General features: G+C 42.2%; 1 protein-coding gene across 8 annotated transcripts; it reads right to left on the bottom strand.

Annotated features, from left to right (window-relative positions):
- Nucleotides 1-24,556: 24,556 nt before the first annotated feature.
- LOC148036436 (carboxyl-terminal-processing peptidase 1, chloroplastic-like) lies at nucleotides 24,557-121,689 on the bottom strand. 8 transcript variants are annotated; one of them, XM_087678420.1, is made up of 14 exons: nucleotides 120,965-121,689; nucleotides 68,336-68,455; nucleotides 58,886-59,020; nucleotides 58,696-58,800; nucleotides 58,388-58,550; nucleotides 33,162-33,238; nucleotides 33,037-33,081; nucleotides 32,808-32,871; nucleotides 32,576-32,614; nucleotides 26,404-26,453; nucleotides 25,863-25,925; nucleotides 25,672-25,771; nucleotides 25,426-25,539; nucleotides 24,557-25,344 (listed from the first exon to the last, which is right to left on the bottom strand). In XM_087678420.1, exons 1-13 carry the CDS (start codon nucleotides 121,616-121,618, stop codon nucleotides 25,493-25,495), a joined length of 1,662 nt encoding a protein of 553 aa, XP_087534546.1. In that variant the 5' UTR covers nucleotides 121,619-121,689; the 3' UTR covers nucleotides 24,557-25,344; nucleotides 25,426-25,492. The 8 variants fall into 8 exon arrangements, with proteins under 8 accessions (XP_087534546.1, XP_087534542.1, XP_087534543.1 ...); XM_087678416.1 differs by having other exon boundaries at nucleotides 24,561-25,344; nucleotides 25,642-25,771; XM_087678417.1 differs by lacking the exon at nucleotides 26,404-26,453 and having other exon boundaries at nucleotides 24,564-25,344; nucleotides 25,642-25,771; nucleotides 32,808-32,891.
- Nucleotides 121,690-144,179: the final 22,490 nt, after the last annotated feature.

The following is a 144,179-nucleotide window of genomic DNA, read 5'->3' as shown; positions in this document are numbered from 1 at the left end:
AGGAGACATTGAAGAAGACAAGGATCAAGGGTTCTTTGCTTCTAGAGCCATTTTCAGTTCAACAAACAAGACGTAGCATCAACTAGCAAGTCTTGGAAGTCCTTGCAAGCCCTTTCACATAATAGATAGCTATCTTGGAAAGAAGAGAGTGCTAAACTATGATAGCTGTAATAACATATTCTTTGACCTGAGGATGTTGTAAAGAGCAATGATTAAGTTTTACATGCTAGAGCATGCAAAAGAAAATGACATTTCCATTTTTGCTATCAAGCTAGATGAAACTGAGATAGTGAATGATAAGAAAATGAAGGGAGTTTCTATCACCTTCATGAACAAGACTCTTTAGCCATGCACCGAGGGGGTGAAGACTTGGAGGGCTCATTACACTTCAACATACAATTAGAGCAAGACATCTAGTGGGTTGGGAGCATTTCAGGCTGACACGGAAGATTTTCACGTGTTGGTATGGTGTGTCAATGAACTTCTATACCTGAGGTGATAAGCACTCAACAATCAAGGGAGGAACTAAGCGTACAAGGGTTTGCACAATATAAAGTGGAGTGGCACATGGCCACAAATCTAAAGACACTAAAGTGCATGTATAATGTGTCAAAAGGTACTACTACTAAGAATCCTTACATTTATTGCATGGCCATGGCCAAGGAGTACAAATCTACTTGTTGAACAAGGTGCCTTCTTGCAGACACACCAAATATCCAAACTTTCAAGGCGTTCTAGATATCCCTTTAACAAGCGTCCACATGTGCATATTTCATGCATTATGTAGAATAATTGAGAAAATTATGCATCTATAGATTGGATTTTTTTGGAAATTGCAACCCTAGAAGGCCAAAGATGGTGCTATCAGAGCTATTAAGAGGGTTTTGTTAGACATTGGTCTCCATGTGGGGAATGTTGTGATCAAGGCAGATCCTCAGAGATCCAAAAATGGAAATAGTGTTCCTAGGAAACCTCAATAGATGGGGTCAAGGGTAGAAGGTTTTTGGGCTTCCATGGCAAGCCAAAAAAAATATTCTTTCCATGTTCATTACAACTAATGGAAAGCACTACACAATGCAGTCAAAGACCATGGGAATGATGGAAGAGCAAGAAATAGGAAGATCGAAGTCGAGGCATTGGACATAGTGTTCCTGTATTGTGATAAAACAACCTAGTCCATTGAGAACCTCTTGACCTTTAAGAAGAGCCTCAATAAGTTCAAAACCTCCATGAAGGATGCCTGGGGAGAGAACAATTTCATGCACAACATGGTAAGGGGTTACTTCAACTTTTTTTTAAAACTTTCGAAAGAAAGGAAATTTAAATATGAGGCCTCGGTGACACCTGCAAAAGGTTTTAGGCCATTCCTCTCTAAGGGTGGTTCTTTTTTCGCTTAATAGTGATCTTCCCTAAAACTTACTACTTAGTACTTAACTAATTCCATTTCTTTTCTCATGCACAACATATTATTTATAGCCACGGCCCTTGGTTTATGAGGCAATATGGGAGTTTTTTTATTTGGTCAACCCAGGGAATGGAGAAGTCCCATTTCCAAGCAAGGACTAGATACTTTATGCACACAAGATTGGCATACAACCTACTGGAAGTTTTCCAGTGGTTTTACATATTAATTTGGCAGAGAATAAGGTTAGAAGAAGCAAAAAGGACGTCCCAAAACTCGAGCATTGCTCTTGCATTAAAAATATCAAAACAAAAGAGACAAGAAGCATACAATAACATGTGCAAATGAATTTTTTTTACAATGGATGGACTCTAGGGAGAGACAAGGCAAGAGAGGGGGCTCAAGAACTAGATAAATGGGCATTTATTCCTTGCTATGTGGCTTGGAAGGGGACAGTTTCATCTTCTTTGCTAGCATTTTCTTGTGCTCATGACCCTCACAATCTGAGCTTGATAGCTGTATAAGTGGTGCTAGCTTCATTGGAGCCAATGACTCTATACCCAGTACTCCTGGAGGGCATGCTCTGTAGGAACCTTGTAGTTCATCCACCTCAAGAATTCTCGTTTTCGAAAGGATGTAAGTCGTCGAGTGCCTAGACCCCCCTTGCAATGGCATAACTAGTGTAGAATACGTAGTAAAAGGGGGCCCTCAAAGATTGGCATCCATATTCAATGCCAAACACCTGCAATGCATGTCGGTTCTTGATCAAAATTATTTTCTCTACATTCATCGAAAGAGCATAGCCTCCACAAAACCTAGTTAGTACATTGAGTGCAAAAATGGGGAGCCTTGCATTGTTTGAAGAATATTCACTATGAAAAATTATAATCTATAACAAAAAAGTGATTTATTCATATCAATACACAATCTTTCTCTATATATATTGCTTAATAGTGTGTGCACATATGTAACTTTGTATGATGCGATTTTCCAATGTATTGTGAGAGAGCATCATCTAGTTTGTGGCTTGCTGCCTTGGAGTTGCTAGTAGCAAATGTCCTTGAGTCCTTGCTTGCACAAGGAAGTCGTCGCTCTCAACTAGTACCTAGTTGCAGATAAACATTCTTAGAAAAGAAGCCATGAACCATTGTAGACCAAGAATAGGAAGAGCTCATAGGCTAAATACCAATTGATTTTCATCACTTTCAAGCAACTGTGAAATCCACAAAGAGATTGTGCCACCCTTGGATTCTTATGGCATTAGCGTTTCATGCCGCCCCATGTTCACTATGCCAAGCCTTTGCATTATTGCCCATCTTTCCTCTTCATCAATAGACCATTTCTGTTGCTAATAGGACTTGGCCTCGGCTTCAAGCATTTTGAGGATCTCCTCACTCTATGTCCATTTTGCATCTTTGACCATAGTGTCGGCCAAGAGGTACATATCTAGGTTGTTCATTGTCCACCCTGAGTCAACCTCACCAAATTGGGCCAAGGCAATGAGACAATAATGTAAAATATTACACGGCGCAGTGAACAGAATCTGAGAAAGAGATAGAAAGTACACAACAGATAAGAGGAGAATCAATAAATTCTTTAACTTCAAACAACTGATACAAAGATGGCTCTGTCCACCCGTGCGCTTCCACTGAGTGAAGCTTAGATGGTGATCTAGACAGAAGATAGGCGAAGAGCTTAAGGCTAGCTGGAACAACAACTCTGACTGGGTGAAAGATGAGTGTATGATGGCTGCGAAGGGGTTTAGCTTTTATAGCCCGCGAAGGTCGTTAGGTCGGCCTGTTGACCGACCTACCATATGAGCCTCCACTAGTCGGCCAGGGAATATTCGAAGGAATATTCCCTTTACCATCAGGCCGGGGGCGCTGCCCCCGGACCCCCACCAGGGGGGGCGCTGGCCCCCTCTAGGACCCCCCAGCCAGGGGCCGCTTCCGCGGCCCCCGGACCCCACAATAGGGGTCCCTTTTAACTCCCTTACCACGCAACTCAATGCAATGTGCCTCGAGTTGCTACCAACTTAACCACTCCGTCTAACCCAAAGATTAGACCCACAACAGTCACCTTTTTGCCATCCAGTCACATAGACCTCATCTGATATACAAGTCAGGACTCAACCAACGTCCGGGCTCACATTTGGCTTCTCCTCATAATGGGGGCCTTACAACTTTGAGCACCATGGATCATTGGTAGCACCTAATGAGGGTGGGGCATTGATCATATCTAACACCCCCCCTCAATGTCCACCCATAGGTGAACTATCTCCTCGGCCCAGTGCCGAGTCTCTGAAGATGAACTTGAAGCAGATCCTTCGGAAGTGCTTTGGTGAAGATATCTGCTCCATTCTCCTCTGTTGGATAGTAGACCAGTTCCACTATCCCATTCTCCATCAAATCACGCACATAGTGATACTGGATCTCTATATGTTTGGTGCGTGCATGAAACACTGGATTTTTGGCAATGGCGATGCAACTCTGATTGTCACATCTCAGCACAGTTGGTTCTTCATCCTGCACTCCCATATGCCATAGAATCCTTCTCAACCATACGGCCTCACATGCAGCAAAACAAGCTGCCTTGTACTCTGCTTCGGTAGAAGACAATGCCACTGTTGGTTGCTTCTTACTAATCCAAGAGAAAATTCCTGAACCCAAAGAGAAACAATAACCAGAAACTGACTTCCTGGAATCAATGTCTCCTGCCCAATCTGAGTCACAGTTCCCCACAAGAGAAATTTCGAAACTGTATGTGATACCATAGTCAAGAGTTTTCTTCAAGTATCTGAGCACCCGCATCCCAGCCTTCCAATGACTCTCATGAGGTTTGTTTGAGAACCTGCTCAAAACACCAACAGCAAAACTGATATCTGGTCTGGTGTTACACAAGTAGATCAGACTGCCGACCAACCTCCTATACCTCCCAATGTCTGCTAATGCTGATGTATCCTCGACGGATAACTTTGCATTCACCTCCATAGGTGTAGCTATCTCCTTGCACTTGGTCATGCCAAATGCCTTCAAGATCTCCCATGCATACTTCTTCTAAGAGATGAAGATCTTTCCTGGCTCTTGCCAGACTTCAATCCCCAAACAATAGTGCAGCAAGCCCAAGTCTGTCATTTCAAACTCAGAACTCAAAGCCTTTCGAGTTTGGTTGATCATATCTTCATAGTCACCTGTAATAAGAAGGTCGTCCACATATAGGACAATCACTACAGACTTTTTACCATCCCTGTAAACATACAAGTTAGCATCTGAGGCACATCTTTTGAAGTTTAGGTTTAAAAAGAACCTATCTATCCGCTGGTACCATGCTCTGGGGGCTTGTTTTAGCCCATACAATGCCTTCTTCAGTTTACACACTTTGTTCTCAGAATGGGGGGCCTCAAACCCTGGTGGCTGAGCCACGTACACCTCCTCCTTGAGGTCACCATTTAAGAACGCTAACTTAACATCCATTTGGTACACTGGCCACTTCTTATGGGCAGCCACTGCAAGTACCGTGCGAATAGTGGTCATTCTGGTAGTTGGGGCAAATGACTCTTGAAAATCAAACCCTTCAACTTGTGAAAATCCTTGGGCAACCAGTCTAGCTTTGTACTTTTCTAAGGTACCATCAGCCTTGTACTTTACCTTCCAGATCCACTTGGTGCCAATAACCTTCCGCTTTGCTGGTCGATCCACTAGCTCCCAAGTGTCATTCTTCATTATGCTGTCATACTCCGCCTGCATAGCAGCCTTCCATGATGGATCTGCAAGTGCTTCTTCTAAGTCAGTTGGCTCCTTTACTTCTCTCATAATCTCAACCATCAAGGCCATATTGACTATGTGAGCAGAAGCCCTCCTTTGCTCCTCTATTCTCTGAGACCTCCTTGGTCCGTCTGCCTTCTCCTCAACAGATGCAGGCATAGGATTATTGTGGTCATAGAGCTGCTTCACCCAGCGCGGCAATGGCTTTTCCGGTGGGGTGATGTCAAGTTGGTGAACTTTTTCCTCATCATCTGAAGATGATGCTTCCTCCTCCTTAAGGATAGGGATAGCTCTCGGGACAGGTTCATAGTGGACTACTTCTTCGCTTGATGATAAAGTGGAAGAACTTGCCTTCTCCTCCTCCACTGTATGCGGCTCCTCCTTGAACACCACATCACGGCTCGCGATGATCTTCTTTGCCTCTTGGTCATATAATTTGTAAGCCTTCTGCTCATCACTATAACCCAAGAAGATACATTTTCTGCTTTTTGGTTGTAACTTGTTTCTCTTCTCATCTGGAACATGTGCATAACATTCACATCCAAAAATTTTGAAATGTGAGACAGATGGTTTTTTACCATTGTAAGCCTCATGAGGTGTTTTTCCCTTGAGAACCTTTGTATAGCTCCGATTTAGAATGTAGACTGCAGTATTAACAGCTTCAGCCCAAAAATGGTTAGGCAATCCCTTGCCCTTTAGCATGCATCTTGCCATCTCCACAATGGTACGATTCCTGCGTTCCACAACACCATTCTGCTGAGGTGTGTGAGGCGTCATCAATTGACGCTTGATCCCTTTGCTCTTGCAAAAGCCTTCAAACTCCTTTGAGTTGAACTCACCACCACCATCTGTTCTAAATTTCTTCACACTTTTCCCTGTTTCATTCTCAACAAGTATTAGCCATTCTTTAAATTTACCAAAAGCTTGAGCCTTATCACGAAGGAAGTACACCCACATCTTCCTACTGTAGTCGTCGACAATCAACATGAAATAAGAAGATCCCCCCAAGGCCTGTGTAGGCATCTTACCACACAAGTCAGCATGCACCAACTCTAGAGAAGCCTGTGCTCTATTCTTGCTTTCTTGTGGAAATGCCTTTCTTTGTTGCTTGCCCATCATACAAGCTTCACATGGTTCCTTCAATTCAGTTATTGTAGGTAGGTGAGCAACCATACCTTGCTTTTGCATCTCCTTCAATACTGCAAATCCGATGTGTCCAAACCTTTCATGCCAAAGCTTACTTGTGCCCACTCCAGCGGTGGCTGTAAGAGCACTTAGCTCATACAAGTTGTTCCTTCTTTCTCCTTTGCCAACAATTGTGCCAGCACTATCAATAATTTCTGCACCTGTCTTCTTGAACCTCACTTCATGACCAAGATCAGTTATGGCAGCAACTGATAAGAGATTTCTCCTGATTTCGGGAACATACAACACATTTGAAAGCTTTTTGACTTCACCATTTGCAGCAACAAAAGAAATAGTACCTGTGCCCGCAGCAGGGCATTTAGCATCATTTCCAACCGTCACAGTGATGGATTCTTGTAGAGGCTGCATAGAACTGTATAGACCTTTCTTGTTGGTCATGTGACGGGAGGCCCCACTATCCAAAACCCAAGAGTCAGTGGTAGATTCTTCTTGCGCCGAGGAGCACACTTCCTCAATGGTCGCCATGAATAATTCCAACTCTGCTTCAGCCGTATTGGCTGTCTCTTTCCCTTTACTTTTAAGGGTGCCATTCTTTTCATCTGCCTTCTTGACACGACAATCTGCAATTGCATGTCCTTTCTTCTTACAGTAGAAGCACTCTCCTTGAAACTTCTTCTTGCCGCCCTTCTTCTTTTTGTCACCATCATTTTTGGTGGAGGAAACACCTTTGCCTTTTGCATTGGCAGAGAATGCAGCATCTCCATTGTTGCTTCCTTCTCGGGCTTTCAGCCTCAACTCCTCCTCCATTAATAATGCACAAAACTCCTCAAAAGTCAAAGCTTGAGGTCTCACCTAAGTATTAAGGGCAGTTATTAGTCCATCAAACTTTTGTGGACAAATTCGAAGACACCTCCGAGCTAGCTCTTCGCTAGTCTTTTGTATCCCAGCGCCAGCCATTTGGTCGCGCAGATTCTTAATCCGAGTGATGAATGCTTCAACCGTCTCTCCTTCAGCAAACTTCTCCGCTGCTAGTTGATTCTCCAAGTTTTGAATCCTTGTTTGGTTTCGCGTTTCGTACTGACTCCTTAGTACATTCCAAGCCTCTGATGCTTTGGTTGTATGCTGAATCAGAGTCAAAACACTGTCAGAACAGCTTGTAACTAAGGCACACAATGCATCTGCATTCCTTCGTTTCCAAGCTCGTAGAAGATCTGCATTCAGAGGAATCATCACACTAGGATTTGATGGGTCGGGGGTAGGCTGTGGTTCTGCGTCAGTCCCCAGCACAGTCTCCAGAAGCTCATAAGAATCAAGGATAGTTGTAATTTTGAACTTCCACAAGGTGTAGTTTGTACCATCTAACTTGCCTTCGCTGAAGGTTGGTGGACGAATCCTCAGTGTTTGAATAGCCGGTACAGCAGCACCACCTCCTGCACCGCTTCCTGATGCACCAAAACCACTTCCCAGAGTCGACATCGTTTCTCTTTGCTGTTGAAGCCTTTGCCTCTTGCACGCTCTCTGATCTCTAGAGACCCCTGGGCTCTGATACCATGTAAAATATTACACGGCGCAACGAACAGAATCTGAGAAAGAGATAGAGAGTACACAACAGATAAGAGGAGAATCAATAAATTCTTTAACTTCAAACAACTGATACAAAGATGGCTCTGTCCACCCGTGCGCTTCCACTGAGTGAAGCTTAGATGGCGATCTAGACAGAAGATAGGCGAAGAGCTTAAGGCTAGCTAGAACAACAACTCTGACTGGGTGAAAGATGAGTGTATGATGGCTGCGAAGGGGTTTAGCTTTTATAGCCCGCGAAGGTCGTTAGGTCGGCCTGTTGACCGACCTACCATATGAGCCTCCACTAGTCGGCCAGGGAATATTCCAAGGAATATTCCCTTTACCATCGGGCCGGGGGCGCTGCCCCCGGACCCCCACCAGGGGGGCCGCCCTGGGACCCCCCAGCCAGGGGCGCTGGTCCCCCCTGGGACCCCCCAACTAGGGGCCGCTTCCGCGGCCCTCAGACCCCACAATAGGGGCCCCTTTTAACTCCCTTACCACGCAACTCAATGCAATGTGCCTCGAGTTGCTACCAGCTTAACCACTCTGTCTAACCCAAAGATTAGACCCACAACAGTCACCTTTTTGCCATCCGGTCACATAGACCTCATCTAATATACAAGTCAGGACTCAACCAATGTCCGGGCTCACATTTGGCTTCTCCTCATAATGGGGGCCTTACAACTTTGAGCACCATGGATCATTGGTAGCACCTAATGAGGGTGGGGCATTGATCATATCTAACAAATAATCCTCACAGATGTCTAGTGAACTCATAATGTCGGCCTACAATACATAAGCCTGGTGATCTGACATCATAAATGTAGATAGAGGCATAGATATGCCTCCTTCCTTGGCATATCAATCCAGCGATTAGGTTGATAGGGAAAGTAACTAGGGCTTTGTCAAAACTTTACCTTTGCTAAGCAACCTCCGTCACCTACCCCTCTACATCAAAGGCTATGATCACCTATGCCTCATCAACCTCTCTATTAGTAATAGCAAGGTGTCTCCTGTTTGCTAGCATGTAGTGCTTGTGAAGTCCCTTGCAAGTCGTTCCCATCCGGTAGGGGATGCAAGTAGCAAAGGAATGCAAAAGAAGAATATAGTAGACAACACCTCTTTGATTGTGCTAGGCAATCCTTTGTGTCCCTATGTGCACTTGCAAGTAATTTCTCTAGCACCTTGGCTAACTTTCTCTTGGTGACTTTGTTGGTTGCAAAGCCATCCAGGTGAACATATTTCTTTGCAACAACAATCAATGTGAGAGATGATGTGATTCTTCAAAACTTTTCCATTTTCTTAGCCAATCAACACATTCCCAAATGAGTCCAATACTTTCTCAATAGGAAGTAGCAAGTTAAACAAGCACGACAACTCAAGAGCATGCGAGTGAGCACAACCATTGTAGAGGAACATATATAGCTTTTCATCCAGGGTCTCCTCCATGTCATCCTCAAACATTAGATCGATTTTGTTGCCGACATAAAATCTGAAAGTAGAAAATGATTCTCCAAGACAAATAGACCGCTTTAAATCAAACATCATTCACATGGTAGTGATCCACAGTTTGTTCAAGTGCACAAATGAGAGTCAACACCAAGCAACCCCTTTTTCCCACTGCCTTGTGAGAGGCCTCCCTTGCTCGATGGTGACTCATATGGCATTCAATGCATGTGAGGGTCAACACCAAGCGATACATGGACCCTTAACCCGAAGGAGAATCCTCCCTCACTTGGTGATGTCCCATTTTGCGTTCAAGTGGACACGACATCAAAACAGAGTGATACAAGAGCTCTCTAGCCTAGGTAGAAGCCTACCTCACTTGGTGGTGTCCCATGCCGCATTCAAGACCATATGAGGGTCAACACCAAGCAATGTGGAGGCCCTTGAGCCTGAGGATGTGTCCGCATTACTTGGTGATGATCGGTACTTCATTCAATGCACATGAGGATCAAAATCAAGAAATATGGAAGTTTTCAAGCCTAGGGAGAAGCCTCCCTCGCTCGGTGGTGTCCCATACTGCATTCGAGTGCATTTGAGGGCCATCCCATGTGATGTTCAGTGCATACCTGGGTAAGAAACAAGCAACCAATGCACTGTTAGTGCATGGGCCTCTCACTTGGTGCACACAGAATTAGAAGTAGCACAAAGTTAGAAGTAGCCTATGAATTCATGGAGGTGCCTCTCATTATGTCAAAATGAAGAGATGCGAGAGCTCTTTGGTCTAGATAAAAGCCTTCCTTGCCTAGTGGTGACCCATGAGGACCAACCCCAAGCGATATGGGGACCCTTGACCCTAGGGAGAAGCCTCCCTCTCTTGGTGGTGACCCATACCGCATTCAACTAAAAAATACATCAAAACCAAGCGATGCGAGAGCTCTTTAGCTTGGATAGAAGTCTCCCTTACATGGTGGTGACCTATGAGGGTCAACACCAACAAGCGATATGGGGGATCATTGACCCTAGGAAGAAGCCTCCCTTGCTTGGTGGTGATCCATATTGTGTTCGAGTGGACACAATGTCAAAAGCAAGTGATGCGGGAACTCTTTAGCCTAGGTAGAAGCCTCCCTCACTTGGTGGTGTCGCATGGCATGTTCAAGTGAACACTATGTCAAAACCAAGCAATGTGGAAGCTATGTGGCCTAGATAGAAGCTCCCTCGCTTGGTGGTGTCCCATATTGTGTTCAAGTGCACTTGAGGGTTAACCCGTGTAGTACTCAATGCATACCTAGGTAAAAAACAAGTGACCCATGCAGTATTAGTGCACGAAGGTCCCCTACCCTCAAAGATTCATGGAGCCACCTCTCACTTGGCATGCACATAATTAGAAATACCACAAAGTTTTAAGTAGCCCACACTTGCTACGTTATTGGATATGGAACCTTGAACAAAGAGCCGACATCCATTGCTGGATGTGTTGGTTCCTTGATCTACCATGCCGAGGGGGCAAGGGCGATTGAGAAAGCCTAAAGCAGAAGCTAGATAAGAGAAGATGCATCAGGTGTAAGAGATTACATGTGATTGAAGGAGGTTGAGAAAGCACGTGTAAGGTGCACCCTATACCAAAAACTATTCGCACATACACGCATAATGCTTCCTCTTTAAACGATGCCCATATAATGACAAGGGCACCCATTTATAGGATTCTAATTTCTATATGCCTTTCTCTCTGGCGATGGTGGGCGTAACACTATCTCCCATGAGAATCAGTGGCCCAAATCAATCAATGGAGAGAGTGGGGATCAATGGCTCGAATACACGCGATTGTTCTCAACCTAAAATACTTTATTGTTACTTTTTGTTGCTCCCAGAAATAAGCACGTGTTCCGGCACGCATCCACAACAAAGCTTTTAAAAAATTCATATTAATTCAAAGACACTCATTATGAGTTGCCCACACCCTTAACAGATTAATGCAAGAAACACTCATTACGAGTTGCCACACCCTTAACGAATTAATGAAAAATACTTGATCCTCACATCGCCGTAAACCAGTTACTACAATAGCTTCTCCAAACTGGACTTTGCACACATTTTGCATATTTCTTGCTTTCACCTTCACATGGTCCTCTACTCTACCTCTAATCCTAAAGTTGTCTGTTTAGCCCTCGCATTGAGCCCTCCCCTACAAGAAGCATATATCTGACTCGTCTACACGGAGAACCGACCTCCCAACAAAGAGATTCTGACACTACATTGCCATTTCCTTAGTGACCTCTTTGTTGGTAAGGTTTTTTTTGTTGGGGAAAAGGCGCCCCCGCCTAGCCTCCCGTGTATTACTACACTGATAGTACCCGCCATTGCACCCTGCAGGTGGCAGACACCCATCACTGTCACTTTATTCTTTATTCTTTTAGTGGCAACTTGAATAAAGGAAGGCCTGGTCACACATTGTGACTATTGGAGTTCCCATTTTCTCTTTCTCTCCATCTCTCTCTTTCTTGCTCTTGCTCTCCTGCCATAGCTCTTTCAAGCAAGCTTCGATCTTTATCACCCTTCAACTGGTATCAGAGCAAGGATTCATGATTACTCGAGCTTGGTTCATGGTGTCTTCAACTTCCTATTGAATCCCTTCACTCATTGGGTCTCCTTCCCGGCAACCATAGCCAACTCTCTTGAGCTTCCATCACTCCCCAGCTTCTCGAGCACCTTCCCGGCCCCTTTGGGCACTCTTAGGGCATTTCAACAAAGGTATTCATTCATTTACTTCAAGGTTTCAGGCTGGTTACAGGTCTACAAGTCTGAGAAGAGAAAGGGGGCAGCACCATTGAAGCTCCGATGCTCCATATCTTGACATAGGCTTTACTGGGGCACCTCAAGCTTGCTGTGTGCCTTCTTTGGCACCCACTTGAGCTTCCTACCACTATGCCTACAACACAAAAATGTGAGCAACAACCCCATGTGGATTTGCGCCATTTTTCCAGGTGCATTTACAGCACATGATCAGTTGTTTGATCTCATCCATCTCATTCAAGTCATTAGCAACCTCATTTGGGCACTATACACTTGGTTTATGCTTGGCATTCGATCCCGAGCCTTGGCATTGAGCATTGATGTGATATAATTAGGTTTAAGATTGTTATACATAGTTTACAAGTGGCCCACAGTAGTGCTACATTAGCATTTTATGTCTGGACCACTTTGGCATTGACATTGGTTGCTCGATTGATCGAATGCTCCCCAAATGCTAGGGGAATGTATGCCTATGATATGAGATGCTTTTGGGGCTGAATTTTCTCAATCATTGACTATTTTACATAGTCCACAAGCAGCCCAAAATAGGGCAGTCCCCTGTCATTACACTTTATGCTCATGCTACATAGTCATTTGATGCACGATTATGCCCGGTTGGTGCCTATATATATGGGAAAGTATGCCTATGGTTTGTCTATGGATTTGAGTGCCATTGTTTGCTCAATTTTTATTTTTTATTTACTACTGGAATATTTAGGGCTAAAGCTCTTTTGCTTATGTTTGGATATGCCTATTGGATTCAGGCTATGTCTTGGATGTATACATTGATGTAGTGACTCTCGGGAATCGACATAGAGCTTGGATTTGCTCTTGAATCATTGGTTCAGCTTGAGCTCGCTTGGAATAGCATTTGGATCTTCATCTCTGATGTACTTATGGCATGTACTTTGCTTATGTCTGACCGGTCTTGACATGCTTGGCCTATGCCACTAGTACATGCCCGTTACATTGTTTGGAGTTGGATGCTATTAAGCCTTGCCTTGGCTTTTGACATTTGATTGCCCAAAGCTTACTTTGGCTATTTCTCAGCTTGCCAGAGTTACAGTTTGGATGTACTTGATGTCTATGGATGCTATGTACGGATGTTACACGGCCTATATGCTCATGAGGTCTTATTGATGCTTGATCTTGGATCTTCTGGCACTTGTGCTATCATATGCCCTTGTTGAGCTTCTTTGCTTGATATTTACGGCTTTTGTGCCAATGGGAGCGTCTTGATACACTTGACTAGACATTGAGCAGGCGGTTTATGCTACTTGAGCATTCAGATACTTGAGACTGGGATCTTCATTTGTATGTTGCATGGTTTATATATCGTAGTCCTCATAGATGTACTTGGGCTGATTTGGGCTTTGCACTCCCTGAGCATACACCTCTTTGAGTTAGGTCTTGCCAGTGTTGTATACACTTTGCCCTATTACATAGGGGGTGTGCCAGCTTACTAGCGTATTCATTTCACATGCTTGGGTGTTTGCTCAATGTCTATATGACTGTCACATGCTGATTTATGTCCACTTGATGCCGGTTATGCTTTGACAGTCAGTGGTTGACTTGGTGCATTCATTTTGCCTACAATTTGCTCTCATTATACATGGCTGTAATTTATTACAACAAGCAATTATGAATGGACTAATGTGGAATTTTCATATTGAATTATCCAGATTTTATGTATTTTTTATGATACTTGGTGGGTAGCATCATTAGCTATCAGTTCGAGGTCATTTTGCCTTGGTTTTGGTGGTATTTTGACTGTTTACAGTAGAAACAACAAGCAATTTTGAACTTTCTGCACTGTTTCAGCTTGCAGTATGACATCTTCTTCCACTGACTGTGCTATCTTTAACATTACTAAGCTTCATGGTACGAATTATACATGTTGGAAAAGCCAAGTTTGGCAGGTATTGGTGCAGAAATTGCAGATCAAACCACTAACGTTGCATGGAGAGCAGCCTCAAACTATGATTGATGATGAATGGGATGAGCTTGATGAGTTATGCAAGTTCACCCTCATCTTGTCTCTCACTAAACAGGTGCATTACAATATGGTTGAGAAAGCACAAAGTGCTTGGTAGCTTTGGGATAAGATCAAGAACCTCTATGACAAGAAAATTCCAGCAAGTCAGATGTATTGGCTGAAGCAACTTATGGACCTGCGCATGAAGGAGAATATGACGATGTCTGCTCATTTGAGTCAGTTCCATGCTATTCTCAAGAAATTGACTTCGTAGGGCATTGCCTTTAATGATGAGGTTACTCCATTGTTTTTGCTTGGGACTCTGAGTCATGGGATGTATTTCGCACTACCTTATGTGCTCTTGCTACTATTTTGAACTTACATGATGTAGAGAGTGCTCTTTTGTTGCAGGAAGAGATCAACCGTAAGAACTTGGATGCCTCTCATGTGTCGCATGCTTTAACTATTAGAGGGAGAGATGGTAATGGAAAGAATGACCGTGGATATGGACATGGCAGAGACTCGCAGAAGTTTAGGTCTAAGTCGCGTGGTAAGTCGCACAGCAAGTCTCGTGAGAGAAATACTAATGTGGCATGTCATCATTGCAGCAAGAAGGGTCATATATGCCCACAGTGTCATGAGTTGCGCAATGAGAAGGAGAAAGACAAAGTACAGGAAAAGTCCTCTGATCGTAGCACTATGTCTGCGAAATCCAGTGTCAAAATTGAGGAGATAAATGTTATGTAAATTGATGACTCCGAGATGGGAAGTACATACTTGCAGCTAGTTCTTGTGATGCTACGCCATTGACTAAGGCTCACTCTATGTATGCGTAGTGCTGGCTTTTGGATTTTGGTGCTTCATTTCATGTCACACCATGCTATGAGTGGTTCCATTCCTATCGCACTATCTCTGATTCAGTTCGCTTCGGTGATGACAGGTCACTTGCTATTGTTGGCGTTGGGGACGTACGGCTAGATTTCTCTACTGGTAGTACTTTTTTGTTAAGGATGTATATCATGTACCTGCGCTTACACGCAGTCTTATGTCTGCAAGGGATAGCTTGATGATGTTGGGTTTCATGTTTCATTTTGGGATTCTACCAGGAAGATCACTGTGGCAGACTTGTGCTTGCTAGAGGTGCCAAGGCTCGCAGCCTCTATTCTCTTGTAGTTGATGGGTCCTTTGGTGACCATGTTTTGTTAGTCAGTTCCATCCCACATGTATCTCTTTGGCATGCCCGTTTGGGCCATATGTCCTTGAAGGGAATGGAAATGCTTTTTGGTTTGCAGTACTTACCGCCCCTTGACTATGCATGTTTTGATTTGTGTGAGCATTTTCTTTATGGTAGACATACTAGGAATACGTGTAAGAAGTGTGGTAGGACATGCATGAGTGAGCCCCTAGGATTGCTACATTCAAATGTCTATGGGCCCATGCCATGTCAGTCTATGGGTGGTGCAAAGTATTTTGTGACGTTCATTGACGATTTTTTCGGGTAAAATCTGGGCTTACCCCATTAAACTTAAGTCAGATGTCCTAGTTGTGTTTCAGAGATAGCTTGCATTGGTTGAGAACCAGACTGAGCATAGGCTAAAATGCCTTAGGACTGACAATGGGGGAGATATGTGTCACATGTCTTTGAGCATCTATGTGTGACGAGAATGGTTTGGCTAAGCAGATGAATAGAACCATCCAAGAGCGTGTATGCAGTATGCTTAGCCATGTAGGCTTACCACAAAGCTTTTGGGCTGAGGCAGTCAGTACAACTATGTATGTCATCAATAGATCACCTTCCAGTGGTTTAGATTTCCAGGTTGAAAAGGAGGTATGGGCTGGGAAACCTCCGTCTTATGTGCATCTAGATGTCTTTGGATGTGAGGCATTCTACCATGTATCCAAGGACAAGCGGACTAAGTTGGATCATAAGAGTATCAAATGCATTTTCATTGGCTATGGAGATGCAGGCGAGATGGTTTACCGCCTCTAGGATCCGCATGCGAGGAAAGTCATCCGCAGCCCATGATATAGTGTTCCATAAAGACAAGATGCCTAGGCAGCCTGAGAAGGTGGTAGAGATACATAGGGTTATATTCCAGGAGGAGCCACGTACTCCTGCACAACCAATTGGACAGCCTGCAGCAGCAGCAGGTACACATAGCCAGGGTGTTGGACAAGATGCTAGACATACAATAGAGCCTGCAGTGAGACGGTCTACTACAGCTAAATGTCCACATGATCAATTTGAGCCCTCGATGCATTATGTATTGGTTACAGATGCATGAGAGCCTCTCACCTATGATGAGGCTATGCACAGGGGTGACAATCACTCTTGGAAGAGGGCTATGCAGTCTGAGATGGACTCCCTGCATAAGAATATGACTTGGGATTTGGTTGCATTGCCTAACGGCAAGAAGGCTTTACCACCCCTAGGCACCCCAAGCTGGCTTATAAGGCAAGACTTGTTGCTAAGGGTTTTAAATAGGAGTATGGAGTTGACTTTGATGAAGTCTTTTCCCTTGTGGTCAATATGACCAGCCTATGCTTGGTTTTGTCCTTAGTTGCGTAGCTTGACTTAGACATATATCAGATGGATGTCAAGGCTGCATTCTTGCATAGAGATTTGCATGATGAGATTTACACGAAGTAGCCCAAGGGCTTTGCAAAACCTGGCAGGGAGCACCTAGCTTGCAAGTTAAATAAAAGTCTTTATGGCTTGAAGCAAGCACCTAGGGAGTGGTATCATAAGTTTGATGTCTTTATACAGTCACATGGCTACAACAGGAGTGCTATGGATCTGTGTCTTTACACGAAGACATCCCATGATGGCTCATTGCTTATTTTGGTACTTTACGTGGATGATATGCTGATAGCAGGGAAAGCTCATGATGAGCTGGATGCTCTTAAATCTTAGCTGAAGAAGAGCTTTGAGATGAAGAATTTGGGACAGGTCTCTCACATTCTTGGTATGCGCATTACGCGTGATAGGCATCAGGGACTACTCTACCTCTCATAGAGGGAGTACATTCATAAAGTCCTTGAGTATTTTCGCATGCAGGATGTGAAGCCTATTGGCTGTCCATTACCTTCTTATGTGAAGGTTTCACAGGCCAATTGTTCGTAGGACAGATGAGAAAAAGGCTGAGATGGTCAAGTTCCCTTATGCATTAGTCGTAGGCAGTTTGGTGTATGCCATGATAGCCACTCGTCCAAATATTGCCTTTGCAATTGGTGTTGTGGCATGCTATATGGCTACACTTGGCAAGAAACATTGGGATGCTGTGAAGGGTATCATGAGATACCTGAAAGGCACAATAGATATGTGTATTTGCTATGGCAGCCAGGATACAAGAGTTGTGGGATACACAGACTTCGATTATGTAGGGCATGCATATAGTAGAAAGTCCACTTCTTGCTATGTATTGACCTATACTACTGAAGGTGATGTCTCTTAGATGTCCAGGGTTCAAAAGTGTACGGCTCTCTCTATCACTGAGGCCAAGTATGTTGCAGCCACTGGGGCTTGCAAGGTGGCCATATGGTTGGGGGCCGTTTGGTTCATGACCTTGAAATTGATACTATACCTATACTGCATTTGGATTCTATGAGTGCTATTCCGCTAGCCAAGAATCCGGTCTTCCATGTGAAGACGAAACACATTGAGGTGAGATATCACTTCATACGTGGGGTTGTGGAGGACAAGTCTGTTGATCTTATCAAGATCTCCAGTGACAAAAATCCTGCAGATTTGCTCACGAAAAGCCTTACTACTTAGCGCTTTGCCTTCCTCAGGAGATTGATGGGCATTGGATGAGATTACGTTTTTCTTCATCCAATTGTACATCTGTACATTGTACTGTCTTTTCTTTTTTCTTTTTCATTCCTCACTAGGGCAGATTCACCTTTAAGTGGGAGGTTATTGGGGTAAAGGCTCCTTCGCCTAGCCGCTCATGTATTACTACACTTACAATACCCACTACTGCACATTGCAGGTGGCGAGCACCCATCACAATCACATTATTATTTATTCTTTTAGTGACAGTATGAATAAAGGAAGGCCCGGTCGCACATTGTGACTATTGGAGTTCCCATTTGCTCTCTCTCTTTCTTGCTCTTGCTCTCCCACCATAGCTCTTTCAAGCAAGCTTCAATTCTTCTCACCTTTCAATTTTTTGTTTCCAAAAAACATCCTTAAGCACTGTGTATTTGAGATTTCTCCACTATGGTGATGGTCCTTGCACTAGGGTTTCGCTTTGGTGGATAGTCTTTCAAGGACACCACAGAGTGATCAGTGGCAATCCATTTTCCACGAGCTACATCTCTGGCCATCGTCCCTTGTTATTGACTTCGATGGTCCCCATCAAGCAATGCATAGCCAACCATTGCCCATAGAGGCCTCCCTTGCAACCCATTGCCAAGAGAAGTCTCCCTCACTCAGTAGTAGCCCACATTTTGTATCTTCTGGTTCACCACCACAATCTACGAGGGGAAGCCTCTATGGCATATTGGTGGCCCTCATCCCCTGTAAGTGTCCCCAAGGGTCACCACCAAGCGATGTGTGGCCACCCACTACTAGAGAAAGCCTCCATTGCTCAATGGTAACCCTCATCCGGTGTTATTGTCTTCGAGAGTCACCACCAAGTTGTGAGTGGCTACCCATTGCGAGGGAAAGCCTCCCTCACTTGGTGGTTGATCTTGTCCTATATTATTGTCCTCAAGAGTCAACTTCTTCTGGTGTGTAGTTTGTAAGTGTAAGTAAGTAGTCTCTATTGTTTGGTAGTGACTCTCTTTGGTCTTTGGTTAGGCCTGATGTCTCCATCTCACTCAAGGTGCATAAGATACCAAGCTCACTGGGTAGTGCTTGGAGAGTTGCACAATATAGAAAATTGCATGAAGTCTATGATGCCACACGTGTAGTTATAAGGTTGGTTCACAAAATGTGCAAGGAATGGGGCATTGACATGAGATGAAGCGCATCTACAATTCTATCTCTTCAGCAGATTGCTAAGGACTTCCTCATGGAGTTTTTTGAGGATGCATGTTTCCTTGCAACCCATGCTCACAAGGTGATTGTCATGCTGAGAGATTTCAATATTTTGGACAACTTGCAGAGCTATAGTATGACATATTATGAAATCCTATTGATATCTTAGACCAGCATATGCGAAAAATTCTTGCCCTCCTACCTCTTCATCATCAATGATCTAGGTCAAGATCCCCCATCCTGCATGAGAGGGATACACCCCACCACTTCAAGCCCCTTTAGGTCCCGGCCTTCGAGCCCCGCTAGCTTCATTTTGTGATTGCAAAGTGTAGATGGAATTCTTAGGCAATCATGCCATGTATCTCTCTTTCATAGTCCAAGCCTTGATTTTAGGTGTATCTCCTTGAGTCTTGCAAGTAGGTGCTTGCTATCATACAACTGTGCAGTCCTCGAAGATAGCTCTACCAGGTTGCTAATGGCAATGTAGATACACAACATTGTTTGCTATCTCTTTACATGTGAAGCTCTTTTCTTTTTTTATTGGGACTTGGTCAACATTGAGAGATTAGTTAGAGATAAAGTGATGCAAACAATCCTTCATGTTCGAACTTTAGTGTTGGAGAAGTCCACAAAAATGGCTATATGCATAAAAGTGGATATTTTGCTTTGACTACTTGAAATGTTGGACTTTAAGTATTTCTACACCTCGTGAATTATTTTGCACATGTAACTCTTCCTTATTCTAGAATATGGTAGCAACCACTCCCTACTCTTGAAATTGGAAGGGGAAGGTTGGACAAGACTCTTCATTGCCCACTGGGAGAAGGTGGTATATAAACATGGTCATAAAAGAATATGACACTCTTAGCCACCACCAGTGTTGCTTTTGTCCTCCCCTTGCAAAGCTCTTCACCAATAAAGCCATGGATAACATCAAGAATATCTACCCACACACTCTACTAGTTGCCACTCCTAGACACTTGATGGATACAAGTGTATTAACATCAAATGGTCTTGTCAGATACAAGGTGAATAAGAAACACAGACCTTCATTCATACCAAAAAGTAGATACAACCAAAATACACCAATAATTGGGTCTAGGGAGAGGAAGATTAGATGCAGCGGGCTCAAGGTGAAGCTCCTTATGCATAAAAGTATGTTGCACATGCACTTCTTTGATTGTCTGCTTGAAGCCACCAAGCCTAAAATATCTTACTCTACCCTCCAACATGATAAAAAAGAGTTGGCTCTATCAAAGATCTCTTTCGCTTTCTTCGTTGCCAACTTCCCTTCGTTATGGTCAAGGGAACCCATGTATCTTGCTCATCGAGCATATTGAAGGTGACTATGGACTCAATGGAAGCACTAGGTCTTCTACACCAAAAGACACCTCCATGGAGTAGAAAGATAGAGGAAAGAGATGTGCAGTTGAGTGGAAATTAAAAAAATAGCAACTCCAAGGGTTACATATTTGAGGCAAGAGTGAGGGAATGAGCATTGAGCACTCAAAGATTTCAAATGAGGAGAGGCTTTCTTCCCCTCGGTAAGAGAAACAACTAAAATATTATGATAAAACATTACTTTTCTAAAATGGCAATACTCCGCTTTATTGCTACTATGCGAAGCGACAACTACTCTTCTCATTTTAACAAAACTAACAATATCAAAAATGCCAAACTATTTCTACAAGAATATGAAAATGATTTTCGAAAAAAATATTTCATCACAAAGCCTTCTCATTTTTTGAGCACACACTCTCTTATATGTTAAAAGGTCGAAAAGTAATCTTAAACTCCTACTAATGGCATGTTTCCAACATTTTCACTATCATATTTATCCTTAATAAAAACTAAGTATCCTGAAAGATGATTTTCCATTACTTTAGAAAATGACAACTGCTACAAATACAACGGGGATAGATTCACCTTTCAACTTTATATCAAGTACAAGTATATTTTTTTAATGCTAAATCGAGATTTTTTCGCATGTGAAACAATCACTACATGTATATGGTGACACCATGGCATACTAAGCAATACATCACAACCCTTTGAAAAACCCTTTGATGTGCACATATCCATATATATGCAACCAAAGCTTTCAAATGAGTGGTGTAACAGGCTCTGCATGGCCTTTACATGCCATTCCAACTTCCCCCATGGATCCCATCTCAGCCTCTCTAATGTCTAGATGGGTTGCGACGTCAACAAATAAGACATTTATTTGCAACCATCCATTCCCTATGTTGTGCTATTGTTTTTCTTTCTGTATTGTTTTGGCCTCTTTTGAAGCCGATTTTTAAATTTGTCTCTTTTCTAGGTCTTAAATAACTTTTCATTCAGCTTCTCTCGACTCTCTAGCAAGCTCGAATCGTTTCCACACAACAAAGCATGGATTGTAGCAACAGTCTCTACAAGCTGAGATATGCTAGACATTGTGGATTTTATGTAAAAATTCCTAATTTCTTTAAGCAGCTTACAAACATATTTTTCCACTTACTTGTGAAGGGATACGGAGCAATAAGAAGTGATAGGCAATGATGCATCCCAAAACTTCAAATTATATTGCTCTAAATTTCTACATTCCTTAGTATCCAACTTATTCCAAGCTATCATGATATCCAACTCAAAGATACTTGTTAACCAGTTCAAATGTATAAATTTTCTTGAATTATATGCACATTGATGGTGCTCCTCCTTGCATCAAAAGAATAGACTACCACTGTAATGCATTCAATTTCAAAGAGCGATTGTCTTTTGAATATTCAAGGACTCAACGTTTCCTATTAATAAGCTCCATCAAATTGATCAATGAAAGTCCAAGCTTTCAATCTATCTTGCGCACTATTGAAGAACTCAAAGTTTACTGCTTTTTGATCCTCATCATAGTCTTTTGTTGATCCTTTGGGTTGCCAAGTTATCATATACTAGCTACCGCAAAAAGAATGCATTAACTAAATTTACATTAATATCAACACCAAACGAAGCATTTGCATGACCAACACTCATTCTTTCATCCCATAAGCATTCAAGGTTGCAAATGCATTATCGAACATGTTACTTTGTGCCTCAAGCATCAAGCTAATACTCTCATACATAGAATTTTGCATATTTGTAGCCATATCCAAATACATTGGTTCTTGCACAACCTAAATTAGTTACTACATATCATAAAAAATTGTATCATACATTTTCATATACAATCCATATCCAATCATAACATGACAATTTTTACTTCCACCAAAGTATCCCAGTTATCCCATCATAACATGCATGCTTAATTGTCCAAAATCCATTAGATTGACACTTCCATGACAGTCTTATATTTGCATTCCTTGTCCTATAAGTATCAACCATTATCACTTCATTAGCATCTTTAAAAGCTTAAAATAAAAAGTTACACATTATCTTCAATGCACCTTGTTCTAAAGGTGTAAAAGATATATTCTTTTTCTTACCTTTGTTATCCTTCTTAAGAGCATTTAAAAATTTGATAAACTAAAGATTCTTTGTCAATTCAACAAAGAGATTTATTGCTATCATCATCCAAATCTTAAACTTGGTCATCAATCTCCTTCTTATACACTGAAGGCTCTACATCTTGCCAAACCTCAATATTTTCTCCTTGCTATCCATAGTCTAAGCCTTATCCAAGATCATGCACTGCATTTTACCAAGAGACATCATCACACTTAATTCTCCTTGTATTAAAACATATTGTCATAATTTATTAGTTGAAAGCAAAAATCAACATTAGCACAAAGCTTTAAGCTTGCGATCAAATATCTTTGATCTTCCAAATTCAAGGGATCGAATGATATCCTGACAATGAAACCATAAAATAAGACTTTCTTGATAAGTGATATAATTTTCTAAGTATGTACTAAACTATATCAATCAACAAATGAATATAACTTGAAATGTATAAATTAGCTTAATAATCTCGTGCATTGAACACACTGTTGACCCCAAAATTAGCCACCCTTTCAATATTTCTTTGACTTATTTACTAATGCAATAAATATAAGCTAAGATTTTCTATCTACTTTGTTTCAAAAGCCTCTTTTGATATAGCAACAATCAACAATCAACAATCAACAATCAAGTCAATTGCCTCTTTTTTTTTTACCCAAGACTCGCATAAATAAACCTCCAAGAAACCAAATACTATCCTAAATAACAATGAATATATTGACATACAAATTTGCTAATAATTACATAGATTTCAAATATTGAATTCAATATACAATGTCTTCATTAATACACATATCCCAAGGTGACTATTAAACTCTAATTTCTATAAAATTATAAGCAATGTTGAGATTGATTAGATACAAACTAAAGAAAAAGAGAGAATATATAGAAAATAAAAATTCTTCGTGATAAGAAAGGCCTTAAATAGCTACATCATATAAAACAATGTCGAAGAGTTGTTACCTATTACCATGAATTCAAAATTTACTATTCTCAACCATCTATTACTGTCGCCAACTTCATGAAGCCTCAAAGAAAAAAATTCCTTGGCTATTCCTAAAGGCTCAATGGCTATAGGTTGAACTATCAACTCTTACTTGTACAAACTATACATTAAATATCTCACTCCAACATCCAAATATATTTTTCTATCTTACATAGGCATTTTGACCAAGTAATAACATTCTAAATAAAAACTTTAATATTATTCAATCATTTAATTAATATTCAAAATAAACTATTTTTAAAAAGTAAATTTAACCCCCAAAATCAAATATGCTCATCTATAATTTAATCAACTAGTCCATTTACAACCTAAAGTAGTCTTCAAACTCTGTTGAACCTTAGATTGATATTAGTTAGTTAATTAATCCTAGTCCTTAGAATCACCATTGATACTTACTAGTTAAACAATCCACTATTCTAGAATCACATGTGATATAAACAATCCACCAAAATTCAATTGACATAACTTATCACAACTTTTACCATTGATCCCCACTACATTCTTGAGGTCATTGACATGTTACCATTAAATAACTACCATGTGCAATACGTGCTAATAACCTTGTACATTTCATTAATAACTTAACCAAATGTTATCAATAAGATTAAATCATCTCAAAATTTCACATCATTGTGATAGACTCCATTGGATTTTTATTCAAGTATCGTGTATTCCATAACTTATGAGTTGAGTTTTCAATTTTCCATGGTTTATGGCATACATAATTCTTCTTTGATAAGCAAGCTAGTTTGTGTTAGGATATGTTTTCTTGGAAATTTGAAAGAGACCACTAGGATAAGCAAGACAGTTCTACATTCAAGGACATTAGTTCAAAGCCCCATTCCCTTGATTGTTCCTCATCTTAGCTTATAACAATTCAATGGTTTACTCAATCAATTTGTTCCATTAGATGTCATTGGAAATCATAGATATTATCAGAACTATCCACATAAACAAGCTTTTCTTGCACCTTTCACCGGCATACACACACAAGGCATCACATTGATGGCATTAAGAAAGAAGTTGTACTTAAATTGAACTGAAATCAAACAGGTTTTTGCTAATTGTTCACTGTGACTGATGTTGCATGACTATTTCATTGAGCAATAGAATTGAAACCTATGCTTGCTTTGCTTTTATGGCAGTTGATTTTCCTACTATATGCTATTTTTACGTTGCATTATTGCCTTAAGATATACATGGAGGTAATATCATTGTGAAAAATAGTAGTGTGTAATGAAAGTGTGAAATGTTGTAACTTACACCTATCAATCAACTATTCACTTATTACTTGAATTCTGTCATTACCTTCACTTTGTCTTTGTTCCTGTAAATCTGCTTACAAGAAGATCTTTACAAAATGGAAGAACCTTTAATGAAAGTAAGCATTTTCGTAACTTAAGTTTGTCCCTGTCTTCTCTTCATCCACTTTGGCATGGCAGGCATAGCCATAATATTATGGCCTTGAGTCATTTATCCCACTTGTACTCTCAATACAGAAAGACAAACAAGGAATAATATAAAGTGCCCAATACTCCACCTCATCCAAAGAGAAACATAACAAGTGTGGCATTTGCTATGTTACAGCCGCCTTCGTATTTGACACCTGTAAACCCTGATTTTGTTCTTTTGGAAAACAGGAAAGGATTTGTGATACAAGCAAGGACTTCAAATATGTAGGCTCGATATACCATGCAAATCTTCAAAAGGTTCACTTGCCTTACCCCTTCTCGACTGAGCTCACTGATGGCTTTGACATCCATGATGTGGGTCAAAGAAATCGTTGAAGTATGCCTGGCACAATCCAATCACATTACACATTAATTCCCTTCTGGGCTGAGCTCTGAAGGTTTTGATATCTTTGCTGAAGTGTACCTTTGTACAATCGAGTCACATTAGACAATAACGTAAGGGCAGCATGACCTCTTTCCATCTGTGCTTTTCAGGACATTGCACATTTCTCTATTTGTTGCTTGGCATCTGTAGGATCTATTCACATCATACAAAATGGAGGTTAGTAATTGATCAGACATCAAGCAATTACTTGGTGTGTTGCATAAATGGTTCTCTTATGCTTTATAGAAGCCTTACTAGGAAGTACTCGAAAATCAGGCTCAATACCATTGCCATCAATGTCTTGATGGTGTGGTGTCACATATTTCCCAACTGTTATAATGACTCCAGAACCATCACTCAATTCAAACACTGATTGTATAAGGCCCTGCCAAAACAATTCAAGCCTGTCAATTGTATGAATCAATTTACAGTTAGTTTGCAAAATTTTCAAATAAATTAACATTGCATGTTAGAACCTTTCCAAATGTCCTTTGGCCAACTAAAACTGCTCGACAATTGTCATGTAGTGCAGCAGCAACCTGCACATTGCGTACAGCCTCTTAATTGAATGAACATGTCCATGTGTCATCCTCTTCCAAGACACAAGCAGCAATATGCACCACACTGAGCTCAGAATTAATCCTCAGGAAGGCTACTTCATGTGCTCATAATGCTTCAGAATTTCATACTAAATGCCAGAGATGCAATGGATTGACTCAACTTCACCATTGATAACAGGTCAAAAGCCAAAGCTACTCCCAGAAATCTACAAGCATTGTTTGGGTGATGACTGGAGAAGTTGAAATATTAGGATGCACCGAACTAGCATAAAGACTGAGACTGAAACATACTTGTTGACAGTATAAAGTACACCAATTCCAACTTCCAGATTTGTTAATATGTCAAAGAGAACCCACCCCAAACATCTACAGCAATCATTTACAGACTGCCGGCAGAGATCAGAATGATAATGTATGGAAACAGAACTAGCATAAAGACTCTGAGAGTGAAACATACTTGTCTGTCAACAGTATAGTGAACAGCAAATCCAACTTCCAGATTTGTTACTATGCCAAAGAGAACCCACCCACCCCAAGCATCCACAGCAATGTGTCAAAGAGAACCCACTCCAAACATCTAAAGCAATCATTACAGACTGACGGCAGAGATCAGAATGATAATGTATGGAAACAGAACTAGCATAAAGACTCTGAGACTAAGACATACTTGTCGACAGTATAAAGCATACAAATGCAACTTCCAGATTTGTTAATATGTCAAAGAGAACCCACCCCAAACATCTACAGCAATCATTTACAGACTGCCAGAAGAGATCAGAATGATAATGTATGCACGTCTATGGCTAATGATGAAGGCACATCACACCATACATTACATGATTGTGTCTAGGATATTCCGACAACTAAGCCATCCTCACAGTGATTATATGGGCTGAGCTTTGCACAAGCAGTGATAACAGTAGATTCCTCTCCCAGACAGTGAACATATGTCAAGCAACTGGATAGAGTATCTTAAAACCAGCTTATAGCAGATAGAAAACCAAAGTGTGATCTGCAAACATGCCTGTACGGTTCCCATATGGACTCCTAATTTATCATTTCTGATCTCTCCATTACCATAAAAGTGAGCAGCCCAAACTCCTTCATGCAGACAATATCAATCAGACCTACTCAGCCTACACCCCTCTGAGATGGAGGGTTTTCAAAGCTACCACCAAAGAATTTATTACACAATGGCTTACATCAAGTTTGGATGGCTTCATTCACAACCGAGTATTTAACTATGCACATCTCATGCCATCAGAATTTCTATTGCACATCTATTAGTATCTTGTTCCTCCTTAAGGATTGCAATAGGCCAGACCTGATGGATCATGGGATTGTTGGCACTCAAGTCTTTTTTAGAGAACTACAGAAAAGAGCATCAGCATCGAAGAGATAGAATCATTACATCTCTCAATCTTGATCTATTTTGATTACCCAAGGAGAGAACATCTAATCACTCACCTGAGTAATAATAACACATGGAACAATATCTCTGCGTCTTCCTTCAGGAGTTGTAGAGAGGAAAAAACACACGTATGAGTGGGCCAGCAGACTCATCAGTACCAACCACTGAAGAGGCGAAGGATGATCATCAATTTCTTATCTCACCAAATGATTGAAGTTTACCACCAACATAGGAAGTGTTTATTCTAAGATTAGTCAGCTAAAATTTGAACCAGTTTTTTGTTGGCCATCTCATGGGCTACCCATTGATGCCCTTTGTCCCCTAGTACAAGCTACTTAGCTATACTATTAATGAACGTCACTTAGGACCGTTAAGATAGTAGACCTAGTACAATTAGGGCTAGGTTTCCTAGGAACTCTTTTGTCTCTTTTGCATAATTACTCCACACTTGGACCAACAGATTTATAGGGGCCAGCTTCAACATACCCATTGCTCATCCATTGCTCTATTGCCTTTCCCCTCACAACTACTGCCATTGAGCTCCACCCTCTGCCAGCTGCCACTCTAGCCACTACCTTCATGCCCACACTCACCTCCAACTTCGGTGGTTATACAGCCTTTTGTCATTGGCATTTGCTTCATGGTTTCCTCAGCCATACACTCTCAACCCTGGTTCTGCCACCTACACCAGCTGGTCACTGCATACAACACCTGCTGTGCCACCAGCTAAAGCCACCCACTCAGTGAGGTCCCTGGCACCAGCTGTGACACAACCACCCTGGTCAGCCACGAGCACCACCATACCAACAGGTTGCCGGCCAGTTGCTTCCTCTTGTCACTGCCAGCAGCTAGTGTCACCTTCCACCTGCAACCTGTCTGCTGCTCACCACAGCTGAGACCATCCAAGCCTCTACAGAAGACTTCATTCCTTCTCTAGTTTGGTCCACCGGAATGCCATTCCTTTCTTGGTCAAATCATGCAATGGTCCAGCAACCATTACAAATCAATTAACAAAACTCCAGTAATAAGAGCATAATCCCAAGAACTTTGAACTTCATGAACATTGGTCAATTCTGGCCATTCTACAATAGTCTCGACCTTTTCTAGGTCAATATGAATCCCGTCTTTGGACACAAGATGACCCAAGTAGTGAATCTCTTCTAGAAAAAACTAACTCTTTTAGCCATCCACATGGAGTTTGTGTTTACGAAGTCCTTGAAACACTATTTTCAAGTGTTGCTTATGCTCTCTTTATCTTTTGAATGAACCAGACTATCATCAACAAAAGTACCTGTAAACTTCGAGTGTACTCTAAAGATTGTTTCCATCGTTCTATCAAAGGTTGCGAGAGTGTTTGTGAGACCAAATGGTAGCACAAGAAACTCAAGAAACTCGTGCAAACCAAAAGTTTTTTTGAATGCTGTTTTATGAATATTCTGAAAAGCAATCCTTACTTGATGGTAGCTGCTCTTGAATCCCCTAGAGAGAAGAAAGGTGCGGAACTAGACCTTATTAGACCCTTCCCACGAGCTCATTCACCTACTTCATAATCTCCTCTTGTTGTGTTGGACTCGCATGATAAGGTGGCCTATTTGGAGGTGCACTCTCAACAATGAGATCAATGTGATAATCTTTTGGTCTTTCTGGTGGACTAACCAAGTAAAGTGTCTATAAGACAATCTTCATACTCCTTTAAGAAATTCATTCACTTGTTGTTCATATCTAAGATAGGCTCTTGAATTCTAGACTCTTTGTTACAATCTTTGACAAAAATCAAGTATGAGCAAATAGACTTTTTCATTGTTTTACAAATTTGTACATGGGATAAGATGGAATAGAGTTTTCATCCACTCCCACATCAAAAGATAAACTTATGCCCTTTAAAAAGTGAATTTTATTTTGATTCCAATCGATGCTTGGATCTACTTTTCTATGCCAAGGTATTTCTAGTAGAATATCACAATGACCAAGATCTCCCACAATAGAACTCTCATGATCTACATAATCTCCTATCTCGATTCATAGTTTCCCAAAAATAGAAGTAACTTGAGACTCTATTCCTTGAAAAGCAACACATGGCATTTCTTGTGTTTCAAACCTCTCCTTTGGTAGACGTAGAGCTTCAACAATCTGAGGATGGATATATTGATATGTAGCCCCTATATCAAAATGAATGAGAACAAGCTGATTAGCAATCTTACCCCAAGCTATAAAAAGCTTCCTTTTCTTTGATGGAGCTTCATTCTATTGTAAGAATTCCTTAGGTACAACATTCACTTGAGGTGTCTTTTGGGATTGGTTTTCCTTCTTTGTCTTGTTAGGACATTGATCAGTCATGTGTCCTTTTTTCTCCACAAGAGAAATGCCACAAGGACGTGAAATCTTATTGCTTAGCTTAGCATTTGATTAAAAGCTAATCAAATATGCAAATGTGACTTGCACATGTGAGGTGCACAAAGCCCAAGACCCTATCTATCACTTGGTGTCAAAGGCAAAAGTTGTAATAAGTTATGTCTAACACGTACTACATGGTACTAGGTGTCACAACATGACCTAGAACATTTAATTAGCCATTAGTGTGAATGGTAACACTAGGGAATCGACATTAATTAATGCTAGTTCCAAAATTAGTGATCACAATTAGTTGAATGATAATTTGACCTAGCCAATTGTTGGCTAGTTAGTTTTTTTTTTGCTACATAAGTAATTTTTAAAATTTATATTTTAAAATTTACATTAATGGGTTGGATAATATAGGAAATTCATGTCAAATGGATTTTGAAGTTTTTCAAATGAGAGATTGGGTTACTGTTGCCTGCTATTGCGGCCATTTCTCAATCATTGGAGATCATTTTTGTGAAAGTGGCTACATATTCTTGACCAAAGGAAGCTATTGACTGCAGTTGATGCACTTTCTCCTAAAGATTACAGTCTCTAATGCTCACTTTTCTCTTGGTGAATCCATTTGGGGCTAGAAAACTAAATCAACAGCTTAATTTTACCAAATTTTCACGGAAAAATCTCTAAATTTTCACTCTACAATATTATCTCTTGATCTAGCCATTCATAGCTTTGCTCCAAGCTTTACGACAATGCAAACCATTGGAGATGGAGATCATGGTGAAATAGCTACCTCAGGTAGCGTACCTAGATTAAAAGGCTTCAAACTTGAATTTTCAAAGCTGAAGTCAGTGTCTTTCAAGAGGATTCAAGTGGCCAACAAGCTAGCATTAAATTTGGGCCTAATTTATTTCCCAAGGAGCATGGGTGAAAATCAATCCCCTAGCAAATCAAGGGGCAAATTAATTTGAAAATTTGCTGGTCATTAATTATTACAAGAGGCACTTAATTAGCGCAGGAGATTAAAGAATCTCAATTTTACTCCATCCATTTGCAATACAAGTTAAAGAAATACCAAAAGAGGTACCAAGTTTAGGCACCAACAAATTGACAAATGTCCAAGATTAAGTGGTTAATATTTTCATTTTCAGTTTATGGAAATTTAATACTTGTTGAATTTAGTGTTAAATCAAGTTATTTACCACCCTATTTGAGAAGAAAGCCTACTTCTCTTGCATACTTTGCTAACTGCTCATATGTTAGCTTCTTTTTGGATGGCAAAGGTGGTGTACCTCCATCCTTATGCTTTGGCTCTTGTTTATCTAACTTCTTTTGGTCAAACATCTTGTTATTGTTTTGTGGTTCTTTATGCCCTAAGGTATGCAGTTTATGCTCTTATCTCTTCTTTGATAGTCATGTGCCATTTTGACAAATCACGAATTGTGCATTGACTGTGTAACTTTACCAAGGCACTATATTGAGGTGCCCAAACCTCTTATGCCATAAACAGCTGCCTATCATAGTATAATTGGCTGAAAATGCGCGATCCACATAATTTACAGTAAGCTTCTTGCCAAAAGCATCAAGTTGATAAAGACCTTTTGGTAATGTACCAGTCAAGACTCAATCACACAATTACTCCACACCCAGCCCAACATAGTTGGCCATAAAAATACCCTTTGTGCTTTAAACTTTGTTATGTTGTGGAAACAATTGGCAAAACTTAAGAGCTGGCCCAAGAATGCAAGGAGCTCAAGTGTGGGAGACTAGAGGAGTTGGGAGCTATGTGAGCAACTCCAGATCATCATGGTTGGGCAGTGAGTGTGCTTACGGCACTCAGGGTGGCCTGCATAGATGAAAACACAGCTGTCCACACGGTTGTGATGATCAGGGTTGGCAGCTATAGTGAAGACATCAGTCACCACCAAGAACCAAATGCAGATGTGGGCAGCTTTGAGATGATCACGACTGCAACAGCTGGAGAAGTTGGGCAACAACCAGTTGATGGAAATGGCAGACACTGGAGTGGGTAGACTGTGATGCAGCAGGATGCAAGTGGCTTAGCACATGCTCTTTTATAGAGATGGAACCAACCAAAGTGTTATAGGTTTACTTATCGGACACTTGAAACACTCTTGTGCATTTGAGTTTTGGGGCTATTTAATGACCTTAAAGAAAGGTTTAATGTTAATGCACTTTCTTTAACTTAACATAGATTCGACATACAACAACACTATTATGCTTATGCATACGGAACTGGTATCATCATTTAAGTCTTTTGGGGTCACCTTATGTGGACCAAATTCAATAGCCCAACTGAAGACTTGGTGTTTTTCTGCTCATTTATAGAAGCCCGGAATGTAAAGACAGTGACTACTCTCTGCCATCTTGAATCATGACCTGTTTTTATAATAACTTTACTCTCTGCCAGCTTTGATATATGAAGCTGCTTTTTCGCAGCTAAAACTCTACTTGATCCAAAATGAATCAAGAATCCACATATCCATGCTACTATCTAGAATACCTGCAATAAGCCATCCATTTCGTGGTATATTAGACAGGCTGCGTTTGCAGCATCCCTTAATGATAATGTCTCCCCTTGAAAACACTTACTTACTTCCAGCAATTAGATAGATTGATGTCTCTAGAGACAAACAGCTGAAACACATACTCAAAGTTGCTCTAAATAGACTAAGCATTAAAGTAGACACTCCAGGATATGAAGCAGCAATGGTGCTTTCACACCAATTCCAAAGGAGCCTGAAGTGAAAGGTGGCTAATTGACAGTAACTATGTCGCACCTGCTCTAATGCATGGAAATAGAAAATCAAATCATAACCAACTAGGAGGACCGGTTTGGCAAGAAATTGGAACTCACAATTTCGCTTGCACTTGCTGTGTGATCGTTCACAAGGACCTGAAAGGTGAAATTTACTGATCAGCCATGGCATCATTTAATGGAAAAAACAATGAAATATCCTTGTGCCAAGGGAAATAGATTTTTTAAAAAAGCTAAAAAGTGATGGCTTACAACATCAGGTGCAGGGATCTTTATGCAACACAGTTGTTTCAATTGGTTAAAACACCTGAGCCTGTTTCTATATAGTTACCATCAGTGGAGCTGTTGTTAATGGTATGCCATTTGCAATGACTTGTTTTTGTACTCCAGGATCTCTGCCAACAGTGTAAACCACCTTCAAACCAGTAAATGAGGCTGCATATTAGCTCCTCCTCCTAGGCATCAAGCTTCAGATAGCCAGAATAACTACAAAAGGATTTTTAAATAAAGGTCAATAAGTTGACAATTTGTAATTCTTCAAAAAAAGTAACTCAATGTACCGTGCTTTCTTTATCCAAAAATGCCTTTGCAATCTCAACACCAGCCTGCGAAAGAAGAGATGCAGGATTCAGTTGCTGTTAGAAACTTGGAGTGTTCATATTCAGCATATCATGAATGAGAATACCTGAACCAAGCCACCTGGGTTGTCTCGTAAGTCCAACAGGAATGAAGTAGCACCAGCTGCTTTTAGTCTATCCATAGCTGTATCAAGACAAATTTATATAATTTCAGCCAATAAAGCATGATACTCACAAGCATGTCCTCCAGAGTAATACAGGTTAACATTTACTGGCCAAGGAATCTAAAAAAGCAATGAGGGATCTTCCATGTGCCAAGTCTAACCTACCAGATTTTTGCAAAAGCAGCTTTCAGATGATCTTACAAATACCCAGCACCTCCAAGACGTACGCCCAAGAAGGATAACAAGACGTGCTGAGTTAGTAGAAGAGTCTGATAGCATATTACTGACACATAATGAAGCGTATTCCGTTCTTACACCTCAATGCTCCACAACCCCACATATATGTTCACTGAAAAACAACTTATCTTAGTTTGTTCTACTCAATCACATTGTTTTAAGAGAGCAAAGAGGTTCACGTTGGTATCAAACCTCAGTTCCGAAGGAAACACTTCATTCATAACTACAATGCACCCTAAAAAGAAGTAACATGGAAAGATAGTTAATGTTTGTGCTTTGCAAAAGAAGCATGCCTACTCCATGTTTACAACGGTCAACCAGGCTAATGAGGATACTTGAAAAAAGGACACCAAAACCCCTTTGAGTTTTATGTTTATTTAATTATGCCACTTGTGCATGCAAAAACCTTGTCATTCCTTTACTAGTGTTACACCTACATGTTCCTCTTCCAGTCACTCAAATGTGAACACAGTATAACACGTCACTTTTTACCCTCTGCTTGGGGAGGGGCCTTTTCTAAAATTACCAATTACATCCTTGGACATCCAGATGGCACCAGCTGCATTGGTGACAGTGGTCATAAAGTGACCTACTGTAATGTACTAGAGGTGTTTTAGGGTTAGGGCAATCAAACCCTATATATAGGGCTCAAGGCCAATCATGCACATAATTGTGTGATCACCACTCTTAGACTTTAGGCCCTTAGGCCAATATGTCTATACACTATGATAGTGTGGGCTCGAGGTGTGAGACCAACTCTTGAGGAACATGGTCATAGACCCAATACGTTGATGGCTCCCACACTTGGGGGAAAGCCCATTTCTCTCTAATGCTAGAAGTTTACTGAACGCTTTTCTCTAAGATTTCACTTGATTTCTTTCTCTCTCAAGGGCTGTTGCCACACCAATCCTCATTTTGGTAAGATTTCACAATTAGTTCAAGATAGACCTAGAATCTTGGGAAACTTTGGCAGTCCAAATGCCCAAAAGCTAGCTATTGTTACCTAAGTTCATTGGCCATTTCTTGCAAATGGTTTTCAAGAAATTCAAGATCCACTTATTCATGTCATCCTTTTGAGTACCCTCAAATCAATGGACAAACCAAGAGGACAAATCAGACCATGGAGGACATATTGTTGCACGTCTCCCACGCACAATCTAATTGGGAGCATTATCTTCCACAAATTGAGTTTGCTTATAGCAATGCCAAGCATTCAGCTATTGGGCAGAAACTGTTTATACTGATGTACAATTTTGAGCCGAAACCACCAATTGTCATCAAGCTCAAGGAGAGAAGATGCTGCCCATATTTGACTTCCTGCATGATATGCAAGAAATGTTAGCTTTGCAAACAAGAGCATTAAAACAGCCCAAGATCATGCTACAATTTATTCTAATAAGAACTATACTCATCAAGAGCTCCAAGATGGCATGTGTGTGTCCCAGAGGACTCCAATTGAATAACTATCAACGAGAACTATGAGTTATCTTTGAGATATTGTGGATCCTTCCAAAATACCAAGAAGATTAGTAGTGTGTCTTACTAGTTGGATTTACCTCCAAACGTCCAAGTTCACCTAGTGTTCTACATGAGTCATTTGAAAGAACAACTGAGTAAGTTCAATTGATTGTCCCAATCGAGGAAGTCTTACAATTGGAAGATAAAATCCATTACATTCCACTTGAACCCCTATTGGTTCTTAACAATAGAAGTCCGATCATTTATCCCCAAGTATTTAGTCAATTGGAAGAACCGACATGAGATAAAGGCAACTTAGCAATCAATATGTTCATTAAGGACTCATTTTTCCCACTTCATCCCTACAGATAATGCGAAGGAGAACAATCACTCATAAGGGGGAAACCGTTACATCCTTGGAGAGGCTTGGATATTCAAATGGATGTCAACAACATTCGTCACCATAGTCATAAAGTGACCTACTACAGATATATACATCCTATTTATGGAACTTGAGGCCCATTATTCACATCATTGTATTATCAGCACTCTTTGCATGCAATGTATACAAAGCCATATACAAGCAAAGAGAGCTCGTTCAAATTAGGTCCAACAGGTTCATGCCAAGCTCTACAAGTTCATGCAGATCTAACAGCAATGCACAAGTCCCACCGAAAGCAGTCCCACCGAAAGCAACTCACATATCAATCTCCCAAGCAATTTCCTTACTTGCTTTGCTTGCTCAACTTACCTAGCTTGCTTCCATCGATCTTCTTATCTTTCACTGCATACCCTCCATAGTTTTCTTCATCTCACCAACACCCAATGGTCGTTGAGATACCTTGCTTGTTTAGTGAAGGCTTTGGGTCTAAACATTCTTTTTACTTCCCAAAAGGACATAGATTACTCAATAGGACAACAAAAAATTTGGGAGCCATCACTTAAGTCTATTCAAAATAATCAAAATCCCTTTTTCTTAAAGAAAGTATATTGTGGTCCATCCAACTTCGCAAGTCTGGTAGGCTGCTAGTGACAAGTACCCTTTGTTTGATGCCTTGGCCTCTCAAGTGATCACTTGGGCTCTGCTGGCAAGATTACCATAGCCTTTGTAGTCTTAGCAGGTCTTAGACAACTGACGTGCACCCTTCCCCTAATGCCTTAGATGCTTTGGGGTGAAGGGGTCGAGCGGAAGTACTCAGGTAGTGTGCGCATCAAAGGAGGTGTATTCAATAGTAGAGAGAGTGCTAAGAGAGTCGAGACTCAAGACAGGTGTGTACCACTGTCGTACACACAACGAATAAAAGAATGTGTTTATACTTAAGATACGTTACACTTACACCCACAAGGGTTTGTTCACATGTACAAATAGATATATACACGGAAGTAGCAAAAGGGCCTTTACACCCAACAACCTCGCACCTAAAGGTCCTAAGCAAACTTTTAAACTCCCGCTAGTCAAATGCAATGCTCGTGCTGAGCCTTTGCAAAACTCTTAGCAAGAACATTTACAAGGTTATCCTATGATTTGATTTTAGCCAGTGTAACTAGACCATCATCCAGAACCTATCTGATAAAGTAATATTACACATCAATATGTTTTGGTGCGTGCATGAAACATAGCATTCTTAGCTAGGCATACAGCACTCTGGCTTTCATATCCAAGTACAAGTGTTTTGGTGGCTAGCCCAAGATCCTTTGACTAAACAACCAAGCCAAATAGCTTCTTTCGAAGCTTTAGTGGCTAAAATATATTCAACCTCAATGGCAGAAAGTGATACTATCTTTTGCAATCTAGAGCACTAAGAAGTGGCCCCACCAATCAGAGTAAATATGTACCCACTAGTAGACTTGTGAGTATCCAGGTCATCTGCGATGTCTACATTACAATACACCTACAGATCTAACGTACCCTTTCCATAGCAAATACATTTTCTTTGTGTGCCTTTTAAGGTACCAGAAGATGCATTTCACTCCTTCCCAATGTGCTTTGCCAAGATTCGATATAAACCTGCTCACAACTCCCATTGCCTGAGCAATGTCAGGTCTACTCGCAACCATAACATACATGAGTGACCCACAAGCTGGAGCATAAGGAACACCCTTCATAGAGCAGGCTACCTTCTTATCTTTTGGTCAATCTACTTTGCTAAGCTTAAGGTATGGTGCTAAAGGTATACCAAGTGGCTCCGCATCTGCCATAGAAAAACGATCAAGTACTTTGCTAATGTACTTTTCTTGTGAGAGAAATAAGAGCTCCTGCTTTCTATCTCTCATCACATGCATGCCCAAAATGTTTTCAGTTGCACCCAAGTCCATGGAAACGGTTGAATTCAACTATCTTTTTAGTGCATTAACCTGGTTTTTATGCTTACCAGCAATAAGCATATCATCCACATAAAGAACAAAGATTAGAAGGCTTTCATCATCAACCTTCATTATATATAAACAATGATCTACATCGCTTCTTTGAAACCCATGTGAGAGCATGAAGGCATCAAATTTCTTATACCACGGTCTAGGAGTCTATTTTAAACCATACAAGCTTCCCTTAAGCCTCACACCAAATGCTCCTTGGCATAACAAAGCCCTCTAGTTATTTCATGCACAGTTCTTCTTCTAAATCACCATGCACGAATGCAGTTCTAACGTCTATTTGATCAAGTTTCAAATCCATAGATGCTACAATAGTAACCAATACCCAAAGAGTGGTCATTTTGACAACATGTAAAAAGGTTTTTTGAAAGTCAATCCCCTCTTTCTATATATAACCCTTACCCACAAGCCTCGCTTTGTATTTGGGCTTGCCATCCACACACTTGATTTTATAGACCGATTTGTTAGGAATAGCTTTCCTAATTTTAAGCAATGGAACCAAATCTTAAGTATCATTCTGATACAAAGATTTCATTTCTTTATGCGTAGCTAGCTTCCACTTTTTCTTTAACTCACATGATGATGCCTCTTTATATGTGAGAGACTTAAGCCTCATCTGTGAGTAAAATGCAGTCCAAAGAGGGATCAAACCTCTGTATAGGTTTCATGACACGTGTAGACCTTCTCACCCAATGATCTATGTTATCAGATAATTGATCCACATCCAAAGGAATATCAATGACCTCATTATTTGGCTACTGAACTGCATTTTCAGGTTGCTGTAATACATTTTCAGGCTGCTGTAATTCATATTCAGCATACTAATTTTGTTGCCCAAGCTGATTTTCAACATCCCTTTGCTGCCCATTGTCATCTAGCACAAAAATGATACACTAATTATCAAAACCAACATCAAATGGAGCTAAAAATTCAGTGGCTGATCATGCTGAAATTTCACTTTTTTTTTTCCATGAATTACTAGATGAGGCATTTTTCAACAGCTTTGACTCATTAAATACCAAATCTCGGCATAGCACCTTTTTCATGCTTGGAACACAAACTCTATAGCCCATTTCACATTCATCTCCATAACCCATGAAGATTCCTTTGTGGGATTTCGTATCAAATTTGGTTCTGCTATCAACAGATACATGTACATAGCATTCGCAGCCAAAGACCCTTAAGTGAACATATGAACCAGGTTTGCCAGATCAAACCCCTTTAGGGATGCCACTTTCAAGTGCACGATGTGGAGATCGGTTCCAAATATGCACCGTGGTTTTAAGTGCCTCTCCCAAAACAATTGCAAGAGTTTAGCTAAGAACAGCAAGCACCGAATCTTCTCACATAAAGTGTGATTCATTCGCTCAACCCCACCACTAGACGACAAATTATAAGGAGTTGTAAGCTCCTGTTTAATCCCATTGACATCACAAAACTTATTGACTTCTTTAGATACATACTCTCCCCCACTATCTGTTCTTATGCATTTTAATTTTCAACCCTTTTGAGTATTAACAAATGCATAAAAGCTTTTAAACACATCCAATGCCTCGCTTTTCTACTTAAGCAAGTAAATCCACAGCTTTCTAAAATGGTCATCAATAAAAGACACAAAATAATAAAAACCACTATGAGTTTGTATTGGTATGATACATACATCAAAATGGACTAAAAACCACTATGAGTTTGTATTGGCATGAGTTTGTATTGAGCAACAATCAAATATCAAATTGGGGTTGTTGCTCAATGGCACAACCAATGCTTCGCATGAATCTGGCAAAGTCATGAGAAAGAAGATAGCCCTCATCTTAGGATCAAAAGCCGATAAGTCTATATTCTGTAACTGACTCAAAATACCAATGAAAGCATCTAAATGCTCTAAGGCGACCTTAGACTCATCAAGCTTTAAGTTGACCAACTTTCGCATGAGATGGACCAGATTGACAGAAGTCGTATTCTCATACATAGCCTTGAGTTTCTCCCCACCTGCATATGCAATGGTGAGTCCCTTGATATCAACCAAGATATCATCTGTGACAACCATTTTGTGTAAGTAATGGCTTTCTTATTCATTTTAGCCCAATCCTCATCTAACAAAGCGATAGGCTTATGTTCGGTCAAGGCATCATCACAATCCTTCAAAAAAAGTATACCCTGTATACAATCTTTCCAAAGATCAAAGCCATTGTTGTCAAATTTACAAATCTCAAAGAGATTCTTTGTGTCAGATGTAGATGCACTGCCAGCCATCTTCAGCAATAAAAACAGCAATAAAATGCTGAATACTTTCTGCCAATAGCAAGGTTGCTGAATATAACAGCAAATACACACACTTATACTTCCAAATGTGTCCAAGAAGCAGATCTTGCTACAATTTCAGTCCAAAGAGCTAATTACAGCATGTACATGAACCAAATTTGATACATATACATAAATGACAGCTCCCACTTCAATAATACACCACCGTAATGCCCAAATACAATAACCCAAGTGATGTATGTGCCATTGTTTAACTACATAATGAGCATTCAGCAATGCATGTACCAAGAGAAGCTGCCGCTTTAACAACATATGATACATCCCAAGTCCAAATTTCTCCCACTCAGCAGTGAATCTGCTGTAATTTCACTGTCAACGCACAAATTGGCTCAAAATGCATCATCGATGCAAAAAGCTCCAAGATTCTTGCAACAAATCTTCCCCAATTGCTTTGATACATCATCCCGAGTGCCAAATACAAGCAAATGTTGCAAAAATTTCACAAATTCTCCAAAACCCCCAAATTTTGGGGCCCAAATGTGCGCAGATCAAAGTGAAATTGGCTCAGCTGAGCAAAACTTCACTTGTATATGAAAATCCCCAAATTTTTGAAGCAAATGCACACAATGTCTGCAATTTTTGGGTCAGATGTCACTGTTCCACATAAACAATATCAAATTTGGGAAAAGCCCCAATTTTCTCGTACAAATCTGAGCCTTGTGCTTACATGGATGCCTCAACAATGAACAGGGGGCCTGCTTGCAATAAATAATTAAAAATCTGTCAAAAAATGGTTGAAATGTGTCAAATCAACCAGCCATTGACCTATCATGTGCCACCCATCGCACGCCGCTTGCATGCTGGAACTGCGTCATTGGTCACCGCATGTTGGAAACGTGATGCCCACTATTGTTCATGGCCTACGTCTGGTCAATTGTTGGTGCCGTTTGGTCGAACATGACCTGCCAACTACCTAAATCTGCCTACAGCTGACCTGTGCCTCATGCCAACTAGTCAAACTAACCACCGACTGGTGTCAACTGCCCGTCTCCTCGCGCACACACAGAGAATGACTCATACCGCCCCTAAGAAGTGCGCACACTCTTGTCGCAACTCTGATACCAATTTGAAGGAGGCGAGTGGAAGTACTCACGTAATGTCAAAGGGGGTGTATTCAACAATAGAGTGTGCTAAAAGAGTGGACTTGAGATCGGTGTGTACCACTGTGGTACACTAACACCCACAAGGGTGTGTTTATATGTACAAGTAAATTTGTTTTGTTTTTTGAGCCGGGTGCCTAATCGGACTCAAAGGCAAAACCCTGTGCCACTAGCTTATGATTTCGCTACTTCCTTCAGGACCGAGGTCCTTGGAAGACTCGTGCCAATGGATGGAGCATGGGTAGGCACCTAGCACCCCGGTTCAGGGGGTGCTAGTGCTGAACTCTCACCAGCTAAAACCGCCGATCCCGGCGAGTTCCCTTAAAGGGATGCCATACCCCAAGGTCGAGCGTCAGCTCGAAGGTGGTGTCCCGTCGCACTCAAGCAGACACTGCCTCCTGACAGCATTCGCTTGCTTGAGCCTTTACACCCAAGAGAGTAGTGAAAGGGCCTTTACACCCAACATGGAGTAGAACATCTTGAAAAATATTTAAAGAACTTTAGACTTGGGCTAGTACAATCTCTTTTTGGTTCCAATCTTGGGCCTAAGAGGGAGTGTTGAGCTAAAAATGCATTAGCTTTATTAAAATAGCCCCAAAACTCAATCAATCAATGAATCAAACCTTTTATTGCAAAGAAATGTGTTTCTATAGAGTATTTGTGTCCCATAAGTACAAACCCTAATTGGGAGGACCCAAACTCCCTTTGGTAAGATAACTATTGCCTTAGTACTTTTGGTAGATCTTAGACAACCGACGTGCACCCTTTGCCTAATGCCTTGGCTGCTTTGAGGTGAGATGCCTTGGGAAAAAGAAATGATAATTTAGTATTGGGCTAGTACAATCCCTTTTTTATTCCAATTTTGGGCTTGAGAGGGAGTGTTGAGCCAAAAATGCATTATCTTTATTAAAATAATCTTAAAATAAAATTAAATAATGAATTAGACCTTTATTAGAAAGAAATGCATTCCTAGAGAGTATTTGTGTCCCATAAGCACAACGTTTAATTGAGAGGACCCAAACTTTCTATAAATAGGCATGCTTCCCTCCACTCAACAATAATCTTGTTTTTGCAACTTGCAAGTGCCATAGCTTTCTTGCCCATACCCTCTACGCAAAGAATATCTCAACTGAACCTATCCACCATTGTCTTCTACCATCAAGTGCATGTTGTCCAACCTTCTCTTTCAGATTCCTTTAGTTTCCAACATTGTTCAACTTCTATCCAGTCAGACATTGCTATTGTCCACTCTTTTCCTGTTGTCGCATGCATCCAGCCAGCCCAAAAGGCTGCATTTACTACTGTTGACCATCCACCAACTTGCATTCACTACAATTCACCATCCACCAGCCAGCATTTGCTGCCCAAAAAGTGTCACCATCAACTAGCGACCGTTACACTTGACAGCTGCCACCATGTATCTAAGATACTCCTCCCTACTACTGCGTTATGCTGATCATGGTCCATCACTAGCTGCCACATCATCATCAACTATGCTTGTTAATTCTACCATGTCTGCTGCATGTCTAATATTGATCCTAGCACATCACTGCTGCATTTGCTGCTGCAAGACACCTTCAAAGGCTGTCTCGCTGCATTTCGAGATCCATCAAAGTACACATTACTCTCTAGCTCATACTCTCTGCCCCAATCCTCGCGACACAAGAGTTTGGGGTCAATTTCTTCACTGCATAGTGTGTTTGCTATATCAAGCATTGTATTCTATTCATTATTATTCACTATGTTCATTTTCTTTGCATTGCCCTAATCCTAACTATGTTTCATTATCAGTCTGTGTTTGTTGTACAATTGTTTTTGTGTTTTCCTGTGGTAGAGCATTTTTTCGCACTTGAACGATCCTCGCCACCACTCAAGGAGTCATCCCCTCCTAAACAAAGTCGCCCTCGCTAAGTATGTTGCACGCGTCATCATACTCATGGCCTGTAAGCTCTTTAGTAGAGGTAGGAATGGGTATGTCATCATGTGTCGCACTTCGAGTGCTTCTCAAGCCACTCATGGAGGGTAGAGTCATGAACAAAGTAGAGAGGGTAGAGAGGATGATGGAGTAGGAAGGAAAGAGAACTTGAGGGAATAGAGAGGGGTTGAAGGAGTAGGGGTAGAGAGGCTAAGATAGCAGAGAGAGCTTCAAAAGAGTAGATAGCATGAGATGGCAAGAGAGCTTGAGGGAGTAGAGAGCTCAAGTGAGTAGAAAGATTGAATGAGATGGGGAGGGGCATAGATTTTTATTGGAGAGGGATAGTGTTTTTGTTTTGTTTTGTTGTTGTGGGGACCGCTTTGAATGTACGGTTTTTTGTGTGTGTGTGTGTGTATGTTGGGTGGGGGTTGGTTTGTTGGGGTTGGATTTTTATTGGAGAGGGATAGTGTTTTTGTTTTGTTTTGTTGTTGTGGGGACCGCTTTGAATGTACGGTTTTTTGTGTGTGTGTGTGTGTGTGTATGTTGGGTGGGGGGGGGGGGGGGGTTGGATGGATGGATGAAATGAAATGTAATGGCACATTCACATTTGCAAAAATGCCAAATGACCTATGAGATTATGAGTTACAGTCATCTGATGGATGAAATGAAATAAAATGGTATATTAACATTTGCAAAAAGACCAAATGACCTATGAGACCATGAGTTATAGTCATCTGTCTAACGGTACAACTATCTAAAAAGAACGGGAAATGAAAATGTAATAAATAGTACAAGAAGAGGGATGTATTTTGGGGAAAATACATTTTTCGTTTCCCAGTGATGTTGCTTTTAGAGCAACTGCCAAATTACAGATTGTGCACTCAGATGTATGTGACCCGATGCAGACAAAGTCATTGGGTGGATGTTACTATTTTGTCACTTTCATTGATGACTTTACTCGTTTTTGTTGGGTCTCCTCTTTGGTGAAAAAGTCAAAAATGTATGATGCATTTTTGGCTTTTGTAGCACTTGTTGAAAATCAATATGGTTACAGGGTAAAGACTCTTCGTTCGGACCGAAGGAGGGAATACATGTCTTCTATACTGAATTCCTTTTTGAAGCAGAAAGGCATCATTCATCAGCATACTACTATTTATACTCCACAACAGAATAAGGTTGCAAAGAGGAAGAATCGGTCACTCATGGAGATGGCCAGATGTATGCTGAAAGCAAAGAGCTTGCTACACAATTTTTGGATGGAAGCAGTTATGTGTACTTGCCATTGTTAAGAAGACTACTAGGGTTTGCACTAAGGATACACAGAGTGTATGACCACGACAAAAACACAAAGACACAAACACAGACACAGAGGGCAAAACTCAAACCCTAAACGCAATACTCAAAACTCAAAACTCAAACACAAAAGCTCAAACACAAACAGAAGAAGAGAGAGAGAGAACACATCTCTGAAGTGAATGAATGCTGTAAATGAATATAAGAGTGTACAATGTGCTCAAGGGCAGAGCAATGTCGGAGTGTGATGTCCACCGAAGACAGATCCCAGGTCTATGACCACCAGTCGGAGTGTAAGTGCTCAATAGTGAATGGCAGCAGGCTGGTCAACAAAACGCAGCAGTCTAGAGGCTGGAAACTGGTAAATGCAGTAGTGTACCACCGATCGGGGGCTGGAAACTGTGCACAGTCTGCTGTAAACAGCAGGCTGAAACAATGTCTGAGAGTGTCAGGGCATGCAATGCTGAAAATGCAGGCTGGCTGACCCCATCCTACTCCCACTACAATTTTTCACACTATCCATCTCCGAGCACTACCATTCCTATTGCAACGGCCAAGAATGCCTTCACGGATGAGACACGTTTTAACGGGTCAAATTTCACTACTTGGTCGAATTTCATGCAACAAGTGCTTGAGTCTCAAGGTCTTTGGGACCTTGTCCTTGTTCTAGAGCATATGCCAAACCCTCAACTAGCTCACCCTGACTACATCCGTCAATGGAGAGTGCGCACAGCCAATGTTCAACTGATGCAGGGATTGCTTCCTGCGTTTCACTCTTAGTTGCAGCACTTCCCGCTCGCGTCAGAGCGTTGGAGTCACCTTCTCGACCGCCATGCGGCTCGTGATCGTACTCGGCGCATTGAGCTTCAAGAGTTCTCTCTTAAGGAAGGGGATGATCTGAAAGTCAAGCTGGCTGACTATAGGCGGTTACTTGCCGAGTTCACCACTACTGGCTCTCCAAAGTCAGATGATGATCAGGTTACATTCTTCTTGAATAAGTTGCCCGCAAAATACTTCGATTTCATTCAACACATCATCTCCCAACCTCGATTGCCAACCTTCTACAACTTTGAGTGCCAGTTCTTGCGTTACGCAAGGCTGCATGATCAAGTCCACAAGAAATCCTCATTACAACCTTATTTAGAGCCGAGGGGGTTGGTTGCCTCTTCTTCGGGAGGGGAAAACCACTAGTGGCAAGAACTCGCTAGATGCGAAGGCAAGCCAATCAAAGAGTGACTCCTCTTCCTCAGATGGAACCAAAGAATCAAGACCTATTTGGCAGCAACTCCCTAAGAAAAACCGGTTTTGCACACATTGCCAGAGAGCAGGCCATGTGGACGAGGAGTGTCGCTCCAAGGCCCAAGGTCTTCCACCTAAAAAGCCTCAGTAGACTGCTGCGACTCCACAATCCAGTGGAGCTACGCCTTCAGCTCCTGCTTCATCTGCTTCTTCAACACCCGTTGTTGCTGCTGGACATGTGGCTCGAGTACAGCCTCAGCAGCCCATCTCTTTCACTACCCTTGAGGGACTGGTTGATTGGTCTGCAAGTTCTGATCCCATTGCACTTCATGCATCTATCTCACCTTCCTCCCCACCTCGCCAAGCATTCCCTTGGCAGAGCCCTACTACTGGACGTACGCGATGGTGGCCGGCTTCTTAGACTAGCATGTCTCTAGGTCCTTTCGGATACCCTAGGTCAGTTTAGCATTCATTTTTCGCACTCTTAGAGTCGGGCCCATAGGATTTTTGTCTCTACATTTTAAATCTTCCACTGCATTTACTCACACACACATACACATTTGCATCCTTGCACGTGTTCCTTCAGTTAGCTTTTCATTTTTGTTTTGTTTTGTTTTTGAAGCATCTCACTACTGACCTCTGTGATTGCAGACTTTGATCTCCTTTGTAGGTTTTGTTTTCAGTATAGGGCTAACATGCAGGTTTGCCCAGTCCTACCTGGGCTGGAGACTTGGGATGCGCGTCGTTCCTTCATGGTTTCATCATCCTTGGAGTTTTGCTCTTCTACCACCATGGAGGCTTCCCCTCCCGAGATGGATCGTGCAGCATCTCTCTAGATGCTATCATGATGGTGACTTCTACCTAGCTCTTCCAGCTGGGATACTTCCTCCTTCTCTTCATTCCTTATGGTTCTCGGCACCACACGAAGAACGACATCAGGCTCCTCTTCCTTCTTCACCATCTACATCTAGGTTGAGAGGGGGTTCCTACCCTTCTTGGTATTCTACATGCTTCAGCACTTTGTCTTGGACATCGGCTTCTTCCCCCTGTTGTACCTTACCCTTTGCATTGCATGATTTCATCATCTTTGTACTAGGACGCTTGGGCAAGTGAACAATTTTCCCATGAGAGACACTATCCAAGTGGCACCTGCTGCATGAGCATTCTTCAGCATGTAGCATACTTTGCATCTCATTGTACAGAGCACCACTTGAGCGGATCCTAAGCTGTTTTCACCAGCCGCTGTTGTTACCACACCACCATCCTTCTTTATCACACGGATACCTCATCACCTATTTTTCCTCGTCATCGACACCCTAAGTGGATGGGTTAGCTTGTACTGTTTTATGATGTGTTGGGTGTACCCTCCCTACTCCCATCTTCTGGGTCACTATTACTCAATCGGCCGCATCCCATAAAATTTACCACCCTTATTCAAAAAAAAAACAAAAACAAAAACAAAAGTTCCATGTAGTTTCATCCGCCTTTGTAGGGCTTGGTAGGCCACTGGGCAACCGACGTGCATCCTTTGTCCGATGCCCTGTCCTCTCTGGGCTGACTACTTAGATTCCCTTGGTAAGATAATCATCGCCTCTGTAGTCTTGGTAGGCCATTGGGCAGCCGACGTGCACCCTTTGTCCGATGCCTTGGCTGCTTTGGGGTGGGACGCCTTGGGGTACATAAACATCACCATGGCTGGCCTAACCTTTCGGCTCAGTTTTGCGCCTAAGAGGGGGTGTTGAGCTAAAATATGCATTACTTGCTGATTAGCCTCTTAAACAGCCCCAAAACACACTAAAAATGCTCTTTTAGAGTAAAACCCTAAAACAGGGATCGGTTCGAGAGAGTTCAGTGGAACCCCTAAAACGGGGAGCGGTTCGATAAAGTTTAGTGGAAACCCTAATTTTTGGGGCGCCCTTCCACATCTATAAATAGACAGGCTGCCCCCATTCAACAATCATCCTTGTTTTGCAGGTTACACCAGCTTACACACCCTCTGCTGCTATTGGCACCCAGTTTCCAGCCTGCAATCCGCCTCCGTCTGTTGTCCAACCATCATCGACTGCAGCCACATCATCTTCAGCCTGCCCATTGCTGTAGGCGACAGCTCTCAGCTGCTAGCAACTGCTCCAAACTGTCCTAGACTCTTATTCAGCCTGCTATCCATCACCTCCAAGGTCAGCCAGCCTGCGTTTTCAGCATTGAAGGCCCTGACACTCTCAGACACTGTTTCAGCCTCCTGTTTACAACAGATTGTGCATAGTTTCCAACCCCCGATCGGTCGTACACTGCTGTATTCACCTGTTTCCAACCTCCAGACTGCTGCGTTTTGGCGACAAGCTTGCTGCCATTCACTATTCAGCGCTCCTACACTCCGACTGGTGGTCACAGACTTGGGATCCGTCTTCGGTGGACGTCACACTCCACATTGCTCTGCCCTTAAGCACGCTGTACACTCTTACATTCATTTACAGCATTCATTCACTTCATAGTTGTGTTCTCTCTCTCCCTTCTTCTGTTTGTGTTTGAGTTTTTGTGTTTGAGTTTTGAGTTTTGCATTTAGGGTTTGAGTTTTTCCCTCTGCGTTTGTGTCTCTGTCTGTCTCTTTGTGTTTCTATCATGGTCGTACACTCTATGTGTCCTCAATGCAAACCCTAGTAGTCTTCTTCACATAAGCTCAAAGTCGAGATTGATGCGCCGAGTACGATCATGAGCTGCATAGCGGTCGAGAAGGTGACTCCAACGCTCTGACGCGAGCGGAAAGTGCTCCAAGTGAGAGTGAAACTCAAGAAGCAATCCATGTATCAGCTCCACATTGGTTGTAGCATTGCGGACTCTCCATTGACGGATATAGTCAGGGTAAGCTAGTCGAGGGTTCAGCATAGACTCTAGACCAATGACGAGATCCCAAAGACCTGAGACTCAAGCACTTGTTGCATGAAATTCGACCAAGTAGTGAAATTTGACCCGTTAAAACGTGTCTTATCCGTGAAGGCATTCTTGGCCATTGCAACAGAAGTGGTAGTGCTCGGAGATGGATAGTGTGAAAAAGTGTAGTGGCGGTAGGATGGGGGAGTAGAGTACACTTGGGAATGGGCCCCAGAGTGCCCACCAGGCATGTGGGTAGTATGCAAGGTGGATCCATAAGTAGGGATGGGCTGACTAGGCATGGGCATGGTAGCCACATGAGGGCTACATGAGGAACCCAAGGAGATGGGATGGAAACACCGGGAGCAGGAGATGGGAATCCCTGCGTAGGTGTAACCCAAGGAGAGTATGAAGATCCACCATAAGCTGAGGATGGAAACCCCTGCGTATGAGTGGTCATGGGAGATGTGAAGCTGGGGATAGTGAGGGGGATGCGCATCACAGTCGACCCAGGAGTGATGGGTGTGCTCATTTGCTGAAAGGTGAGAGGCACTGTGTTAAAGGGTGGCATTCCCCCTAACGAAGTACCATGGTGCAAAGAGGTAGAGAATGGAGTGGAGAAGGAAAAGGTGCTAGGAGCGGAGATGGTAGATCCAACCCCTAGGATATGTGATGCAGATGTGGAGTATAATCCAAGATTTTGGAAAGATGATGAGAGATGATCAAGGTGTGATATAGAAGAGGGTGGGATGGGAGGAGAGTGATAAGTGTGTATGATATGCTCAAATAAAACAAAAGCTCTAGATGTACCTGAATTCCATCTGCTTCGTGAGTCCCCCTCTATTGAAGTTCACATACGCAAAGCCATCCGGATCTTGTACCTCAAAAGAAGAAACAAGCGAGGGTTTTGATTCATGCAACACAAAAGAATTGTACAAATCTGACATTGGACCTGGCGGAGATCATGAAGATTAATCGCCAGACGTTCCGAATGCCGTATGTCCTCCATGATCGGAGAGATGGCTAACCTCACCAACCGGTCCGAATGTGGTAGCAAAACTGGTAGGAGGGATGTAAACATCACCATACTTGTTGCAATAGTACTCCTCGAAGTCCTCCTCTGTCATGTTAGTGAAATCTGGTGAAGGTGGAGTGTCGTACTCCTCACCGAGTCATAATGCCTCCAATGATGGAAAAGCCTGATAAGACATCATAGGAACTGGAGAAAAAGGTATCTGGGACATTGTGATTCGGTTACGAGTCATATTGTGTACCTTGCACAAAGACTAGCTCAAGGCCTCCAATGATGGAAAAGCCTGATAAGACATCATAGGAACTGGAGAAAAAGGTGTCTAGGACATTGTGATTCGGTTACGAGTCGCATTGTGTACCTTGCACAAAGACTAGCTCTCAACAATATCCGCAGGATACTCTTTACAAGAGCACCGGCTCTAATACCATGTTAAGAAGACTGCTAGGGTTTGCACTGAGGACACACAGAGTGTACGACCACGACAGAAACACAAAGACACAGACACAGACACAGAGGGCAAAACTCAAACCCTAAATGCAAAACTCAAAACTCAAACACAAAAACTCAAACACAAACAGAAGAAGGGAGAGAGAGAACACAACTCTCAAGTGAATGAATGCTGTAAATGAATGTAAGAGTGCACAGTGTGCTCAAGGGCAGAGCAATGTCGGCATGTGACGTCCACCGAAGACGGATCCCAAGTCTGTGACCACCAGTCGGAGTGTAGGAGTGCTCAATAGTGAATGGCAGCAGGCTAGTCACCAAAATGCAGCAGTCTGGAGGCTGGAAACAGGTAAATGCAGCAGTGTACCACCGATCGAGGGCTGGAAACTATATGCAGTCTGCTGTAAACAGCAAGCTAAAACAGTGTCTGAGAGTGTCAGGGCCTACAATGCTGAAAACGCAGGCTGGCTAACCCTGGAGATGATGGATACCAGGCTGAACAGCAATCTGGGACAGTTTGGAGCAATCGCCAACAGCTGAGAGCTGTCGCCTACAGCAATGGACAGGCTGAAGATGATGTGGCTACAGTCGATGATGGCTGGACAGCAGATGGAGGTGGGCTGCAGGCTGGAAACTGGGCACCAACAGCAGCAAAGGCTGTGTGGGCTGGTGTAACCTGCAAACAAGGATGATTTCTGAAAGGGTGCAGCCTGTCTATTTATAGATGTGGAAGGATGCCCCAAAAATTAGGGTTTCCACTAAACTTTCTTGAATCGCTCCCCGTTTTAGGGTTTCCACTGAACTCTCTCGAACCGCTCCCCGTTTTAGGATTTTACTCTAAAAGAGCATTTTTAGTGTATTTTGGGGCTGTTTAAGAGGCTAATCAGCAAGTAATGCATATTTTAGCTCAACAGCCATGTCTTGAATAGGTGCTCCACCAAGGTATTAAAGAATATCACACCTTTCGAGGCTTGGAGCATTCGAAAACCTTCTTTTGGACATTTTCGTACTTTTGGGTGCCTTACATATCCACACATTCCCAAGGTACTTAGGAAGAAGTTGGATAACAAGGCTGTTAAATAAATTTTTGTGGGGTACAACAGTGAGAGCAAAGGATATAGATGATATAATCCTGTCTCTAAAGATGTATTTGTCAATAGGTTTGTGGTTTTCAATGAAAAATCAGAATTATCCCTTGCTGGTTTTGAGACATATCAGAGTGCCAACGATGTATTCAAAGGGCTGCTACCTTTTCTTTCAGTGATACAACTAGAGCTTCAAAAAGTGAAGCTAATGTTCAACCAGCTGCTCCATTGGGTAATGCAGAAAATCAGCCCATGGCTGACCTGAATATTCAACAAGGTGCTGAACTTGAAATTCAGCAAGAGCTTGTACACAATCAAGAGACTAGGCAGATGCCTAGATGGTATTTGCAAACTATGAAAGAGAGTCATTTGGATGCTCCTATTGCTAGTCGTACTAGAAGGCAAGCTTGTATACATAATGGTGCACAAACCATAAGTTTGTTATGGTAGCAGATACACTTGATGATGAGGAGCCTGAATGTTTTGAGGATGCACAAATAGTGTGCATTGGATGGAAGCAATGCAAGCTGATTTTGATTTCATCATAAAGAATCAAACATGGGATTTAGTGTCCTTGCCTGTTGGGAAGAAAGCCATTGATACAAAGTGGGTCTATAAGCTAAAAAGGAATGCAAATGGATCCATTAACAAATATAAGGCCAAGCTTGTGGCCAAGGGCTACACACAAAAGAAAAGCATAGACTATGAAGAGACACTTGCTCCTACATCCCACATGACTACCATTAGGTCTATGGTTTCTTTGTTTCCCCATTATGGATGGTGGACTCTGCATCAGCTTGATATAAAGACTACATTTTTACATGGGCAACTTCAAGAAGAGGTGTATGTACAGCAGCCCATTGGTTTTGTAGTTGAGAGATCCGAACACTTAGTCTGCAAGCTGAAAAAAGACTTTATCACGTTTGAAGCGAGCTCCTCGAGCTTGATATGCAAAGATTGATACCTTTTTACTCAGCCAAGGGTTCATAAACAACTCATCAGAGTCTAACCTTTATGTATGTAAAAAAGGGAAATCCTTGCTGGTTATATGTCTATATGTTGTTGATATTTTGCTTACAAGGACACATGTTGATCAAATTTCAGCATTCGAACAAAATTTGTAGCAAACTTTTGAGATGTTAGATTTGGGGCCTTAGCACTATTGCTTTGGCATTTAATTTATTCATGATGCTAGAGGCATTGGATTTTCACAATCTAGATACATTGGTAAACTTCTTGAAAGGTTTGGCTTATAGGATTGCAAGCCAGTTTGCACACCAATGAAACCTGGACTGAAGCTGTCATTGCATGATGACAGTGATTTGTTTGATATACATACATATGCTCCAGCAGTTAGCTATCTTATTTACTTCTGCAACACAAGGCCAAACATACAATTTGCAGTTTCAGCCCTGAGCTGATATACGCATTTACTTCTGCAACACAAGGCCAAACATACAGTTTGCAGTTTCAGCCCTGAGCAGATATACGCATCAGCCACACATGTCACATTGGCAAGCTGTCAAGCATGTTTTCCCTAACTTGTAGGGTACTAGGACTCTTGCATTGCTTTATGACAAGGGGAAACCACTGCACTTACATGCTTACAGTGATTCTGATTGGGCTGGTGATTATGATTCTCGTCACTCCACTAGTGGCAATTGTTTCTTTCTTGGCTCATCTTGCATCTCGTGGCTTAACAAGAAACAATCCACTACTGCCACATCATCATGTGAAGCTGAATACAAGGCAACTTTCACTACCATAGTTGAATGCGTATGGCTTAGATGCTTATTAGCTGATTTGGATGTATCTGTCACAGAACATACTCCTTTGTTTACTGATAGTCAGAGTGCCATTGCAGTGGCACGAAACCCATTGTATCATGCACACACGAAACACATTGAGTTCCGATATCACTTTGTCAGAGAGAGACTACATACAAGTGATATCAGCCTTGTCTATTGTCCTACCACCAGTAATGTGGCAAATATCTTCACCAAAGCTCTTCCTCGTGACAAATTTGAAGCATTTCACAATGCTTTAAATTTAATCTCCTTTGGTGGATGACCATTGTATCTTGATCACTCTTCACTCTAGGGGGTTTGTTGGGTTTGACTCTCGTCTACGCTCACAAAGGAGTATCAATGATCTTCAATAGGACACTGGGGCACTTTCTACTCTCCGTACGAGAGGTTTTTTCCTCCAAATTTATTTCTTCTATTTTATGTGCCAATATCACACAGTTTGGGCGCTTATCATGTTTCAAACTCTTCGAGTGTAAACATCCTCTTACAACCTTAAGGTTTAAGGGTTGTACTTTATACTTACACCTTGCAGTTCAAACTATTGCATTAGATATTGTGCTATCACACTCTTACACTCTTCTTACTGTCAATTGTACTTGCATCTTAGCTCAAGCTTTGATCCTTGTGCATTCTCTCACCTCTCACAAAGGTGAGTCTCATGTCAAATCCCTTTTACGGGCTTGCATTGTGTCTCGTGTGCAAGTTGGATTCTGGGGGATGTTTTATTGGTATCAAAGCATCAACCTACAATTGGGCTCAAGACTTAATAACGTGCACAAAACCACTTTTACTCACGGAACGATGATGGTTTGCACCTAATAGATACACCTTTATCTCGTTAAGGGTGAAATGGGACATTGTTGGCAAGAGAGGCCTGCACACAAGACACATTGCGGATGGTGGATACGAGACCAAGTATGTTTCTCGACATTAATTTGATTGTAGTATGTTTCTCGACATTAATTTTATTCTTGATTACACTCTCCAGGTGTCGAGGAGAGAGAAACACCATGTGTTAGTGGAGAGAGAAACTGTACATATGAGAGAGAGAGAAACTACAGACGATGAGAAAAAGGAAAAGCAAGAGGAGGAGATGCTCTCTCGTGCTGCTCAACTGTAGATGACAAGGAGAGAGATACTGCAAGGAATGAGAAAGGGAGAAAGCAAGAGCAGTGGACACTTTATCCTGCCTATCCGAACTTGTTGAAAGCAAGACAGAGCAAGAGGTCGAACCAATACTACACTCTCTCTAATAGGTGGCCGGAAGAGGGGGTTCATGAGGAGTAGAACGTCCTAGCTGCGATAGTGGTTGCAGATGGAACGATTGATCGTGCACAGACGACGGTTGTGTTACTAGCGAGGGGCCACTTTTTTCCACATATGCTCGGAGGGAGTCAATTCCCTTCCAGGAGAGACAACATGGAGGACAACACCTTCTTTTGACCATGTGGTCAAAATTTATTTTGCCACGCATCACTTTTTTTTTAAAAGAAAGAAGGCAATTAAGGTTTGTGATCTTTTTTTTTTTTGAAAAAACGAATACATGATAAAACTCCTTTTTTACTTGACCAAGACTACCGCCTGCTTGCTTTCCCTCTCAAAAAATAAATAAACAATAAAAATCCTTTAGTTCTGCATTAAATACGAAACAATTTTGTTGCTTTTGTTCCTTTCTCTCGTACTCTTTGAAGTTCCAAATCCATTCTTCTTTCAATCTCTCTCAAATCTTCTCCTTTGCTAACACCATGTCTTCTCACGGTGTATCTCCCTTAGAAGTGCCCATTCCCATAGAATCTCAACACAAGGAGGATGCTCATCCGACTTCTCTCGAACTCGAACACGTGCACTGGCAGCATCCAAAAGCTTCTTTTAAGTTTGAGGGAGATTCATCCATTGTGGCAATTCTCCAAGCTCAAGTGAAAAAAATGCAACGCCAATTAGCAGAGCTCCACACTCCACATTTTCAATTTGTGCCCATAGCCACATGAGGACATTCCCTCTTCAATTCCAACCTAATCCCTTTAAAGGGAAGAAGAAGAAAAGTAATGAGACAAAAATCGACTCATGGCTGGTCAAATGGACGACGTATTTTGATTTGTATCAGTTTGATGACACTCAGCGCATCGGGAAATACAAATCATATTATAGGAAAAGGCGTACACTTCGTGGATAGGCTTATGTAAGCTAGTGGCTTAGGCTGATTTTCAAACCACTTTTCAAAAACATCTAAGGATCACCAATCGAATTGAAAATTTCTGAAATTTATTTGAGCTTGATATGGCGAAAAAAAGCTTGGATGCATACTCACAGAATTTAAAGATTCATTGCATAAGATAAAGCCTTTGGATGATCCTCAAGCACTTCTCTACATTCAATATCTTTTCGGATTGCTATCGGACTACCAAAATGAGGTGCTTTGCAATCCTCTACACTCACTCAAGGATATCCACAAGTATGCAAAGAATTTTGATAATACTTTGGTTGCAAGTAGGGGCAATCAATGAACTGGGGAGTTCCCATTGAGCTACCTCAATCTTTTAAGTCGAAAAAATCATCTATCCCAACAACAAGTCATTAGTCAACTTTAGAGTTGCACAAGAAAAAAGCCAGCAAGCGTAAGGTCACTCATAGCAAGGATCACTCGAAGGGTTATTATTTCACCTGCCATTAGACAAGTCATTTTCCCAATGATTGCAAGTGCCCCTAGAATAAAAAAGTAAACTACTTCCAAGACTTCCATAGATAGACTTGAGTCTTCAAGTATTTCTTTAGGAATTCTTTTTGAAAAATGTTTTGTTAATACTAGTAGCAGCAATACTAGTTTCATTAATAAAATTGTTATTGATCCAAGTGATCTTTTAAAGGTCACAGCAAGTATAAATTGCTAAGACATTACAGTTTTAATCGACAATAATTCTAGTCATAGTTTTATTTCTTTTTGCTCAATACAAAGTCTGAGACTCCAGATGGTACATGCTAACCAACATTATCGTGTCTCGATGGATTGTGAGGATCAGATGGTTCCAAACTTGAATCTTTCAATCCAATAGTACCATCAGATCATGGATTTTCAACTTATAAGTCTTGACCATGTGGATATCATTCTTGGCATACCATGGTTCTTTGAAAAATATTCATCCTTGAATATTGATTATAAAAATCATGTATTTTTTTTCAATTTGATGGTCATTTCCATGTGATCTAGGGCTATTTAATCTCTCAAATCACAACCAATAATACACAAGTGATTTCAACAATGGAATTTTCGCAATGTTTTTCCGATCCAATGGTTACTACTTACATTTGTTTTGCAAAAAAAGTCCAATCATCTGATAATCATTGTAATTTGATTGCTTTTAATAATAATCCTAATACAACTTCAAATGTGAGTGAGTATTTGAATCCAATATTACACGAGTATGTTGATGTTTTTCCATCTAAGTTACCTAAGGGACTTTCGTCGTCTCGCAGGACCTTAGACTATTGTATTGAAACTTTGCCCGATAGCCATCTCGTCTCTCAGCAACCTTATAGATTTACCCCGAAAGAGAAGGACGAGATATCTAGGCAACTTTGGGACTACTTGGCTAAGATTACACTTCTGTGTCGATTACAAGGACCTCAATAAAGTGACCATCAAGAATAAATATCTATTACTAAGGATGGATAATCTTATAGATCATTTTTGTGGTGTGCTGTTACATCACAATTGATCTAAGCTCCAACTATCATCAAATACAAATAGCTTCACAGGATGTTGCAAAAACTACATTTCAAACATGGTACGGACAATCAGTTTTTACCAACATCGTCCTTCTAAAGAGCATTTTAAAGTCCCAAAGGACTCCGATTCAATGACTACCGGCAAGTGCTATAAATTATCTTCAAGGTATTGCAATCCTTCCAAATCACCAAGAAGATAAAAGTGTATACAATGAGTTAGATTTACCATCGAAAAATCCCAATTCATCCTATCTTCCACATAAGTTGTTTGAAAGAACGACTAGGGCAAGGTGAGCATATTGATCCGATTAAGAAAGTCCCACAGCTTGAGAATACTACTCGTTACATTCCACTCGAACCCCAATCGGTTCTTGACCTTAGGAATAAACGATTTTGTCGCACTGTTTATCTCGAGTATTTGGTCAATTAAAAAAACCACCTAGAGGCAGTTCTCGACCTTAGGAATAAACGATTTCATCGCACTGTTTATCTCGAGTGTTTGGTCAATTGGAAAAACCACCTACAGGCGGTTCTCGATCTTAGGAATAAATGATTTTGTCGCACTATTTATCTCGAGTATTTGGTCAATTGGAAAAACTGCCTAGAGGTGGAGGCCACTTGGGAGTCAATAGGTTCATTGAAAAGTTCTTTTCCTCACTTCGTTCGTAAGGATATTGTTGAGGATAACAATCATTCATAAGGGGAGAAGTGTTATATTCCTAGATATCCAAATAGACGCTAGTAGCACTAGTCACAATGGCCATGAGGTAATGCGAATGCACTAAGGGCACCATGGATTTAGGACAACCAAGTCCTATAAATAAAACTCCAAGCCGCCCTATTGAGAACATTCATTGTAAGATCACCATTCTTGGACTCTTGGCTAGTTGGCCGATGTATCCGTACAATGGGATGGTGTGGGCTGGTGGTATGGGACATCAACCCTTGGGATATGATCGTGGCCTAGAGTGTTGCTCGCTCCCAAGCGTAGAGGTTAGCCCGTTTGGCTCTATGGCTAGGAGATTAGTCTGATCTCTAGTCCCTTTTATGATGAGTTTGGCTTGTGTCGTGTTTCGTGTGCAAGTTGGATCTTAGGGGAACGCTTCAAGACATCCATCATCCCATTTCGGTGTCCCCTTTGGCGCGTCTGTCCGAAACAGCATTTCTGCATACCTGGAGCCCTGCACGACCGTTCCCTATTACTATACGTAGAGGGGTGTCAAAAGAGGTTTTATCCATCAATACTTTATTGCTTGATAGAGGCACTATCCACCAATGCATGTGTCATACATACCTCAGCAAGTGACCACACGAAAAAATCAATCTCTTACAAAGATGGCGAGATGTATAGTAAAAGCGAAGTTCTTCACCGCATAAATTTTAGTTGCAAGCAATCATGTCTCTACGACATATTTCTTGACTAGATGCCCAACGAAAACCTTGAAAATTGTCACACCTTATGAGGCATGGAATGGTAGGACACCACTTGTGAGCCACGTGCATGATTTTGGTTGCTTGGTCTTATGCAATAAGGTTGCATGCTGTGGCCTGCTAAACATTAATGTCATCAAATTTCAAATGTTTTTCCAGCTGCACTGTCTCCTTGTTGACTGCTACACAGTTCAGCACCAATAAAAGCTCCTGTCTCCAGCCAACTCAGACCTTGGTTGGTTCACCACTACATCTAACAAAATCCAACTGCACTATCTTTGGCACAATTAACAACAATCTAGACAGAAGCTTCCGATTTAAGCTACACTGGAAATACCTCAAGGGTTGTCAACCATAATCCATCATATAAGCAAACCATAGTTACTGGAAACTCCCCAAACACCACTTTTTTACCATTTCATTGTTCTTGTTCCCGTTTCCGTTTGTCTTTATCATCCCTTTAGTTACTGGAAACTCCCCGAAACTTCAAATTTTTGCCGTTTCCGTTTTCATTCCCATTTCCATTTCTCTTTCTGTTTACCATAACTGTGGAACCAACACAATCAATTCCTATGTTTTCTCATAATACTACAAAGCTTCCTATTTTACACTACATAGAAAATATCCCAAGCTTGTCAACCACAATCCATCATAGAATCGAACTTTATACTACATTGATCCCAAACCCACTATTTTTTGTTTTTTGGTGGTGCCTAAGGTCCGCAACCACCAGCATTATCATCCTCACCCAATCCTACAACCCATCATATCCAAACACAAACCCAACCCATGATCTCACAATGATCTGCCCTCGGTGTAACAACAGGTTAATAGGCATACCTGTTACAATATCACGCTTTGCTACAGCATTGAACTCCTTAAGGCGCATGTAGCCAACAAAGTTTCCTGCTCTTTGCTCCAAGTGATAGTAAACTGGAGTTTGTACAGATTGTTGTCTCTCAATAGAAAACTTTTGGATCTCACCACATGGTTCATGCTTAACCTAAGAGAGAATGTTTTAATAAGTCCACCTGAAGAACTTGTGGAAACAAAACCAGAAAAGAGCTAACAAAACTCTGTTTTGCGCCGGGGGGGGGGGGGGGGAGGAGAGAGAGAGAGAGAGAGAGAGAGAGAGAGAGAGAGAGCACCTCGATAGAAACAAGAGTGCCTTTTACACCTTGAATAAGAGAGGATGCTTCAAAAGCAGATTTTCCTTGTACATCAACTCCATCCACCGATAAAATCTCATCCCCCTATTTAAGTGCAAACCAAGAGAGATAAAGCTTTAAGGAAACTAATGCCATAATACCTGCGCTTATCAACAAAAGCATTTAGCACCTGTTTGATACCAGCCAATTGAGCAGGACTTCCAAACACAATGCCAACGACATGCAGAGGTGTTTTAGTGCTTTCTCCAATCTCCCCAAGGCTTATACCAATTCCAGTCATATCATATTTGGAAAGTTGTTTCAACTGTCAGAAACAGATAAAGGTCCTGCAGTGAGCAAAGCAATTTTCAGCAAGTATACATGTACCATTAAATTATTGTTTGCAAGAAGTCATTCACGTCTCTAGATTAAACCAACACTAGAAAAATATTCACAGAATATAGATAAACCAAATTAATCGAGTGTAAATTGGCACACAACATAGCTAATGTAAGTAGACTTTCCTTGACACTAAAGAAAAATGATATGCTTTAATTTGCCACATTTAATGGAACAGCAACTTACATGTCATCCTCTTTACTTGCCTCAAGATAACTCACTTTCCTCTATTCTATTCTCTGTGTGATTACCACATGATGCCTAACTGGCTAGCCAACATACAACACCCACTCTACTAAAGCACAAAAATGAACTTCCTATGTTCCAAAGTCCTAGCAGTTCAATGTTCACTCTTTGTCTAAGGAGATCCCTTCTACTCTATCAAAATGTCACTGACTGGCACAAAGCATCTGCCATCAATGAACATTGGATCTTTGTGCAACACTATCTCTATTTTCCGAGCTCAATCATCTTGTGAAGACCCCCTCATAGACCTTTGGCAAAGTTTTCTAGTATCTACAACCTATAGCATGTACAACATAGGCTTCAAATGATCAATGATATCCTTGGTCTCCTCACAAAACGAGTCATTTATAATCGGAATGTAGAATGCTTTTCCTTGCACAGTATGCAAAATGGAGAGCACCTAGAATACCAAGGGAAAAGGAAGTATGTGGGTACCGTCTCTCCAACTTTGTTTCAGCAACTCCATTTATTGCTTCACCATCACCTATCACTCGGATAACATATTGGGCACCATGTCAATGGCTTTTGACAATTCTTTAACAATTGCGATTAAGCATCATGGGAAGTGAGGAAATGCGCATTAACTCGAGAATAGGTAACAGCTCCATGAATGAAGCAAGATGACTACTGGTCCAACCATCTATGATGATAGTAACACCATTCCTCTAACAAGGTTGGAGTGTAGAAACCAAACTTGGCTATCAACTGCACCGTATTTTGAAAATAGGGAGATCCATCCACATTAAATGTATGATTGTTGCTACTACAATTTGATTACCAATAAGAAGCTTATCAATAGTATAGTATAGCTTCAATACAAATGATCATGATGGATAGATGGCAAGACAAGTGAAAGGACATACAAGATGCATCATAGAAGGTAGATAAGACCATGGCTGGAGAGGTAGAGAGAATGGAGACTAAAGAGTGGTGCAAGCTGAGATGGGCCATTGGCAAGGCATGAGGCACATAAGCACACATAAATCCATTCATTTGTTGTGTTTTACATTTAATTTATTGGTTATAAAGTTTACCTTAACTGCTGTCATGTTGCATTTAATAATTGATGGCGTGCCTCATACATCTGTAGTTGTTGAGACAGGTCCAAAGTTTTATATAGACAAGATGGGATGAGGGCCAAGGTGCATCAAACAAGCTTAGCAAGTGTGAGAATATAAAGCATGGAGCATGCACACCAAGGGCAAAGGGCACCAAGGTTAGAGATGCTGAACATACACCTTTTTACAGCAGATGTAGTCAAGCATGGAGGCCAGATCTGGTGACAGCCGCAAAGATAGACACACCACACTGAAGCAAGGAGAAGCACATCAGTGTTCTCCTCCTCTTATTTCTTCTTCTACTTCTACAACTTCTTATTCTTCTTCATCAACTTCTTCTTCAAACCAGACCTTGTAACAGCAATAGCATATTTCTTAGATTCTCATACTTAGCTCTTAATAACAATCCCAAAACTCAAAACTACCGAACTTTCATTAAAAAAGAAACATAATCCTAGACAGTATGCATGTCCCAAAAGCCAAACCCTAATTTAGGAGAAACCATCCATCTACAAATAGGCACACTACCAACCACTCAATCTCTACTGTCCAAAACCCGTTCACATAGAATATCTCAGTTTGAACTGCTATCTACTGCTGTCCAACACCAAACACTTGCTGTCCAGCCATCTACATCAGCTTTTGACCTGTTTTCAGCCTGCGTTCACTAACAAATCTGCGATTGCTGCTGCCGTTTGGTTTCTAACAGCTGTCACCAACCTGCCACGCAGCCTGTTTGCCTAAGTTTTGTTGTACCTGCAGCCAACTCCACTACCATGTGGCCTCTTAACCTGTGTTTTCCTGATTGAACACATTGCCAAGCTGCCGCTATCAAAAGTACATGCAACCATGGAAGCATCTCCTATAGGCCATCTTGTGGGCTATGCATTGATGCCCTTTGATCCATGGTCCGGTTTTTCTAGACATTTAAACCATTATTAAATGTAGTTGTTGCCCCTAGTGTCCTAGGCACTATGTGACACTAGGGTTAGGGTTTCCTATGATGCTTAAGCCATTAGGGTTTCACTTCATTATAAATACACACTTTGTTCAATGTGATCACATTGAGCATTGTGTACTCTCTCACACTCATCAATATACTTCTTTGCATTCGTGATCTAAACCACTTTCCTTCATTGCGATCGCCTTCACTCACAATCATTTTCCACACAACCATTGCCATTGAATGCCACGCCCTTCCTATCTGCTGTCCAAAGCCATTGCCCTCCCACCAACTCTATTATCTTCTTGGTGATTGCACTCTGTGCTGCTGTCTCCGCCCATTCGTTGCCAAATGCCACTGCCTTTGATCGTGGTGATCCACTACCATGTCAACTGTCACCCTGTGAGCTCTTGCTGTTGTGCGCTGCAACACCCCATCATGAGCTCTCGCCTTCTTGTTCCTCTCACAAAAAAGGTGATTAGTGCCACATCATCAATTGTCGCAGCCTTTATTCTTCCCAACAATGTTGCCTAGGATCATCCCTGTTGTGCTACCTTGCCACCGCCTACTGATCGCCACAACAACACAGCATCACATTGCATTTCCACGATTAGTCTGCTGCGCCATCGTAGCCGCCCATGCGCCCAACAATCACATATCCATCTTGCCATCAACTTGCAGGGTGCCCCATCCCATAACGACATGCCACATCAACACGCCTTAGCCTCCATGCTTGGGACCCTGCCACATTGGTCGCCAGTTAGCCACGTCTTGCCTTGGTCTTCTCAACAAGACCTAATGAATATCATGTCGCCTATCGCTTGTCCCTGCCATCTTTTTGCCACAACGCCGCATGTCCACCAACACCATGTAGTCACAACCTTTTTCTTGCCACATCAACAAGGCATCTTGCCACCCTGCCCCCAAAAGCCTCGGCATTAATCTTTCAAAAGTATCATTTTGTTATACTCTAATCAGCAAGTTCCCCATTCACACCCACCGCCCCTCTCTAGCACAAATTGGGCCAAATTTGGGCATTATCACCAAACTTGCCCAATTTGGTCTAAATTTCATCAAAATTCAGGGATTTTTCATCAATTCCACCAAATTCATCACTAAATTGAAGAAATTCAACAACGTCATCAACAATTTTAGGGCTTTTCACCAAATTGGTCAAATTTAGACCAAATTTCACCAAAAAAATTTTGAGGCTTTTCAAGAATTTGGGATTCTTCACCAACATTGAGGCTCGATTCATCACCAGGAGCAACATTCCACATCTTTCAAAAAAATTGGGGCTTTTTGAAATTTACCAAATTTCATTAGTATCAAGCCTCAATTTATCTTGAGATGCGGCATTAGGCATTAATTGGGTAAAAATTTTATCCAATTTCTTGAATTTCTCTTTAGTTTTTGGGTCAAATTTAGGGCTTTAACCCAATCCCATCTTCGAGGCACTCGAAATTCGGGGTTTTTGCCTTAATTCACTTCCTTTGGCCTTAAGATGCTCAAAGATCATAATATTTGGCTGCTGGCCCTGTTTTTTTCCCGACATTGACTCACAAATTTTATTATTTCAGCACATTATTGGGCGAATTTTCAGCATATTCTGCTGCTGTCCACATTACTAGAGCACTTTCAGCCATTAATTTCTGATTTCAGCATATTGTTGATTGCCACCTTGATCAGGTTATATTTCATTTCTAAAACTAATTATTTTGTGCATATTTTTCTCTCCTCAACAAGAAATAGCAAGAAAAATTTATTACTCTTCATATTATTCGACTTCATTGAGGTGGGCAGCATCTCTTGTATCATTGGCTTATTATTATTCAAACATCTATTTTCTCTTTTCACTTGGAAAATATTATTTTATTGCTGATTTCCACTCATGGCCCACAATAATGATGATTTGTTGGGTATGCTAGGTATCAACGACGAGCTCAACGGCACCAATTACCCAATGTGGGCTTATACAATGCGACATGTTCTTGTCACGAAGAATCTATGGCATACTATGAATTGCACCAAGCAAAGACCGGCTTCTCCAATGCCGGCACACCAACTCCTGCCTCCACATCGCAAGGTGGCCCTCATGATGCCAAATCATCTTCTTCTTTGATAGCACCTCCCACTCAAGACCAGAGTTGATGGGATGGCCGTGACACCCAAGTGCATTCCTTGATCGCTTTATCATTAAAGAAAGGTATCATTCCACACATCCGATCATGCAATACAGCCAAGGATACATATGCAAAGAAGCATGCGTTCCTTACCTACATAAGCAACTGGAAGACGTTGGCATGGAAAAAAGAGGTAATATGGATGCCTATCTCACCAGCATCAAAGATCTTATTGAACAATTATTAAATATTGATGAAGAAGTTCCAAATGATCAGTTTGTTTCCATCACTCTTAATGGCTTACCAAAGTCATATCAAGGTTTTGCTACCACCTTGCAATTGGTAACTATGGGTTTCGATCAGCTTGTGTCTCTTTGTTGCAAGAAGAACAAAACAAACTCAACCACAATGCTACCATGGTGACCAAACATGCCTTTTCCACCCATCATCGTGGAAAACCCAAACTGAAGGTAAAAAACAAGGCTATTGGTCAAAAATCAACAAAATTTCATGCTAGTTATCCTTCTACATCCACCCATTTTCTATGGAAGGCAACCTTCCATGCTGATCCATCCTTTTCCAATCCTTCCAAGGGTACAATCAACAAATCTAAGAGATATAATTATTCCCGAAAGACAAAGCATGATATCAATAAATGTCGTAAGTGCATTAGATCGAAAAAGGAGGAGTCCGGTCTTGCTCTCACACATGAGACTGTGAACTGTTTTCAATTCAGGGATGTTATTCGTTTCATTCATGATGCTTGTTTTTCTATTACTAATGCAACTTCTACTTGGTATTTCAACAATCGTACATCTAAGCACACCACCTCTTGCTAAGCATTATTTTCATCTCTCTCCGATATAACTAAGGGCGGTATAGTCATGTGTGCTAACAATACCTCTTATACAATTAAAGACATTGAGCATGTGCAGGCTATCTCCGCCTTAGACACTCCTTTAACATTGTGCGATGTTCTTTGTGTGTCTACCATAAAGAAGAATCTTATTTCCATTTCAGCCATTGCAACTTCAAGGTTTCACGTCTTCTTCTTTTTTGCCCCTAATGTGCAGTATGTGATAATCAAGTTTCTTTTTCCATTGTCTTGATAGGCACCCCTACTACAGGTCTCTATCGACTTGATACTTATGACCAGCAATTTACTAAACATCCTATTGACAGTGCCTTATTAACAAAGGAATCCTTCCATGATACACATTTATGGCATCAGAGACTTGGCCCCATTAATTATGGAGCATTGATAAAGTTCTAGTCAAAGGCTATGGTCAAAGTTCTTCCAAAATGTCACTTGCCATCGAATCGCATTTGTGAAGGATGTTTACTTGGTAAGATGCACCAATTCTCCTTTCCTAAGATTCTCATGTTCATTAGCCATCTACTTACATCTCCTTCACACTGATAATTGAGGTCCTATGCGAGCCAAATCCATTGGTGGATTTCTATATTTTGTTGCATTCATTGATGACAACAATGCACCATTCCTTACTCCCCAAAACAAAATGGAGTAGCGCGACAGAAGAATAGGTCACTTATGGAGATGGCAAGATGCACCTTGAAGAGTAAGAATTTGCCTAATTATTTTTTATTCGATGCTATTCTTTGTGCCGCTTATGTTTTAAACAAGTGTCCCACAAGAGCTTTAAACACCATCACTCCTTATGGGGCATGGACTAGCTCCAAGCCTTCTCTCTCTCATATGAGGATTTTCGAATCATTGGCGTATGCTCATGTGCCTTCTCAAAAAAGGCATAAGCTAGATGGTAAGGCTATTCACTGTATATTTATTGGATATAGTGGTGAAAGTAAAGGGTATCGTCTTTATCAACCCTCTACAAGCGAGGTTATTGTCAACAGAGATGTTATCTTCGCTAGAAATGCTTCTCACCCCTTCCCAGACTATCAAAAAAAGCCTACTACTAATGATTCAAATATCTTTGATAGCCTACTACCACTTTTCCATAATGGTTCGCAATCCAAGTATATTGGGCAGCTTCTTCAACGCTTTCAATTCGAGGATTGCAAGCCCATATCTACTCCCTTGGAACCTACTTTCAAATTCACTTCTAATGATGGTAGTGGATCGTTTGATCCTACTTTATATCAACAGGTTCTTGAATGCTTGATTTATCTATGTCACACAATGCCCAATCTTCAGTTTGCAATCTCCCAATTGAGCACATTTATGCACGGCCATTCAATACTTCATTAGCGAGAAGTGAAACATGTCTTTCAGTATTTTAAAGGCAACCAAGATCTTGGCCTTTTCTACAAGGTTGATTCTCCACTCTCTTTGCATGGATATTCTGACAATGATTGGGCTGGATGTTGAGATTCTCATGACTCTCATAGTGGCAACTACTACTTCTTGGGTACATCTCTTGTTTCTTAATTCAAAAAGAAACAAACTACAATTTCTACTCAAACTTTACACTAACAGCCAGAGTGTTTTGGCCACTACACCCCGAGACATTCAAACTGTCATTAAATGCAATTCTTGACCCTAGTGTCCTAGGCACTATATGGCACTAGGGTTACGGTTTATTTTAGGGTTTTCTATGATGGTTAAGCCGTTAGGGTTTCATTTTGTTATAAATAGACACTTTGTCACTCATTAGCAAAAAAGTGTGGTATTCTTCAATGTGATCACCTTGAATGTTGTACTCCCTCTCACTCATTAGTACACTACTTGCCATTTGTGATTGAGTATCATTGTGCATTACTTAAATTTTTCGTTTTCATTTATTTTCCATTAAATTTATCACACAATTGCTCCGTGCCTGGGCCAACATCTTCTACTATAATAGATTGCACAACGTTAGAGAAGAGTACAAGAACAAAGAAACGCTACAAAGAGAGAACTTAGAGAGAGGCTCATGGTGGCACATCCTCAACATTGACCAACTTTTGACTGCTTATGTTATAGTGATCCACTTGGTGTGTTGTGGAAGGTTGCCCTTCAAAAGGTCAATTGGCATCAAACGGAGGATAGATTACAAACTCGTTCCTTGCAAATTGAATTGTTGGCTATGTCCCCGCTCCTCCCTAGCGAAGGAAGTCCCCCAATTAACCAATTAGTGAGTACAATTAGTTTCATCAAGTGGGATTTGAAGTTCGGCTAGCATCAAATGTAGAGGATGTGCACAGGTTGGTGTCTTGGAATTTGTTTGGGTTGTTGAAGGTTTCTGGTGCTATGCTTTTGCTTGACGAATGTAGTGGTTGTCTTGCATTAAAGACTTAGCTTGCCTATACAATGAAGCATCCACGACTTCCCCCCAATCTCCAAATAGTATTGCTTGCTTGACAAATGTATTGCATTGAGGACTTAGCTTGCCTATACAATAAAGCATTCACAACTTTCTCCCAATCTCCAAATAAGTTGGTCTCTCGCATCAGCACCCTCATCTATGCAATCATTGTCTCTCATAATATATCCGCAATCATACACATGCGTTGACTAACTAGCATCATCTATGCTTTCCAATCATCACATATGCTTTTGCATGCATACTTGACATGAGAGCGCCAACGATTTTTTATCAAAAGATGTAGCAGTTGCATTTCCAACAAAAATATCTCCTGCCCATGGTGTCACTTTGTATTACAAGATAAGTCTCTATTAGCTGCCAAGCTCATGTTCTTTTGCAGTTTCAGTCTTCTATCCCTCATGCACTTTCGAAGCTACCCCTGAATACCTTCTGAATTGTGTCTTTACAGCCTACAGATTTTCTGCATCAGGGTGACACAGATGGAAGTCATTTGGAGTCTACAAGAGCTGAGTTTGACCACACTTTAAAAGGAAAAAGTTTAGACTTTAAAAGGAAAAAGTGTAGACTTTAGTCTTTCCATATTCCCTTCTAGCCAACTCTAGAAGGAGATATATCTATGATGGTACATACAATTACCATATATTGTTCATATCGAGCACAACATCTAAGAACATATAATAGCTATCTTAGAACCCCTTTGAAGTCCTTCACAGTCCTGCAACAACAAATAATATTTTTGATGCTCAATAATGAAAACCATAAAGAGAAACCCTAAACTAACACTTATTTTGATGCATAGACTAATTTTCCATGCTTGTTTTTATGTAAAGTGCTTACTCTTGCCATTTTAAGAGAAATTAAAGCCGCCTCATGTTTAAAATAGTTGCAAGCCAGTATCAATGTTAGCCATGTGCAAAAGCAAAACTTCAAATATGGCTACAGTGAAAATTTTATCTTCTTTGGGGTTGGGTTATTTGCTATTGGCATTCAAGCATGTACAAGCAACTCGTGTCTTTTTGTCAGACAGTAGTGCAAATGATATTTTAATGTCCAAGACCAAACCAGAATCCTTTTTGAAGGCCCTTCTGGTTTAAAGCTGGTTGGACCTCATTCCAATTAATTTGGGGAAATCGATCCACCAAAATGGGAAATAGCGATCTCAGCCAGCTGCCAAAGCTCTGAAATCATCAACTCTTTGAGAACCATGAGGAGAGTGCATTGAGATGTTAGTAAGTACAATTGAATATTAAACCTACTAATGCATCTTATTGAATATCCAACAAATTGTTTACAAGCAGTACTTTCCATACATTAGCTGCACCTCAGCAGCAAATTAATCTCCTTTTCTGGTTAGAACTCTTGGTTTAACTCCACCCTCAGTGACTTCCTACTCTTCCTTATCATTTTTCAGCAAGAGTTTCTTGTACCTATTGACTTAAAGCTTTTGCAGAATACTATTTACCATATACTTGCTACAAATTATACTGTGTGTCAATTAACTTTCTTTAATGTCTCAAACAATACATTTCTGAAAACACAAGCATATCATGTACTAAAATAAACTCTAAGAAACAGAGATATCACCTCTTTAGGTGTAATGAATCTTGTGTATGGGTCTTCTAACTCTGACAGCATATTTCTGATCACACTGTAAGCAGCCATCCTGCTTGGTATTGGTTGCTTTAAAACCTCATCTTTTTTCTTCTGCTTTCCACCAAACAATAATCTTCTTGTTAAATGTGTAAATGTTAAGCATCTTAAAATTTATATGTTTGTCACAATCTATATTCACATACAACATGTATGTTCAATTATGCAGGAAAGCAGTCCCTAGCATGACAGAAATTGAAGTCTTGGATCTCTATGCTTCTTCCACAACCTAAAACTTAATTCTGTCTAGAGAACACTGCTTCTAAATCCGTAGACAAAAAAAAAACCCATTTTCGCTGTTGATGTGGCAAGCAGTTTCTATAGTTCTGCCTAGGTTGCACTAGGTAGCCTGGTGACCGGGGCAGTAGGTGGTGTACAAGCTATAATGAGGTACTATGCAAGAGGGAAGAATAGGAATGCAACATGGGATCCAAAAAGCCTATTTATATGTTACAACCAAAAAATCATGATAGAAAACGCAACTAGAATAAAGCATAGAGGATAGAAAGATGCAAAAGCAAGAACAGCATTCTGTTCGGATAAAGGCCCTTTTTCACCTCTATGTATAGTACATGTATATTATATAATTGTACATGTGAATGCACCTTTGCGTGCCCTAAGTATAAATACATTTTATTCTTTGTGTACCAACACATTGTTGGTACACCCAGTTCGAATCGTACTTTCACACACACACACACACACACTCTCTCTCCCTTTTTTTTTTTCCGTAACACACACACTCTCCCTCTCTCTCTCTCTCTCTCTCTCTCTCTCTCTCTCTCTTTTTTCGTAAAAGGTAATTGTATTAATTACGAAAAAAAGGTACAAGTTTACATGATTACAAGATACACGAGGGCCCTAAGCCAATGTGTGTAAAATCCCAGTACTAGGCCATGGAAAAGTTACACAAGTGATGGCAAAGACGCAAAGGAAATTGCCATATGCCAGGGAAGCAAGTCCTCCCGAGGGAGCAAGTCCGAGTGCCGAATGAGATCTATCTGCCAATGCAAGAGACCTTTAAGCCGAGCAATGTGTCTCGGTACATTAGAGGCCGAATCAAAAAGAAAGGCATTCCAAGTGGTCCAAATGTGCCAGCATCCCCAGTATCTAAAAAAGTGAAATAAGATCTTCATATGCAACTGTGGCCGCGTGGGGTATTTTGGGCGCACAAAAACCCAATCGAAAGGGGTTAGTGAGGACCCCGCCACTGCGCGCCAAACCTGTAACAAGAGCGACCAGATATTATTGGCGAGCGGGCAAGAAATAAATCAATGTCGGGCCGATTCCACAGTAGTGGTACAGAAGAAACAATTGCCGTTTGAGATTTGACACGTGGAAAGGGCCAAGGCAAGAGGAAGGCCACCAATCATCACCCGCCAAAGAAAGACCTTGCATTTGAAAGGTGTCTTATTCAACCAGCCCTCCATCACAGTTGCCTTCCACCAAGACTGAGATTTCCGCAATCCCCATACAGTATTAGCTTTCACACCCAGCCATTGATGATCTTTAATCAAAAGATGATACACTTGATTAGCAGAGGCCTTTTCCAGACTCAATCGGCCTGCAAGGTCCCAGTCCTGCCAAGGACAATCCACAGCCAGGGCAGGAAAGGGTTGCCTGCCCCGAAGCACTGACACAAGCTGTTCCCATAAATCACGGTATCCACGCGGGATTCGGAAAAAGTCTCCTGGCAGTACGAAACGACGAGAAGACATTACGACTGGCAAGGGTAGCATCCGCAACTGAAGTCACACCCAAACGGGCCATGCGGTTAAATCTTGATCTAAGCTCATGTTTGTCTTCCCATGAAAGTAATCTCGAGACTGCCAACAATTCCAATTGAAAGGAGTTAGTATGCAAGCGGTCCCCCACTGGATGCCAACGCGCCTTTTGGAGTACCACTTGCCAGGAGCTGACCAAATGCAGTAACAGAGAGGAGGAGGGACTGGAAAACCGAGAGTCTGCATTAAGGACATGCCACCAGGAGCACCGAAGTCGTGTATTACCATGCCGAAGCCCGCTGTCCTCGAGAAAATAACAGGCTATAACGGTCCACGGGTGATGATCCACACATATAGCGTGAAAAAGAGACCAGCGAAGAGCCAGCATATGAGTTTCAGCATCCAAAATAGCTCCACGTTTGGGGGTACATGTATGTGACCATGAAATCCACGAAATACCTGCGTGCAATGAATCCTTCTTCCATAACATGAAACAAATGGGGCGAGTGAGAGCCTTCAAAGTAGTAGAAGTCCACGGCAGCAATGGCAAGAAATATGTGAGCATTGGCAGCATAATTGTCTGAGCCACTTTGAGGCGGACATGGAATGGCCACACTTGCGACTTCCAATACATAAACTTAGCTGCCAGTTTCTGTGAGATCCACTCCAATAGCTCCCTTGGCCGAACATCAACCCCCAATGGGTATCCAAGATGCCTGACAATGGAGCCACGGGGAAGAACCTGACCTTGCCAGCCCAACGACTGTAAATCAGACTCCGTGCAACTGAGAATGGCTGATTTGAAGGCATTGATGCGAAGACCAGAAGCATGACCAAAGAGCAACCAAACATCTAGTGCATTGCGAATATTATCCTTGTCTGCACGCAAAATCATAAAGCTATCATCAGCCAGAGATTGGCTAATGAAGTGCTGTCCCAAAGGAAGAGACAATCCGGCCAGCTGAGCAGATACTGCCATTGAAGATAACATTGAAAGAACCGGATGAATTGCCAGGGCAAAGAAGAGAGGACTCAAAGGGCAACCTTGTCTCACCGAGCGTGCGAGAACAAATGGCTCTGTAACCCCCACCATTGAGCATAACGCGCGAAGAAGCCGCAGCACTAATGGTATAGATCAATCGGGACATTCGAGTACCAAAACCCATAGCAAACATAAGTTCTGCAATGAAAGACCAGTCTAAATAGTCAAAAGCCTTTTCCAGATCCAATTGAATCAATACCACTTCCTGACTGGAGTGCCTCGCATAGTCAATAGCCATTTGCACATTTAAGATATTATGCAGAATGTTGCAGCCCTTAATGAAACCATACTGCAGAGGATGCACAATAGCTGGAAGGTGCTTGTGAAGCCGATTCGCCAACACTTTGGAAAAGATTTCATACATCGAACCCATCAAAGAAATTGGTCTCCAGTGTTGCAATATTGACAGCAAAGGAACCTTTGGAAGCAGATTGATAAGGCCTTCTTTCCATGAGGAAGGCATGACTCTTGTTTCCCAAACTTGCTGAAACATAGCCGCCAATGGCTTCACCAGTTGGGTGGCCGAGCTCTCAAAGAATTCATTGGTGAGACCATCCCAACCAGGGCTTTTATCCTTAGGCAGGTGTAACAAAACATCCATAACCTCCTTCTCACAAATATCTGCCTCCAAAGTAGCTTGCATATCAAGTGGAATCTGCTGGCGGACCAGATCATAGAAAACTGAGCGTGCATGCATAACCTGGTTAGAGGGCGAAGGAGAAGAACCAAGAAGATCCAGAAAATAATTCCTGCACATATTGACAATGGTCTGCGGATCTGTGACCATGCAACCTTCTGAATCCTGGAGTCTAGTCATATTTTCTCGAGCAGGAGAAGCATGCAAGGCGCGAAAGAACTTATGAGTCTGATAAGCACTATTTTGCAATGTGTCAGTCAAGTTATGCAGTTTGGCCTGCTAATAAGATTTCAACTGAAATACTTGAATAAGATCAGCCAAACGCATTGCCAGTGACAGCAGAAATTCATCATCTGGGGTGTCCACCAGCAGCGAACGAACCAAAGCCAGTAAGTCCTCCACTGCGAGTCGACGCCATCGACAAATAGAGGCATGATGGATCCCATACTGCCGAGCAACCCGCTGCACATTAGAGAGCAACCATGCAAAGGAAGCCAAGCCCTCAGAGGCAAAGTCCAATAAAAACCTCTCAATCAATTGCTGCATATAGCCCTAAAAGATTGGATGCTTCAAATAAGACGAGTTGAAACGTAAAGGGAGTCTATCCAGCAACTGCATAAAAGGTGCAATAGGTTGTGCGAGCATCTCAAGCTGGAGAGGGAAATGATCCGACAAGGCAAATTGCTGCAAGACTTTCATTTCCAGCATCTCGGGAAGAAAATCATCCCCCTGCATGATATACATTCGGTCCAACCGCGACCAGGTAGTTGCATATTATGCGGAATGAAAAGTAAACCCTGAAGAAAAAGGGTGGAGCCAAGACCAGAGATCTTGCTTAAGTACCTGAAGAGCAAAGGCATTCCACACTCCACTTTCCGGAGCATCCATCACCGAATGCCCTGAAGTGGACTGAGAAGAGTCAACACACATATTGAAATCCCCCATCAAAAAACCCCTTCTGCCAAGTGACATGGAGCTCTGCAAAGTCTTCCAAAGATCCCGTCGGGATGTAGGGTCATTCGGAGCATAGAGGCCTAGCAATCATAAGATCTCTCCTTCAAATAAAACTTCGATTACCACAAAGCGGCCTTGTACATCATTTTTAATAAGAACAGGCTGGTATTTCTCATGGACAATCATAAGCACACCAGAATAGTGCATAGCATGCGTCCCTGCATAGAACAAGCGAAACCCGTGGCAATCCACAACTTTTCCTGCTTCCCCATGACTCTTGTACTCAACTGCACACAAGACATCCCACTGGTTCTCATGCAAGGCAGTCCACATGGCATGTTGCTTATGACGAGAACAAATGCCTTGCACATTCCACGTGGCTATCTTCATATATCTTCAAAAAAAGAGAATCAGGAACGAGGCACCTGTTGCCTCAATTTCACATTTTCTGCGAGAACGTCCAAGACACCTTAATCCAGAAAATCGGCTAATACTGCAAAAGAATTCTGGCGGCCCGCTTTAGAGGTAGATGGAATATCCACTGCCTTAGGCGTGGAACGGGGATAACAACGATCCCAAGGTGTAATCACATTACCTCTAGTATCAAACGCCAGCTTAGCAGATGGGCCCTTTGGACCGTCTGCATATACTTTCCTTGTAGACTGATTACGGGGGCCCGAAGGAACCATAGTATGCGCAGCATGCTATGAAGAGAACATTTCTTTCCTGCGCATATACGTGCGTACGGAATCCTGTGAAACAGTCGGCCCAAAATCCGCCAAGCCTGCATCCAACTTTTTACCTTTTTTGGGACGTGCCTCTAGCTAGTCATTGCTACGGGAATCCAAACCCAAGACCTGTTGTTTACCTTTATCAAAAACATTAGGTGGCCGGGGAGCCTCCTTTGCCGAAGCATCAAGCACCATGTCATCCATAGGCAGCACAACATGCGCATCATTTGAAGATGGTTGCCTCTCTGGGCATTCGGCCATAAAATGCCCTAATTTTCCGCACGAAAAGCAGTGTCCTGCAAAGTTGCCCCATTTCAAGCGAAAGTGCAAAGGATGCATGCCAGAGCAATTGAGGCGAAGCCACGCAGGCCTTTTCCTGGCCGTGTCCCATAACATACATAAACGATTTCGATTCATGGCCCTTAGGCTTGGAGGAACCAGCACCGTTCCCACAACTGCCATTGCATCCTTAACAATGGCCAATAGACCGCTGGACAATTTTCCACTTCAACCCACACCGGGCATTCACGTTGAAGCAGGCGCTGAAAGTCTACCATAGGGCGCCATGGCACAACATGGACCAAGCGGCGATCAAAGAACAATAGCAATTTAGACAGGAGCTCAGCCCGATGCTTCTCTGATTTCAGCAGCACCTCATAAAGGCCGTGGGGTCCAAGAAAGATCTCCTCAACACACTCCCCTTGCAATAAATGATGCAGCCACTGGCGAATATGGGAAAGCATTGGGATCCTGCCAGTGAAGAAGAGTATAACTGCACGGTCATAAAACACCGAAAAAGATCGCAAGACAATTTTCGGGTCCACCGTGGCTTCCAGCACTTCATCAGTTCCCGAGTCGGAAAACACTTCATGATTATGCTAGATATAATCGCCAAGCAGAGTATTGGCAAATTCCAACAAATGCTCCCAGTCAATCTCTTGCGAATCTACAGAATCAGAGGCAACCTGCACATAGGAACGTTCCTCGAGACCCATGGCGTCGTCCGAAGTATGCTTGGAGCGTTTGCCCGCAGGCGGCAAGTCAGAACCAGAAGGCATCTCCTCCGTGCAAGGAACCATATCCTCCGGCTCCTTTGTATCAGAATTCGGACCAAGGGCTGCCACTGTTTGGTCGATAAACGCCATATCCAAGCCAGCCATACTATTGTCCTCTCTCTCTGTCTCTCACTCTCTTGCTCTCGCACTGTCTGATGACGAAGTCTGCAGTGCAGCCGCTTGCTATACAGACGGTCACAGTCGTTGGACAGGAAAACGGAGCAGATTCGCACTGTCTATCACTCTCTTGCTCTTGCAGTCTGATGGTGAAGTCTGCAGGGTAGCCGCCTGCTATACAGATGGTCACAGTCGTTGGACAGGAAAACGGAGCAGATTCGCAGGGTCAGGTCGATCCTGCGCAGGGTCAGGTCGCAGGGTTAGGTCGCAGGGTCAGGTCGCAGGGTTAGGTCGCAGTCGCAAGGTCAAGTCGCAGTCGCAGGGACACAGGGTCAGGTCGAAGGGTCCAGCTCAGGCAGAGAGGCGCAGGGCAGGGCGGCGAGCAGGGCAATAAGGGAAAGCAGTCGCAGACAACGTCGGCCTTGAACGTGGCGTCCCTGGACGGCCACCTGCGCAACCACAGGCAGAATCCGCAGGAACGACTGACGGAAACCCTGGACAGGGTCCCGTCTCATCCCCACCAGCACACTCGCCCTCTCTCTCTCCTGTCTCATGTTCTCTCTCTCTCTCTCCTCCAGTTGAGCTCCCACAACTGGCATCAAAGCACAAGCTGTGCGTGCTTTCCGAGACCACAGGCATTAACTGCCCATTGCAAGACTAACAAGGGACAGTCAGCTTGCGAATGCTCCAGCAGTCGTGCGGGAGTCAAGGGTCCAGCAGTCGTGGATGAGTCAAGCGTCCAGCAGTCGTGGACGAGTCGAGCAGTTAGGCAGGCGACACCAGCGAACAACAGCACAGTGATGGACGGCAACAGGGAACGGCAGCATGCGTGACCTGCAACCAGCGGCAGCAGGCTTCACCTGTGACAACCGTAACCAGCGCGGAACGGGCAGGCAGCGTCATGCGACGCACTTGACAGGTCAACGGACTCCCCCCTCCCGGTTGTTTTAATCAGAAATCTCCTTAATTTCTGAATTTCCCCTTGTCTTAAGGGCTGTTTGTGCATTGGATGCATAGACGTCAAATCTATGCAAATTTGAGCCCAAAAATTCGGGGCTTTTCCTAGATTTGACCCCATTTGTGCATAGCACTGACATTCATGTCAAAATTTGCAAACCTTGTGCATGTTGACCTCAATCAAATTGGGGATTTTGCCAAATCTGTCGAAATTTTGCTCTTTCAAGGAAAATTTCCTGACATTGAACCCCAAAAGATTGAGGCTTTTCAAATTTTGATGAAATTTGGCTCAGCTGGGACAGATTGGCTGATATTTATGCACTGTTGGACCCGGAATTTTGGGGTTTTGTGCAGAATTTGATAAATTTCTGTAGTATTGGGCCGCGTGGTGGCTGGTTTATGTATAAACAGCAGAGATTTATTACTGTTTGCGGAAGAACAGCAGTGTATTTGCTGGTTCAGCTTGTGCTTCTACAGTTCAATGCATTTACTCTTGTGTACGTGATAAAAATGCCTGCAACTTCTTCCAGTTCAGACATCAAGGGTTTGATGGAAATCAAATGGTTTGATGGTCATGGCTTTGACCTTTGGAAAGACCATATGCAAGGCATATTGTTCTTAAAGGATTGTGAGGATGCTTTGCAGGAAGATAAACCCACACAAATGTCTGATGTAAATTGGGCCAGAGTTAACAAAAAGGTTGTGGCTTACATAAAGATGGGTGTCACTCATGACATTCTGACAGACATAAAAGGTTTAGATACAGGTTATGCAATATGGGAGAAGCTGAAAACTACCTATGAGATCACCACACCTGTTAATCAGGTGCATTTAATGTGCAAGTTGGTGAATATGTGACCGGATGGGTCAAAGCCTGCAGCTAAGAACTTGAGTGCATTTATTGGCATTTTAAATCAGCTCAAGGATGCAAATTTGGATTTTGATGATAAGTTGAGGGGGATCTTTCTGATCATGACACTGCATGATTCTAGGAAGACCTTGGCGATTTCTCTCAGCAATAACCAAAATCTCTCATATGATGGTGTGAGGGGTTCAATCTTGAATGAAGAAATTAGAGGTATGTTTGGTGGAGAAGGCAACAACTCAGCTTATAATTTAAGAGGCAGGGCTGAAAAGAAAAATGCAAATGCTGGACAGAGAAACAGAAGCAAGAGCAAAGGAAAAGAAAAGAGTGACATTACTTGCTATCAGTGTGGTCGGAAGGGCCAGAAGAAGCCTGATTGCAGGTACTATAAGAAGGAACATGAGAGAAAGAAGAATGCAAGAGACAAAAAGAAGAAAGAGGATAAGACAGATGTATCTAAGGCAACCAAAGGCAAGGAAAATGCCAATGTGGCCTCCACTGTAGTCATAGAGAAGCTCTCAGATACAAAGGCCGATGCATTATGTGCAGTTGATTATGATACCCTTATATGTCACATGCAAGATATACAGAATACCAAGGCTAATGTGATTGATGCACTTTTGTCAGTTGATGATGATGTCACTCAAACTTGGATTGTAGACTCTGGTGTCTCTTTCCATGTAACTCCTTGCTTGGAGTGTTTTGCTATATTCAATGCAGGCAGTTATGGAAAAGTTAACCTTGGAAATAACCATGCTTGCACCATTCATGGGATTGATACTATACACTTGTCTTTAGATAATGGGCAAGACCTTGTGTTGAAAGATGTCAGATATGTACCTAGCATCAAAAAGAGCTTCCTATGTGTTGGTCAGCTTAACTTGCATATTTACACTACACTATTTGGTGGTGGTTTGTGAAAATTGAAAAAAGGATTCTATGTTGATTGCAAAAGGATCCAAGAAAGGCACTTTGTATTGTTTGCACTACAAAGCTTTGAATGGCAAGTTTCTTGCAATTGCTAAAATTGATTGTCACTTGGAGTTGTGGCATAAGAGACTAGGCCATATGAGCCAAAAAGAACTTGATGTCCTTACCTCTTTGAAGAGGTTTGATGGAAAAGGCTCTAAACTTGACTTTTGTAATGAGTGTCAGTTTGGAAAGCAAATAAAAAATTCATTTTACTTTGGTGTCTCTCGTAAGTCCAATGTCTTGGACTTAGTGCATTCTGATGTATGTAGTATGTCCATAAAATCATTGGGTGGTGCTGCATATTATATTTATTTTATTGATGATTGTTCCAGGAAGATTTTGGTTGATCTGTTGAAAAAGAAAAGTCAAGTGTTTATTGTTTTTAAAACTTTTCATGCATTTGTGAGACCACTCAAACAGGTAGAAAGCTAAAATGCTTGAGAACTAATAATGGGGGTGAGTTCACATCTATTGAATTCAAGTCCTTTTGTGACTTGCATGGAACTAAAATGGAGCTTACAGCTTCTTACAGCCGTTCTTAAGATGGGATGGCTGAAATATATAATAAAACTTTATGTGAAAGAGTGCGGTGCATGTTGTCCGCTACTAATCTCCCTCATGCGAGAGACTCAAAACCGCGGTTCACATTTGTAACCGCTCTTCAAACAGGTCCTTAAATAATGGCATCCCTGAGGAGGTTTGGTCTGGCAAATCAGCCTCATATGACCATTTACGAATATTTGGCTGTGATGCTTTTGTGCATGTTAGAGATGAACTGAGAAACAAAATTGACTCAAAATCTACCAAAGGCATTTTCATGGGCTATGGTGATGAGGGTGAATTTGGCTACAAAGTGTGGTTCCCTCAATCTAAGAAAATTATTCATAGTCGTAATGTTGTGTTTAATGAGGCAAAATTGCTGAAATGTACTTTAGTCTCCAATAAAGACATGAAAAAGCTCAAGTTTCAAAAGTTACAGCCACCTATTACTTTAGATGATAAGCCTCATGGTGCTGTACCACAAGCTGAAATTTATAATCAGCCGGTTATTTTTTGAGCCAGATGATGATGGACAGCAAATAGGAGCACAAGGAGGTCATGGACAGCAAGATAGACTTGCTGATTATGAAAATGCAGGTGCTGATAATGAAAATGAAGGTGCTGTACAACATGAACAGCATGCTGAAAATGGCTTGCAACAGCCAATAAATGTTGAAAATGACATACCTCCAGATGTACATCCAATTCCTGAAAATGTAGATCATTGCGTACGCAGGTTTACACATGTAAGAAGGCAACCACATAGGTATGACCCCTCCTTGCATTATGTGATGCTTACAAATGAGGGTGAGCCTCTTACATATAAAGAGGCCAAGTCATGCAAATTCAGTAGTAAGTAAGAGCTAGCTATGCACGAAGAGATTAAATCTTTGTATGCTAATGATACTTGGGATCTTATATCATTGCCCAAAGGAAGGAAGCCTCTTCCAAACAAATGGTTTTACAAAGTAAAGACAGTTGATAGGAAACCCAAGTACAAGGCAAGACTGGTTGTCAAAGGGTATGCACAAAAGGAAGGGATTGACTTCCAAGAGGTCTTCTCACCTGTTGTGAAGATGACCACTCTAAGTGTACTTTTTGCTCTCACTATTGTATTAGACTTGGAGCTATACCAAATGGATGTAAAAACAGCTTTTCTACATGGTGACATGAATAAGGAAATCTACATCAAACAGCCCAAGGGCTTTGTAGTTCCTGGAAAAGAACAGATTGTGTGTAAACTAAAACACAGCTTGTATGGGCTGAAGCAAGCACCACGGCAATGGTACAAAAAGTCTGATACTTTTATGCTCTCTCATGGGTTTACACGCAGCCATGCAGATCATTGTTTGTGCATGAAAAAGGATACAAATGGCAGCCCCATCATACTTGTTTTGTATGTGGATGATATGTTGCTAGCCAGGAAAAGGAAGACTAGCTTGGATGCTCTCAAAGATCAGCTGAAATCAACTTTCTCCATGAAAGATTTGGGGATGCAGAGCATATTTTGGACATAAGGATTTGCAAGGATAAAATGCATAGATTTGTGTTTTTATCTCAAGAAAAGTACATTGAAAAGGTATTGGACAGATTTAACATGACTGAAGCTAAGCCTTTTGGAGTACCCTTACCTCCTTATCTTAAGCTTAGTAAAGCCAACAGCCCAAAAGATGACATGGAAGAAAATGCTATGAAGGGAGTCCATTATGCATCTGCTTGTGGCTCTCTTATGTATGCTATGGTTGCTACTCGTCCAAACATTGCTCATGCAGTGGGAGTTGTTAGCAGGTTTATGTCAAATCCTGGCAAAACACATTGGGAGGCTGTCAAGTGTATTCTTAGATACCTAAAGGATACACAAAGAAAGTGTATTTACTATGGGCAGGGTCCACTTAGTTTGCAGGGTTATTGTGATGCAAACATGGCAAGTGACTTGGACACTCGTTTGTCCACTAGTGGGTATATCTTTACAATTGCTGGTAGGGCTGTTTCTTGATGTTCTAGGTTGCAGAACATTGTAGAACTGAGTACTACTAAAGTTGAGCAAAAAATAAGTTATTGAACTTCTAAGGATGGTAAAGCAAACTTGTAGAGGATCTCGACGTGTCTATGGGTACTGCAGTATTGGGGTGTGATAGCCAGAGTGTTGTGTATCTGGCTAAGAATGCCATGTATCATTCACACAGAAAGCATATAGATATACGATATCACTTTATCAAACAGATTCTAAAAGATAGTCAAATCACATTGACCAAGATCAAAGCACAGGACAACCCTGCAAACGTTCTCACTAAAAGTCTAAGCAAAGCTCAGCATGAGCATTGCATACGACTAGTGGGAGCTGGTTAGAGGTTCACTTTGGACCTTTAAGTGGGAGATTGATGGGATAAAGGCCATTTTTCACCTCCGTGTATAGTACACGTACATTATTTAGTCATACATGTGAATGCACTCTTACGTGCCCCAAGTATAAATACATTTTATTCTTTGTGTACCAACACATTGTTAGTACATCCAATTGGAATCCTACTTTTACACACACACACACACACACACACACACTCTCTCTCTCTCTCTCTCTCTCTCTCTCTCTCTCTCTCTCTCTTCAACTGAACTCCAACACATTTAATGTTATAGACACAACCCTCCAAGCCATCATGCTAGCAGGTCAGCCACGTAAGGGTCGACACTATTGGGGCCAAGAAATTGATCATACGTATGGAAAGCAGACAGTTTACACAAGTCAAGAGGTGAACATTACTCTTTTTACCTTGGGGCAAACCCTCCTCAAAAGGTGTTGGAGTGTCAACTCCAATTCAAGGACCCTAGAGATGGATTCTAATAAAATAAACTTGTGACATAGTCACCAAAAATCTTTCATCCTATTTTGTGTTTCAAGGTTTCAAGGTTTCATTTCATGTTCCATTTTGTTAGCTACCATGAGGTTTCAGGGTTTCGAAAAATCTTATTTATAACAATAAAATTTATTATATATTAGTAATATTAGAGGAAGAAAAATAGATCCCTATATGATATTATTAGGGGAAGAAAACAAATTTTGCACAAAAAATGTTATTTCACAACCATGTTTCGCGGTTTCACATTCTCCAAGATAACAGGTTTTTTGGTTAGTATGATTTGTAACAGGGACCCTTTAAATAGCCTAAATAGCAAAAATAAAAAATTAAGGTTTTTGTTGCTGGAATGGCAGTGAACTTGTTCACAGGGTGTTGCATGTAGTGTAGATCAACTTGTCTTAATTAGGAGATTAGCCTTCCCTTCTAGCCTTATGTCAAATTCCAAGTGGAGGGGAAAGAATTTTGAGGATCTTTGTCATCCATGCAAATTATGACAGTTGCCTCTACACGAGTTGCATGGGGGCACTTTTCACCCATCTTACATGTGCATGGGGCATTGTTCGCCACTTTCATGCATGAAAAGGCTGAAAGGTGTTTTTCCCTCTTTTTCTTGTAAAAAAAAGGGCACATTGGGAGCCTCTCTGCAAATTGTTTGGATTTCTACTCAAGCGAGACACTTCTTGCAACAAAAAGGAAGCCGTTACTGCTGTTTTGAAGCCATTTCTGCAGGTTGACAGCTGATTATTCACCTTAGTTTTCTTTTCCCTTAAGTTGGTACTTGAACAGCCTATGCTGTGTGCATGCACCATTATCTCCTATACTTTCAGCATACGACCAAATCTTTACACTGCTGAAACAGTGCTTTACTGCCTTCAATTGTGTGCATTCTGTGCATGATTCTCTCCCTAATTTGTGGTGTATTTGTCTTAATCTGAATCAGCTGTAATCCCTATCTAATATGAATTTAATCTCTACACTATCTTGCTGTAATTCAACCTTGTGTGAGTAATCTGAAGTTTGGTTCTTATTCCAAGCATCTTCTATCATTGCTATCAGGGCTGCAAGAAGAACTTGTATGCATCAATCCCATTTGTGTGTGATTCTCTGGCTCTTCTCGATTCTCCTCTTTTTATTTCCATTATGGTTGTTGCTTCATCCGCTACTCTTCAAGGTAGCTTATGGACAATTGACAAGCAATCTAACCTTGTGAGTTTATGAGAATTTTCTGTGCTGGAAAAGCATGATTCAGCCCATCTTCAAGGCCTGTAAGCTGTGGTTGTTGGTCTTATATCATGGGAAAGCAATCAAGACCTGCTTCTGCTGCTTTAACTAGGTCCCAAAGTGACAATTGAATAGAAAACGAGGATCCCACACTTGAGCAAAAAGCTTGCAACATGAAGGATCCACATGCATATGCCATCTTGATGAATCCACTTACCCCCAACTAGCAGCTGAAATTGGCCTTCAAAAGTTTGAAGGGTAGCATTTGACCAAATTTCGTGGAGCATTCGCCTAGACAACTGTCCTGCATAGTTCCAATGCAATACCACATTGTTCCTCTCACAAAAAAAGGGATTTCTTGCGATGAAACTATGAGAATGTCACTTTCTTCATGAAAAAGTTGCCCCAAAGGTGCTGATAGAGCATTGTGTGTGGTATAACTTGTCTTTGATAAGAAGACCAACCTTCCTTTCTGGCCTTATGTCAAATTCCAAGTGGAAAAGTTTATAGCTGATTATGCAAAGAAATACCCTAAAGCAGAAACGTAAACAAAAGCATAGGACAAAGTATAAACTCAACAGAACACAGTTAGGGTTAGGCTAACTCAAAGACAATGAACACAGTGAAGATCTGAATGAATGAATACATATTGAATATACAATGCTCATGCAGCATACAAACCGTGCAAGGAATGACACTATACCCTAAACTCTCATATCTTGAGGACCAAGGTAGAGATAATGAGCTGAAGAGTGTATTGTACTCCTAGCAGACCTTGAAAGGCAGCAAGGCAACCTCCAAGATGTCAAACAGCAACAAATGCAACAGATGATATGTTGCACACACAAAGAAGAGAGAAAAACAAACAAGGCAACTGAGCCTTCCTTCTGTGGATGGGTGGTAATTCCCCGATTACAACTTAATTACAACAGCATACAATTAATGCAAATCTGAAAATATAAATTTACCTACTGATCTTGGATAATGCATACCCAATTGGCCCCAAAATTGGCGCCCCTTTCAATATTTCTTTAGCTTTATTGAATAAGTTGATTCAAAATGGAATTCTCCCAATCCCTTTTGGTATTCCAACTCTCCTTGCTGTTCAAAATCACCAGCAAGTCTTTAATCTAATTTGCCCCTTGATTCGGGCAATCAATTGGCCTTCACCTGCATTGATGGAGATGGAAAATGCCCCAAATTCAATTATTTGCTGGTCACTCCACTTGAATAGGCTAAAAACAACTTCAGTCCTCTTGAATCCAAGTCTTGGAACTTCCAATTTCTGGCACGCTTGCCGAGAAAGATGCTAAACTCTAATTTCTGCTGTAAATTAGGGTTCACAGCAAAGAAATTTGCAATTTCTCAACCTCCAAGGATCCAAATGCCAAGATCTTCAAAGCAAGGCTGTAAAATGGCTAGGAGATGAGAGAGAAAGCTATAGAGAGAGAAAATTCAGAGTTTCATCGCAAAAAATGACTGAAAATCAGTCAAATGCAACTTCTGCCCTATCACAACAGCATGTAAATGCAAAAAACTAAAGAAAATCAATCATTTACTATGATTGCTCTATCTCAACAACCTGTAGATGCTATCACCTGTTGTTGACTTGTCTTCTCCTCCCCCTCGCTGCCTTAGAAAGTTCTCCAATGGCTGCAAATCAGACCAATACCATCTCCTCCCTCTCTCTTGCAGGCTGAATGCACTAAAAATGCCTCTCTCCAATCTCTTAAGATGCTTTTCAATCTTGCATGGGCATTTTTGACAAGTGATAGCCTTCCCAAATGGTTTTTCCAGTATTATCCATAATTCAATATTAATTTTCAATCTTTAAATACTGAAAAATTAATCTAATAATTATTTCAGTGCCCTGAAAAATAATTGGCTAGGCAACTTCCATTCCCAAGTATCTCTGCACCATCTTTGACCATCAGATTGACGTTAGGTACTGTTAAACGCCACTTCTCTAGTGTCACCAATCGACACTTATGGCTAAATGAATGAACTGGCACCAGATACCACCAAGTACATGTGCAGCATAGCTTATAGCAACTTTTGCCTTTGATATCCCGTGATTTCCTCAAGTCCCAGACTCGTAAATTTACTTTAACCTGAGTTGCAGCTCACATGTGCAATATTTACTTAATCGTGAGATTAGAAATTAATCCACATGTAAAGTAATGTTTCACAAATACATGTCCTCATAATAGCAACAATTAGTTGATGATATGGGAGCCTAAATAGCAACTGGCTGCAAGAAATATAGGAAATTTTACAATCATCTGGGCAAGACAATAGCCAACAAATACAAACGCAGTAGTGGATTTGCCACGTGGCAATTGACGATAGCAGATCAGTGAACAATGACAGAATCAAAACTAGACAACAACTATGAGAGGTGTGGACTGCGTAATGATGGCTAGAAATAGCCCCAATTGAATATAAACAAGATCGGGCAACCTAAGCTAAGATATCCTTCACGAACGAAGATGTGGACAACAAAGTTAGAGAGCTTCAAATCTACAAAAACGAGATTGGACTAAATGAAGAGCAGCCTACCTATTTATAGAAAGTTTTAGGACCTCGAAGCACTTTCAGTTTTAAACTCTCTCGAAGCATATCTGGTTTTAGGGTTTTTCATTAACTAAGCATTTTTTGGGCTATTAAAAAGGCTAATTCAGCATGTAATGCTTATTTTAGCTCAACGCACCCTCTCAAGCTCAAAAACTTAAAGAGTGAAAGAAAAGCCTTGGCTTTTGTTAGTTTTTACTCCAAGGCATCCCACCCCAAAGCAAACCAAGGCATCGGACAAAGGGTGCACATTGACTCTCCAATGGTCTACCAAGGCTACAAAAGGGATGATTATCCTACAAAGGGAGTCCAAGTGGTGACGTAAAGAGGCCGAAACATCTAACAAAGGGTGTATTTTGACTGCCCAATTGCTTACCAAGTTCCACAGAGGCAAATAGAACCACATTGAACTTTTTGGAAAAAAAAATTAGTGTTTGTGTAAAAGATATGGGTTGCGGTCGATTAACTAACTAATGAGAGACTAATGGTCAAACCCAAGACCTTCACAAAATAAGCAAGCTATCCCTACCACTATTAGGTGTCGATAACGAAAGAATAGACTAAGGGTATACAGCAAATTTGAAGAATATATGCAAAGGCAAAAAAGATATGTGAAAAGCAAGCTAGCAAAGCCAAGCAACCAAGGAGACTGTCATGTGCAATGCCATATGGTGATTCCAAAGTTGAACACCCAAAAGACTAAAAAAGGGATAAATGCACACAAATGCATATGTACAAGAAAAGAATGCCAATGCATTGTTTCATGCAAAAGGCAGTACAAGTGTGATCATGCTCGTGCAAAATGCTATGCAATGGTGCCACTTGGACAATGCTCTCATATTGGAATTGTTCACTTGCCCAAGCATCCTCTTACAGACATGTCATCGTCTTGATGCAGATGAAGATACAAAGTTTAATATACATAATGTTTGAAAAAGAAATTGTAAACATCCTGTCGCCACCAAGAGAAAAAAGCTACTTCCTCTCAAACTGAAAGAAAAAGCTGCAAAAAAACACCCTCCCCTCATCAATCTGAAGTAGATGAGGGTATATCCAAGCCAATCCTAGGTAGCAAGTACCAAAGCATTGGCGGATTGACCCCCTTGGTCATTATGTTTGCAAATTATCTAATGGAGGCATAAACTCTAGGCAGATGGTGCCTAGCTTAACCTACTCTTTGGCTAAGTGAAAGTGGGATCCCAGATGCTGCGTCCAAGGTGTAATTATCGGATTGCACGCAGGGGCAATGGCACTCTAGTTTTCACAATAGACAACAATAGGAGAGTCACATGGAAATTGAAGCATCGCCAATAAGCTCTTGGTTATGGAAGCTACCACCGTCTCCTACCTATAGTTGGTCAAGGAGGTGTACTTTTAAGGCTTTCATTGGCACTTACCTTAGACATTAGTAATCAAATGTGCACATGCTAGATGCATATGTTTTGAGAGTGCATAGCAGAAAGGAAAAGGAAAAGCAAACACAGAGAGGAAACTAAATGAATGTAGGAGAGAAGGAATAAATTGACTACAATGGCTGAAAGAAACAAGGCTACAACGGTCAGCCCCAACATATAGCATTGAGCATCAATGCAGACGCTAGATGGTAGTAGGGGGATCAAAGAGAATGAGGTTGGTTGAATGATCACAATGATGCGATGAATAAATGAGTATAGTGTTAGCGATTATCAGTTCCTGGCGGCACAGGCAACCACGTGGCAATATGGTACACTCGGACTGTACCAGTCGGCTGCATTTAATGCAGCTGACCTGTCATATTTTTCACATTATTTCAGGCTATTTATAGCCGACATTCTGCACATTGTTCCACACTTCTGTTTGCAGATTTCAGGCTGAAGATTCGTGCAGACTGCAGCGTACTTCGAGATAAACAGCAAGTTGCATCGTCGAGGTGGAGACACGCAGTCCCGCGCACTGCGCCCGTGTATATATCTGCATATCTCTGTATACAGCACACCTTATACAGCAGATCTTCATCTTCCACTGTCCCTTTCTCTCTCTCTTCTCTTTGTGTTCACTCTCTCCCTCAGTCTTGGTCCCACGCTTCCGCATCGCTGCACTCTGACATGGTATCAGAGCAGTGAAGAAGGGCTGACTGTGTGAAGAACCTGCCTGAAGAGGAGATTCCATCGCGACACAAGGCTGCGTTTCCAGCGTTCAAGGGCGAGCGGGAGGGCTGCGCATCGGAACAAGGCTGAAGCGAGCATGGGCGCGCGGGAAAGGAGTCCAGTTGGTGGATTTGCTGCTGTTTGCTGCTGTTTGAAGAGGAGGAAGGCTGTGTTTTCAGCTTTCAAGTGCAGGTTTTACTTATTCATCGCCTCCGGCGGGTGAAGAAGGTTCGGGATGCGGAAGAAAGAGCCCTAGCAGGCTGCGTTTTCACAGTCAGAGGGGGCTGCTTCTGCGTTTGTGCAGGCATTACAGGTGAAGATGTCTACAAAGATTGACTTGGAGTTCCAGACGATCATGGATCGGAAGGTGCCTGTCTTACCGGCTCTTCCCTTAGATCAAAAGCTCGATGGCGACAATTACCGCATCTGGCGCGTGATGATGTTGGCCATCCTTGAGTCTTACGATTTGGCAGAGCTGGTACACGAGGAGATCGACCGGCCCTCGGTGAGAGATGAGTCCAAACTCTCTTCCGATGCTCATGCAGAGTTGGCCGAGGCACAGGCTCACTGGGACAAACTGAATGCCCGGATTCGTTCCTTTCTTTTTCTATCTTGTACTACAGCCGTGATAGCCCATATCGAGCACTTGACAGTTACTCGGGAGATATGGCTGGAGATTGACCAGATGTATAACCGGATGACCCTTATGAAGAGGGTTTCTTTGGAGGTGCAGATGCGGACCTTGTCTGTGAACAAGTCTTCTTCGTTGCGGGAGCACATCAACAAGCTTAGACAGCTTCAGATGCAGGTTCAGAATGCGAGGAAGCCGATTTCCTCCGAAGACATGGCGATCACACTCTTGTCCCAGTTGCTGCCACGATTCGGTGCTTTCTACTCCGCCCTTATTGCTTCGGAGCGTGAGTCTACTCTTTGGTGGGAAGAGTTGGTTCCTATGGTCTTCTTGGACCAAGAGGAACAACTGAAGGGACAGCATGCTTCCAAGTCGGAAGCTTTGACAGGTCAAGCCTCTCAGAAGAAGGGGAAGGACCAAAAGAAGAAGAAGGAGGACAACAAGTCAAAGAAGGACAAGGAAAAAGAATCCACATGCTATATTTGTGGTAAGACCGACCATTGGAAGAAGGATTGCCTCGACAAAGACAAGGACACCAACAAGGACTCGAAGGATTCTGGAGCAGTGGCTGCACCCTCATTAGCTGCGTTTCTTCATCTAGCAATCATTGAGGACTCTACATCGAAGGCTTCTGATGCTGCGATGACAGCCCCCCAGACTCGAGAGTGGATCATTGACAATGGTGCCTCCCGGCACATGACTCCTTCATCAGTTGGTGTTGCCCAGCTGCGACCTTCGCGTGGGCAAATTCTCATCGGAGATAGCTCTTCGGTGTCTATTGCAGGACGAGGTGAGATGCAGCTTATTCCCGATGCACGTGGCGGTATCCATACCTCAGAGGTGTTGCATGTGCTAGGTTTAGGATATCATCTACTTTCGGTTCATAAGATTTGTTCACTTGGACTTTTGGTGGAGTTTAACAGTGATTCGGTCCGAGTCCTTGATCGTGGGTCAAGGAAGGTTCTCTCATCAGGATATGAGGAGAACGGCATCTACAAATTGACGTCTTCTACCGCTCTCCCTACTCTTCTTCTTACCTCTCAGACACAGTCCGAGCTATGGCATGCTTGGTTTGGTCACCTCAACTATGATTATCTTCGGAGGGCATCACGTGGACAGCTTGTTCGAGGGTTGCCGGACATAGTGGTGAGCCAGCAGCCATGTGTCTCCTGCATTGGTAGGAAGCAGCATAGGGATGCGATTCTCAACAAAGCTTCGCGGCGGTCTACTTCCCCGATGGAGCTTGTATCTGGAGATCTTTGTGGCCATATGCGGAATGAGTCCTTGAAAGGGAGCTCGTACTTCATGTTGATCGTAGATAACTACAGCACGATGACTTGGGCCTACTTCTTGGCATTGAAGTCGGAGGCTTTTTCCCACTTCAAGGATTGGCTTCTCTTTGAGGAGAACCGATCGGGCCGGGATTGAAGACCTTGCGATCCGACAAGGGTGGTGAATTTGTTTCTAATGAGTTTGCTCGTTTTTGTGCAGATAAAGGCATTCACCAAGAGTTTGCTAACACCAACACTCCTCAAGAAAATGGCATTCTTGAATGGAAGAACCGAAGTGTGATCGAGATGGCGCGCACCATGATGGAGCACCGACAGACACCTCAGTTTTTGTGGGCCGAGGCTGTGGCTACTGCCGTCCACATCCTCAACCGATCCCCCACTTCAGCCGTTGATGGGATGACACCTTTTGAGGCTTACTTTGGGACTAAGCCCGATGTTTCTTATTTTAGGGTTTTTGGGTGTGATGCCTATGTTCACATTCCCAAGACTCATCGTGATAAATTTAAAGCAGCTTCCTGCAGACAGGTGTTCATTGGCTACGGCTCTCAGTCCCAAGGCTATCATTTGTATGATCCTGTCAAGCAAGATGTGTACACCAGTGTCGAGATGTGCGGTTCGTGGAGGTTCCGGCCATAGCAGCGGGTGAGGAGCATCCCGTTCTTGGAGATCCGGGGGAGAGTTGGGCTCCCGAGACAGTTCCTTTGGAGCCAGCGCCTTTTGAGTCCGATTCTGTTTCCGATACAGAGTCTACTGTTCCACCGGTCACCCCCAAGGAGTTACGACCGGTGGATATCCCAGAGTCTTCAGTTGATGGAGAGCGACGAGGAGAGGTCCGACCTTCTCCTCGTTGGGCCCATGACACACTCCGAGATTCAGGGATCGAGGGCGTTCCTGAGGAGTGGGGACCGCAGGATGGTCCGCAGCGGTTATGGAGACACCAGGCACATTCTACGGAGCTTGTTCGCTCTAACTATTGTTTGATAACCCGTGTTATGCAGGATCGAGAGCCCACCTCCGTAAATGAGGCTTTACAGTCCGCACCATGGAAGAAAGCTATGAAAGCCGAGTTGGAGGCTATTGAGAGGAATGGCACTTGGTACCTCGTGCCTCGCCCCTCTCATAAGAAGGTGATTGGTGTCAAATGGGTCTTCAAGACCAAGTACCTTAGCGATGGTTCTTTGGACAAGCACAAGGCTCGCCTTGTTGCTAAAGGTTTTGCATAGCGCCCAAGGATTGACTGTCATGATACTTTTGCCCCCACTGCTCGTTTGGTGACTATTTGAGCTGTGCTTGCCTTGGCTGGCCATAGGAGATGGCCTGTCTACCAGTTGGATGTGAAGTCGACCTTCCTCAATGGTGACTTAAAGGAGGAGATCTATGTAGAGCAGCCTCCTGGCTTTGGATCTTCAGATGGGCAAGTCTACAGGTTAAAGAAGGCCTTGTATGGCCTCAAGCAAGCTCCGCATGCATGGAACGAGAAGATTGACTCGTTCCTTCAGTCACAGTTGGGATATCGGCGTTCCAAGGCCGATCCGCAGCTTTATGTACACACTTCCAAGACTGGTTGTGTGCTTTTTGTGTTGCATGTTGATGATTTGATTGTCACGGGTGATCATGCTCAGAAGGTCAAAGAGACGAAGGCAGCTTTACATTAGGCGTTCGAGATGACGGACTTAGGTCTACTCCACTTCTTCTTGGGCCATGAGATTTATCAGTCTCAGAGGGGGATTTTCATCTCTCAGCAGAAATATGTACAGGAGCTCTTGGTTTCTTTTGCGATGGAGGATTGTCGGACCATTTCTACTCCTATGGATCCGAACTGGAAGGCCACTTCACATTCAGATTCTCCCTTGGCGGATGCTTCCCGCTACCGTCAATTGATTGGATCATTGATTTGGCTCCTCAACACTCATGTTGATCTTTGTTTTGCTGTAGGTCTCTTGGCAGGGTTCATGAGTGAACCTCAGACGGTGCATTGGTAGGCTGCTCAGAGGATACTTCGGTATTTGAGGGGGACCTCTGACTTAGGGATTCATTATCCAGCAGGCACAGGTGGTTCAGATCTTGTACTTGCAGGTTGGAGCAACTCGGATTGGGCTGGCGATGTGGACCACAGGCGGTCTACTACAGGCTACTGTTTTACCTTGGGTACAGGTGTTATCTCATGGAGTAGCAAGAAGCAGCCCACGGTAGCCCTTTCGTCTACTGAGGCGGAGTATCTGGCCGCATCTTCCACCACATGTGAGGCTGTGTGGCTTCGGAGATTGTTGAAGGAGCTTGGCTGCCCCCAAACTCGTCCTACTTTTCTGCGATGCGACAATGAGAGTTACATTGCCTTGGCACGGAATCCTGTTTTTCATGCCCGGACGAAGCACATAGAAATCCAGTACTACTTCATCAGGTAGAAGCTTCTGGATGAGACCATAGCTGTGGAGTACTGCAAGACCGAGGACAATCTTGCAGATTTGTTTACGAAGGTGCTTCCCCAGGCTCTACTTCGGCGAAGTGCCAGATCCCTCAGGCTTTTGCCCCGTCCAAGCTCTGAGAGGGGATGTTAGCGATTATAAGTTCCTGGCGGCACAGGCAGCCACGTAACAATCTGGTACAGTCGGACTGTACCAGTCGGCTGCATTTAATGCAATCGGACTGTACCAGTCGGCTGCATTTAATGCAGCCGACCTATCATATTTTTCGCATTATTTCAGGCTATTTATAGCCGACATTCTGCGCATTGTTCCACACTTCTGTTTGCAGATTTCAGGCTGGAGATTCGTGCAGACTGTAGCGTACTTCGAGGTGAACAGCAGGTTGCATCGTCGAGGTGGAGACACGCAGTCCCCCGCACTGCGCCCGTGTATATATCTGCATATCTTTGTATACAGCACACCTTATACAGCATATCTTCATCTTCCACTGTCTCTTTCTCTCTCTCTTCTCTCTGTGTTCAATCTCTCTCTCAGTCTTGGTCCCACGCTTCCACATCGCTGCACTCTGACATATAGACCACCTATAAATAGGCAAATTGCAGCCACAATTGGCAATTAAGTGGCTAGGCCCATAAAGTGGGTGCCCAAGATCCCACACCACTGAAGCTGTTCTGCAGGAGGTGACCACCAATGGAACTTCTTTAAAACTAAAACAAAGAGAAGCACAATACGCACAAGCATCATCATAATCCCATGTAAGCACAACTTCCTCATGGTTGACAAGGTCCCAATCATCTAGAAGAGAAGTGGAAGGTTGGGGCCGCTCAATAACTAATAAAAAAGGGGTTCGACGATGAAGTCGAAGGCCCAATGTTACCACTATGGCAAGAAGGGTCATTTAAGCAAGGACTGCAAAGAGTTGGCAGCGGCTTCCAGGAAGAAAGGAGCAGAAGACGAAGCGAGATGTGGACTCCTCCGACGAGACATCATCTACCTCATATTCCCACTCAGCTTCTCTGGCCAAGGCTCCCTCATGACTCTCCAATGCCAGAGAGAGAGAGAGAGAGTCAGAGAGTCATGAGATGGGGCAGCGGTGCCTCATCTATATTTCTATATAGATGCACAGGATCCAGAGAGGGACATCCTTGACGCATCGATCGAAGTCTAACAGGTACAAATCCTAGAGCTGGGATTCACATCCAAATTCATGATGGGCTAAAGTTACTTGACAAAGAGCAGATGGCTTTCATCTGGAGCTCACATGAGGAGACACTTTGGCGGTCTGGCCAAATAAGGGGAATTCATGATCATTTATGCGCTGCAGCATTGGTGACAAGTTGGTCACGTATGCTACTTTAAAGGCATTGTTGACAGACATTGAGAGCAACTATGATCTTCTTTATCTTCAAGAGCTAATACGATCAATATCAATATCAAGTTCTCTCCAAGGCACCTTGGTGTGGTGGCTTGCGCACCCACTACTTAGGTATCCATGGTTCTACTATGATAGACATGGTTGTATGTACTATGATGCGACATTATCATTGTATATTATATTGTATCAAATCACCCATGATTTGAGAGAGGGTGTTAGCAGATTAGTTAGTTCATGGTAGAGTCTGTATATGTGGTACAACAGGTTGGGCACAGAGATATTTTAGACATTTTATTTGCCAGCATTTATTGTGTTTTGGCATTATTTGTAGCCAGTCGGCCACTATTTAATGCTGGCTGACCAGTCATATTTTTGGCATTTATTTGGTCTAAATGTTCTCAGGCTCCCTCCTCCACATTCATTCATCACCTCACAGTTCTTGGAGAGAGGGAGCATGTGTCAGTGCCCCCACAGCCGATGACTCCCATTGCTTCTGTATTGTCTCATGTCTTGGTATATGAATTCCATTTCCCGAGCATACACCTGAGTTCTCATCTGTATTGTGTTCTTTCTTTCCTTTTCTCTTTTGTCTTGTGTTTCAACAGTTTATTACAGCTTATGTTTACGTTTCCATTGTTACACCACTTCTGACAGAAGCACCTTGTAGATAGGAGTAACGACAACGACAATGCCTCTCGCATCCATCCAAAATTTCTCCTTTAAGCAAAGCCTTTGAACAATCTTTGCTTCCACTTGGCTTGATGTGGACTCTCCTTCAAGCCACTTCTTAAACTCATGACAACCATTTTTTATAGCTTATTGCCAACGTCACAGAGACACTCAAGGAGAAGCCACATCGCCGCAAACCGAGTCTTCGAAGGCTTCTTTAACTCCAAGTCTGAGTATGAGCGATAAATCGCAAGAACTTAGACATTGAAGTTAGTAAAGCCAACGATTACGCAAGCATCGTTGACAATCCTCACCAACCACTCCAACTCGCCAATAGCTTCCATAAGAAGATCTAGATAATGTGAAGCGCATGGTGTCCATACTATGGACAGAAACTCAACCTCAAGTTTCCACCTCATGGATGCACAATTCCAAGTGTTGTCCATGACAACTTGCACCACATTTTGCAACCCAACCTACAAGACTACACACGATGAAGTTAAAATAAATTTGAAAGATTAAAAGAAAAGAGAGATTGCAAAATAATGGATTTAAAAGAGTAACGTCAATGATGACTTGCCGTATCTGCTAATACATTAATGAGTCCGTGGTTCTCCTCCCTGTGCCCACATCCACCACTCATAAGAAGCATGTGCCAAGTGGACAAGAGACGAGGATGTTGATAATCTCCCTTTTTTTTTTTTTTTGCGGTCACTCCATTCAATGGATAGGATAAAGCATCCATACTTCACCCAACCAACAAAGGTTGGCTCAAGAGACTTGTCACTCCTCTCTCTCCTCATCGAGTTTCTTGGTACACGTCACTGTATGTGATACCATACCATCCCTCACATGGATCGACAATTACAATGGCTTTAACCATCCGCTTCCATCAATTCACTTTGAGAATATGAAAAGAGAGATTGCACTCAATTATGGTGTGTTCAATCTCTATTTCCACTTGCCTTTGCCTCTCCTTGAGAAAGGAGAGAGGACCGAAAACTTATCCCATCTCATTTCACTTTTAGAACCACTCATTATATGGGCTTCTAGTCAATGCAACTATTTGAGTATAAAAGTCTTAGTCATGTGAGCATTCTAGTCAATCTAATCATCCAACTAAACTTTTAAATTCTCTTAAGCATCTCATCAATGATGACCCAAGTATAATTATAGGACGTTTTGACCATTCACTATCATTAAATAGAAATATGAACATTTAATCATATTTCGAAACACTTAAATAATGCAAATCGCCTTTTAAAGTACATATGCATCAAATTAATTTGGAATCATTGACCCAATATGTCTAAGTAACAATTAATACATAAAAGTTTTGTTACATCTCTCCCTTTTGAAATCCATCTTGTCCTCAAGACGTTACTTGAAAAGTATTTCTAATCCTACAGCTTCTTTATAAGCTATAAGTGTTGGGAAGCTCAATTGAAGGTGGCATAAGTTCGAGGAGTGAGTGTGAGAGTGTGACGGCTGGAGAGAGAGAGAGCAGAGTGAAGTACAATTCAATATGAGTGTACCAACAATGTGTTGGTACACAAAGAATAAAATGTATTTATACTTAGGGCACGTAAGGGGACATTCACATATACAGCTAAATAATGTGTGTGTACTTTACACAGAGGTCAACGGGTCTTTATCCCAACCACCTTCCACTTAAAGGTCCGAAGTGAACCTCTAACCAACACCCACTAGTCATATGCAATGCTCATACTGAGCTTTGCTTAGACTTTTAATGAGGACATTTGCAAGGTTGTTCTGTGTTATGATCTTGATCAATGTGACTAGATCATCTTCCAAAATCTATCTGATAAAGTAATATCGCATATCCATATACTTTGTGTGTGAATGATACATGGCATTATTAGCTAGAAACACAACACTCTAGCTATCACATCCCAAAACTGCAGTACCCACAAACATGTCGAGATCCTTTGCAAGTCTTACTCAATCATATAGCTTCCTTAGAAGCTTCAGTAGCTGATATATATTTAGCTTCAGTAGTACTGAGTGCAACGATGTTCTGCAACCTAGAACACTAAGAAAAAGCCCCACCAGCAACTGTGAAGACATACCTGCTGGTGAACCTACAAGTGTCCAAGTCACAAGCCATGTCTACATCACAATAACCCTACAAACTAAGTGCACCTTGCCCATAGTAAATACACTTTCTTTGTGCACCCTTTAGGTATCGAAAAATACACTTAACAGTCTCTCAATGTGTTTTGCCAAGATTTGATATAAACCTGCTAACAACTCCCACTGCATGATCAAATTTTGGACAAGTGGCAACCATAGCATACATAAGAGAGCCACAAGCATATGCATATGGAACTCCCTTCATAGCATTTGCTTCCACGTCATCTTTTGGGCTATTGGCTTTACTAAGCCTAAGATAAGGAGATAAGGGTATCCCAAAAGGCTTAGCTTTATCCATGTTAAATCTATCCAGTACCTTCTCAATGTACTTTTCTTGAGATAAAAACAGCAATTTTTCCATTCTATCTCTATGAATCCTCATGCCCAAAATATGATCTCCGTTTCCCAAATCTTCCATGGAGAAAGTTGATTTCAGCTGATTTTTGAGAGCATCCAAGCTCGTCTTTCTTTTCCCACCTAGCAACATATTATCCACATACAAAACAAGTATGATGGGGCTGCCATCTGTATCCTTTTTCATGTACAAGCAATGATCTGCATGGCTACGTGTAAACTTATGAGATAGCATAAAAGTGTCAAATTTTTTGTACCATTGCTGTGATGCTTGCTTCAACCCATACAAGCTGTGTTTTAGTTTATACTCCATCTGCACTTTTCCAAAAACTACAAAGCTCTCAAGCTGTTTCATGTAGATTTCCTCATCAATGTCACCATGCAAGAAAGTTGTTTTTACATCCATTTGATACAGCTCTAAGTCAAATACAATAGTGAGAGCAAAGAGCACACGTAGAGTGGTCATCTTCACAACAAGTGAGAAGACTTGTTGGAAGTCAATCCCTTCCTTTTGTCCATACCCTTTGGCAACTAGTCTTACTTTGTACTTGGGTTTCCCATCAACTATCTTTACTTTGTACACCCATTTGTTTGGAAGTGGCTTCCTTCCCTTGAGCAATGACACAAGATCCCAAGTATCATTTGCATATAGAGATTTAATCTCTTCTTGTATAGCTAGCTCCCACTTACTGCTGAATTCGCATGACTTGGCCTCTTTGTATGTAAGAGGCTCACCCTCATCTGTAAGCATCACATAATGCAAGGAGGGGTCATACCTATGTGGTTGCCTTCTTATGCGTGTAGACCTGCGTACCCAATGATCAACATTTTCAGGAATTGGATCTAGATCTGAAGGTATATTATTTTCAGCATTTATTTGCTGTTGTAATCCATTTTCAGCATGCTATTCATGCTGTACAGCACCTTCATTTTCATTATCAGCACCTACATTTTCATAATCACCAAGTTTATCTTGTTGTCCATGACCTCCTTGTGCTCCTATTTGTTGTCCATCATCATCTGACTCAAAAAATAACCAACTGATCATCAGTTTCAGCCTGTGGTATAGCGCCATGAGGCTCATTTTCTAAAGTAATAGGTGGCTGCAAACTCTGAAATTTTACCTTTTTCATATCTTCATTTGAGGCTAAAGTACCTTTCAGCAATTTTGCATCATTTAAAACCCAACATTACGGCTGTGAATAATTTTCTTGGATTGAGGTAACCACACTCGGTAGCCAAATCCACCCTCATCACCATAGCCCATGAAAATGCCTTTGGTGGATTTTGAGTCAAGTTTGTTCCTCATCTCATCTCTAACATGCACAAAAGCATCACAACCAAATATGCATAAATGGTCATATGAGGCCGATTTGCCAGAACAAACCTCCTTAAGGATGCCATTATTTAAGGACCTGTTTGGAGAGCGGTTGCAAATATGAACTGCGGTTGTGAGTGCCTCTCGCCAAAATTCATGAGGGAGATTAGCAGTGGACAGCATACACCACGATCTTTCACATACAGTCCTATTATATCTTTCAGCCACCCCATTTGAAGAAAGGCTGTAAGGGGCTATAAACTCCCTCTTAATTCCATGCAAGTCACAAAAGGACTTGAATTGATGTGAACTCACCCCCATTATTAGTTCTCAAGCATTTCAGCTTTCTACCTGTCAGAGTGACACAAATGCATGAAAAGTTTTAAAAATAGCAAATCTTTTTGGAACAGTCATCAATAAAGGAGACAAAATATACAACACCACCCAACGATTTCACAGGCATACTATATACATCAAAATGCACTAAGTCCACGACATTGGACTTACAAGAGACACCAGAGTAAAAGGAATTTTTTATTTGCTTTCCAAACTGACACTCATTACAAAAGCCAAGTTTAGAGGCTTTTCCATCAACCCTCTTCAAAGAGGTAAGAACATCAAGTCCGTTTTGACTCAGATGGCCTAATCTCTTATGGCATAACTCCAAGTGGCTGCAAATTTCAGCAGCAACTGCAAGAAACTTGCCATTCAAGGCTTTACAGTGCAAACAATACAAAGTGCCCTTCTTGATTCCTGTTGCAATCAGAATGGAACCCTTTTTCACTTTCCACAAACCACCACCAAACAGTGTGGTGTAGCCATGCAAGTCAAGCTGGCCAACAGATAGTAAGCTCTTTTTAATGCCAGGCACATATCTGACATCTTTCAACACAAGCTCTTAACCATTGTCTAAAGACAAGTGTAGAATGCCAATCCATCAATGCTACAAGCTTGGTTATTTCCAAGATACACCTTTTCATAACTACATGTATTGAACATAGCAAAACACTCCAAGCAAGGAGTTACATGGAAAGAGGCACCAGAGTCTACAATCCAAGTCTGAGTGACACCATCATCAACTGACAAAAGTGTATCAATCACATCAGCCTTGGTAATCTGCACATCTTGCATGTGACATACAAGGGCATCATAATCAACTGCAAATAATACATCGGCCTCTGTATTTAAAAGCTCCTCTATGACCACACTAGAGGCCACATTGGCCTTTTCTTTGCCTTTGGTTGCCTCAGATGCATCTGTATTATCTTCCTTCTTCTTTTTATCTCCTACATTCTTCTTTCTCTCTTGTTCCTTCTTGTAATACCTGCAATCAGGCTTCTTGTGGTCCTTTCAACCACAATGATAGCACATAATGTCACTCTTTTCCATTCCTTTACTCTTGCTCCTATTTCTCTGTCTTGCATTTGCATTTTTCTTTTCAGCCCTGCCTCTTACATTATAAGCTGAGTTGCTCCCTTCTCCACTAAACATACGTCTAATTTCTTCATTCAAAATAGAACCCCTCACCCCATCATATGAGAGATTGGGGTTATTGCTGAGTGAAACCACCAAGGTCTTCCAAGAGTCACACAGTGTCATGATCAAAATGATCACCCTCAACTTATCATCAAAGTCCAAATTTGCTCAGCTGCAAGCTTTGACTCATCCAATTACATATTCACCAACTTGTGCATTAAATGCACCTAATTAACAAGTGTGGTGATCTTCTAGGTAGTTTTCAGCTTCTCCCATATTGCATAACCTATATCTAAACCCTTAATGTCTGTCAAGATGTCATCAATGACACCCATCTTTATGTAAGCCACAGTTTTTTATTTACTTTGGCCCAATCTGCATCACCCATTAGTGCGCGTTTATCTTCCTGCAAAGCATCCTCACAATCCTTTAGGAACAAAATGCCCTGCATACAGTCTTTCCAAAGGTCAAAGCCATGACCATCAAACCGTTTGATTTCCATCAAGCTCTTGATGTCTGAACTGGAAGAAGTTGCAACCATTTTATCACGAACACGAGAATAAATGCCCCTGAAATGCAAAAGCACAAGCTGAACCAGCAAACACCCTATTGTTCTTCTTCAAAAAGTAGTAAATCTCCGTTGTTTGTACATGAACCAGCCACCACACGAACAAAAAAGCAAAAATTTACCAAATTCTACACAAACCCCCAAAATTGCATAAATGTCAACCAATCTAACCCAGCTGAGTAAAATTTTGCCAATACATGAAAAGCCCCAAATTTCTCGGATCCAATGTCAAGAGATTTTGCTCAAAAGAGTAAAATTCTGACCAATTTGGCAAAATCCCCAAATTAATTGAGGTCACCAAACGCAATGTTTGCAAATCACTAACAGGCATAAACAGAGTTAAATCTGGGAAAAGCCTCAATTTTCTGGCTTGATTTTGTACAGAATTGAGAACTGTGCTTTCAACGTGAACCCCTGATTAGAGGAAGGAGTTTCAAAAAAAAAATTCAAAGAAAATAATTAAAAAAGAACCGGGATGATGAGTCCATTGGCTCGTATGTTAGGCACATCTGACGGATGTCAATCCGCATTGCATTTGGCTGAAACCCGCCAACATCTGTCACAGTGGTCGCCATCCCATGCGCAACCATCGCCCCACGTTGCACACGTCACGCTGTTCGCCACGCGCACAACACTTACCACCTCTAGTCCTAGTCGCGCCTGTTGCTTAGTCACCTACCGCCTAGTCAGCTGTTGGTGGCACCCACTCCCCATTGGTCGTTTTCAGCACGACATATATACACAAGTCACGACAATCTATTCGCAAGCTGCCTGTGCTGTCAACTACCCTTGGTCTCAAGAAACGTGTAGAACCTGTGAGAGTACGCTGCGGAAGAGGGAATACGAACACGGAGGGAGAGAGAGAGAGAATGCAGAAAATAAGGAAGAGAAATCTGCACTGACTGAAATGAATGCTGAATACACTGAAATGGACTGATCAGTCCCTGCACGCAGCCCACAGCATCAGTGAGGGCACCAAATCAGGCTGATGATGATGGCAGCACCACCACGGGGGAGGAGTGTCGGAATCTGTAAGAAGACAAGTGATCAAGTGGGGAGGGGGGCTGCCTATAAATAGGCAAAGGACAAACCCTAACCCTAACCCTAAAATGGGCGCAAACCCTAAAAATTTCCTAAAATGGGCGCCCCACAACAGTGACCAAAAAGTGGCCGGGCAGCCAATGGCTGCCCACTAAAAGAGGCCAAAAAGAAATACACAACCTAAGACAGCCAGTCGAGAGTGACTAGCCTCCCCCATCATAACACATGACAGACATGTCAGAGCTCCTAATGTCCTCGTCTGACTCAGACTGAGGCTCACAGGCAGGAGATGACAAGGCATGACAAACATGACTGCTAACACCCCCTCTCAGATCCTGGATGGGGCTGAAGGCCGAAGAGGAAATAGATCCTGGGGTGGCAAGAGGAATGCCAATGTCGATGAAGTCCGTCGATGTAGATTGCCGCTGAAGAAGCTCCTCACGATCCTGGGAATCCCCCTCTAAAACACTAGGGGCCAGGGAATCCACAGCCGCATCACCGAGATCGTCCCCCTCGGAAAGGGATGGGGGGTACGAGGGAACCACCGGAGGAGAAGGTGGGGGATGAGAAGGAACCTGTGGAATAGAAGGTCCACAAGCGGGAACAAGTGTAGCAATAGACTGCCGCGGAGGACCCTGCATCAAAGAAGGGGAATGGAGCCTGTAAAGCCCGCTCTCCTGCCAACCTGTAGATAAAACAGCTCCTGTAAGAGAATCCTCAATAACAAAGGCATGCTCGGTGAAGATCACTCGTGTGCCAAGCCTCGTAAGGCCATAAACTGAGAGGAGGGGAAGGCCCAAATCCGGAACATGTAGGGCCTGTGAAAAGGAGCTCGAAGGTCAGTCGGTAAACAAAGGCAATGTGCCAACACCACTACTAATAGGCACCGATAAAATGTCACCAACAGTGACTGAACCCTCTGATGGACGGAGATCCTGTAACAAATCACCTCGGGGAGTCATATGACTCGAAGCACCACTGTCCACTAACCAAGGCTGCGCAAAAGACACTGCAGCCACGAAAGAAGGATCCTCCTCCAAAGCATGGATATGAAGGAACACTGACTCATGGGTAACAGCTAGTGTAGAGGTAGAAGAAGGCTCCGATGTAGATCCACCCGTCGCTCCCGGATGAAGGTGAGGATACTTCTTCCAGCATTTCTCCTCGACATGTGTCCCTTTCCCACAGTGTGGGCACTTCGGGCGCTCTGAATCTGTGTCAGAGCCTGAAGAACTGTCCTTCTGAGCCTTTGACTTTTTCTTCTTCTTCTGTCCTCCCGAACCTGCAACAAAGGCTCTAGTGGAGTCGGATCCACTAGCACTGACCTCTCTGAGTCGCTCGTCATGCTCTAAGACTAGCGGGGATAGCTCCTCCCATAGAAGCTTCTCAAGGGTCCTCGATGTAAGGCTGGTGTAGAAGACATTAAACCGAGGCGATGGCAGTTGAGTCAAAAGAATCATAGCCATGTCTTCAGAAGATATCGTCCGACCGAGGGATGCAAGCTCATCCCTCATATCCTGTAATCTGTTGACGTGGTCCTTCATGGAAGGACTATCATCAATAGCGAGCATCCGCAACTTCTTTTCGAGAGATATCCGGTGGGCAAACGTCTTCTGTTGATAGAGAGACGCGAGCTTTCTCCACACGTCTGCTGGAGTCTTCAACCTGTGAACATGAACAAGGACAGAATCCTGCAAACTCAGAAAGAGGAAAGATCTGGCTCTAGAATTGAGCCGATCCCATAAGGATGTATGATCCATAGATGTCCCATCTGCGGGATCCACCTTAGGCCGGGGAATAGGAACAGAAACAAGCTCCCAAAGATCGAAGGAGTCCAAGATACACTCCACCTTGCAGGACCATAGAGAAAAGTTGGAGCCATCCAACCGGTCCTCTTTGGGCAGCTGAGGAAGTACGGATACCTGTACAGGGGGTACCAAAGGCTGCATCTTTGGCCCACTGGAAGGGGCTTGCCGAGATACATGAATAGAAGGGGGACGGGAAAGAGGAATAGACTCCGGACGACGGTCCTGGTGATAGAAATCACGCCTCCGTTCAGATGAGTGTCGAGACAAAAGCTCGTCATCTGAGTCATCAAAGCTCGTAAACTGATGAGAAGACATCTTCGATATCTGCAAACACCAAAACACAACAAGGGAAGGTTGCTGGTGCCGAAACACAAACACCAGAAGCTCTTGAGCTGGCCGCCTTGCACAGAAGGCAAGGATGATGTCAAACACAAATGCTAACGATGCAGTCACCACAGAAAAACAGCCTCCTGCCTCAAAACGCCAGTAAGGAAGATGTCGCCCAGCTGTTGGGGAGGCCGCCTGGCTGAAAACACAAGCAGGAAGAGGTTGTTGATGACGTGGCAGCCACTGGAAGGCGCCAGCAGCAAACGCAAATATTTGGGACCTCCTGGAAGGGCCGCCTTGGTTGTTGGGGATGACGCCAGCAGCAAACGCAAAGATGTGACACCAAAACAGGCCGCCTTGATCAAGAAGATGGTGCAGAAGGTGACGCCTCAGCTGTTGGAGACGTCTTGACCAGCAAACACAAAGTTGTGGGTGTTCTCCCGCGTAAATCTCAGCTCCGTGTACTCTCCTTCGGCTCTGATACCATGTGAGAGTGCGCTGCGGAAGAGGGAATACGAACACGGAGGTAGAGAGAGAGAGAATGCAGAAAACAAGGAAGAGAAATCTGCACTGACTGAAATGAATGCTGAATACACTGAAATGGACTGATCAGTCCCTGCACGCAGCCCACAGTGTCAGTGAGGGCACCAGATCATGCTGATGATGATGGCAGCACCACCACGGGGGAGGAGTGTCGGAATCTGTAAGAAGATAAGCGATCAAGTGGGAAGGGGGGCTGCCTATAAATAGGCAAAGGACAAACCCTAACCCTAACCCTAAAATGGGCGCAAACCCTAAAAATGCCCTAAAATGGGCGCCCCACAACAGTGACCAAAAAGTGGCCGGGCAGCCAGTGGCTGCCCACTAAAAGAGGCCAAAAAGAAATATACAACCTAAGACAGCCAGTCGAGAGTGACTAGCCTCCCCCATCATAACACATGACAGACATGTCAGAGCTCCTAATGTCCTCGTCTGACTCAGACTGAGGCTCACACGCAGGAGATGACAAGGCGTGACAAACATGACTGCTAACAGATCCTACAGCTCTGATAACCAGTTTTTGGGAAGCTCAACTGAGAGTGACAGAAGTTCGAGTGAGCGTGCGAGTGTGACCGAGAGAGAGAGAGAGAGAGAGAGAGAGAGAGAGAGAGAGAGAGAGCAAAGTGAAGTATGATTCGATATGAGTGTACCAACAATGTGTTGACCTCATGGCATATATAGTCCTTCAGCTTCTAAGGCCACATCTTGGGTTGCTTCCAAAGTATCAAGCTTTGTCATCTGAACAACTCGTCGTACCGTCAAATATAATCCATGGACAAACTTTTTCATCTCCATGTTGGAAAAAGCTTCATTAAGAGATATAAACTAAAAAGAAATAGCTGCAAACTTGTTGATATATGTTTCATCATTCTCTCCATGGCTTTGTTTCGGCTCATCCTGAAACCAGCCTTCCTTCTTGGATAGGGTGGTGACAACATGATTTAAGAGTTAATTACAGCGATAAATAAATGCACATAAAATGAAAGACACGCTTTACCATAACATTCTTGGACAGTAGACACCCTGTTGGCCCCAAACTTCACGCCCGTTGCAGTATTTCTTTAGCTTTCATTCGATTGGACAATAGACACCCTCTTGGCCTCAAAATTGGCGCCCGTTGCAGTATTTCTTTAGCTTTCATTCGATTGGAAGGAATACAACTCGAGATTCTTCAATCTCCTGCTAACCAATTGCTCTTGCTATCATAATTGACCAGCAAGCCTTTTGGGTCATTTGCCCCTTGATTCACCCAGGACTTCTTCTCCAATTTGACCCTTGGCTGGCCAAATGCTACCTCAAATCAATTCGGAATGGACTGGCTCCTAAAATCCCTTGATAATCTTCAATTATCAACTGCTGATTTTAGTCCCTTGAGCCTTCAATCTCTGGCACAGATCCCAAGGTGGCTGCTAAACCCTAATTTCTATTGCGAATTAGGGTTTACTGCAGAAATTACAGATCAGCCCACCAAAAATGGCTGAGATCTCCTCCGAATGGCTGAGAATTGCTGAGAATGGCTGAGCATAGATTGAAGGAGATGAGAGAATGTTGTAGAGAGAGAAAATTCTGAGATTTGTCGCGAAGAGCTGATCAAAATCAACTACTGCCTTGCTGTACCAGCCCCAAACGGATGCACCAACAACAATAAGAGCATCAGAGACTTTGATCTTCAAGAGAAAGTGCATCAGCAGCAATCAGCTTCCCAAGGTCAAGAATATGCAATCTCCATCACCAAAATGATCTCCAATGACTGGGAATTGGCCCCAAAAGCTAGCAGCAACAATCCAACACCTCTTTCCAACAGCTCCAAAATGAAAAAACGAGATTTCCCTCTCCCTTCAGCCCTATTTAGCCTTTCCCCCACTTGCATGGGAAAGTTTTGTCAAGTGGCAGCTTTCTTAATCCATTTTCAGCAATTTCCAACCATTTAATTAATTTTCAGAATTAATTCAGCCCTTAATCCATGCCCACAAAATTGACCTTGCCCATCCAAAAATTGATTGACTAGGCCATTTGCAACCCAAAGTGGTCCCATGCGTTAATTGACCCTTGAACAAGCATTAATCCATTAATTAATGCCTAGTCCCTAGTGTCACCCCCACTGACACTTAATGGCCAATTAATGGTCCTAGGGACAAACTGACACCAAAATTCACCTAGAATCTAACAAGTGTAACTTGTTACAACTTTTGCCTTTGACACCCATCTTTTTCGCAGGGTCCTTGGGTCTTCAACTGCAAAAAAGTAGCTTGCACCTCATATGTGCAACACATGTGCATCTTTTAATTACACATTTGATTAATCCTTTAATCAAATGTCAATTAAGCTTAAGCAAAGCATCAAATTTTCACGTCCTCGTGACACATCCCATTCATGTTGCACATCGGCTTCAAAGGATGACTGCAAAAACTTTTTGTTAAACCTCTCATTAAGCTCTTTCCAAGACCTGGTTTTTTTCCCCTTGAATAAATTTGAGCCACCAATTTAAAGCAACATCCTTTAGACACATCTTTATCATTCTTTTTTTTTGTATAATCTTCACTACCAAAAGCAATATCAGATTGTCTAGTAAGAGACATAGCTTTCTGAGAATCTCGCTTAACTTGACGGTCTACTCTCCAAGCTTGAAGTCTCTTTTAGTATCATTTTTCTTTGCTAAAAAGATCTTTGGAGATTCAGCTACCATGGAATTAGCCAGTTCTTTGACTTTCTCCTTGCCCTTCTCCATGAAGGGATTCTTGGGACAAGAGGAGGCAGCTTGTGTATGATAAGACTTTGAAGTCACCGCTTGGGTGGATCCTTGAATGATAGATAATATATTACCTTTCATAAACTTAGTTGCATCAATAACATTGATACATTTCATGCTCAGATAGGTCTTCGTAGCTGTAAATACCATTTGTCTCAAGAGTCTTCTCGATAAGAAAATCTTTAAAGACCTTTACTTCAACCCATGCTTTAGCCCTTCTCTCCATCAAAGATTGAATTTCTGGATCGGCTTCCAACTCCTTGTATCTTTATAGCTTCTCATAATCAGAGAAGTCGTACAAATACAAAGCGTCGGTGGGAGTCTTCTCATTGTTCATCAAAATTTTCTCTTCACCTCTTAACATGGTGAGAAAGTTCGGCCCAAAGAACTTATCACCTTGAAAAGTTCTTGCAAAGAAAAAGTCCTTGCTCTGATATCAATATAAACACAAGGAAGAACGTAAGAATGACAATACTTTGAACTTAACCAACTCAATCAATTATCACCATGAAAATTAAGAAAAAGAGAGAGAGAGAGAGAGAGGAGGCAACACCATATTGAGAGGAGAACCGACCCCTCCCTCTTTACAAAAATTTCTTAAAACAAAACCACGAGTACCAAGTGCCTAAACCATATACAAAACAATTAATTTGCTACGATTTTGAAAATTAGGATTTCAAAACCCTAATATCTACAAACTATCGACAGCGACCTAATTTTCTTCTTTAGTGCTTAGATTAGATCAAACTGAGTAGAAAGTGCTTCTTGGATGAGAGATATGTTAGCCTGCTCTTTTATCATTCTCAGTCTGTCATCTCCTGGTTGTGAGCTCCTATCAGAGTCTGACAAGAGACAGAGGAGCTCTGTCAGTCCTTTAGTGGCTGTTTTTATCAGTCTTCAACCTGCGGGAGACACACAGCCCATACTGGGCTGTTTTTGTGCAGTCGGCCCAGTTTTCTGGGCAGGTCGGCCAAATCTGGCCAAAGTCGGCCAGATCTGGCTGGTCGGCCAAATCTGGCCAGGTCGGCCAGATTTGGCAGGTCGGCCAGTTTACTGGCCTGGGGCTATATATAGCAGCCCCCCCAGTCATTCCCAGCATTGTATTCTGCAGGTTCAGCACTGTCTCCGTCATCTCCCGCTCCGGCATTGGTGCTGCCATTGCGTTCAGTCTGTTCTGGTGCCCTCACTGACGCTCCGGGCTGCGTGCAGGGACTGCTCTGTCCATTTCAGTGTATTCAGCATTCATCTCAGTCAGTGCAGACTTTCTTCCTTCATTCCCTGCTTTCTCTCCCCTCTCCTCTGTGTTCGTGTTCTTCTTCCGTTGCGCACTCTCACATGGTATCATCGCCTGATTGAGAGCACGGAGGACATACCCCTTGGAGAGAGATACCTTACTGCTGCTGTCATCTGATCAGCAACTGCCCTGGCGACTTCTTCTGGAGGCTTTTCAGCCTGCGTTTTCTGTACATGCTGTGTACAGAGGCTGCCACATCATCCAGCGACCCCACAACCCTGCGTTTTCTACCAGGCTGTCCCTCCTTCTGCTGGGCAACTCATCTACAGCCTGCGTTTTGCTGTTTTGCTGGTCACTTCCACTCCAGGCGGCACATTTCCTGCTGGCGACTCCTTTCCTGGCTGTTTCCTGGTGCTGGTGGTCTCTTTTTTGGTGATCGTCATCAGTTATCTTTGCGTTTTGCAGATCCAGGTGTTTGTAGGCATTCTCAGCCTGCGTCTTGGTGGTTGGTGACCACACTGCTGGTCATATTTCGACATCGGCACAACTTTCTTTGGTATTTTGCAGATTGGAAGATGTCTTACCAGTTTTCAGGCTTTGATGACTCAGAGGATGAACTTCTTTCTCATCATTCCTCTGAGCGGAGGCGGGATTATCACGAGGTTCGACGTCGGGAAGAACCTCCTCGTACACGTCCTTCTTCAGTCCATGCATCTCAGAGGGTTCCATCTACCGCGAAGGTATCTTCATTGAAGACTGCTTCGGATGTGCGGATGCCTTCCCTGATTCCCTCTATTCAGGTGCCGATTCTCCCTTCCTTTCCGAAGGAAGATAAGTTGGATGGTTCCAACTACTCCCTCTGGTCGTGCAAGGTGGCCTGCATCCTAGATACATTTGACCTTTGGGAGCTTGTTTCTTCACCCATCGACCGTCCCCCCGCGGATTCGTCCGATGGCACCTCTATGGACCATGCAGCCTTATGGGATAGGCTCAACTCTCGAGCCCATTCCTTTCTTTTTATGAGTCTACATGATTCCGCTCTTGTACATGTTCACAGGTTACAGACCGCGGCGGACGTATGGAAGAAGCTTGCGTCTTTGTACCAACACAAAACGTTTGCCCACAAGATTTCCTTGGAGAAGAAGTTGCGGATGCTCAGTCTTGATGCTTCTCCTTCCATGAAGGAGCACATCACGAAGATGGAGGATATGCGAGGCAAGTTAGCCTCTCTTGGTCGTATGATATTGTCTGAGGATATGGCGATGATTCTGTTGACTCAGCTGCCATCACCCCGTTATGATGTCTTCTATACCAGCCTCATCACTTCGAGGACCCGTGAGACACTCCTATGGGAGGAGCTTTCCCCGCTTGTCTTGGAGCATGATGAGCGACTCAAAGAGGTGGGAGCCAGTGGCTCCACCAAGGCATTTACGGCCGGCACAGGTGGCGGCAAGAAGAAGAAACAAAAGAAGGACAAGGCCAAGGACAAGGAGGAGGAGGACAAGACGGATGCGAAGGAGAAGAAGCCCAAATGTCCCCATTGTGGGAAGGGCACTCATCCCGAGGAGAAGTGTTGGCAGAAGTATCCCCATTTGAAGCCTAAGGAGAAGGATTCGAAGGCGGCCCCAGCCACAACAGAATCTGTGTTTGTGCATGTCTTTGTTGAGGAGGATACAGCCCTAGCTTCTACCACACTGGAGAAGCCTTGGCTTGTCGACAGTGGAGCATCTTCACATATGACCTTCCGCCAGGATTGGCTTCAGGATCTTCGTTCCAGAGGGGGTACAATCACCATTGGTGACAATTCTACAGTCCCTGTTCGAGGCGGGGGACTTTACCTGTGTTTTCTGACAAGCGGTCTTCCTCCGCCAAAGTTCTCTATGTTCCTGATTTGGGTTTTAACCTATTATCTGTGCATGGCCTTACTCAGCTAGGTACCCGAGTCATTTTTACACAGGATGCAGTCACAGTGGAGGATGCTTCTACAGGTAATGCTCTTTGGACAGGTACACAGGAGGGTGGGCTTTATACGCTCACATCCTTGGCTGCGAGGACTTCCCATGAGCTTGGGCTGCTTTGGCATGCTCGGTATGGTCATTTGAACCTCGATTCTCTTCGGCCGACTTCTAGGAGGAAGATGGTGGAGGGACTTCCAGATTTCCCTCCTCTTCACACTTTGTGCCCTAGCTGCTTGAGGGGCAAGCAGCACAGGCAACCTCACCCTCAGGTTGCTTCTAGGAGGGCTACTTCTCCGCTTGAGTTGGTTCATACCGACCTTTGCGGACCTATGGGCACGGCCTCCCTTGGGAAGGCCAGGTATTTGATGCTGATTGTGGACGACTTTAATCGTTATGTGTAGCCTTATTTCTTGGAGTACAAGAGCGAGGCGTACTCCCGTTTCTGTGAGTGGCAGGTGTTTGTGGAGACCCAAACAACTTCCAAGGTTCGTGGCGTTCGAGCTGATCACGGTGGCGAGTTCACTTCTCACCTTTTCTCTCAGTTTTGCAGGGATCATTGTATTCGGGTGGAGTATTCCCATCCGAACACACCATCTGAGAATGGTGTGGTGGAGCGTGCAAATCGGACCATGGTGGAGATGGCCCGATCTATGCTGGAGCATAGGAGTCTTCCTCATTTCCTTTGGGGTGAGGCGGTGGCTACAGCGGTGCATATTCGCAACCGCTCTCCGACTTCGGCTTTACAGGACATGACTCCTTATGAGGCTTTCTTTGGGAAGAAGCCTTCAGTGTCCCATTTTCGCATCTTTGGGTGCGATGCTTTTGTCCATATGGACAAGAAGAAGAGGAAGACGAAGTTCGACTCTAAGTCGAGAAAGCTTATCTTCGTGGGTTATAACACGACCACGAAGGGATATCGGCTCTACGACCCAACGACGCAGAAGGTTGAGGTGAGCAGGGATGTGATCTTTGATGAGGCTTCGGCCTCTGAGGATCCGATTGATGGTTCCATTACAGGTGCTTCTTCGTCATCGACGGACCCCCCCCCAGCTTCTCTCCCTTCTCTTTCCTTCCAGGATACCTCTTAGTACCCCCCCTATTCCTCCTCCTTCGGCTTCCCTTTCCCCTTTGGTGGATGTGCTTCCGTCTTCTACGAGCTCTTCTACCTCCACTTCGGGATCTTCACGAGATACACAGCCTTCTTCTGATGCGGAGGATCTACCTTCATTCGGAGAGGGGGAATCCCTCTCCAATTTGGGTGCTTTGCAAGTTCCGGAGACCCCCCGGTCTCCCTCGCAACAGCAAGAGTCTCTCGGGATTCCTTTATGGTATCGCCGGCTCATGCAGGATTCAGGTGTTACTCACTTTCCTGCTTCTTCTACAAGTCCACGTCGATCAGCACGTTTACAGGCCCAGCGGGATAGTTCACTATGTGTGAACTATGCTCTTATGTCACAGATTCTTCAGGATTCCGAGCCTTCCACTGTGGAGGAGGCTCTTGCACAGGATATTTGGAGACAGGCTATGCATGTCAGAGTGCAGCGGTGCGGAAGCGTAGGACTGAGAGAGAGAGAACGCAGAGAGAAAAAGGAAGAGAAAGAGACAGTGTACAATGAAGATCTGCTGTATAAAGAATGCTGAATACAAAGATATACACGGGCGCAGTGCGCTAGACTGCGTGTCTCCACCTCGATGATGCGACCTGCTGTCCACCTCGAAGTCTGCTGCAGTCTGCACTGTCTGCTGTCTGAAATCTATGAACAGAGACAGAAATCTGCACGGCACCGGTCTGTAATCTGCGACAGAGAAGAATGGGTAGACTGCTGAAGTCGTCGACAATAAATAGGCGAAAAACCACCTAGAACGGGGCGCCAGAAATAGGGCGCAGCCTGGTAAAAACGGCTGCAGGCAGTCGGACTGCCACGTGGCAGTTCGACTGCACAGTCCGACTGCAGCTGCTGGTCCGACTGCTGCTGCTGACTGTGCAGCTGCCTAAACAGGCTATGATCTCTAACACCCCCTCTCAGAGCCTAGACAGGGCAGAAGCGTGAGGGATCGGGAATGTTGCCGAAGTAAAGCCTGAGGAAGCGCCTTCGTAAACAAATCCGCAAGATTATCCTCCGTCTTGCAATACTCCACAGTGATGGTCTCATCCAGAAGCTTTTCTCGGATGAAGTGGTACTGGATCTCAATGTGCTTCGTCCGGGCATGAAAAACAGGATTCCTTGCCAAGGCAATGCAACTCTCATTGTCACATCGCAGCAATGTAGGACGAGTCTGGGGACACCCAAGCTCCTCCAACAATCTCCAAAGCCACACAACCTCGCATGTGGTGGAAGATGCGGCCCGATACTCCGCCTCAGTAGACGAAAGGGCTACCGTGGGCTGCTTCTTGCTACTCCATGAAATAACACCTGCACCCAAAGTAAAGCAGTAACCTGTTGTAGACCGTCTGTGGTCCACGTCACCAGCCCAATCCGAGTCGCTCCAACCTGCAAGTACAAGATCTGACCCATCTGTCCCTGCGGGGTAATGAATCCCCAAATCAGACGTACCCCTTAGATACCGAAGTATCCTCTGAGCAGCCTGCCAATGCACCGTCTGAGGTTCACTCATGAACCCTGCCAAGAGCCCAACAGCAAAACATAGATCAACCCTCGTGTTGAGAAGCCAAATCAAAGACCCTATCAACTGTCGATAGCGGGAAGCATCCGCCAAAGGAGAAGCTGAATGGGAAGTGGCCTTCCAGTTCGGATCCATAGGAGTAGAGAGGGCCCGACAATCTTCCATCTCAAAAGTCACCAAGAGCTCCTGTACATATCTCTGTTGGGAGAGAAAGATCCCCCTCTGAGACTGATAAATCTCATGGCCTAAAAAGAAATGGAGTAGCCCCAAATCCGTCATCTCGAACGTCCGATGTAAAGCTGACTTTGTCTCCTTGACCTGCTGTGCATCATCACCTGTGACAATCAAGTCATCAACATATAATACAAACAGCACACAACCATCCTCGGAAGTGTGAACATACAGCTGCGGATCAGCCTTGGACCGCCGATATCCCAACTAAGTCTGGAGGAACGAATCAATCTTCTCGTTCCAAGCTCGCGAGGCCTGCTTGAGACCATACAGGGCCTTCTTCAACCTGTAGACTTTCCCATCGGAAGAACCAAAGCCAGGAGGCTGCTCAACGTAGATCTCCTCCTTCAAATCACCATTCAGGAAGGCCGACTTCACATCCAGCTGATAAACAGGCCATCTCCTATGGCCAGCCAAAGCAAGAACAGCTCTAATGGTTGCCATACGAGCTGTAGGGGCAAAGGTGTCATGACAGTCAATCCCTAGGCGCTGGGCAAAACCCTTAGCAACAAGGCGAGCCTTGTGCTTATCCAAAGTACCATCACTGAGATATTTGGTCTTGAAGACCCACTTGACTCCAATCACCTTCTTCTTCGGGGGGCGTGGCACAAGTGACCAAGTGCCATTCCTCTCAATAGCCTCCAACTCAGCTTCCATAGCTTTCTTCCATGGGGCGGACTGTAAAGCCTCCTTCACGGAGGTGGGCTCTCGATCCTGCATAACTCGGGACATCAAACAATAATTGGAGCAAACAAGCTCCGAAGAATGCGCCTGGTGCCTCCGTGACCGCCGCGGACCATCCTGCGGTCCCCACTCCTCAGGAACCCCCTCAATCCCTGAATCACGGAGTGTGTCACGGGCCCAGCGAGGAGGAGGCCGAACCTCCCCTTGTCGTTCTCCATCAGTAGAAGACTCTGGAATGTCCACCGGTGGTAACTCCTCAGAAGGATCCGGTGGAACAGTAGACTCTGTGTCAGAAACAGAATCATAATCAAACGGCACAGGCTCCAGTGGAACTGTAGAAGGAGCCAAACTCTCCCCTGGATCTCCAAGAACGGGATGCTCCTCACCCGTTGAAGAAGCCGGAACCTCCACAAACCGCACATCACGGCTAGTATATACATCCCGCTTGACAGGATCATACAGTCGGTAGCCTTGGAACTGAGAGCTATAGCCAACAAATACCTGTTTTCGGAAAGCCGCTTTGTGAAGTAGACCGCCGCGAAGCTGTGTGGGGAATGGCATCCCGATGCTGCTTCCCCCGTATGCAGGAGACACATGGATGCTGGCTCACCACTATATCCGGCAACCCTCGAACAAGCTGTCCACGTGACGCCTTCCGAAGATAGTCATAGTTCAGGTGACCAAACCGAGCATGCCATAATTCAAACTGTGACTGTGAGGTAAGAAGAAGAGAAGAGAGGGCAGTGGAAGACTTCAGTTTGTAAATGCCGTTCTCCTCATATCCAGATGATAGAACCTTCCTCGATTCACGATCAAGGACTCGCACAGTAGAACTGTCAAATTCCACCAAAAGACCAAGGGAGCAAATCTTATGAACTGAAAGGAGATGGTACCCTAATCCTGGTACATGCAAAACCTCTGAGGTATGGGTGTCACCTCGTCCATCCGGAATAAGCTGCATCTTACCCCGACCTGCAATAGAAACTGAAGAGCTGTCTCCAATGAGAACCTGCCCACGCGAAGGTCGCAGCTGGGCAACACCATCTGATGAAGGAGTCATGTGCCGTGAGGCACCACTATCAATAATCCACTCTCGAGATTGGGGAGCCGCCATCGCAGCATCAGAAGCATTCGGTGAAGCGTCCTCAATGACAACTAAATGTAGAAATGCAGCTGATGAGGGTGCAGCCACCACTCCAGAATCCTTGGTTTCCTTCTTCTTGGTGTCCTTCGAGTCTTTGTCAGGGCAATCCTTCTTCCAATGGCCAGTCTTTCCACAAATATGGCATGTGGAGTCTTTGTCCTTGTCCTTCTCCTTGTCCTTCTTGGACTTGTTATCCCCCTTCTTCTTCTTTTGGTCCTTCCCCTTCTTCTGAGAGGCTTGACCTGTCAACGCCTCCGTCTTGGAAGCATTCTGTCCCTTTAACTGTTCCTCTTGGTCCAAGACCATAGGAACCAACTCTTCCCACCGAAGAGTAGACTCTCGCCCCGAAGCAATAAGGGCAGAGTAAAATGTACCGAATCGTGGCGGCAACTGGGACAAGAGTGTGATCGCCATATCTTCGGAGGAAATTGGCTTCCCCGCATTCTGAACCTGCATCTGTAGCTGCCTTAGCTTGTTAATGTGTTCCCTTAGCGAAGAAGACTTATTGACGGACAAGGTCCGCATCTGTACCTCCAAAGAAACCCTCTTCATCAGGGTCATCCGATTGTACATTTGATCAAGCTCCAGCCATATCTCACGAGCCACCGTCAAGTGCTCGATGTGAGCGATCACGGCTGTAGTGCATGATAAAAATAGAAAGGATCGAATCCTGGCATTCAGTTTGTCCCAATGAGACTGGGCCCTGGCCAACTCCGCACGAGCATCGGAAGAGAGTTTGGACTCATCTCTTACCGAAGGCCGGTCAATATCTTCCTGTACCAACTCCGCCAAATCATAGGACTCAAGAATGGCCAACATCATAACGCGCCAAATGCGGTAGTTGTCGCCGTCGAGCTTCTGATCTGTAGGAAGAGCCGGTAAGACAGGCACCTTCCGGTCCATAATCGCCTGGAACTCCAAGTCCATCTCTGTAGACATCTTCACCTACAATTGCCTTCTCAAACGCAAAAGCAGCCCCCTCTGACTGAGTAAACTCAGCCTGCTAAGGCTCTTCCGCGTCCCGAAGCTTCTTCACCCACCAGAGGCGATGAAAAAGCAAAACCTGCACTTTTAGGTTGAAAACTCAAACTTCCTCCGCGTCAAACAGCAGTAAACAGCAGCAAATCCACCACCTGTACTCCTTTCCTGTGCGCCCACACTCGTTTCAGCCTTGTTCCAAGGCACAGCCCTCCTGTCTGCCCTTAAACGCAAAAAACGCAAATTTGTGACGCGATGGAAACTCCTTTTCAGGTTGATTCTGCGCTCAGTCAGCCCTCAAACACTGCTCTGATACCATGTCAGAGTGCAGCGGTGCGGAAGCGTAGGACTGAGAGAGAGAGAACGCAGAGAGAAAAAGGGAGAGAAAGAGACAGTGTACAATGAAGATCTGCTGTATAAAGAATGCTAAATACAAAGATATACACGGGCGCAGTGCGCTGGACTGCGTGTCTCCACCTCGACGATGCGACCTGCTGTCCACCTCGAAGTCTGCTGCAGTCTGCACTGTCTGCTGTCTGAAATCTGTGAACAGAGACAGAAATCTGCACGGCACCGGTCTGTAATCTGCGACAGAGAAGAATGGGTAGACTGCTGAAGTTGTCGACAATAAATAGGCGAAAAACCACCTAGAACAGGGCGCCAGAAATAGGGCACAGCCTGGTAAAAACGACTGCAGGCAGTCGGACTGCCACGTGGCAGTCCGACTGCAGCTGCAGGTCCGACTGCTGCTGCTGACTGTGCAGCTGCCTAAACAGGCTATGATCTCTAACAATGCAGGCCGAGCTCGATTCCATCAAGCGAAACCATACTTGGGAGCTTGTTCCGCGTCCCGAGAAACGGAAGGTGATAGGTGTGAAATGGGTCTTTAAGACCAAGTATCTTGCAGATGGCTCCTTGGACAAGCATAAGGCTAGGCTTGTTGCCAAGGGTTTTGCACAACGCGCAGGCTTGGACTACTTCGAGACTTTTGCTCCTACAGCTAGGATGTCCACCATTCGAGTTCTTTTGGCTCTTTCTGCTCACCACCGTTGGCCTGTTTATCAGATGGACGTCAAGTCTGCTTTTCTGAATGGCGTTCTTGAGGAGGAGATTTATGTTTCACAACCTCCTGGTTTTCTTGTGCAGGGGAAGGAGAATCATGTCTACAGGCTGCGGAAGGCTCTTTATGGCCTGAAGCAGGCTCCTCGTGCTTGGTACCAGAGGATTGACCGCTTCTTTCTACAGAGTGGCTTTGCGCGCTCTGCTTATGATCCCAATTTCTACTTACGGGTTGTGGATTCTCTTTCTGTGTTCCTTATCTTGTATGTGGATGATCTTATCATTGCAGGGAGCGACACTCAGCAGGTGGAGCATACTCGGTCCATTCTTCAGCAAGAGTTTGACATGACGGATCTAGGGATCCTTCACTTCTTTCTAGGCCTGGAGATCTATCAGATGGCACAGGGCATTTTTATCTCGCAGCACAGGTACATCTCTGAGCTTCTTTCGGAGTTTGGTATGGCTGCGTGTCGGCCTATCTCATGCCCCATGGACCCAAAGTCCAAGCTTTTGACAGATGGAGTTCCCCTTACAGATGCCACTCGTTACAGATGCCTTGTCGGCTCTCTCATCTGGCTGCTTCACACTAGGCCGGATATCTCTTTTGTGGTGGCTTTATTGTCTTCTTTTATGAAGACTCCTACACAGGATCACTGGCAGGCCGCTTTGCGGGTTCTTCGCTATTTACAGGGGACTCGATCCTTCGGGATCATGTATGGAGATGGGATTACCATTTCTGGATGGAGTGATTCTGATTGGGCAGGTGATGTGGATTCGAGACGATCCACTACACGTTATGCTTTCACCCTTGGATCCGTTGCTGTCTCTTGGAGCAGCAAGAAGCAGCCTACTATGGCACTTTCTTCTACCGAGGCTAAGTATCGGGCCCTATATTCGACCGCTATGGAGGCAATTTGGCTCCATCGCTTACTAGCGGAGATTGGCTTTTCCCAGACCGGACCTACGGAGCTGCACGTGGATAACCAGAGTGCTCTTGCTCTGGCCAAGAACCCGGTGTTTCATGCTCACACGAAGCACATTCAGGTTCAGTATCACTATGTTCGAGAGCGGATTGTGGATTCGGAGCTGGTGGTGGTCTATTGTCCTACGGCGGCCAATGTAGCCGATCTCTTTACGAAGCCTTTGTCTCGGGCTTCTTTGCTTCATCACATGCGGTTCTTCGGTCTTCAGACCCTCCCAGGATCTGAGAGGGGGTGTTAGCCTGCTCTTTTATCATTCTCAGTCTGTCATCTCCTGGTTGTGAGCTCCTATCAGAGTCTGACAAGAGACAAAGGAGCTCTGTCAGTCCTTTAGTGGCTGTTTTTATCAGTCTTCAGCCTGCGGGAGACACACAGCCCATACTGGGCTGTTTTTGTGCAGTCGGCCCAGTTTTCTGGGCAGGTCGGCCAAATCTGGCCGAAGTCGGCCAGATCTGGCTGGTCGGCCAAATCTGGCCAGGTCGGCCAGATTTGGCAGATCGGCCAGTTTACTGGCCTGGGGCTATATATAGCAGCCCCCCCAGTCATTCCCAGCATTGTATTCTGCAGGTTCAGCACTGTCTCCGTCGTCTCCCGCTCCGGCATTGGTGCTGCCATCGCGTTTAGTCTGTTCTGGTACCCTCAGTGACGCTCCGTGCTGCGTGCAGGGACTGCTCTGTCCATTTCAGTGTATTCAACATTCATCTCAGTCAGTGCAGACTTTCTTCCTTCATTCCCTGCTTTCTCTCCTCTCTCCTCTGTGTTCGTGTTCTTCTTCCGTTGCGCACTCTCGCATGATATATACGAGAATATAAAGTATATGGCTGAAATTTCAATATAAGAGCTCATTCCAAATGAAGAGAAAGATCTCAAATATATAGGTGTGGAGCTTGGGTGTTCAAAGTAGAGGCTATAAATGACAAGTGTTCAATGAAAGTGACAAGTGTAAGGATACTTGTCTCTTCAAAATGACACGTTCTCTTCTAAATGCCACATGTCACTTTTCTAAAGAAAAAAGCTTCCAAATCTTCTACTCTAAAAATCTCTCAAATGGTTAAAATTTTGAGATAGCTACTGAAGATGAAATTATTCCTTGCAAGTTTACCGGTTCATAGTTTGTTTCTTCCATCATGAGCATCTGATTTCGCTTTTTGAAACCGCCCATTATATGGACTCCTAGTCAATGTGACTATCTAAGTGTCAAAGTCTTAATCGATTGAGCTTTCTAGTCAATCTAACTGCCTGACTAAACTTTTCATTTCTCTTGGATATCTCGTCAATGACAACCCAAGTATAATTATAAGGCATTCTGGCCATTGGCCACCCTTCAATAGAAAGATGAATATTTAATTATATTTTGAAATACTTAAATAATACAAATTGCCTTTCAAAATACATGAGCATCAAATTAATTTGAAATCATTGAGCCAATATGTATTGTTAATTATTGATATACAAAAGGTTTGTTACAGGAGAAGTCGGCTTCCCTCCCTAACATATACCTACCATCCAAGTCAATCCAAGGGTTAAGAGAAGATGTAGCAACCATCTATCCAATAGTGTAACAAAACCGACCAAGCCACCAAAGAACATAACAACCCTCTCTACATCGATCACCACTATCGATCAAGCACCGAGATTACCACAAGGTCCAAAGACGATCTAGGAGCACTGAAGATGCAGAATGAATCCATGAAACTTGGAACAAGGTTGAAGCAAAAGGTGAAGACCTTGTAGCCGTGAACAAAAGACCAAGCTCGAAAAGAAAGCCTTAGAATATCAAGATTAAGCCATGGTAAAGAAATCTCAAGCCACTCAAATAGAAAAGTCATGAAAAAGATCAATGATATACAAGATGATGACTAAGAATAGAGAGAGTACGAGCTACCTCTAGGGTAGTCATGGTCAACCAGCTTGAACAATCAGAAGTCCCACAGTCCAAACGCAATTTATATACACACAAGCAATAGAACAAAGAGAGAGCAAAAGTGAAGTGAGTGTAGGAAGAAATTACAATCACCAACACAATAGAGCCTCTCTACATTGAAAATGCAAAACACAAAATGCAAACGCAAAAGTATACATATAATTACATCAGCAAAAAGTGCAAAGTTTACCACTATCTAGAGCACTCAGCCAGCTAACACAAGATCCTAGAGAGACATGTACAGCCTTCAACAATAGTGGCAGCACTAAAAAACACAAGGTACATGATTTGTTTCAGCATGAAATCAGATTGCCTGCAATAAGAAGGATGTCGTCCAACATAAAAGTAGGTTGCCAATAGTAGATGAAGGACTAGCAATGAAAAACACGGGGTCCAAAAAGCTCCAACAGTGAACACAAATTTCAGCAACTCAGACCAACAGCAATGTTAAGAAATGACAAATGATGTATGCTCTAGGAAGAGATGTCTTGAATCACATATGCACACTGAGAAGAGTGGAACAACCCAACTTCTATAAAGTATTATACTTGACTATCACTTTTACTATGGAATGAATACAATATCATGATGCTTTGTACTTTCACTTAGTGTCTTTGTCATTGTCAATCCATTACACAAGATTGACTTTATGAGTCCAAGCTTCCATCTTGGAACCTAATTCACTTATACAATAGTTAGTCTATCTTTGTCTATGTCAGCATGAGTCTTGTCTTCATCTTCCATCCTCCATAGCTCCTGCCATGCTCTAGATCTGCATTTTAACAAGCAAAACAGGTTGCCCAGTATGCAACAGGTCCAAGAGCAGCAAAACTCAACAATTCAAGACTTGAAACAATGAGCAACTGCAGCACAAAGCACCAAAACCACCAACACTGGTCACCTAATACCATGGGAGAAAGAGCAACGGAGGCAAAAGAATCACAACTACTAAGCAGAAGAATCCGTAACACAATACAAGAGACATGTTGTACAAACTACACAGGTGAAGGGCATGTGTGGTAACCAGCAGTATCTCAAAACTCCCTCTCCCCAAGTGGATGTGATCCGATGCAATGCAATATACAACAAGAATGAAGGAGTGAGAGTATATATAGACTCTAGGGCAGTGAGCTAGCCCTAAATGGCTTGTCCAATGCCCAAAAAAGTGCCCAATACAAAGCCTAATAAAAGCCTAACACCCATGACATGTACACCATTAACAAGTTGAAAATCTATTGGAAAGTGACAAGTCCATTCACCTTCTCCCAAAAGGGGTCCATTCATCTTCTCCCAAAAGATGAGGAAAAAGGCCCTAAAGAGCCCATCCTGGCCTAGTCCCACTTGACCTTGAAAAGCCTAAGATGCAGTCCCAAACCTCCTTCCTAAACAATTAAGCATGATGATGTTTGCTCCTACTGAAAAGGCCTTTGACAGATGTCTATACCGCCAAACCCATCACCTCATCACAACATGTCCTTAGTTTCCTATACTAATCCTTACAGCTACAGATTTGGTCCCCCCAAGACACAAGGCTATTGCACTTGAACAAACTCCCTACAAATGAGAGTCCCCATTCCAAGCCAAAAAGACTATCCATGCCTAGCAAGAAAACTACATCCAATGCCAATGAAGGCTCACTCTAGTGTGTTCAGAATCTTGCACCTAGCCAATGTGATTGCTTGAGGAAACAAGGAGTTGCTAACCTTACTCACCAACCATTGATGGCGGCAAGATCCTTGTGAAGTACTGTCTCCTCCATCCTTGACATTGCTTATAAGCCATAGGAGACGCACAAGTTATGGATTAGAGACTAGAGCTAGGGTATAGGGACCGTTGAGTAGTTGAGTAGGGTTTGCTAAGGGGGCCTCCTCAAGGGCTTGAGAACAATGCTAGGAGGGGGAGCAGAGTATTTCACAACGATCTTGCCTTCATCAGTGATTGATATGGCATTGGATGCAATTTTCCTATCAAGCATGAATACTTGGTTTCAAATGGGAACACCCTGTGCAAGGAGTTCTTCAAGTGCATTAACCTCGTGTCCTAGGGAGAGCAAATTTTTAGCCATAAGGATCAATATGGGAAACCAAGGACATATTGTGATAAGGAGATGGGATTGGCTGCATAGATGTGAAGGTATTCTTACTCACATGATGATTTATGGTAGCCTTCACAAACTTGTAGATACACTCCAAAAAAAACCCCTCAACTTGGGTAAGAAGGAGGGGTAGAGGAGCAAACTTTCATTGCACAAAAAAGATTTAAAAATGCAATAGAGATGCCAAAGCAGTTCTAGCTAGCATTTTGAACAAGCGCTTACTAGATTGCCCACAAGCAAACAAAACAAAGATCACGATGAATGAAACCTCCAAAAAATTATGTGTGTAGAAGGATTTGACATGTACCACAGAATTGACTATAGCGCACTAGTTACTAAGTCTTCATTGAATGATATGCTACTTCCATCAATCTATAAAGATGATCTGCTTCATCCGCTGGATTTCTTCTTTGAGCACACCTCAAGGATCAAAACCAGGTGTGCAGATTACTCGCACTTGCATGTTATGCATGTACAGCGTGTATGTGCATGCTTGACTCTGGGCCCTAAATTCGTGCATGTGTGAGTGCTGATGAAAAATAAAGGAGCTTACCGCCCAGGCATCCGGGGACCACTTGTGATGCCGAGCATCCAAAAATCTCTCATTCACAACCTGCCATGCTTCAGCAACAATCAGCTCGTTGCTCACATCCTTGGCTGGAGGTGGCCGCTTTGTTGTAGGCGCAGGTATGGAAGACTGCGGGGCGGTGATACAGTCAGCATTAGGTACTTCCACTGGAGGGGCCTCCGCAGAAGAGAGCCAGGTGCTCCAAGAGGGGGAAGGAGTGTGCGGAAATGCAGACTCCAAGGCCACACCTGAGTAACGAAGGTGGACCTGTGCGTGGTTTTCTTCATCCAATGCTTGATGCAGCAAGCTAGGGTGGGCCACGGCCGAACCTCCCCAGGACACCGCGACTGCTGCAAGAGCGGAGGCAGCTAGCAGGCAACGAGGCAGGACGACATGCCTACTCCGAGAATCTGAAGAAGCAGTAGGGTTCTCTGATGACGTAGCAGGGACGGCAGCAACAGCAGCCGAGGCCACATCGCTGGCATAGGGCATCCTCGCGGAAAGCCATGCCGATGAAAGAGGACTGCTGCACACATAATGATGATGATGATGATGATGATGATGATCCTGATGCAGGCGTACGGGACAGGACACGGCTCCGATGCGCAGCCCGCAGAGGGAAGAAGAGAGGGACGCCATGGTACGTTGGCGTTAGGTGGAAAACGCTAGCGTTATTGTGCTACTAATATTGTTATGTGTTTCTAGTGATAGAGTGTGAAACAGATCAAAGTTCAACGATAAGGGATGATTGGCCTTAAGCTGACGCATTTGGCAACCATCCCAGTCAATAAGGTACTAGGGCCTAGCGCACACTAGTCCAGGTTTTGCAAAAGGTATTGTAAGGTTTCACACGATCCTAACACATTGAATGTATATTTTTATCTCGAAATTAAAGCAACAAAAGGTGATTGGTTTCTTGGAAGGAGCATTGCCAAGCGTTGCATAGATCACATGTTTACATCTACACCAACACGAAAAGTGTTTTGCATTAGAATGTAAGCGGCATGGATACGACGATCGAAATTGCCCATGCACAAAAAGTTTTTTGGATACTTCATTTCATGGCATGTCAAAATACAACCCTGTAGGGAAAAGTTATCCAAAAGTATGTGAATCGAGCCTACGAATCATGCATTGTTGTCCACCTCATAGCAAAGTTATTTCATTATTGCACTCATTTAGGAATTTTTATCCAAGCTTAGACGTTTTCATACTAGAAAGACACGTGCAATCAAGTATGGTAATAGTTAGGCTGTGTTTTTTAATCAGAGAGGGTGTTGTGTTGGATCATGGAGTTAATATGCCTTGCATGTTCTTTGTTTTTCTCACAGTAGGGGTTTCAAATTCCTAATGGGCAAGGAGTTCACCTATTGAGTAGGTAAACAATAGGTCATGTCCTCTTCATGTGTGTCAAGAAACTTCAGGCACCCAACCCCTAAAGAAGTACTTTTATTGGTTAACAGTTGCAAAGTGGGTGTCTGCCATTTGGTGTGTAACTAACCTTAATCAAGTTTCTTCTCTTCAAGTAGTGCTTTTTACACCTTTCTAGGTGTCTATCCAAGTTGTTATATCCTATAGTAGTTACACTTTTTCAAAGGATCGCTTCCTTCTCTAGGCTTCTCACCTTATGTATGCTATTTGTGATTACTTCTTTTTTGACCTCAAATTTCTCCTCAAAGGGATGAGTGTGCATTCAAGGAAGAGGCCTTAAGCATAGAACTCACGATGATTGACTGTGACACCGATGAGCATGTAATAAATTTTTTTATTGTTGATTCCAAACCTAAGAAGGCATAGACACTACTCGTCGATGGATTGATTGAAATATATTGTGATAAAACCTAGGGCACCTTCTTTGTGGACCATTAGACTATGCTATATCTTGTAAATAAGCCATGCACTACAATATGTATATTCCTACTCGAAATTGATTTCTCAATGGTTGTAAGAAAAGGGACATAAGACTATATGGCCAATCATTAGTCTCGAGTACCTAATGGAGAACCCGTAAGGAATGATGTTGCAGATAGTCTCCGGATCCACACTTATTTAGAATTTCCAAAGAGGATGATCTCTTTTAAGCAGACCTTACCAATACAGGACTAATATATTGTTAAGGCATGAGAAAACGGAATATCATATAGCCAAATAGAAAAGGCTCGACTTCCTAATCAACACGTTAACCAAGATAGACTTAGCTTCTCGGAGTGACTAGGATAATAAACTTATGGTAGCATTGTGGGTGTATCATATAGCTTACAAAGACTACAACTAGCCAAACTCCATTTAAACTAACATGTGGCACTAATGCCATCATGCTTGTTAAATTGTTTGTTCTTTAATAGTGGCTATGCATAAGAGATGGAAAGGTTAGGAAGCTCAGACCATCTACTTGGTGGAGCTAGAATGATTATTTGAAATAAGGTTACTAACAATGCATGTTAGCATTTGTGAGAAAGGTCAATGGAAGGCTTGGTTTTAATGAGAATGTTACACAAATATATTTCCAAAAAGGTGCAAAGAAGCTAATTCCCACATGTAACCATTAAACTAAAAATACAAAGAAATATATTTAATACCAAGAAACCATAGCCAAGCTTGCTAGACATGAAATGATATTACCATAAATGGCTAAGAATCAAATGATGAAAGGCTGCAGCATGGTATGCACCCCAAGCTATGGTGGCCAAGAGTATTCACCCTCTTAGTTGGTGGGAGGTTGACACCTCAAACATGTAATGTTGTAAAAAGGCAAAAAGATGCTAGGCTAGTTACAACTTAGCCTTTTATACTTAACCCTAGTAGGCTAAATATTAGCTAAGGCATTTAGACAGTTTTATTGTATTACAAGCCATCCCAACCTAAAAGAGCTTTGTCCTCAAAGCTGAATTTGGGAACAAGATATGAGGATGAGCACAAAAATAGCTTGAGATAGACGAGGTCATGTTGAAATAGGAGTCCATGCTGAAGAAGACCAAATAAGTCAATAAAGAAAGACCATGTAAATGGAACAAACTGTTGTAGGGTGTTCAAAACAGGGTGTAGTACAAATCTGGCCATATCTTGAAGTAGAAGTGTCCAATTTTCATATGTGAGGTATAGAAATGTAGAGGACAATATGTGGTATCCAGCCATCTATCAAAATCAAATTTTGATGAAGATAAAGCATTTAACTTCAGAACATAAATTTAGTTCAGCAAGTTGATTACTGTCCAATGAATGAACTATCCTCTTGAAGAAGCCATGGAAATTGTTTGAAATAAGAAGCATGTTGCCAAGAAGATTCTTCCATAGGCAAACCCTTTCACTTACTAAGATACTCCATAAGAACTCAGTTCCTTAGAACTTTCTCCCGCTTACCAATAATCTTTCCAAGTTCATATATGATCAAACTATCTTCATCAAGGGGAGGTAGTTCTTCAAGAACTTGGATTTTAGGGCCAACATATTTCTTGAGCTAAGATACATGAAAGACATTGTGGATGCGAGTAGTTGAAGGTAAATCAAGTTGATAGGCAAAATCCCCAACTCTCTTAACTATTTGGTATGGACCATAATACCTATGAGCAAGTTTATTATGTCCTCCCTTAAGAGAAGCATAATAGGATTTTGAAACCTTCAAGAAAACCCATTCATCTATATCAAACTCCACGTGTCTTCTTTTCTCATCCACATAGGCCTTCATTGTCTCTTGAGCTTTTCCAATATTGTCCTTGCATTGCTTTATAAGAGCTTCCATCTTCTCTAACTTTACATCATCATGAAACAATGCAGAAGACACTTGAACCTTTTAATCATATAATGCTTCAAAAGAGTGCATCTCTTGTAAAATGTCGTCTTTGAAAGATGATTGAGGAGTCAAGAAAACCCATCCTTGATATCATAAAAGACCATTATGCCACTTATAATTTGGATACTCTTCTCCTTTGCCTTGCTAAAATTCCTTCATCATTTTGGATGCTTTCTCATCAAGCGAATACTCTTCTTGAATGACATGGATCCAATACTTATGCACTATTGAAATGGTAGAGGTAGAACATGCCCACATTATTGATAAGGCATCCACCACCACAATGTCTTTTCCAGCCATATAAGATAGCTCAAAGTCATCTCCTTGAAGAGTAGCTAACCATCTTGTTGCTTGGGAGACAAATTTGGTTGTGAAAGGAAGTATTTTAGCACACAATGATCGCTTTTGACCTTGAAATGGTTGCCATAGATGTAATGATGTCACTTTTTAATAGCATGCAATATTGCTAACATCTCTTACTCATAAACATATAATTGATGCTCCTTTCATCAAGATTTCAACTCTCATAAGCTATGACTCCATGGTATTGACATAAAACATCCCAATTTCCTCTTCCACTAGCATCCACACATATGATAAACTCCTTAGAGAAATCTGGGCATACAAGGATAGGTGCTGAAATTAAGAGAGATTTCAGCACATCGAAACTTTGATAAGCGATGTAGTCCCAAAAGAAATCCTCATTTTTGAGTCTATCTGTCAATGGAGCCACTACATGAGCATAATTCTTGATGAACCTCCTATAGAAGGATGATAACCCAAGGAATCCTCTCAAGGAGGTTGCATTCGAAGGAGTAGGCCATTCTTTAACACATTTTACCTTATTGGGATCTACTCTAATGCCTTGCTCTCCCACAACATGACCTAAGTATTTAACTTCATCTTCCATTAAAGAACACTTCACCATCTTGGCAAAGAGTATGTGTCTTTGTAATGTGTCAAAGGCCTCGCGTATATGCTTCAAATGCTCATCCTTGGATTTGCTATAGATAAGGATATCATCAAAGAAAACAAGGACTGTTTTAAACAAGAAGGGCTATAATATTTTACTCGTGAGGGCTTAAAATGTAGTGGTTGTATTGGAAAGTCTAAATGGCATAACCAAGAAGTGGTATAATCCTCTTTCAATCCTAAAAGTTATGTTGAACTCATCTTTTTCCTTCATTAAATTTTGATAATAACCCAATCGAAGATTTATTTTGGTGAAGAACTTTGCATCTTTAAGCTCATCCAAAAGATTATCAATTCAGGAAATAGGATACCTATTCTTAATCATTGACTTGTTCAAATCTTGATAATCAATACACATGCAAAATGATTCATTCTTATTCTTAACTAAGAGCACGAGAGAGGCACATGGTGACTGACTTTGTTGAATTAAACCGATTTGCAGCAATTCTTCAACTTGTTGCTCCACTTCTTCCCTTTCAAATTTGGATAAGTGATAGGGAGGTTTGTTGATGGGCTTTGTGTTAGGCAACAAATCATATAGGATGGTCAACCTCTCGCTTTGGAGGTAAAGATGATGGTAGCTGAAATAAATCCTTGTATTCCTCCAATAGCTATTCCAATCTTGGATCCCTTTTCTTTGTGAAAGAAGATGGTTGATTTGATGATTGCTCTTCATCTACGTTTGCAAGCAAAAGAGTGAAGATACATGACTTGGCATTGATTTCCTTTCACAAATTCTTCATGAAAATAAGTTATATATGTTTGTGGTCTATGCCTTTCAATTCTATGTGTTGTCCTTGCCAATTAAATTCCATTTTCATTTGCTCCAAGTCTAAAGTGAATTTTCCAAGTGTCTTTAGCCATTTATATCCAATAACAATGTTAATAGACCCCATATCCAAAGTGATGAAGTCCACTTGTATTGTGCAAGAGGACGATAGTTGAATCAAAGTACATGGACACACTTCTAATAGACTCATATGCACCATTGGTAACTTGTATCAACACAAGGAAGAATCCATATCAATGGGTAGCAACTTCAGTCCATTCAAAGATTTGGTGTTGACGAAGCTATGAGTGTTGCTGCCCATATCCACTAAATATGTGCAACCTTGCCATTAATGAAACCTTTGAGTCTAAGTGTATTTTTTCATTTGCAAAACCAGTCCATACATCATGTGAGATGGTACATAAAGAAGCATGAGAATCATGAGTGCCACCTGGATCAAATGGAAATCCATCCATGGGATTGTAGAATCCTTCGTTAGTCACATGCTCTTCTTCATGAATCTCTTCAACAATTGGCTATGCAACAACATGCTGTAAATTTCCCTCTTCATCATTTTCTTCTTCAACTTTCACATATTGAGTGATCACCATATGGATTTTTGAGTTCTTAGCTTTACACTTCATCTTATGATCTTGTGACCACTTCTCCCCACATTTGAAGCATGATCCTTTTGCATGCATTTCTCTAAGCTTATCGTGAGGAAGGAAGTTGCTGTTAAAACTGTTTTGGGACAGTTTAGGAGCATTTTCAGCTCTTGAAAAAGTGCCTTTTGTCTTGGCCACATTTATGAAAGTTTGCCCCTATTTCTATGCATAAATTTCACCCTATTTAGAAGCATAAACATTGGAAAAAGTTGGCACTTTGTTGTTATAACTATTTTGACTATTATAACCCTTGTTTTCTTGTTTAAAAGAGTCTCTTAATTGGCTAAAAACTTGCCCATATTTTGTAGGTTGATTGGAGATATTATTGCCCATACTCCTTTGCTGGAAATTTTTTGCATCTCTGTTATACTTCAAGGAGTATCTTTCAACCAATTGTATGGCCTTATATAATGTTTTTGGTTGTTGAGCTCCCACCTTCGATGATAGGGCAGTGCCAAGACAAAAAATGTATTTATTCAGCTTAGCAAAATCTGAAATGCCTTCAACATACATGGAGAGATTCAAGTAGGTGTTGGAATAGTCTCTAATGAACATTCCTCTTTGAGCACATGCATACCATCTTCTTTGGGTTTTATTTTTTTCCAAAGGAGAAATAAAAACATCAATCATTGCTTGCTTGAACTCCTCCCAAGTGGCAAAGTTTTGCCCAATCTTGTGCATGCAACACCACCAAGTATGGGCATAATCTTCAAGATGAAGAGCCGCGAAATAAATATCGGCTTGTTCACTTCTAGGATATAAAGGGTGAAGTACAATTCAAGATTATTAATCCACTCCTCCCATTTGGAAGATGGAGCATTATCCCCTTTGAAATTAGTGATATTGATCTTTTTCTTATATTCTTTTTCATTGTAAGATGGCTGCCATAAGAATATTGCCTCCATGTATCTTTATCCCATGAGTTTTGCCTAAAAGTAGGTGGTCCAAAACCATGAAATAAGGGTTGACCATTTGAAACATGCTCTTGGTTTGGGATGTCATGGGTTGATCTTGCTCATCATACATTCCACTTTCATGAACTTGATTGTTGATTGCATTTCCTTTTTGTACCTTTGAGGGCTCATGATAAAAAGCCTTGTAGAAGGGGTCACATCCATGATAATCATTATCCCATTGAGTGTTGTCTTATTCCCCTTTATGCCTATGATTATTTTTTGGGCTGCTAAATCGAGGCCTTGGGATATGAATGACTTGGATTTGTGAAGGATGATGGTTGCCCCTCACTGTAGATGGTTCTCCCCTTCCAAATGTGTACATAGCTAGTTGAGAACTCTCTTTTTTTGGATGGGAAGGATTACCAACAAAGGGGATTGCATGGGAATCTTCAATAGTTTGAGGTTCCCTTTGTGGCTTGCTCCCAATTTCCTTTATGGCTAAGATGAGTTCTTTGGAATAAAGGTTTGTTGCTTTGCTGCAAATTAGAGATTCCTTTGTTTACTTGTGTCATCCCTCGCAACAAAACTTGATTCATATATGTTAATCCTTCATTCAAAGTCTTCAAATCCTTAGAAAGGCCTTCATTGATATGTCCCAACTCTTTTAACAGTAAAAGGTAATCATTTACTGCATGCACTTCATGTAAGTCATGCCATCCTTGATGTATGTTGTAAGCAATCCCAATACTTAAATCTTCATCTATTTGTTAAACTTTATGGGCTTCATTTGTGTATTTTTGATCCCCTTGAAAGTCCATGAGACCATCATTCAATGCTTCAATAATGGGTCTTTCTTCTTATTCCTGGCCATTAGGAGATAGTGATGTAGTAGTAGACAGTTTGTCAATTAATCCCCCATTTTCCCAAAAAATAGCACCAATCCCAATGCTTAATAGCTCTATGGGAAGCTTATTATATGGGGATATATCAAATTTCAAAAGATATGGACTTAGGTTGGATACTTTGGGTGGAACAATGTCAAACAATGTCCCCCTATATGTTGTTTAGGTGTTGTCTTAGTATACCTAGTGTTAGAAAGTCAGCAAAATAACTTGAGCTTCCAATATCGGATCGCTAAAATTTTTTGTTCAAATCAAATTTTAGGATCCCCTCTTCAAATGAAGCTATCAAGTTTTCAATTTGGATTAGGAAATTTTTTTCTGTAATTGAATCTTCAAGTCTACACAGGAGTTTTCTACACCCTGTCCACCACATGTATGTACCTTGTTTAACCCTGTAGGAATACCTTAAGTGGAAGAAACCCTTGTAAACGATTGTAGCAACTAGAAGAAGGTTATGGGATACTTGTAGGACTCAAGGATAACCTGTAGATTGGTATGTACCTACTGTATGACCTCTAAAAAACTTTGTCCAACATGTTAGGTATCCTGAAAATAGGAGATGCCCTGCACCTTTGCCAATCTTGTTCCAATGGAACCTTCAATCACCTGTGGTATCCTAAATAGGGTTGATCACTACTATACTACTTCCAAACTCTGATAATGGAGAATGTATCTACACCTAAATTTGAAATTTGCATGGGCTCCAAGACAAGAGGGGTATGCAAAGTTCCACCTCAAGTCGGGTTGTGCACCCCTTCAAGGTCTTAATCGGGAAGGGAGGGTCACCTCTCTTTTGTCTTCTTGACTCGCCTGGCATCCGCTTTTCCTCATGGAAACCAACATGGCAAGCACATTCCAATGGCTAATCAAAAAAGGATTCTATGCATTGACTGAAAAAGCCTTTAAATTCTTCAATGAAATGCAAGCAGGCATTAGGAAATGACTGAATTGAAAGGGCTATGGATAGGGCATTACCATTTTACAGCGACTCACTTCTTTTACAATATTCCCACTTACCATTTTCATTATTATTTCAGTCCTATAGCATCAAAATTCAATCATCCAACAAAAATCTAAGTTAAGTAGGCAATGAGTAGCATTTATGCAATCAATTTAGCATCAACATTTGAATGGCCAGAAAAGAAATTCATCAAGCAATCATAATCAATCCTAGGTTGAATTCTACATGCCCTTCAATGCGAATTAAGAGGTTCTATTACACTCAATCTCTCTTATGAACAATATAACTGATTCAACAATTGGATAAAAAGAGAGATTAAGATGAAAGAAATAGAATTATCTCTTTAATGTTGATAAAGAGTAGTAGATGAATCCAACCAATCAATATTCAACATAAACCACCATCAATGGACCAAGATTGAATATTATAAGACCAACTTCAAGAAAGCTTTGTCCAATATGTTTGCTCCCATGAAATCTTCAGTTCCCGATCAATAAGATTGCTCCAATGCAATCAAGAGAAGCCAATGATTTGATAGAAGTCTACAATAGCTTGTTGGAGAATATCCTTTGAACTTTGAAGAGTGTAAATTCTTGTTAGAATCAAAGATTTCAATAATTTTCAGACATTGCCATGTAGAAGAGGCTAGAAATGCCTTCAATCTTGAAGAAATTCTTCAATGTAAGCCCAATCTTTATTAAATATATTCAATTAAACCTTCCCGGGGTTAGATTGATGGTTGCAGTGTTTTTCTCCAATTTGAGACGAGTAAAATACTTCAATCTTGCTTGGAAGCTTCGATATTTGCCCAATGTCTATTGTAGATGCTTGCTTTCCACTTCTTGAAGCTAAAAGAGACCAAGATTAACTCAAGACTTCAAGAAATTGTTGAAATCTTCATGTTGTCCATTTTTAGCCATAGCTAGTGTTGTGAAGGAAGCTTCAAGGTTGAAGGAAAGTGAAATGTCAAGTAAGAGATGACTAATACTTCTGGTTAGGGCTGCATTTGATCATGAAAGAGAGGGCACAGCTTCAGGATGAGGTTGTGAACTGATTCAAGAGGTCAACAACATGTTGAAAACTAGTGCAAATTGTCCAAAAGCTTCTCCTACATCACGTGGTGATAATCTTGATGAAGAACCATCAAATTGGTAGTCCATAGGTTGCCCAGGTATTAAGAATCATCTCCAGTAGGTAGCTTGAAGAGAAATGAGAAGAGATCTCCATGGCAGTTTTCAGCAAGAAGCTTGAAAATAGGAAAGAGAAGCTTGATCCAAAAAGTAACCACGGTTTAACCTCTCTAAACCTTGTTTAGGCTTTAGTTAAGTCCATGCTTCTTCAAAATGGTCCCAAATTGACCATGAACCACTAAAATGATGATAAATCCAACATTATTTCTTCAGACTTTCTTCAAGACTATCAAATTTAGTCATGGCTTACTGCAGAGACCTTAACTAGTCACGATTTTAATTGAATCAAATCTTGTGACTAATTCTTATCCTCCAGTTACTCTGTGCCTAAATTGTAACTAGATTCACCATGAAAATGACCTTCCCATTGGATCAAAGATGTGCTCTGATACCAATGTAAAGAAGCTAATTTCCATGGGTAACCATCAAATTGAAAATACAATGAAATAGACTAAATGCCAAGAAACCATAGCCAAGGTGCCTAGGCATGAAATGATATTACCATAAATGGGTGAGAATTAAATGATGAAAGGCTACAACATGGTATGCACCCCAAGCTATAGTGGCCAAGAGTATTCACCTTCTTAGTTGGTGGGAGGTTGAGACCTCAAACATGTAATGTTGTAAAATGGCAAAAAGATGCTAGGCTAGTTACAACTTAGCCTTTTATACTTAACCCTAGTAGGCTAAATATTCTCTAAGGCATTTAGGCACTTTTACTCTATTACAAAAGGTGACCTAGTGTTGCTTTATTGTATCAAGGTCCATAAACAAAAAATTAAGTTTAGGTACCTAAGTCCTTTCCACATGTGATCACTCAGTAGAACTAGTGATTTGACACTTGAAACACTTGACAGTGAAGGCATAGGTTTTTTCAATGGTAGCGAAATCAAAAGATGCTATCCACTAGTATACCCCTGCACAAACCTCCAATGGCATTGAACCAATTGCCACGTGTGTTATCAAAATTGCTGAGCTTGACCCTGAAGATGAAGAATCAATACATGTTGCTTATCTTAGTTGAAGATGATAGTAAGGAAATCACACAAAATCGATGCCATGATTGATGAATGTGCTAGTCATGACATATGATGATTGGATGAGCCTTGGGAAACCTCCACTAATTACAACTACTAGTGAATCCATATAGAGACACTCCTTATGCAGCGTTGGAAAAGTGGCAAATAATGTTGATTGCTGAGATTGAAAGACTACCTACCATCTTCTATGCGTTACCTAACATAAAAGGAGTTGGAAACAAGGTATTGTTGGATTGCTCATTTAAATGACATACCAAGTGTGTGATTAATTTTGAAAGGTAGTGTATTCACTTGGAGTAACCCAACATGAAGACAATCACAACTTTTAGCAAGAGAGTACTTGCTTCCTTTGCAAAAGCAAAGCCATCGATGTGCTTAACCTCAATTAGTACAACTCCTAAGGAGAAGGGTGATATCCTCCTCAATGAGTTGCTCAAAGCACAAACAACCCAAAGCATAGTAGTGAGTTGAACATCTTAGCCAAATCTAACCTGTCAAATGGATACTTGAGACACCACACCCAAAAGGAGAGGCCCAATCTTGTATTGACTAATCATGAATTTCTACTCCCTACCAAGCAAGAAGGCAATGTCAACATCACAACCACAACCAAGTTAGATGGGTCCTATTAAAGGATGCTACTATCTCGACAGCACATGGATATGGCTACCAAATATATCATGTATCACACCCGAAATACCCCAAATACCTAATGTCAGGATGATCTAATTCCAACAACCAAAAAGACAAGCCCCACAGTGCCCATGTTGGGTGATGCATCTCAATTAGTCTTTAGAAGGAAGGAAGCATTCAAATGACTTCAACCCACACTTTGAGCTCCATGAGGAGAGCTACAAGGAGATACGGATCACACTCCCACCAAGTTGGAGTTGCCCTATTATTGTGTTTGGTGCCATTGGCTATGAGGCAAAGCCAATGGCTACAAGTATTGCACCTCATGCAAATCCTCAAACCAACTCACAAAAGGTTGCTATGGAAGACCCATCTGACTTTAACGATGTCCTTACCACAACTGAAACGCATTGACACAACCCAACTAGCTACTCCTATCAAGTAGACCAACCCAACAAAGCTAGATCCACATGTAGGCCTACGATCCTCTTACAAGAGACAATCCCTCTTAGACTAGCTGCCTCTATGACTATGGAATTGATAATAGCATAGTCACGTATTTGAAGGATGGATATACCTTCACCTCATTTGCTGGCATCTATGAATGACTTGACCTAAGTCTCTTAGATGAGAACGTGACAAAAGATGTAAAGTCCCTACCATGCTCATCATAGGTTGAACTCATATTTATCAAGGCCTTCTCAAACTAATCGCAACCCAAATCTCATGAGAGAAAGCCTTAAAGGAGCATCTGATTACCTCCTTCAAACATAATGCATCAACATGAAACATGAGGATCTTGCTATGTGGACGGCTTAGCACAATTCGAGCCTCTACTTTTCCAATGATGGATTACCCTACAAGCATAAGGGAAATGAGTGGGTTGTTAAATCATGACCAATTTTGGACAACTTTGTGACATAAAAATGTTTGTATGACCCCACTGATATTGCTCCAATGTTGTTTTGGGTCCTTGCCTTAACATCTGACATGCCATTAGATGATAACATCATACTATATCCATACATGGGCTAGAATCTTAGTGAGGAGGAGCTCCATATTGCTAGCAAATTGGATTCAAATGACCTCTTAGCAATGTCATGATCTACATTACCCATGTCAGCATATGGCCACAAGATATGGATCATTACATTGCATTTGGATATAACCCTCACTTTTACGACTAGTTGTTAAAATGATAGGCTAATATACCTATGCATGTATATAAAGGGAAGGCATGCCACACATTGTGAATGTTGGAGTTCCCATAATACCCTCTCTCTCTCTCTCTCTCTCTCTCTCTCTCTCTCTCTCTCTCTCTCTCTCTCTCTCTCCAACCTCTATAGCTCTTGCTTGCTTCGACTTGTGCTCTTGCTCTTACTCAATCCTTTCACCTTTCAATTGGCATCAATGCTGGCATTTGAGGAGCTTTGTCGGCCTTCACTTTAGCTTAGGAAGAGAGCTTCATTCTTAGCTTCCATGGTAGCCACTCATTGAGATATATGTTAGCCCCATTGCTCCTGCATCATCTCCCCACATTTCTAGCTCATTTCCTAGCCTTTGCGAGCTTTATTGGCCTTAACTTTAGCTTGTAAAGAGAGCTTCATTCTTACTTCCATGGTAGCCATCATTGAGGTATACATTAGTCCCATTGCTTTCGGATCATCTCCCCACCTTCCAAGTCATTTCCTAGCCTTTGTGAGGCCATTTACCATTGCCAAGAGCTCCAACTTGATTAGGAACATCCAAGAGAGGGCTCAAGAGACATTTTGCATTTTTTGATGCAGTTTTAGCCTTGTTCCCTACTTGTACTATGTTAGTCCTTGTTCCCTACAATTCTTATTGCTCATTACTTCTTACTTGTACTACCTTAGTCATTGCTCCCTACAATTCTTACTACTCATTGCCTAGTAGTTGGTGGTCCTTTCTAGCTTCCTTTGCGTTTGACTCGAATATCATTTGTGGAGCTTTGGATCAGCCATTGCTTGAATGTTCAAGGAAAAACTGTAGCTCACTACAATAAGTATTTGATTGTTTAATGCTCTATTGATGCTTGTGGGGCAAGTTTATGATACTGAGATGATGTTGTATTGAAACTTGAGAAAGCTTTTTGGATCAATTAGGGCTTGGTTAGCTTAGGATTTGGAAGATTCTTTGACATAATATCCAGTGGGAAGCAAGTATACACAATAAATGCTTATGTACTTGATGTATTTGGTGCTTATATGTTACATGGGGATGCTACATGGACTCATGGATGCTTGCCATTGATGTACAAGCTTGGATATGCTCTCATTTAGCTTTGAGATTTGGTCTTGAACTCAAATATTCACACACTTGTATTAGCTACCTACTTTCAAGTTTGATTGGTTACAATGTTGGTCACTTATGTTATAAGTATGCTTCTAGATTTACATTTGATGCCTCTTAGATTCCCTAATGCTATGACATTTATGTCTCGAGCTTGCATTGCTCTTTGCTATTGCAAATTTTGTTCTAATGGGAGTACTTTGACATTCTCATTGCAGAATTTGCTTTATTCAAGATAGTGGAAGTCTCTTACTTATGCATATATGCTCAGTTGCTTTTGATATACACTATCCATGTAGGCATTGATGATTATGGGCTGATATACCTTTGATTTGTATACTTGGTACTTCCTTGGGTTTGTCAGCTTTGGATGCAGGCTTAGCTATATACTTAAGCTTCACTGTTCATATATAGTGAGTTAGCTACATATTGATGGATCTCTCTTGCTTTTGGAAATCTCTTATGCATAGTTGGCTTATGTACATTCTACTACAACACTTAGGATTGCATCTATGTACTAACATCTTCAGGTCTTTGACAACATTTGGTACCTAGGTGGTTTATGCTTTCTCTTAACACTGCTAATTGAATTGTATATTCTGGTTGCTACTCATATTTTTATGGTAATGGGAGCTTTGTATTTTGTTCTTTGGCCTATAGTTATGCACTCATTTACTACATTTTTATGGACAACCATGTTGAAATTTAGTTTTGAGTAGTTTCTTTGAGAGCATACACTTGTTACATGCACTCTAGTGCATTTATTTTGTGGATAGCTACACATTGGATTGCACCCCTCCTCTTGCATTCAGTTTTGGGCTAATTTTGGGGTTATTTTATTGTTATTACAATAGCTCATTCACTCTTTGCTTTGCAGTTATGATGGCATATGCTTATGGTGATACTATAGTTTTTAACATAGATAAGTTGGGTGGAAACAACTTCAATTATTAGAAGACCCACATATGGCAAATTTTGGTTGAAAATAAGCAAACTTGACCTGTGAAATGCAAAGACATAAAAACCAAGGAGTTTGATGTAGAGGCTTGGGCTGATCTAGATGAGTTATACAAGTCCACCATTATTTTGTCTTTGTTAAAGTAGGCTTATTTTTAATGTCATTGGGATTGAGGGTGGTGCTTGGGAGCTATGGGAGAATATACGTGGTCTCTATGATAACCAAAGCCCTTATTTGCAATTATATTGGCTTAAGAAACTCATAGATCTTCATATGAAGGAAGTCACTATTACATCAACTCACTTGAATGAGTTTCATTCCATTTCTAGCTAGCTTACTTTGTAGGGGATCACCTTTGAGGAAAATATCAATGCTACGTTCTTGTTCATTACTCTCCTCCTTGAGACTTGGGATACCTTCCACACTGCCATAAATATGAAAGCTCTTAAATATGGGTTTAAGATCGAGGATGTAGAGCGTGTCTTGCTTATTAAGGAAGTAAATTGGAAGAATATCGATGCATCCTACACCTCTCATGCACTCATTTTTAGAGGTTTTAATAATTCACAAATATGGTAATGACAGTTATGGCATAGATGCACAACGTGGTAGGTCAAAGTCATCTCATGGGCACAGTTGTAATAAATCATGTGGCCCTAAATCATGTCTTATATGTCAATATTGTGGGTAGCAGGGTCATATTTAGCCACAGTGTCATAAAATGCACTAAGACATGCAAGATTAAAGATTGAGGAGATAAATTCATTAGAGCAAAGTTTTGACTAGTACATTTTGCCTACTTCTTCATCTGATGCTTGGTTTATTGTCACTAAATCATCTTTCTCCCAGTGTTTGGTGGCTTGATTTGGGTGCTTCCTTTCATATGACCCTGTATCATGCTTGGTTTTATAGCTATCATCCTATGACAAGTTTTGTTAGACTAGGAGATGATCATGTCTATGACATTATTGGCATTAGGGATGTTTGTTTGTAGTTTGCCATTGGTACTTCATTTGTGTTATATGATGTACACCATGTGCCAACTTTATTTAAAAGCATCATATTTATAGGACACTTAGAGGAGGCTAGGCATCATGTTTCATTTGGTCATTCTACATGGAAAATCACTCATAGCAACCTCACTTTGGCTAGAGGTGCTAAGACCGATAGTCTTTATCCCTTATTTATGGCACTATTGGTCATGTTTTGGCTAATTAATCTTCCACATGTATCTCTTTAACATCACCATCTTGGGCATATGTTCGTAAAAGAAATGAAAGTCTTAACTCATTTGCAATATCTCTCATTCATGGACTTTTCATGTTTTGATTCATGTGATCATTGTTTGCATAGCGAGAAAACTTGTAATATGCACAAAAAGTTGGGCACTATGTGAGCGGGTGAGCCTTTAGCTCTAATTCATTCTAATGTTTGTGGTCCCATACCTTATCACTCCTTGGTTGGTATAAAGTACTTCATTACATTCATTGATTATTATCCACATAAGGTTTGGGCCTATTCCATAAAGTTAATGTTTTATGCCTACTTTTCAATGCTTTTTTGATATGGTTGAGATCCCATGTGGGCATAGACTAAATTGCCAACATTTTGACAACAGGGGTGAATATGTCTCTAAGGCATTTGAGCAATTTTGTGATAGACAGGGATATTAAGGTACCTTGCATTGTTAGATTATGAATAGGCACAACTTAGCCAAGTGGATCCAGTGGCATCACAATTTTGGGATTGAATTTGAATAGTGGATTGCTAGGGGAAACACCCTCATCTAGTAAGGACTACAACTTTAACTTTAAATTATAAGTCAGCTATATTAGTTACCTTAAAATCCCATGCGCCACTTATGATGCAAAAGATTAAGAAAGGAAAAACATAGCTAAAAAGTCAGATTCTAGGAAACAAAAAAAAACATAAATGTCTCACCAAACACTTCACGAAGTTAAAGAAATGAGATTGAATAGTGGTGTTGCTAAGTGTAAAATGTTGCAAGGGTAGACCAATGAGCCAATAGAAGGGCCAACAAAATTAAAAAAAGTTGATTTAGTTGAAGAGGGTGAGAAGCCTTGATGAGTATTTATAGCCAACAACCTTACTAAGAAAGAATGAAAAATCTTGTAAATCACCTAAAAGACTTCAAGGATGTATTCACCTAGTCAATCAAAGAGCTCAAAGGTATAGACCCTAACATCATCACTCATAACATTCCCATGGCATGAGATGAGGTACCCATAAAACAATGCCCTTACATGTTGTGTCCTAAGCATGCTCATGCTATCAAAGAGAAAATAGAAAAACTCCAAAATGCAAGATTCATTTATAAAATTGAGTACACAAATTGGGTTTCAACTATTCTTGTTGTACTAAAGAAGAATGGGAAATTCAAGGTGTGTGTGAATTATAAAAAGGTCATTGTAGCAAGGAAGAGAGAATATTTGTAGCCCTCTATGGAACACGTGTTGAAAAGGGTTGCAGGAAAGGAGGCTTATAGGTTCCTTGATGAATTTTCAAGCTATGAACAAGTGTAAGTTTATCCTTTGGCCACTTTCCAATGGCTCTATGTAGCATTTTCAAGGACATGCTCCATAAATGGTTAGCAATACTGCTAGATATGTTTTGAAAAAACTAGAATGGCAACTAATGAGAGAGTTAGAAGAAGTAAAACAAAAGAGGAGGCACATCATAGGAATATAAAGCTTATGGAGCTAGAAAATGAAATAGAAAAGGCCTCACACAACTGCACACAACTCCATAGTAATTAGAATATGAAATTCAGTAGAGAAAAATGTCAAATCAAACCTAGAGGAAACAATAGACCACAGTAGAAACCCTCACAAAGTGGCAAAATAAGGGGTTGGAGTAGGTGAAGGAGAAGATAGGTCAATGAGAGGAGAGAAAGGTAAATGCCAACCATGACTTGGCCACTCATCTAGCCTAAGTTGAATGTGATAAGAAATTGGCAATTGAAAGGGCCAATGCAATACAAGAGCTGATGAGGTCACAATGGAAAAGCTTTATCAACATGTTGCTTGAAGTGTTTAAGGCCATGTGAGGAGGACACTATTGACAACCTTAGAAGGGAGTTGCAACTCAGTAGGAAGATACTCAAGCACCATAAAAAAACAAAAGCATTTGAGTTTGAATGTCTGATGATGAAGGAAGATCAAGTGCGATGACTGAGAGAAGTCAAACTCTCAACATAACACTTAAGGCTAATTGGTATTGTGACTAGTGAAGAATCCAGTCCAATGCAGAAGAGCCACCACCATCACGTCCTGTACTTAAGATAGATAGGGAGCCAAATGAAATTGAGGGGCTAATATTACAAAATCTAGAAATTGAAGGGAGAAGCCTTGATTGGAAGCACATAAGCGAAAGCAAGAGCTATGGTGGAAGGAGCAAGAGAGCAAGAACAAGAGACACAGGATGTGGGAGCTCCAATAGTCATAATGTATGATCGGCCTTCCCTTATTCAAATATCATTGAAACACGGAATGAAGTGATAGCGATGGGTGTCCACCACCTGGAGTGTATAGGTGTGCGGGTATTGTCAATGCAATGAATACATGGGTAGTTATACATAGGCACCTTTATCCCCAACAATCTCCCACTTAAAGGTGAATGCATCTCTAGTGAGGAGAGAAGAAGAAAAAAGTGACAAAGTATAAATGTACATAAAGTACAACAAGATGAGGAAATACATCATTTCGTCCAATACTCGTCAATATCCTAAGCAAGCCAAAACACTGTGTGTTGAGAGACTTTTAGTGAGTAGATCTGTAGGATTTTGATCAAATGAGATCTTGATAAGCTCGATGGACTTGTCCTCAATGATCTCTTTGATAAATTGGTAAGGCATCTCAATGTGCTTTGTGTTTGCATGGAAGACCAGATTCTTGGCCAACTAAATAACGCTCAAAGAATCTGAATGTAGTGTAGAGACCACATCAGGTGATATCAAGGTCTACAGCCACCACATGGCCTAAGCACATAGCCTTTGTGCAAGCCTTAATGGTGTGGCTACAACATATGCTGCCTTTTTAGTGGATAGAAGGTGCCTTTTTGCACCTTGGATGTCTAAGAAATAGCATCTTCAGTAAAGATAAAGACATAGCCAAAGGTGGACTTCCTACTGTCTGCATGTCTTACATAATAAAAACCAATGTATCCAAAGACTCCTGTATCTTGGCCACCATAACATATGCACATATTTGTAGTGTCCTTAAGGTATCTCATGATACCCTTCACGGTATCCCAATGGCGCTTGCTAGGTGTAGCCATATAGAATGCCACAACTTCCACTACAAATGCTATGTTTGGATGTGTGGCTATTATCGTATACACCAAACTACCCATTACAGATGCATAAGGGATATTGTCCATTTTGGCCTTTTCCTCATTAGATTGCAGAAAATTGGATTAACTAACTTTCATATAAGAAGGTAAAGGACAACAAATGTGCTTAACATCATGCATAAAAAACCGCTTAAGGACCTTGTGGATATACTCATTTTGTGATAAGTGAAGAAGGCCCTTAGAGCAATCACGTGTGATGTGCATCCCAAGAATATGTGAGGGATGTCCCATATTCTTCATCTAAAAGCTCTTATTGAGCTGACCTCTCATGGCATCTAGATCATGAGTGCTCCCAACAATCAACACATAATCCACATAGAGTACCAAAAGCATAAGGCTGCTATCATGGGCCTTCTTCGTATATAAACATGGATCTATATCACTACGGGTATATCCTTGTGAATGCATGGAAGCATCAAACTTGTGCACCATTCCGTGGGTGCCTGCTTAAGGCCATAAAGGCTCTTTCTCAACTTGCACACTAGGTATTCTCTCCTTTCATCCTCGAAGCCCATAGACTGCTGCAAATAAATCTCATCATGTAAGTCCCCATGTAAGAAACCTTTAGCAACCAATTTGGTCTTATAGGCTAGCTTGGGGTGTCTAAGGGTACTTTTCAACTTGTACATCTACTTGCATGGCATTGTACATCTACTTGCATGGCAAAGCACACTTTCCATTGGGCAAAGGAACCAAATTCCATGTATGTTTTTTTTGTAGTGTATTATACTCTGACTGTATAGCTCTCTCCCAAGAGTGACTTTCACGTCTACACATGGTCTCATCTCACTAGCATATGTCATTATAGCATAATCCATAGAGGATTCAAACTAATCATGCAAATATCTATCTCTAGTAGACGATTGCAAAATAGGCTATGAAGCTTGTACCTCATGTTTAACATCGTGGTCTTGGGCCACTAAAACATTAGCTATTGTAGGCTGTCTAGATGGCTGTATAGTAATAGGAGGCTTCTCCTAAAATATCACCCTATGTACCTCAATAACTTGCTCAAATTGTTTATGCATTTTCTCTTTATTGAAAACAATATCATGACTGTGAATGACTTTCCAAGCATGTGGATCCCATAAGCGATCGGCTATCTCACTTGCATCCCCATAACCAAGAAAGATATATTCCATGGACTTGAGATCCAATTTATACACTTTGCAACTTGATAGTTAAGGATAGTGCATGGGATTGATTAATCTAATTTATGGTGATAGTAATTGTCTCAGTCCAAAAGTGCTATAGTAAGCTTGCCTAGCTAACTTGTTTTTGAATCATCCTATTCATATGCTCAGCCATACCATTCTGGGGTGGGGTGTACTGGGCAGTCAATAGATGCTTAATGCCTATCTAATCCACAAAACTACTTAAAGGCTTTTGATACATACTCTCTCCCATTGTCAAATCATAGGCATTTCAGCCTATACCCAGACTTGTTCTCAACAAGAGCAAGCTAACATTGAAATGTAGCCAAGGCTTTCAATTTTTGCTTTATGGGGTATACCTAGACCTTATGTGAGTAATTATCAATGAAAGTAACAAAGTAGTTTGCGTCACCTAATAAGGGGCAAGACATAGGTCCACAAACATTAGAATAAACAAGAGCCGGAGGCTCACCCATGCATGCAATGCCATACTTCCTATACGAACTATAGGTTTGCCTACCATAAAGACAATGATCACAAGAATCAAAACACTTATAGTCATGAAGCAGAAGATACTGCGAATGGGTAAGAATTTTCATTCCCTTTAATGACATGTTTCCAAGATGATGATGCCACAATGATACATGTGGTAGGTAGTCATCATTGCCAAAACATGGTCGATAGACCCAAATACAAGTAGGGTGACATTGAACCTTGCAGTTTCTATTAGTGGATTACCCCAAGTTTGCAGGAATGCATGACTAAGTATGCCCCTGCCGCTATGTCCACTATCCCCTTTCATGTAGTATCTCTTAAGGCAATGACAGGTAAGACTATGTGCATCTTAGTGCCCTCCTAAAAGGTGTTTATTTGTGGGGACTTAGACATGGGATTCAGTGTTAGGCTGGGTATGTGTGCCATGACATTGTGGTATGGAAAGTCTTGCGGCTTATGATCATTACCGTGTTCTACCCATCACTTTGACTCTTGCCAAAGTGTGGGGTTTTGTCTAAGCAGTTCTCCCAATGACACTGCCACATGAGTCGTAATGAGTGTTGCCAGCATGCCGCTACCCCTCTTTCCCTCCTCGATTTCGTGAATTCCTAGCCAATGTTCTTGAATTGTTTGTGTATTCTTGGTCCTCTCACTCTGCCCATGCGGTTGCTCACACGGTGGTGTTATTTCTCTTGCCCTCAAATATGTAGATGAGGAAAGGTTGACCTTCCTCTTCCACCTCTACCTCTTTGATTTGAGTAGAAGACATTATCCCTACTATTCTTAGGCCCACTGGAACTTGTATTGAGTCCAAACTTCACTTCTTCATGCAAATGAAGTGTCACAAGTTCATCAAAGTCAGGCTACTCTTGATGCACTGACATGGAAGTGTCAAACTACTTGTACTCCCCTCCAAGACCATGGTGGACGTGTGCCAAACAATCTAGCTTTGAGAAGCTTAAGTAGAGTTTGGTAACTGCCCCTATCTTAAAGCTACCCAACCTAAGTAAAGAATTCAAAGTCATAACTGATGCAAGCTCTCTTGCTTTGGGTTGTGTGCTTATGCAAGAAGGACATTCAATGGCCTATGCTTCAAGAAAATTAAAGATCCACGAAAGAAACAATGCTATACATAACCTATAATTGCTTGCTATAATTCATGCCTTTAAATTATGGAGACATTATGTGCTCGATAATAGGTTTTCTTTAGTCACTGATTATAAAAGCCTAGAGTGGATTTTTACTCAACTAAACCTCAATATGAGACAATGCTGATGGATTGAGAGCTAACACACTTTCAACTGTGCTAGTTGGGGTTAGGGTACTCTCCAACCTTAGCGCTTTCCTTGTCTCTTGTCTTAGGAGCAAATGTTTCTACTTTGGCATCCGTAACTTGCTTACCTTTCGTTAATGTGGTTTCACTCTCGGTTTTGAGCGTTATTTTTGCCTCAATTCTTTTCTTCCACCGTCGTTGACTCTTCTTCCTATGGAGGATGCATCCAAGTTTCTAGGCCGGGGTAGTGAGACATCGGCTTGCTTTGTTTAAGCCCGTGTCATGACTTTTAAGGATATAGGAGTGGCATTAGTATCACGAGGGATTTGACACAAAAAAACCCAAGATCAACAAGGGTGGTACAATTGCCGAGCTAGTGGAGGACTTTTGCTTAGGGCAATCAGCAAATAGATGTGTGACTCTACATTTGGGGCACCTCAAATCAACCTTCTCTCTATTTGCTTGCTCCTTTTGAAGGCAGCGTGATAAGATATGGCCACATGTCCAACACGCTATGGGTCCTTGGTTATGAGTTTCTCCTAGGCCTCTTCCTTTTTCTGTGCCTAAGGCCATGATTGGTATGGGTTTATAGTCCGTCAATATTGGAATGCCCTCTTCATCATCAGAAACATAAGGATTCAAATAAGAATCTTCCTCTAGAGGTTCTTCCACCAAGTGCATTGGAGCTTTGCTCAGTGGATGGGAAATGATAGGTACAACAGGTCTAGGGATCTCTGTAGTAGAGTTGATATCTGTCCCTTGGCAGGGCTGGCTTTGAATCATTGGGTGGGGGGAGTGCCAAAGGGACTCCCCTTCCCAAA

The sequence above is a fragment of the Lygodium microphyllum genome, chromosome 5 (genome assembly GCF_053477565.2).
Source record: "Lygodium microphyllum isolate KBCC chromosome 5, Lygodium_microphyllum_v1.1.10, whole genome shotgun sequence".
NCBI lineage: Eukaryota > Viridiplantae > Streptophyta > Polypodiopsida > Schizaeales > Lygodiaceae > Lygodium > Lygodium microphyllum.
This window is presented reverse-complemented; position numbering and strand designations above follow the sequence as displayed.

Bases quoted from the DNA above. Each gene is read 5' to 3' on its own strand.
- LOC148036436 (XM_087678416.1), bottom strand. From the start codon at position 121,618: ATGGCGTCCCTCTCTTCTTCCCTCTGCGGGCTGCGCATCGGAGCCGTG. The intron at 33,239-58,387 runs GTATGCCTATTA...GTCTTGATACAG, and splicing joins AAAGCGTGATATTGTAACAG to CTATGGATAGACTAAAAGCA. The intron at 25,926-26,403 runs GTATGTTTCACT...CGCAATGTGCAG, and splicing joins ACTATACTGTTGACAGACAA to GTTGCTGCTGCACTACATGA.